This window comes from Anser anser, assembly GCF_964211835.1.
Source record: "Anser anser genome assembly, chromosome: 4".
NCBI lineage: Eukaryota > Metazoa > Chordata > Aves > Anseriformes > Anatidae > Anser > Anser anser.
Window position 1 is genome coordinate 2,399,178 of NC_139724.1, and position 144,179 is coordinate 2,543,356.

The following is a 144,179-nucleotide window of genomic DNA, read 5'->3' on the forward strand; positions in this document are numbered from 1 at the left end:
TGGTAATTTCCTCTTCATGCAACTGAACTGAAATTGTTTCTGAATAGTCTCTATAAACACATCTATCACTGGTTTTGGTTATGCTTTTTAAGAAACAAATATAACATGGACAGAAAAATAACAAACATTCACGAACTAAAACATTTAAACTGACCTAAAAAAGTCTGATTAAGCATTCAGTCTTTCCAGTGATTCAACAATCCTATAGGAAATAGATCTATATTCACAAAATAGTGTTTTGTTTCAAAGACACGTCATGCATCATTGCATATACCGAAAACATTAAATTAGTGCATCTTAATAGCCAGTCACATACACACACAGAGGATACTTCAAAATAAACAACACTCATTTGAATAAAAAATATACTTCCAACAACAGATTTTCTCTATTAAATCCATGTTTATTGCTTAAGTTTTATCACAGTGGAGATTAAATTATGCTTAATCATCCGGTCAGTGCTTTTGTACCTTCTTCAATACCAAAAAAAACATTTAAACCAAGTCATTCATACACTCGAAGTCTTACTACCATCCCACCATTCATCGCCTCTGTGTGCTCCTTTAGTTGCCACAAACTGTGAGATTGTAAAAAGGTATAGCTAATAGACTTATTTGTAACACCATTTTCTTCAAGTATTCAGAAAGCAGTACAAGTAGCCGTACTGCATATTAGAAACATATCCGTACAGTTATTTATTGCTCTGAAATAGAGGCTCCTGATGGAAGGGTAGTGAAATATTGCATCACCGTGTATGAAGATGATCTCAGCACTCTGTTAGCATCGCAACTTTTCCCGTGTTAGTGAACAACACTAAGTAAAATGGGTTTCCTTCCTTCCTCTTCCAGGCATGGGATTTTAAACTACAAATAAATAAAGCATACACTCACAACGTGTGTAGTGCAAGTTCCAAGTAAACAGAATGACATGGAAATAAACGCATAGTTGCCAACTCTGGTTCGGCAGGGCCGTGATAATAACGTTATTTATCTTTTTTAACGCCCAGCCTCCCCGCCCTCGGTTCGCACCGCACCGCTGCAGGAGTCCTGTGTCAGCTAGAATGATTGAAAGAGATTGTTGCAGAGAGGGGCCGGCCGGAGCAGGGGATGGGAGAGACGGCCACCACAGACCCGGTGCTCGCTGGGCTGGGCTTGGCCTCACGCCTCCTGCCTGGCCTCGAGCCAGAGGCCGGTGGGCAGCCTCCCGCCCCGCGGTCGCAGAAGTGACATTGGCAACTACGGGAAACATGGATTGCGCGGCCCAGACTAAGAGAAGGTAATAGTTTTCCAGATACAACCATTCAAAGAGAACATCTACAACATTGTGATTTAGAAAAAAAAAGTAATAGTAATGAGAATTAATAGGAAAGACATTCAACTTGTAGTGTTTTCCTGTTTGCTCGTTTGCTTCCCAAACCTCACACAGTGGTTTGATTCTGCACTGCTCTGGGCCATTACGAAACATTCTGCGTTAAGCACAGGGTGGATTTTTTTTTTTTGGTTTCATTTTTTTTCTTAATTATGCATATCTACTTCCCACACAGCCAGATTTTAAACTGAAATAAAACTCCCTAATATTTTCATGGCATAAATTACATATGCAGAGAAAGGCAACAAATACAATTTTGTATAAATTAAGAATTAAGACTTATTGTAGGCTTGCTCAGTACCCTTCTCTCTGAAGTACTGGTAGTGAGCAGAAGAGTCATGCAGCTTATCAGAAAAGATAGTACACATCTTTACCATTTTTCTTCAGTGCTCATTTTAAGATTTATTTTTTTTTTTTAATATCTGTGTTCTCATTCTGCAACTTACTATTTCTTGCAAAAGCATCGGGAATTTTTTTTTTTAAAAAAACAGCAGTCTTATACATGTTGAGCCTTCAACAAATGAAACACAGCTAGCACTAAGTTCTCTCTGCTAAAAGATGGATATATTAAAATAATAAAAAAATAAAAGGAAAAAGCTCTGCAAATAAAAAGAAACCTTTCCTCATTTGGGACACACATTTAGCTTTTAAAAACTGAAAATTCATAAATACGATCATCATATAACTTCAGAGAATTAAGGCTTCTAAAAACTTCAGTGCCAAAATAACCTCTCTGCATCAGTATTAAGAATAAAGTATCTTCTATTTTAGGTCGTGCTTGCTTTTCTTTCTTTTTTTAAAAAAGACTTTCCTTAGTTCCATAGAATTTTGTCACGTAATATTACATACTGTAGGGGAGTGTTAGAACTGCTTATTGACGTTTTAAGTAGTTAGACTAAGTTACAGCGATAAAATTTGATTACTGATCTGATTCATTACTACTTTACATGGGGTGGTTGGCTCATTTCACCTTTTTTTCATGCTTCATGTGGCCATTTCTTCTATACTTGCCATTTGGTATCCCATTCTGGTAATGTCCATTAACAGTGCTATGTTCATCATCTGACCAAAGATGTTTGCTTTTTTTGCGGATAAATTTTGTTAGCCTGGCCAAAACATAATAAAATAAGGCAGCACCCACTAGTACAACAAAGGCAATATCCAGTAAGAAATACTGATAGAAAGAGATGCTGTAAACAGCGGCACGTAGATGTTGCGCTCCGTTGTGACGGAGGATATAGTTAATCCAGTACACAGTCCGGTTAACAGGATGACCGGGTTGGTCTTTGTGAATTTCAGACAGCCTCTGGGCCCGTTGCCTGTAGCTGTGTGAAAGAAACAAAGAAAATGGAACAAGGTAAAAAGCACAGCCAGCGCTCTGAGCAATGCAAGCCTGTAAACACAAATATAGTCTAGAGGCCAAAGCATGTCATTTACTGCGGGACTCTCACAACAACCCACATTCAGAGGAATATACACAAGGGATGACCTCTCTGCATCAGTCTTTACAGCTCATAGACGAAGAATTACTAAAAATACAGACCTATGGATGAGCCAGGTTGAAATCCACCCTTCTGCAACAGGCCTGTAGAAGTGATGAAGAACCAAACTGACCTGCTGACAGACGGGAATCCTATCTAATCTCAGATGGACGTATTTGCCCTTCCCACTTGAAGTGGCAACATACCCTAACACACCACTTCCTCATGCTATTGTGCAACTGTATTAATAGGGAAACAGAACAAAGTGAGAATCTTGGTTTGGGTCTAGAATTCCTCTTAGGTCTTGAGTTCAGCCTAAAACTGATTTTTCATAATGGGCTGCCCCCAGAAGCTGATCACATCAAATTCCTTCCCTTCCCACTGCTGCAGGGTCGACGAGTTATTTGTGCAGGACTTGCCTTTATACTAGGGATAATTATACAAGAAAAAGCCAAGGCAACTGATGCTACCAAGATGACTTCAGCAACACTCCCCTTCACTGAGATTCTACTGCTAATAAGCTCATTTCATACAGATTTCTCCTTTTCCAAGTCAAGTGCTACTTAAAAACTTTGCTCCCATGAGAGCAAGAAACATTGTCTTCACTATACTCTAAAAATGTCTAGTAATTTAATAAAAGACGCGAACAGCTAAAACATCACTTTTTTTAATCCAGAGATAGTCTGTATTTAAAAGATTGTAAATTGACTGTCCTCGTACTTTAATATTACTGAGCAAATTGATTTGATGGGATTAGAAGTAGTTACAAAACCCAGTTCATGAGCTTGTATTTATTCCACCTGAATGACAAAGAAAAGTTACAGAAAGGCTGGAGCCCTTATTCATAATAATTTGTTGCAATGATAGTGTTCTAACAAATGGCCCCCATGACCCCAACACATATATTACTGGCCAGAAGACAAAGAGTTTGGGGTTTTGGTTTTGTCTTTTTTTTTTTTTTTTTTTTTAAGTCATGGGACTTTAGAATAGTCACTTCTTTGAGTACCTCTACATTTTCAGCTACAAACCAAACACATGACCTGACAATCATATAGGTATATTTTCCCACAAGCCTCCCTAGGGAGCATAACAGACTTAAATACACTATTGTGGCGTAAATCAAGACACAAAAAGAGGTGTTGGTCTACAACAAGAAGCTAGTCAGGCCAGGTGTGTTTGTATAACCTTGCTGTCCTTCCCATGGCATCTGTCACAACGACAGAAAAGCAAGACAACTTGAGTTTTGGTATGCTGATCAGTGACCTTGGCATCTACACAGGAACACGTTCAGTTGAGTAATCTTGTGAAATGGGGACAACTATCCAAAGACTCGCCCCAGCTGTACACACTATTAAGTCCCAGCACAAACTTTTCCCCTTGCGTGAAGGCTCTGCATATACATATCTAACCCATAACAGTAACTTACAACAAAAGCAAGAAACAATCACTCATTCCATACCTGGGATCATTAATAACTTTCACTAGTGCTTCATACAATTCACTCTCAGTGACAGTCTTCCAGTTCAACAATATTCCCATGCCTTTGGCCTGCACTCGGGTCATAGTATCGTAATGGTCTCCAAAAAGGGGAATTCCCACCACCGGGACCCCATGGTACATGGTTTCAAAAATGCTGTTCAAACCGCCATGACTAAGAAAAGCTTTAATGTTAGGGTGACCTGGAAATAGAAGAGGCATGAAGACAAAAAGAAACTTTTACATCTCCTTAAGGTAAAGTTATTGAAGCAAATGGTACAATACATTTATCACTGGGTTCCTATGACTCCAATTCAGGAACGTAGAATGAATCCTATTTGTTCTGAAGTTCCCCTCCACTTAAACTCACTCAGCAGAAATTTTGCATGCATTAGATTATTTCCTTATATACAAATCGAGAGGAAATGGCCAAGAAAAAAAATTCTCATGTATACAAGTTGTGTAGAATTACTAATGGATTAATTAATACACTGTCTACTCCTGAGTAACTGCAGGCGGTGACTACAACTGTTATTTACCTATTTAGCATTACAAATGAACCAGGGAGAGAGCATTTTTCCTCATTGTTCATATGAAATACAAGCTATTTAATGACAGGACAACTCATGTTGCATTCTCTCTACAGCTTCACATGCTTTACTTGAGGCTAGCAAGATACAACAATAATGACAGCAAAACACTACTACTACGCAATGGAAAAATGAGACTGCTTCAGAGCAATTTAGTAACCAAAACAAATCTACCTGGTTTAGAAGTCATTTGCCTAATCATTACATTATGATAAATACTCTGGTTGACATGCACGTACGTTGACGCGCACACATTCTTAATGCATTCATCAGCACTCATCGTAGTACAGGAGTTAATTTGCAAACACAAATAGGGATCCCAGAGACAACACCAAGCATTCTGCAGTCCCTAGGATCCAAAATATTCAGCTACATTTCAACACAGGAAGAAGGGAAAGAAAAAGTAAATACATACACTCTAACAAACTTTACCAAAAGATGAAAGAATATCAAGCTTTAGCTCTCCATCTGAGAACTCAGTATCTCAGGATAGTTAAACAGAAAGGTTGTTATCAGCTTGCAACACATTCCAAGTTTCTCTTACAGATTTCATTGGAGAAATATATATATTTTTTTCTAATTAATATCAATAATAAACGTGTATCAGTATGTTCTGAGTCTGAAGACTTGTTTTGGTGTGATGTGAACAAATTTTCAATGTCTGGTTTGATGATTCTTTCACGAAGAGACCAGTGAAGACCATACCACACTTCTTCATGACCGAGAAATTAGTAGTTACAGTCATCAGTTACCTAAAACAGCAGATTCTAGAGAACTCCTACTTATCCTTTATGATTATTTTTTATTTTGAACTGCATACATTGCATACAAGATTATGCATAGCAAATGCTCCTATTATTAAGCTAAATAGGCTTTGGAATAACTATGCTTTTGCTACTCAATTGACCAAAGAAAAAAATGAAGTTGATACCAGGTAAAGAGAAGTAACATCTGAAAGGTGTTTCATTTCATCATCTTGTGTGAATTCTATATTCTTGCTCTGTGACTTGTATTACAATGACTGCTATTTCAGTAGAATGTTGTTGGTTGTTGGAAGAGCAAACTGAACTTGAGTGAGAATAATCAAAGTATCATCGTTACAGATACTCACCAAGAAGGTCGTTTTGTGGTAACCATTCTATAAGCTTTGTATTGTTGCCTAGATTCCTTGGTTTGTTTCCTGAAAACCTAAAACAATAAAATCAAATTGAAGCTAAGTTATCAAAACCTCAAAAATTGATAAACTCTAAGCAGAGAATCAAACCAAATGATCCATAAGAGCTGAGCACATTTCTAGTTACACAGAGATACCATTTACTTACCATTAAAACAGCCTCAACCAAAATACTATATAATTAATAACTAATAACTTGAAAATGTTTTTTTCATCATTCCATTTCCTTACAGCCTGGTTCAAAATTCAATGTTTTCTATTTACATAATGGCAATGCAGTTATTTCTAAAAATGTATACAACTTACCATGGTGACTGACAGAAGGTTTTATAACCTCTGTGGCTCCAAGTTCGTTACTTTACTAAAAACGCTGATTAGTACTACATAACTCCACTGAGAACATCCCATCAGCACAAAAATAATAAGCCCTATTATCATTAACACAAGGCACTCCTTTTCAGTTAGCCTGTTTCTTAGAGCTTTTAAGAACCGACACCATCTCATTTTAAGAGAAATTAATACTACATGGAAAGGAAAGGGTGACAGCTCAGTTTATGAGGCGAGAAGCTACTGGTAAAAAAAAAAAGTTGAGATTAGACTGTAAGGTGCATTTCTGTTACATGCTCACCTGCCTGAAATCTAATGGAAATGTCTTGGTCACCTAAGGTTGTTGGAAAAGTTTTATGAACAGAATACATCCTCAAACTGATTTACACATCATATACAGTTTATATGTAAATTAAATATATTCTAAACAAAATAAAGAGGGGGAAATAAATTAACAGTGACTAGAGAATTTCTTAGTTTGACAGCTCCATCAGAAGACTTAAAAATTCTCCTGGTTATTAGACAGCATTAGAACTGTAACTTCATAGAGAATCACCTACAAATTCCCAATTACTTGAACCATATAAAATATATAAGCTATTTAGAAAGACATGTTAAAAAAAGGCAAATTCCTGACCTTATGTAAAAGCAGATAAACCACATTACTGGTTTTGGCTCTAACTAGTATCACATAAGCAGAAGAATATAAAGAACTGCAAAGATTTCCTTGATTTGGCATCCTGATTTAAGAGTTACAAACAGTACTACCTTTCCTATTCTCAGGAACGCCTAGTACAAAAACTACCTGCTTCCAACACAGATCCTAGATGAACAATCTGAAGAGCAGAAGAAACACTGAGTAAAACTGGACTAAATTTCATATTTAGGTGTCTAATTATGGATCTCAAATTCCCACAGATCTGACAGAAAGCCACTTGCTCAGCTCTCCCAAAGGCCATTGTCTTGCACCTAGTCCCAGAGACATCTTCCCATCGCATGAATCATGCTGGAAAGAAACAGCGTTAGGTTTCTTTATCCAAAAAGCCCCTCAACAGATAATAGATGATAAAAACAGAAGAGATGGGAGAAGTGGGGGAAAATTGTTGCACAGACTGCTAATACAACTCTGAAAGTTCAGCAAGGACAGCAGTCAAACCATTGACCTGATGAAGTGTTACTTGAAAGCCAATGGCTCACATGTATTCCTCCGAATTACACTCCAGAGTGATGCTACACGTGAAACAGAGCTGGCTAAGGACAGTTGATCCTGCATTTCTACATTAAGTTTAAGCAGCTGCTCAAGATGTTTTTACAGCCAACAAATCTTACTGATTCTTACTTCTGCAGATTTTTCTTCCTCTGATTTCTCACAGAGAAAGACAAATAAAAGGAGCAATTTCGAAAGTCCCTGGTTTCAGAGGATGGGGGGAGGAAAAAGAAAGTAGGAAGGTTGGCAGGGGGAGCAAGCCTTGAATCCTTCCTTCCTAAGATTGTATCAGCAGAATGTCATTCTCACTCCCCACAGGGATTTCTTTATCAGAAGTGATGAGAGCATGTCACAAATGTTATAACCTCAGAAACTCTTTTTGCTGTCCCCAGTCCTTCTAGGACATGAACTCAGCACAGGCGTATATAACCTATGCCTTATCCTGCCACAAAATCGTTGCTCTTGCTTGTTACCAGGGGAATACAGCATTTCTATATCGACCATCTTTCAAAAGAGTCAGGTCCTCTGTGCCACCCAGACTGCCTGAATTTCAGATTCTGCCTCAAATACAACTCTAAAGATGGCACAATAGGAAGTGACTGTTCTTCAAATTACCCCAAGTACATCTGCCATCACACTTACCTCCAAATAACTCTCTGAGGCAGTCTTCCCAGCGCATCTGCTAACTTATTTGCTATGTCTTCTGACAGATATTTCACTCCAGCTCCAAATGAGACAAGGACAAAGCCATTTTCATTAGCACCATTCACCCATGTCTGGAGATCCTGTTAAAGCAAGATTTGTATTGAGCACTGTAGAAGCACAGGTGTTTACCAACTAAATAAACAGAAACAGATGAAATAAGCATTGCTTAGCACAATCATTTGTTGGTCCCTGGTTACTTCATAAGGCAAGTTTCAAAAGTCAAACATTTTGGAAATTACAAAGTACAATGACTCAGAATACAAGGTATAGGCTATGAACATCAAAATTCTGCCAGGTTTGTTTTAGCTTCCATATTAACAACTAACTAACTTCGGAGACAATTTCTTATCAGTTGACATACAAGTAAAAAAAGAAAAAAACTCTACATTTTAACACAGCAAAATATAAATAGATCTTGTAGGATCAGCCTGGTTGCAAAACACAGTAAAAACATGAAGTCAGGGACTCAATTGTTTGACCTCTGTCCTTAAAGACAGCGAGAGTTTATTTTTTATATAATTTATAGAAAAATAATAGAACACAACTTGACAGAACCCAGAGCCTTCAAAAGGCACCTGCAGGCATCACAGTGATCCAGCCCCTGGCCCAAAGAGAGGAAAAACAAGCAAGAGAGGACTGCAGCAGCGTTGGTGCCAGCCTTCTGGGTGATGAATGGATCCCATGGAGCACTGTCACCTCCACCCACACATCAGCTCAGAAGCGAGTTACAATGCCCATCTGGCACGAGGGCAGAGGTTTGAAGTGGTGAGGAGCACCCATGGCCTGGCACCTCCAAGTGACCACGGTCTACGCAGAAGTTACAGGAGAAATTTCCCCTGGGCTTGAAGCAACCAACAAGCCATAAAGGTAGCCTGAACCTAACTGGCACAAGACACTTCAGGGCTGGTACGCTTACCCACAATCCAGCCCAAATCCTGCTGGGCACCTGAAGGGCCCGGGGTTTTGCTGCACTAAAACCACGCTGCGCTGGTCCAGGCGCAGGTAATTCACCCGCAGCTACTGCTTCAGGCAAACACAGTTAAGTTACACAGGAGACGACAAAATCTGAACCCCGGGGCTGACTTTGTGGAAGCAGGGTTTATGTAACTGATGAAAATGCAAGCCAGCAGATGCGACTACCTAACACCACCGGGACGGCAGAGCTCTGCAGAGTCAGAGGAAAAACCATCTTAGTGTAGTAGATGGAGCAGAGCTGCAAGCTAAACAAGTCTCCAACACAAGAACAATGTCATTGGGCTTCCGGGAAAAAAGGGGGGAAGGGGGGGGCAAAAAAAGGTCCAGTGTACCCTTTGCTTGTCAAAACCAATTCAATTTCTATTTCTAAATCAACTGTTCACAGTGGAAACTAAGAAAATTATACCACTGACCTACAGATATGTCAGTCTGACAAAGAATATCTTATTTTTCCCAGGATACGGTTTAATCCTAGTCTCATCCAAACTAAACATAAGCCTGTTCAGCACCAGTAGAGCAATAGGAAATGAGTAAAAGGAAAATTAAGCACTTGGTTCACAATGTGCCTCTTGTCCCGGTAATAAATAGCGGGCCAGACAGTAATAGGGCAATGCTGCACTGTCGTATCTGGGTGCGAAACCACAAAAACTAGCAGGCGCAACAAAGAACCGCACATCGGACTGGGATTGTACACTAGCCCAGTTATGCAGTGAAAAAATGGATTTCCATTTTCTCTAGAATCCATGCTTCTTCATTTTTCTTCATCCTCTTCCAGTGACCTTTCTTTTCTATTTTTTTCCTTTGTCTGCAGAGGGAGGGGGAAGAAGGGAAAGGAGAGGGAGGAAAGTGTCTGTGACCTGCCTCAAAGCTGAATCATTTATTATTGGCTACGCTTCTGGCACAGAAGTTTCCAACTGGTTTTGTGATTTAAAGTTTGTCCTTGAATTTTACTTAAGGACCTAAGGCATGCTCCAAATGTAATTATATTATAGTCGCGTAGCGGTTCAACTACTTACATCTTGAGCTATTTCCTATCTGTTCTTTAAAGCTAAAAAAAAAATCCACTTTTGCAGGCTCCAAGATAAACTTTTCTGAAAAGCAATTGCCTACTATGCTCTAAAAGACATATCTGTGCCCGTTTGTAATATTTCATCAAGTTATATTCCAGGAGCTGAAGTCACCTATTATGAGGTGGACTTTTTTAGGCTCGCTTGTCTCCCAGCCCCTGCGTACCCTGCATTCCCTTTGGTAGGCAGGTTGCAATTTATTTCCTAGGATGTGCTTTTAGTATGACTAATCTTTTGAGCTGGAGTTCCTTGTGGCATTGAAAATATAAGACAAAATACAAATTAGATCTGCTGATAAGCTCCCCAGCTACTATCAGCTTAAATTTAAACCAGGTCCTTCCTTTGGAAGACAGCAATGCACATACAAAGCCCACATAAATTTGCTGTGATGATGCATTGCAAGCCCCCCGGTCTCGTAAAGCCCTAAAACCTGGTGTCCCCTGGCACCCCAGAAGTGCCCCACAGCATGCCAAAGATAACCTTGGTGTTTCTGAAGGTGTGGAGTTCTGCCTGGGACAGACGATGAGCCCGCAGGGAGCTGGCAGACGAGGGTTAGCAGAGCAGCACGGGCTGCAGGGTCTACGAGGAAGAAGTGTGAGGTTTGCTTCAGACAACTGGAAGGAGTCTCTTGAGGTTCCCTGGTCTTCACAGGGGACTTAACACACACCGATACCTGCTGAAACCTGGAGGTTTCCTGTGCCTTGCTGACAACTTCCTGACGGGCTCAAGAAGCCAGTGAGGGGAGACACTCCATCAGACCTCATCCTTACAGAGGAGGAGGAACTGGACAGGAGCGTGAAGGTCAGGGCAGCCTCAGCTGCAGTGACTGTGAGATGGAGTTAGCTGTTCAGGACACTGAGAGGACAAGGAAGGCAATAACAGGATCTCCTGGACTCCAAGAGAGCCAGCTTCGGCCTCTTCAGGAAGCTGCTTGGAAAAAAAAAAGTGAGATACAGCCCTGGAGAGAAGAGGGGTTCAGAAGACCTGGTTGATAGTCAACCATCACCCCTTCCAAGCTCAAGTCCAGCTGGAAATGTGTTTGCTTTAAAAAGATAAAAACACAGTACCCAGCACTACTGCTCAAGTATTTCTCATTCAGCACCAGAAATTCCTATCATTACTTACGCTTGGTCAGACATGGGGTTTCTACTAGGGATCAGCCCGTTCCAGCTCAGATATGGCTCCCAAGGCCACCGCTCCTGCTCCTTTGTGCCTAATTAGAAATTCCAGGAGACTCCACAACTCTGTGATGCACTCACATAATTAGAATTAAATGTCATTACGCATACAGCGAGGACGTGTGAAGTATTTCCTTGTCATGGCATTTCTAAAACAGCATTTGAAAAGCCCCATGTCTATAACACAGCTAACAGAATTACAATTCTCAGTACTTAATAAGTATTGAATAACGTAGGAAGAAAAAAAGACTTTACGTCGTACCATGGCATTAGAGTCACCCTACAAACAGGCTTTTGCATTTTATTACCGTGCAACAGTAATAAAGCAACCTGCTTTATGTTATTATGACTCACTTCACGGCCAAATTTTTGTAACCCTTCCCTTTGAAACACGTCTCTGGTTCAACAGGACATAGCATGCAATAAATGTATAAACATTACGAAAACAGTCTTTCCACTGAGGAACTTAAAATCGTGTCAGGTGAGACAAGAACCTGCCATCAGGCTCCAACAGAACAAGTGTTTGCTGTCTTAAGTAAGATTATAAAAATTAACAGAATTGGTTCATTTTGTGTGAATTGCAGCGTTTTGAAGGGACAGGTGAAACGGGTTTTGCCATGCTTCGAGCTGAGCAGGTGCGGACCAACTCGGATCCTACAGGGGTGTAACTGATAAATGCAAGCACAACTGGCAGGGGACTCAGCTCAGAGGAACAGCCTACATGGCTACAGCGGGCTTCCAGACCAGAGGAGCATGATGCCTGCTCGACCCAAATCAAAAGCACAGGAATTTGAATTCGTCCTCAGGTTTTCTTCTACAACACAAAATTTTACAGTGGCAAAACTGCTCTGCGGCATCGTACAACGGATCCAAAGACTTTCAACTCAGTTTGTCGCACTTTGACATCAACTGAAAGGTTCTTCTTTCACTCAGATTTATTCGAGTTTTCCTTAAGCTTTAATTCATGCTGCTAGCAAGAGGAATTGCTTGTCTGCCTTCTGATATGCAGCCCCTTTCCAAGCTGCTTCCCCAGAGGGGTGCTGGAAATCAGCACAGTGCAGGAGCTGCAGAAAATGAACTGCAGACTTGTCAGAACAAGGGTCCTCCTTGCATATATTTGTATAATTTCTGGCAGAACACAGCATTAATTAAATAGGATCACTAAGCATTGCTAAAACTGCAAGAGTCAGGTAAAAAGGAGGAAATGAAGGATGAGGGAACTGATATCACCTCCTGGTAAAGCCACCAGAGTTAGTGACCTGAAGGATTCTCTTCCTCGCAGGTTCCTTTAACTCTCTGTAACTATTTCTCAAGACAGTTTTCACTACAGATTTTCTAAGTTAAAGTTCTAGCAGAACTGAATCCAAGTGAGTGGTGTTTGTAGATCTTCGGTTGCAAAATAAATCTGCATGTCCTGCTACGTTAGCTGGGCAATGGTACAAAGGCTCAGTATTTTCTTCCCCTGTTCTTTGTGTGCCCTACAAGGTATGGAAGCGATACAGTAGATAAAAAGCAGATTCTGATCTTGGCACATGGAAGAGGCCATTCTCATTACTATAGCTACGTACTTAATTTGTGCAGATACATTCTTCATATTTACTTTATGAAGCATGCAGCAGGAACTATGATGAAGGATTAGCAGCCCAAACTTTTGTTTTTCTCTAATCTTGCAAAACCTGAGTCACAGAAGAGAACACACTGATGCAACAGGACTTCTTTTTTGCCTAAAATTTCAACATATCTAGCCACTCTAGTCTGTAGTCACCTTCCTACCTGTTACTTAGACCACATTAGCCCTAGCTCTCCAACTACGTGTCAAGAAATTTCCCACATCAGAACAGAAACCAGAGAAACCAGCTTGGTGCTCAGCTGGAGAGAAAAAGGCACACATTGAGTTAGGTTCCAGTTATTGAGCTCGGGAGACAGGTAACCTCAAAAAAAAAAAAAAGCACTGACTTTCACTAGAAAACAACTGAAATCACCACTCCAGTTGGCACTGTATGAACTCCTAAAACTGTCTATGAAACTAAAAACTTGCATAGAGATCAAGGCTTACCCAGTACGAACTTAGCTATTTCTTCTTCTAAATCCGCTTAGATTTTTGTCCTCCAGCACACACTGTCTTCCTGATTCAATTACACACCATATGAAAATTGAGCCAGAATGAGTCATTAGACCCACCTTTGTTTAAGAAAAATAAAGCGTTCCTTGTTTGGGCAGCATTTTACACTTCTCATTTGCAGCATGAAAGCTACTTCAATTTGCCCAGTTTAAATAACGTTCAGATTTGCTGTAAATTCAGCGTGATTTTTTTTTCAATGCAAGGGAAAGATGATTAATAACTGAAATTACAACTTCTGAAGTCTAAACCTACAGTAAAGGTCTGGGGCAGGGTGCTATTACATAAAGAGCTGTATTATTGAGCCTTCTTCAACCTTCCAACTTCAGCTGAACACAGATGCACCTTTGGCTTTTACAGTTAATTCAAGCTTTACATAGATGTGGTAAAGACAAACTAACTTTTCCAGTGACTGTTGTAGGGTCCTTGCCCATTTTTTTCTTCAGATAGAAGCATTTTCCGGTTTTGTTGCATAGAAGGAAAACCTCTTGCCTCAGTTACTTTACATCCTAGCACAGCCAGCAATTGCAGACATTTCCTTCACTGAGGCTACCCTGCACACTTGAAAAACCAGACACTAAAAAGCACAGACTTTGTTTCCCCCCTCCCAAAATAGGGATCAAAACCTAAACAGCTGAAACCCCCAAACCGTGAAGTACCTGACAGCAAGGTTCTCAGAAAAAGGTAGTCAATTCTGAATTGAGCTTCCAAAAACTTAAATCAGGCACTTACGCAACTTCCAGCTGAAGAAAGATTTTTTTTTTAGTAAAGTTACACAGAAGAGAAGCTGATGTTAATGTAGTATTAACTTCGACACACAGGTGCATTCTGGGATCCCCCTGAAATTTTATGAAAAGCACAGCTGGAAAGCCTAAAACTGGGGAGAGATTCACAAAACCCCCTTGAGTGAGGGAGGTTGTTCCCCCAGGCTTTCTCAGCAGAGGCTGGCCCAAAGAGAACTGGGGGTACCTGCCTCGGCACCTCTCCTCTCCTCGTCCGTCCCCACCTCTTTGCTAGAGGCAGCATGAGCAAGCGAGAGGTCAGCCCCCATGAAGAACCAAAAACCTGTTAAATCATCTATTGTAGCAGCTGCCCAGTTTCTGGGGAGACTTTTGAACTAAATTTTCTAACTGAATTTTGGTTTCCATCCAATTATAGCTTTATATATTATAACCCCAACAAAACATCATCATCTAGTAAACACATTCATTACTTACTATTTTAACTGAAGTGATTAAAATCCATGCATGCTAAGGTATGAAACATTTAACGGTGTCCCACTTACAATGCTGGGGCAAACCCTGTCAGGCCCTTGTCTACTTTCATGTTAATGTCCATGCACATGCATACTCTTTGGGTAAACTAATACAAAAGTAAAGGACTGAAATAATAAACTTTCTCTTGAAACTACCTGCCAGTTGAGCCATATCCCTCGTTTCACATACACTGACTGCCTGATCGTGGCAGGCCGAGCCCCAAGGAGATACCACCTCATGTTCAACACCACCCCACACCAGGTGGGCTTTCTGATCCCTTTTAAGGTGGCAGCTAAACACACTCATGGGTTTCACAGGGGGAAGGGCACTTACACAGCCCAGGCAAAAGCAGCCTGTCGCAGTGCCTTCCTGCTCCTTCCTTCTCCAGGAAGGGAGCCGACAGGGACCGGCTGGCCTCGTGCCCGATTCGTCCCTTCAGAAGTCCCACGTTTACCTTCAGAGCACTCCTCGAGCTCGTCACATGCACTGCGCACAGGCTGCTTCTTTTTCAGTGTTGGCAATATTTATTGCAGTCAGAGCTTAGCACAGGCACGGGTACTACGACCTTGCCATGTTCTCTTTTCTGAGTTCAGCTGCCTGTGTGCAACCATCCCTGTACGACACGACGTTATGAAGAGTGAAGGGTTTTGCACGTACATTGCTCTTTTCCTTAAAGCCTCCCGGTGCTTGTATAGGGAGAATAAGCGCTTATTGATCTATGCTGTTCTATAGGCAGGACAGGGGATGGGGGAAGAAATAAAATAAAAATCTTTTTACCATTCTCAGACAGGAATGTTATTGTGCCGAGCCCACTATGCGAGCTTTGTTCTGTTTGGTTTTCTGATTAGCTATTCTTAGCAGGCTTAGCTGCTAAATGCACAGCTGTGACTATAGAGTGAGGACCCAGCTGGCAGTAACCAGCGGTGCCTAATACTGAGCCTTGCTTCAGATAAACAAAGTATACAAATACAAACATAACCGGGTTTAATATCCGAAGCTTCCCCTGTTCAGCTGCTCGATTCAAATGTGTGATAGCACAAGTGTCTGTTCTTTGAATATGGTTGCGAACCACCACTCTCCAGCGGGGAGCACAGGCATGCTATGCAGCTCCTGCTGCAAAACGCTGCTCAGGGTAGACAAAACCAGATCTATTTGAAAATAAATAAATAAAATAGCCGCATGAAGTGATCTTTAGAAGCAAGATACTGAGAAATGAACAGAAAGGTACACAGAATTTTTTTTAGTGGCCTAACTTTTTTAGCATCTTCTAAATAGCACTTCTCTCATGTGAGGTATTTAAATATTGTACTAATACATTTTAACTTCATTTCAAATTTTATTTTAAAACATTGCTTCAGCACAGGCAGTTAAAGGCCATATATATGCAACTGTATGACCTCTAATATCACTGAGCAAACAAGGGTCCTATCATATTACCTGAAAGCTGTAGAAATAACACATCTGCCCACAGCAAAGCCAGAGCAACACCATCACTTTGGGCAAAGTTTGACATTTGTATTGACTTGCCATGAGCTTGCAAGTCAGCTTATACCTGATGGCAGTATCTGCTGTGACAAGCAAAGGACACGAGACACACCCATGAGCTTCTGCCTGCAGTGAGCAGAGGACAGCCCGCACCTCCCTGACTCAACACCGCCAGCTGCCTGCTGGCTCAGCCAAACCCTCTGCGTCGGCTCACCCGCACGACACGATGAAGGTTATTTTTTGGCCAACAGCTTTCCTGCGTTTTAAAAGCAATGACCGCACAGCAAGCGTGCTGGCTCCACTGTATCAGGACAGCGTTTGTATTATCAGGCACCAGTTAGTGAACACCAGCCTTGCTGCTCCCAACCAGGACATGATCCTTCCCACCCCACCACTTGCCTCTCAATTAATTGCATCTCAATTCACTGCAGATTACTTGTTCTCCTTCCCCAGGTACAAGCTGCTGTCAATCACCCACTTCTCTATGGGGATCTTGCAACTAAACTTCCTGTTTCTGGTCTGTCCCCTCCCTTCTCTCCCTTGATTCTTCATGCTGTATGAATTCAAACTGAAATTTTAAAAATGAAACAGAAAAGGTCACATTTTTAAAACAAGCTATGTATCCCCTCTTCCCCAGATACACTGACACTGGCTGACCTGCACCACATACCATTAAGCAGCTGATCAACTTCCATCTATTAATGAGACCCGCTGTAAGCAAAAGTCCCTCCAGTTGATTTTAACATTATTTGTTCATATCAGCAATGAATAAGGCAATCCCCAAACCAATAATTTAGGCATAAAAAAATGCATATCCAGATTATACCAGACTAAATTCCTCTATTTTCTTGCTGGTTAAAGCCATCTGTAAGCCACACTAACGCACTCAGCCACAAAGCAAAATGTAACATTCGAGCTGTTTTCTACCAGGTCTCCAAGCAGCGGTGAGTGTGCTGTTGGCACAAATCACCCAAGAATGCTGTTGATAACAAAGTGCTTCTTTAATAATATTAGGCACAGATTCAGCCTTGCTGAAAAACATATTCAGTGTTTTCTACCGTTTCTCACTGATTATTTGGTATACACCGTATGTTTGCCTCATCAAAAATGCATTGAAAAAAATGTTTTTAAAACCTCGTGAAACTTTTCAGTGTCTGGAGGGTTGCATTTTATTGTCCCTGACCTTTGCCCATTTACAGTCCAATACCAGAAGAACGTTTAAGTCCTTTTAACTTTGAAAAAGAATGAGTTTCAGACTCCAAACACGGGTACAAAACACAGCACCACAAGCCTTTGTCTTTTGTCCTGCACCTCAGCCCCCTCTAGAGTTACAGGTGTATCCAGTGAAGCCTCCAAGAACACAGTCTACCCAAAACTAGAGGTCAACCAGAAAACTGCTGCGCAAGTACTTCCCTGATGCAACACTCTTCAAAAATCCATTACTCACCGGACCTTTGGCAAACACCCTGGGAAAGCAACCTTGCTTTGCAAAGGAATGGAAGGCAATTGAAAACAAGAAGCTTACCCTTCAAGAGAGGTTATTAAGACGGTTGCATATTGGTAAAGGGTACAATAAAGGTATCCTCACCTTCAGCATTCAGATCAAAAATACTGTTGGCACTATCACAGAAGCACTAATCTCTTCAAAAATAAAATCTGCACATTCCTTAGCACGCAGCCCCCTCATATAACTTGTAAGCATGCACAGACAGACTTGGGTTTATTAAACGCAAACCAACACTTTGTCAATCCTACCATTTCAGTAGTTGCATATATAGCAGAAAGAACAAGTTAAACTCCGTGGGGATTATTTTGTTGGTTGTTTTTAGAAAGACAGCTTTAAGTACAGAGAAATGCTTCTACTTACACCACCTTTACACTTTCCACCTCCAGAACACTCGGTCAAATTGAACTTCCAGAACTACAGCAACAAGAAAATTGAAGAGAAGATGAATTTTAAACCTGGACCTCTGTGTTACAGCTACTGTCCTACAACCTCTTCCATAAATCCATATTATAAAGTCATTTAGGCAGGTAATTTTGTCCTTCACTGCTCCAGTACAACACCTGTACTCTGTGGATGGCTGGAGATCTAACCAACCAGCAGCTTTGATTTGGATAATGACAAGTTGTTACGCATTTCTTGTTCAGGTTGGAAAGCTTTTCTCTCTCCTCCCTTCTCCGTATATTAAAATACATATGTGTATATACACACACACACACAATGTATTATATAAAACATACACATTTTTAACAGGACAGTCACGACCTCTTCTTTAAGAGGCATAAAAACAGCCGGCTTCTGAGTCCATGCTGAAGCCATCATCTCTAGCCTTTCATAAACCCTCGCCAAGTCTCTCCATGCACATGGACACCCCAGCGGGTACAACCATGGGGCCATAAACTGGGGCAAGCTCCTGGGTCCCCCCCCACGTCCACCTCCCAAGCCCAGGATTGTTTGTGGCAGGCACAGAGCGCAGCCTGAGGAAACCCGGTCAGGCACAACCGAGCTGCAGGAACTGGCGAGCAAAGCAGCAGGGGCAGTTAATGTTTGATTGCAGAGGTTAGCAATGGCAAAACTTCATTTTGACATGTTTTTGTGACCCAAAACGATTCTGATTTGGGTGAGGTACAAATCAATTCTTTGTTGTCTTTAGTCAGGGACTGCTTATCCTGCCCCTGGCTAAGCAAGGTCATTTGGACAGTCTTCCCCAAAAGTGGGGGGGTTGTCCAAGGAGAATTATTCGCAGCTTTGGTTCATCTCCCTGGAGAAAGGAGAAAGAGAGTTCACTGACAGGATTACTCAGCCAGGTAATGAAAGCCTTAATTATTTCAGGACATTTGTATAGTAAATTCACTGAACAATGGACAATGAAAAAGGTTACTGTACACCAAGTTTCAGTCGAACATTTATCGGTTCCCCTAAGCTACGACTCCCTCGAAGGCAAGTTTGTAATGAGAATAGCATTATTTGGCAGATGGATGCTTTGTTAGAAGCTTAAGAGGTGTTACCAATTTTCCTAGCGCTCTTCAAAAGGTCAGAGAAAAGGCACTTGAAACCACATTGCTGTAGAGGTTGTGTGCTACCTACTCTCAGCTGCTAAAAACGTTGGGGCAATGAAACCATGGGTGACAGTGGCGGGGACTTCTCCCTCACCCGTCCCATCCTGATCCAGCAACAGGATCAATAAACACCCAAGCAGAGTATCAGCCAAACACAAGATATCCACTCTACCTAAATAACCTTTAAGCAACTAGGACATCTGACAAGAAAAGTTGGCTTGATTACAATTTATTTTGTTTTAAATCAATAACATTATTAATTAGGCTTGCTGCTCTTGAATGTCAGCCCTGAATACATCCCTAACTATTCAAACACTGTTCAAGCTGATACATGTACCAAATACAAGAGAAAAAAACATGCATTTGGAAATAAGATCTTACCTTTTGTTTCTCCACGATATTAGAAATTACAGTATGCCGGAGAATACAATCATGGAAATAAAACTAGCTCATTATTTGTCCTACATACAGCTTAGCCTTAAAAACTTGCAACTGACACTCACCATTAAAGCACTGAAGATTACCAAAGTGAATTAATTTTGTTGATTTGTGCACTTCAACATGAAAATGAGTAAGACCATTCTAAAATCAGAAAACCTGTTTACAGTAATAGCTTATATTAACTTTTTTTAAAAATGAGGGAAATAGTAAAATACCTTCTGCTGCTTTTAATTTTCATCATTTGACCTATACAACACCCACACCAAACCTTGAATTCTCCATTCCCAGTACATGCAATGATTTAGCTAAAAAAAAAAAAACCCAACACATTATACGACTATCCACAAACCAAGACAACTTGCTTTTTGATGCAAGCACAGGACTGCTGAAGGCCAGGAATGAGGAATTCCATTCCCAACCTCTTGCAGAGGTTCGGTGTTTGCCCCTCAGAGTGCGGGACGCCAGCTTATGTACTCAGAGGACCTCCTTCCAAAGTTTTACTGGAGATACCGACCTGACTTCTGAAGTCATCATGGCACCCTCTTCCCGCTCTCTTACTGTCTAGGTACACGCTGAGTCACATTTCTTCCCAAATCTGAAATGCAACACTACAGCTGGAATAGATGTGGTTCATCAACCCAGCAATACTGCAGCATTTAAGACTGGAGATTGACAGTGAAAAAAGGCAATTTTTATTTCTGAGGACTGGACCTAAGGAGCTCAGATTATGTACTTCCTTGTGTAGCAAAAGATCAATAGTCAGTGGTGATGAAGCTGTATGTGGAAATATATTTAAGGGACAGAATACACGATTATATGGTACAGTACAGAATTCACACAGTGGCCCACAATCTTAATCATCCTCATAAGATTTTTGCCTCCCCAGCTGATACATCACGTGCATTTTAAGAGAGCTCTAGAATTGCTTCACATTGTCAGATATTTATTGTCAAAAGTAGCTCCATAAGAACTATTTTCCCAGTCCTTTAAACAAAAAATAATGGTACTAGCAATGTGCTAAAATCTAATGCTACAGTTTGCAAGAGCAAGCTGTAAAGAAATTGTCCTTAGTATGAATGAAATAAAAATCTGATCTAAGAAATGTCTCCTTATTCTTCCACCAAACTGCAGAGACAAGTCAACTAACACCAGTCTAAACAGACAACTGTCTGCAAGACTGAAAAAAACTTTTTAATAAAGATATTTCAAAGCCACCAATTTGTTACCTATATCTAGATGAATACAGTAGCAAGATTAGATAAGAGATCTACAGGGAGGAGCAAATAAATCACTCTAATTACTATCTGATGACAACTGTGGCTGAAAGGATAGCTTTTACTTCTGAAATGTGAGCATCCTCCTTTGCAGCGTAAATTTACTCAGGTAGAAGAGAATTAAAAAACAAACTGACGTTTGTTTCTCTTTTCACAGCAATAATAAGTGGCATTCAGTCCAAAAGAAGTGCCTCAAGATCAGCACTGAAGGAAAGCAGGATATTACAAAAGTGGTTAAGAGGCTTTAAAAGCTGTGCAGGTATGAAGAAAGAAAAGCCCAATTTGCATGTCAGACAGCATGCATGATTTTACTTTCGGTGATGTGTTTGACAAATGCTAATACAGATGATCTCACATACAAACTGTGGGATCCAATCTATGTCCCAACACACCCATATAGACAACTGGTTGATCTAAACAAGTCTTTCAAAATAATGTTTACCTTCTTTTCCTGCAGCACAGTTCCCTCCTCATTTTCAGTGCCCTTTGCCCCTCCCTGACTACGCAGTTGGTATTTCCTGACGCTGCTGCTCAGAAGAGCCATCGGGTTTCTACCCTTATTCAAGGACGTATCTTATCAGGCTGATTAATGCCTAACTACCTAACAACCTACTCACAAGACATCAATGCCACAGTAGAGGTTTCCCCATTGTTTCTTAAAACGTGCGTTACTTCAAAACTCCAGTTTCACCCAGCTTAACAGGAGCCCTCTGGAGAAGTGTTACAAGGTGGTGGCGGAGGAGCCTTTTTCTTTCTAGCTGCCATTGCCAGCTAACCAGAAAATACAGGTAACACCATACACATAGTATTTTAAGTCAGCGATGACCTTAGAGATTGATATTTAGAGTCTGTCTCCAGCTTTTGGCCTTTTACGGCAAGCCTACCCCTCTAAACAATTCAAAATGCAATATTTTTGCAGTTATCTGTACAAACCCTGGACTCTTTGCCATACATATTTAAGTTTCTATTCATTTATGGGTAACAAGAGCAGCCACGTGAACCGTCTTCTCATCTTCCGCAGAGCACAGCACTCATGCAAGAAGCACTGCTGAAATCCATGCACTTTTACCAGTGAGAACAGCTCTGCAGCCACCACAGAAGACGACCTCTAACTATAGGGAGCATTGTGCCTACCCCGAGCTTTATCTACCTGCAGCAAAGACCAGAAGAACAGAGGAGGAAATGTGTCACTGTTGTAAATTTCAGTCACCTCCTGCCAGAGCACCTCTCTGCTGAGGGCCAGCCTAACCCGCTATACAGGTTAAGCTTCCAGTCTAGCATCCTCTAAAATACATCTAGCTTATGTACACCGAGAGTACTCCACAAACAGAGCCAGCATGCAGTACACAGGAGCAGCTGGGGGATTTACAAAACCCTTCCACAGCCTTGAGTCAAAAATATTAGCATAGATTAAACAGAGCAAAGCAAGAGGCAGGTCTCCCCCTCTCTGTTACACAAACAGCGGGCTGCCACCACAGCCAGCAGCTGCCCCCGTGCCTCCTCCAGCAGGCCAGGCCTGCGCCAAGCAGCCACCTCCAGCCATGCTGAGGCAGGGCCCGGCCTCTGGGCAGCCCCCAGTCCTCCTGAGGCCAGCAGCCACGGGCTCTGGGCAGGGGCAGCCCTGTCACCCAGTGCTCCTTCCAGCCCAGCCACCACTGCTGAGGTAGCTCCGTGGCCGCCTCGCCCTCAGGCACGAGGCCGAAAGCTGCAGAAGCCATTTCGGTGAGGGCTCCAGCCCCAGGACAGGGCAGCAGCTGAAAGCAGTCATGGCACCAGCCATCCACTTTTAATCTGCCAGAGTACAGTGACAGATCTGAATTTTTATCTAGAAAATGAATCCGATTGCCCGATTTACCTACAATATGTGCCACAGGAAGTGGAATTATGCATAGCAGCATAGACGTGGAGAAGCGGTAAGAGAAGTGCTCTCACTTCCATATTTAATCAAAGCCCACACTTAATATAAGAATGAATTGCCCAGTAGAACTGAAAAGAAGGCAAAAAATGTCTCAGTTCACAAATAATCACAGTTCGCTTTTGTGTTTGTTCTTCTTTCTTTAACCCCACTGCAATAAATATTTGCCAATACATACGCTACCTATAGGTCTACCTCAAGGTCACTGGCAGCCTGATTACACTGAAGACTATACTTACGGTTCCATCTTCTCCCATCACAACATTTCACAGCAACATTCATGGTTCCAGAGCAAATTTAGGAAGTATACGGAAGCAATTTAAGAAGGTTTAAAAACATACATACATGTATATGTTTGTATGTGTGTATAGACATGTGTATAAACATGCGTTTTTATACAAACATAGGTATAACCCTATAGTAAAACAGCAAAGTAAAACTGTTCTTTTCATATTCTTCCATCTCATTTTATAGAAGAGAAAGTTTCTGCTTGCTTTGGGGACAGTTAATTTTTTTACCCTGAAGACCAATCCAAAGAGACCATAAAAGACAATGATGACATAGCACCCAAATTTATCATGCAACAAAACAGATATATGCCTTCTTACAGAAAAAGAAAATACCAGTTTGGAAAATGAACAGCTGAAATTCAACCCAGTCAGAAAGGCCGTCCTGGAGAGAGCATGGTTGAACTTTGTTTAGACAGCACAAGACCACCTTTAGTCTGCTATCTCAGGATGTCTGTGTGCTGACTAGTTAGATACCTTCTAAACACATATCTATACATTAAGGAAGAGCTTGTTAAAGAAGCACTGTTTTGTTCACTAATACAAGTAACAGGCTACCTGTTATGGGGACCCATCAAATGAAAACCACGCAAAATATGTTCCCTAACCTGAATTTGTTCTCCAAAAAACAACAATAGAAGACAATTGTATCCTCCTCCTGTTGCAATACAAAGAGATATGGGTAGAGACAGTGCCCTAAATGGAGGCCTAGAATTATCCTAAAGCAGCAGGCCTTGCAAAAATGGCTCCAAGTAGGAATCTGCAGCAGCCGTCTTACTCCCAAATCCCCATTTGAGAGTTCACCTTTTTTATCACCTTCAAAAAAAATTTATATATATATATATATATATAAAAATCACGCCTATCACCATATTGATAAACACTCTTTGGAACCACTCTGATAGCTTGGGTAAGAACAGGAGTACAGTGCTGTTAGTACCTCCGCACTTCTGTTTCCAGCAAATTAGAAAAAAAAAGCCAGAAGACTTAGCTCACCTGCAAGTTAGGCTACCTACAGGAATGCCCTACTCTGTGCCAAAACTACACAAAGTATGCCCACTTCTGAATTTCTGGGAAGATGCATTGGATCGTAGCATACTATCAGACAAGCTCCTGCATGTTCAGAAAGCTCAGCAAGTGCTCAAACACAATGGAAGCTGAGCAGGGAAAAAAAAAAGATAAGGGAATTGGTACAGTGTTCCAAATCCTGCAGCCTGAAGCAGAACTATCTAATGTTTTCCTAAGCTGGTGAAAAAAGGTACTGCTAAGTCAGAACAGGAAGTGTAAAGAAGAGAAAACAAGCCCTCCAAGACCAATTGTCAGGGGAAAAACAGATGAAAAGTGGGTCTGGAAGTTCTCATACAAAAAGCAAAAGCCGAATTAGTCATTTTCAGAAGCAGATCAGTGAGTGGTGCAGATCTACCTACCTGTTGCCCAGCCAGAAGTGTCTATTATTAATCAACTCCAAATCAAGATCTATTTGTTTATGTACAGATAAATAGTAAGTGCAAGTGACATGATCTTCTGTGAAATTTTGTTCTGCCTGTCACACTCACTATTGTGTCGCTGAACAAAGGCATTCTCAGCTATCAGGTATCAAGACCACATGGTACACTGTATTAATCAAGCTTAATTATTAATCTGTGCAGTCAGGATTTCTGGAATCTATCCATCCACTATTACTATTTCAGTCTGAAGTTCATTACCTGATGGCAAATAAGAGTACTGTAAGATATTTTTTTTTTATGTGAACATAGCCCTGGTGCCTCCTAAGTCAACTCACATCATCTCCATTTGTTCAACTTTACAGTTTCTTCATGCATCTATACAGCTAGTTTTAAAGACATTTTTAGCTATCAAACCAAAGGAAGCAAACTTTCCATAAAAACACTAATACCGTGAAATTAAAGATGGTATAACTTATTAATGGGCTTCTTTAAGCATAAGTTTCTTCACCTGTTCATTCTATTTTAACCCACACTTGGTTAGAATTTAGAAGTAATTTTTCAAGTTAGTGTGTACTGCCTTTTCCTCTCCTCTATTATTAAGCACTTAACTCCAAAGAAAAATACCTCCTGCAATCACAAAAGACTAATTTTGATAGCTTGCATCTCAGTTTCTCCCCCCGCCCCAAGCCACTTCCAACTACTTCAGGGGTATATTCCCTCTGAGAAACAACAAAATGAGCTTTAAAACATCAAGATACTGATCCCTTTTAAAATTCATTGCTTAGAACCGCCACTCATCATATGAGGTAAACCAGATACCACAGGAATTACTGTAAAGCTCAGCAAACCTTACTTCTGGCAGCGGGCTGGCCGGTTTGGTTAGAATTCCTCCCACATAAACAACATTTGGTAGCGTGGGTCTTGGAAACTCCAGTGCTACATCAGTACAAAGCATCCACAGGCTGGATCCATGAACCAAGTCATACATGGACCTTTCTGGCATAACCTTGTATTTCTGCATTATCCTTTCATATTTTGGCAAAACCAAAAAGCTGACTCCGAATCTTGAAATAAGATACACAACAGTATTTTTAATCCTCTCGAATAGGTTCATGTGATCTGTGAGTAGCGAGTTAAACTCTGGAACGTAAGAGAGGGGAGCTGGAGCACCCACTTCTGCTGGATACCACAGGCCAGTGGAAAAGACGGCGTACTTAACCCCTAAAAGGTGAGCTATAACAAATCCACACATCTCATTGGGATCTACCAGGAGCAGGTCAAATTTTTCCTGTTTCAGGGTACGCATGAGGTTTTGGTTGCCAACAATCATGTCACAGTTCTTGGAATAGTGGTCCAGGATATCGAACAGTTCCAGGGCCGTCAGTCTCCCAGAGAAGATACTCCTCATCTTGGACTGGAGAAAGTCATCCGAGGTGCTGCTGTTAAAGATCCCTGGGTAGCGCTGAAGTCTATAGTGATTAGATGGAGGAATCTCTCTGCCCTCAGAGAGGAGAAACACTGTCTGGTGACCTTGGTCATGCAAGGCTGAGGCCAGAGTCTTAAAAATATAAAGATGGCTTTCAAACATAATTGGCGGCACAACAACGATTTTGGCAGCCCTTGCTATCCCAACAGTGCTCCACAGGAGGATGAAAGCTGGAGTGTACGGCTTCATAGCTGAAACAAAAAATAGAAGCATTATATCAACAGAAAACAGGTTGGTACATTACCTGGGAATTAGGGGAAAAAAAAGTTATGTAATATAACTCAGTAGATCCATGAAAGCTAATCACATCTCCCTATCTCAAAAATATCTTTGCAACAGTCAAGGGAGAAGAACAGAGCTACTAGGCTTCAGAATACATTTGGTAGTGCTCTTTTTCCAGCAAGGTCTGCTTTTTTCCCCCCTTCCTCCCTTTCCATCTTGAACAGAGAGTAGATGAGACTTCTTCCAGCACAGACATCTATAGGGCACCTGCACTACATGGCAGGAGAATCGACACAGACAGTGAGGTTGGTACCCTCCACAGAGATACTGCGCACATTGCTTCTGAATTATATATGCAATCCAACAGCTACAAGATCCTGTAGTCAGCTCAGAAAGCCAGATCCTGCTACGTTTGGGATTGTATTTAAAATCACAACTGCATTACTGTCATCATAATATACTGAGCAAATTCAGTATTCCTGAAAGACACCACACGCAAAGACCCAAAGGCTAGAATTCCTCATTTATTCACACATCAGATCCAAAGGATTTGTCATTTATTATTCCTTTCAGCACAGGATATAACACTTTTACAGATACATTTCAGTCTCACACCCTCAACTGGAACTTCTAATATGACAATTCTTACTTTTCAGTTTGTGTTCACTGTACTGAGACCCACACCCCCCTACCGTTGACATGGTTATGAGCACTTCTGCTGCAAGTGCTTCTGATGGGCGCCCACAGCCTTCAGGCTTCCATTCTGATTTAAGGATGGCATTTTCTGCTGTTTTATTTTCATATAAGCTAATAAGAATTAAGAAGATAGGTTTTTCCTCTAAAAGGCAATGTTTTTCTTGGTTAGTATAACACTGATCAGCCACATCCAGAGGGAAAATCGAAATCTGGCAGGGAAATGTTACCAATAAGAACCAACATGACTGCTTTAATCTCTCAAAAATTGCACTCTGTGTATGAGAACAAATGAAATAAAGGGAATTATACCACATACACGAACATCCACATCAGGCTCCACTGAAGCACAAGTGCTGGACTCTCCAGCTGCTATAATTGGCACTTGCACAGATACTCAGGCATGAACTCCAGTCTACACCAAAAACAACAACTTCACTTTAAAGGCAGTTCTTGACAGTAGCAGGCTTCAAGGGAATGGGAAAAAAATTTTCCTTGTGTTTTGGTGAATAAAGCCAGATGAAAACAAAGCGTATGAAAAGCATGGAGAGGGCATGCCAGAATGCCCCTCAGTCACATTAACCCTCTTAGTACAGGGAATCGAGGACAAGCCAACAATCTGCTCTTTTCTCGTGCCAAACCAAATCTATGTGGAAACAGGAGTCTGTTACGGTGTCCTTTAGAAATAAGCAGTACAGAAGCTGATAATGCTACTACTCAGGCCTTGTTATCTCCTTACAGTGTTCTCCTGTAAACCTCCTACAGATTGCTTAGGGTTTTTTTGTTTCATTTTTGTAATGTTAGGTGGGTTACCAGCTCACCAAAAGAGCACCTGAACTGTATTGCTACAATCTAACATGGGTCTTTCTGAATTATGTCCCATTTTTTTCCTACTTCAGATTCTGCAGCTTGCTTGACTTTGGAGCTTTTGTAAGCATGCAGAGTCTAACTTAAAGCTGCAGAATTACAACAAGGTACACAGATTATTTAAATCACATTTCTCGTGTAAGAAGTCTTCTTACCGCACTTGAAATCTGTTCCACGCTTGTCTTCAGAGAGCATTAGCCACCACCTAGGAGATTACTGACCTGCGCTTATGAAAATCCTACCAACTTATTACCACCAGCAGCCGTGTGCCTGTGCACACAGGTACACACAAAAAAAGTTCACACAGGCAAAGAGACTTTTTTTCCTCCTTTTGCTGTGAAAAAGCCCACACCAGGAAGAGCCACAGTAAAATCTTATGGTACCCACGAGCAGGTAGTAAAGAACTGAAGCACGGAAAATTCACTGAGATCCCCCCAACACAACACATCCACGGGCTGAAGTACCGCTCTGGGAAGAACTTGGAGAAGCTTCGCTGTTTCTAGGCACAAAGCTCAATTTTACCAAGGTAACGCTTCAGGGGAAGAGAGAGGAAATTACTTGCTGCAAATATTACCAGTGGCTTTTAAAATCTTTACTACACTGCATTCTTGTCTGACAGTGGATGAGATCGAGTTGTTTGCTAAGCTGCCTCGATTAGGGTGTCAGAGGTGACCCAAAAACACCTCCTCCCCTGCAAACAGCAGTAATTAAATCAAATGTAACAATAGCCCTATTCATTCTCCAACAAAGTTCAAAAAAGCATTCTTTCTACATGAGAAACAGCTTGCCTCTCCATTTTTTTCTTAAGAACTATTAAAGCTTTGACAAAAAATGAACGATGACACCAACGCTGAGAAAAAACAGAGTCTAGTACTGCATGGCTTCATTACTTCTCGTTGGTTACACTTCCAGCACAAATGCCGGACCTCACAGACCGCTTAAAGCATTAAATTGCCGTTTGGGTCCAGGCCTTGGCTTTCACTGGAGGCTTTCTAAAAAAACACAGCACCCCACAAGGCTCAGCTGCCCCCATGGGAGCTCCCGATTGAAGGATGTGACTACCCAGGCCCCCACTAATTACCTCACTAATCACCTTGTTTCATTCCCACCTGTGGGGCTGACAGATTTTACACAGCAGCAGGGGGCTGCGTAGGGGAAGGATGAGCCCATCCCGGTGCACAGCTCACTGTGAGCACAGACACACCACGCTCAGCTATCGCCATCAATGCTGCTGGAGGAGAGCATGCACTACATAAGCTTGGTTTTAAATAAAAATGGTTTATCAATGAAATACGAAAGAAAGTGATTAGTCGAACTTGGAAAAAAACACTACTGATCACATCTCCTCATGCTATAAGCATTCCCGTGGTATAAGTTACTGCTTCTGTCAACAACGGGGATGTTACAAAACCATAAATGGATTGGGAAACACACAAACAGTTAATGTTTCCGAGATCACTGTAAATCAGAGGTATCAGAAGCCTACGGGCACGCCGTGATCCAACCGGCTGCCAGATGCAAGAGCCCCATGCTGTACTTTGATCTCCTGACCTGACGCGGGTTCCAAGCACAGCACGTCTTCGTGAGCATGCAGGTACAATCCTTAGCCCTAAGGCGTATTTTCCACTGCTTCATCTCTGCACATGCCACCAAAAGCCACCCAGAATTACCTCTGCACTTCCTTAGGATGCTTACGGTATCACACCACCTCTTCCGATCCCCGCTCTCACTGCGCAGCACTGCTTTAAATGAGAACACATCGAATAACTTAATCTTTATGAGCCTCCCATAAAGCACGAGCTAGCTAACATGGAAATCTGTCAATATAATTACAAGCAGTTATGAAACAGTTTTTCCTCTCCTGCTGTGTATCGATGATAACAGATGACACTCCTCTCTAGAAGCCTCACAGCACCTTCACTACTCAGCACTGATACAAAATGCTGCTATGGAGTTCCCCTTTTCAACACAATTATCTTCCACAGGGACAGGAACATATATGTACAGGGCCTGCCAAACCACAGAGGTAATAAACACGTGACAGATTAGAGAGATGCCCACTAAGGGACATTTTTTTACTGGAAGCAATGGCACTGACCTTATATTGCACTCAACCAGAGTCTCCACCTGTGGCGGGAGCCCCCACGATAAGGCCTCGTAACTTCATCCCTTGGCCAGCCCCAGGCTGGGAGCTTGCAAGGTCTGCATCGAGCACAAGCAAGGCCAATATGCAACAGCACTCAGTTCACCAACTAACCATGCTCCCAATTCCCATTTTGCAGACACTGAGTGAGGTATCACTGGCAACAACACACAACTCTGTGCATTCAGCTCCCTGCCATCAGCCAGGAGTTCTCTGGAGACCTGAGGTACTTCCAGTATGACACAGAGAGCTGCTGATGCCCATCTCGATGGGAATTTCCAACCCAGCTCACCTCTGAGAGCCACAAGGCTCATTTCGATGCCAGCCCATCGAAACTGGAGCATGGGGACTCCCCCTGCAACCCATCATCCACAAACTCCCAGAATAAGACATCGGCAAAATATCTAAAAGGGATCAGCATCCAGCACCACTGTGTCCTGCTGCTGGATCCTAAGGATCCTATGAAAAGGAAACGTCAAGTGTCTGTATAGTAGGAAGGAAAAAAAAGCCAAAGCCAGAGGATGACATTTCTGCATCATACTTAATAATATATAAAACATTTTCTACCTCTGTCCTAAATCTTTCTGCCTAGAATTTGCCTGCATAGAGTAAGATTTCCTTCTAGTGGCATATAATAGCCTTTTATAGCAGAAGGCATAAAAATAAGAAGGAACAAAAGCCATTTTTAATTTCTTTTTTTAAATACTTAAGACAATTACCACTGAATTGAAACCATTTACTCCTCTAAGCCAAAAAGCAAGAACAGGTATGGAGAAAAAGGAGATGTAAGGAGCAGCTTTATACAAGTAAATGCAACTGCTGTCTGTAAAGAGTTCAGCTCTTGGAAGAAGTTAAAGAAACACCAAGAAGTTAAACATTAAACCTATCCCAATGGCTTCTCAAAGTTAATGGCTTGCATGTCGTTTTTCAAATGAAAGAGAAAGTGTAAGTTTTAATGTGGGCTGCAGAAAACCAAGCACCTACACAGAAGACTGTTGAAAGGATGCTTCCAGCTGATTAAGAGTTCTAATTCCTGGTTTATTTTTACTTTAACAGAACATGTTACTATTCACCCAGAAAGACAAAGCGGGACTGAGAACAGGAAATGTGACTGTGCAGATAAGGAGTCCGCGTTTTATTCGTGAAGGCCCTATACAGGAAAATTTGGAAACACAGAAAGAAATGGAGTGATGTTTAAAGTTTATATGAATTATACAAAAAAGTCTTAATGCTTAAATTAGTATTTTAAAACTGAACTAATACTGCATTTGTATTTCAATCCTAAAAAATATTTTTAAATCATCCATATTCATAATTTATGCAACAGTCAGTTATAGCACTGAAATACATACCGAAGATAAGATTTACTGCCAACCCTTAACCAATATGCTAACCACCCTGTAATTAAAACCCGGACTTTCTTCCTCTGGTTTCTTCGGCTGGCTGCCTACCTGCCTATTTCTGAATCTCCCAATACCCATTTTCAAGCCAGCAATACTGTTTTCAGTGTGTTTTTGTCTCTCTCTCTCCCCTAGAGCAGTCAGTTCTAGAAGCCAAAGCAGCTCTCAAGTACCATGGCACTCAGCACAGCTGGAACTCAAACTGTGAGAATAGTTACCACTGCTCAAAAAAGCAAGCAGTACTTACACACAGTAGTAAAGCAGTCATTTTTAGTCACTAATAACATAACTCTCCTCACTTCCAAAGAAGCAAATGAAGTTTACAGACATGGAGTTGCATGACAGGAGTGACTTTTTCGAGTCCTTTCCTTCCTTTCAGCCTTTCTTTAGATTTGCTGCGGTTGGCTGAGTTTACCTGGGCAGTTTGGTCAGAAGATTGGGACCTAGAAAGGTGCCCTTCATACCAAACAACAGCACTGCACTGACCGCAAAGGAGTAATCTTTCCAGCCACTGATCACTCTCATCTTACCCGAAGGCTTCCAATTTCTCATTACAATTTAACAGATACCAGTATGCATTAAAAAAAGCAGGCTTACCAACTAGATTTTCACCTCTGCAAGCCCAAGTGCAAATGCTGATTAGCACTGAAATGACTAGCTGCAAGTGGGAAGCTAATGAGGTGTGTCACAGAAGTATAATTACCAAAAAGGGGGAAATTTGAGATTTACGTGCATTTCAGCAAACAGCACTCACTGCAAACTGCTAACAGAGTCCTGGTAACATACAGATTCATCACCTGAGCCTTGCTCACAGTATTGTCCTCTCTCTCTACTATCAATTAGTTATATCAAACTCAGTATTTCAGAAAGGAGAATAAAAACCTTACTTTTAGAGCTGTCAACTCATGAATGACCTGATCTGACTCAAATAAAAGGCAGGAAAACAGAAAGCTTTTCTGGACAAAGAAATGAGGTGTATTTATCAGTGAATAAACTGAAATAGAAGTTGCAAATCTGATGCAGTTTCCACATCAGGATACACCAGGGCACTGCAGAGCAGGGTGCTTTCCGTCACCGAGTCAGATTTGACACCAGCTAACCCACCGGCTCACATCTCCACCTGGGGGCAAGAAACCAGAACCATAAGCAGGACAGCGTCACCTCAGCAGTCGGTCCCACCTTACAGTGCCCATCACAGGTATCAACACACACAACGTGGTTTTTAGATAGTGTGCCTCCTAGCTGTAGAAAAAACGCGTTGTGGAAAGCACGGTGCGTTAAAGGCTGCCCCAGGCTGTGGCTGAAAGCCCACACGTTACTCAGAGCACCAGAAGCTCCCCGTAAAGCACTAGCAGCTACTGACTGTTGGTTACTACTGCTCTTCATAAAACTGAAGCATTAAAGAGGAGAAAGAAAGAAAGCACAGGTTATTTTGGGCAGTGGAGCGTAAGCCAGGCCAAAAAGCAAGTTGTTACCTGAAGCGTTACCCACGTTACCCAATTTATTGGAGCGCCGGTGCTGTGCTGCCTGTTCAAAATCCCATCAACATCCACCTATTTTATGTGCAAATCTGTTTGCTTTCACTGTTATTAAACACAGTTTCCCAGATAAAACATGGTATCCAGCCTTCATAGGCTTGTAAACATTTCAGTTAAACAAATAGAGAGCCAAGCCCTACAGAGCTAGTTGCATGACCAAAGGCCCTGTAAGCAAAGCATTTTATCAAGCCCAAGATAGCAAGGAATGACTAACAAAAACCATTTACACTTAAGTGTAAAGCTGAAAGAGGAAGAAGATATTCCAAAACAAATAAATGGTTCTCTAACACTACTTATAGGACGATTCAGTAATAAAATATATGCAACCAAAGCAAGCCTCAGCTCCATCAACCACAAGCAAATAGTTGGTATTAACAACAAAAATACAAAACATACATACACACACAAGCATGAATGCAGTGCATTACTTATACCGGGGAACAAATAAAATAAATGAACAAATTAAAAGTGAACAAATAAAAGAACAGGTCTTCCTTTCTATTTGTGATGTCCTCCAATACATTGCTTAAAAAAAAAAAAAAATCAAATTTCTAGTTTCCCTCAAAACATTATCTTTAACGCTTAATACCAGCCCACTTCAGTATTTCTTGTCAAACACTGGTATACAGAAATGCCACAGTTTGAAGAAATTCACTGACCAAATCACGTGTAATAGCTTATTCAGAAGAGGATCAAATCATCACAGACACACAAAGTTTTTAATTAAAGTGACATAGCAGATAAGGGTAAGACAAGACCCTGTTCTTCCATCTGAAAGTCCAGGTTGACTCCTAAACCTTTAAAGCTGGCAATTGCAAAACACACTCAACCTATAATCCCACTTACTGTACTGTACGTATTCTGTAGGTAATAGGAAGTATTATGCCATAATCCTTTAGGAGCATTAAAGGAAATCAGGCCCTTAAACTGACTTCAGGCAGCACACTGTAGTTTAAGATTAGGAAGTAACTGCTATTAAACACCCCATGTGCTCTCAGAGATGAAAGCATCAGAAACTTGTGTACGTACAGAGCCTTGGAACAGCAAAATACATTGTCTAGGAAGAGATTCTGATAACAAGGATTGCAGAACCTTCGGATTTATATTCTTCAGTTTTTCCTATCATAGATCTTGCAACAAATTACTGAGGTAGTGCACGCTCTGATTGTTATTTTGTGTTGTGATGTTTTAGAGAAGTACTGAGCTTTGGCTTGTAACTACAGGCTCCTGTTTCAACCAAACGAATAAATTAAGATGTTACTGGAAATTATTAGAAAGAAATGGTGTGCACCCAAACAGGGACAGGCCTTTGCATTTACTTTGTGCAGTTTATTCAACTACTGCATTCTTTTACCCAGTGACTGAAGCATTTCCATGGCTACAAGAGTGCCACATCTACAGCTGAGAGGAAGATTTACAGACATGATGACATTGCTGTAAGCATCCATCACAGACCCACTGTGTCACTTATGCAAACAGCAAAGCAGTTATGAAGGAGTCCACAAGCTATGCAATTTATGAAGCCCTTTTCAGTAAGGGTTCGTTATTTGTGTAACAGGTTTTATTAAACGCAGGATTTTACCTAAGCTTTTTGAGAGTTGTGCAAAAAAAAAAGATTTAAATAAAAATGTCACTCAAAAGGTGACATTCAAAAATACAGGTTTTAGAGTTAACAGGCAAAACACTGAACAGACATGCTAGACAAAACAAGGTAGATTTTATTAAAAAGACTACATGGGAATAGAACTCGTACCTAAGACAATGCCTTATTAAGATGAACACAGAGCAACAGTGACTGAGGTCTAACGTTCCTGCTAGCACCTCACCACTGGCTTTCTGAAATAACTGCTGTAATTAGAAACTTCGTGGCCATGAAAAGTAATCCTAAACATCTGAAAAGACTGATTATCTCTAAAAAGATAATCTTTATTACTCTATGAATATATTAGAAATTCCTACAAGACTGGTAAATTATTAACAGTAATATATTCCACCTTTTAAACAAAGTCACTTATAAACCACAGCAAGACCCACACACCTCAGCGTGATAATGCTGCAATATTGACAGCATTGGTCACGATGAGATTTACCTCAGGATAAATGATTCACAGAACAGTTGTGGTTGGAAGGGCCAGAGGCACCCTCCCAAATAACTGCATGAAAACAAGCTCCATAAAGATTTTGCACCCTCTGAAATACTCACGTTCCTAGAGCTAGCCGACAAGCTAGTTAAAAACAATTCACAACAACTGAAAAATAGATTTTAATAACTCCAATGAGAGCAAAGAGGGCAAGAGCAGCAAGTGGCCTTTTGTTCTGCTGTGTGCCGAGCCATTTACACAGGGGACCTGAAGCCCACCGAGGGGCCGTGGCTGAAAGGGGACATGCAGAGACATCAGTAGGGCAGCTCGTTGTTTTGAGCCCGGACCGGAGGAAAGCCCAGCACGTGTGGCGTGGCAGCAGAGCTGACGTGCTGCCCCGGGCCTCAGGACAAGAAGGAAGCACAGCACAGAAACCTGAGGAAGCAGCAGGCTGCTCCGACACCCCTGCGCCTTCATCCGCAGACAGCTCGGGTTCCGCTGCAGTAACGCCCCGTATTATGCAGGTCTTTCCTGTGCTGTCTGGGGTTACTTCACCCCCAGCTCCTGTGCTGCCTACACACAGCACGAGTCACCTACTTTAAAGTGCAACACCTATATTCCTTGTGAATGAATCTGTCCCTAAAAAGTGAGTGCACCCCCAATGGCACGTTCCCGGTGTAGCTTATCGCAACACACGCAGCACTGTGCCACCAGGAACTGCAGCTGTAAGTCAGGGAGGAAAACAAAGAAATCCTTTTACCTGCGGAGAGAGAAGAGAAAAGGATGCCTCCACCAATGGGCCAAGCATTTCACTAGGAGGGAGGAAAAGTCACCCAAAAATCCTTCCCTTTCTCACTGGCACAAGCTGAAATACTGGTTTCACTAAGCATCAAAAAAGAAAGAGGAGGGTGAATAAAACCTACCTAATTTTAAACACTTATCAGTGCTAAGATTCTTCTTTGGTAAAATGACTCTTTAAAGAATAGGGTGGAAGAAACCGCAGTGCACAGCACTGTTGCAAACTTTATGTGACAAAGCCTCTGTAGGCTATCACAGGATTATCTAGGTTGGAAGAGACCACAGGCAAGCATGAAGTCTGCCTCAAACAAACCTGACGATCTGAATCAATATATTCCTTCTAAACAAACGTTTTATGGGGATTTTATTCCAACCTTGATAATCCTTTGGAGGAGCAGGGGGATGCTTCATCTTTCACTACAGCTAGCTTCAGCTTGGTACAAGCTCTCCCTCTCCCTGGTCACGCCATCACATGACACCTAGAAGCACTGAGTAATTCTTTGTTCTGTTTGTGACTTCATCCTATAGCAAATAATTACATTTTAATAAGCCACACAAACAGAATCACAAGGGAAACCATGGCGCATTTGTTACTGCAGTGGGAAATAAAACTTTATTCAAAGTTAAAATACTTTATTAAAAATGTTTTCCTCTTATTCAGCTCAATTAACTGCATTGCTCGAGATCATATGCAGCAACAACTTGTACTCCAACGAGATCCAGCTTGGACAGTCTGTTTAGCACTAGGTTGCTCTGAAACGTTTGCATCGACAGGCAGGTTTTTGTTACTACTTTATTTTCTGCTTTCAGATATGTGCATGTTTTGTGGTGTCTGCTTTGAACCAACTCCTAGTTGGAGTTGGTAGTTAAAATAAAGAGAAAAGTTATGCACACAACTGCTTTTCTCCTACTGAATACAATGCTCACAGCCCCTGATCTTAAAAGCCTATCAGAATGACAGAAGACAAAAATCATCTTGGGAACCTTCTTAAGAGGTACAGACTGCACTCCAGCAAGAGTTAAGAAAAGACTCAAGCTTATGCAGCTACTGCATAAGCAATTTTAAATACACAGAAGCTTCCTGCCAGTTTCTAGTATCAGTAGTGGACTAAAATTGTATTATAACTTCAGAAAGGAAACGGTCTGAAGATAAGGTTTGGGTTTTTTTTCCCCTCTTAAAAAATAAGATTGAGACGATCTAAGAATTAATTTGTTAATTTACAAATATTAAAGAAAAGCGGAACTTGGATCCAACTCAGAGTCAAGATAAAGATGACTTGCAGCTCTAAGAACGAGATTCACAGAGGTCAATCTGGGTGTAAAACCAAAACAAATCAAGAAACCATCCAGATGCACACCAAGTGCTGTACAAGTGCTCGTGCACCTACCCTTACCCAGTAAAATTCCACCTTCAGGAAGATGTGATCATCTTAACCCACTTCTGGAAAGCAACTAGGACTTTTTGAACGCTACCACTGTGTAATAAGGAATAGTTGATGGTGGTTTATAACAAATATGCTCTGTTAACTACAGCCCTACTGTTGAAGTAACTTGATAGTCTACAAGAAGTTAAAAATTATGGTAACAATGCAAGATTGACCATTCCATAAAAAAGTGAGATTACAATAATTTGGAGTCTTCTAATCTTCTTGAGTGCTTTCATGAAAATAAAGCAAACTAAGAAGCTAAGCAATTACCAAAGTATCACAAGGGAGAGTAATTAATGATATATCACTACAATGGTTAAAGATTGTAACTTAAAGCTGCCATATTTCTAAGGTAGACATAGCATACAGGAGAGTAGGATCCCTTTTACAAGATCCTCAAGCTTCAAATGAAAATTCTCACAGTCAAATGTGGGTGAGTTTCCATGCAAGCCCTCAAGATTTATACTAATAGCTCATTTACAGACTTCTAGACCCCACAAGCAATGGATGCCCCAAACACTAGGCTGGCCTATCCAGTCATGTTACTAAAATCACCTCAAATTTTCCATCCCCAGCTCTCTAAAATGAAGAATTTCTGTAAACAAAACTTCCCACGAGTATTATATGCTCAATTTCATGCGAGAGACTTCTGTGCCCAAGTAACACCATATATAAAGGCGCAGCTCTGAAGGTTCAGTTTCTTTGACCTCGCTGAAATATTCCAGGGACAGGCAATAACAATCTTTCAATGACCAGCAAGGTTTAATCAAGGGTCTAATTCTCAAACAAAACTTTCTTTGTATTTATATGGTGTACACATTTTATTTGGACCGCTGTGACCTCCAATTTCCCTCAGCTGTAACAGGCTTAGTGGAAGGGAGCCCTAGAAGGAAACAGAAGAGATTCATATCTCATTTTACAGCAAGGTACAGAATAGCAGCAAGATTTGTGTGGCCTGTAGCTCACTTCAGAGTATCAGTGCAGCACACTCAGTGCATGAAGAACTGATGCACCTCTTATACCACATCAGTATTTGCAGCCAGCGCTACCCGTGGCCCACAAGCAATAAACAGAATTTCAGCTGATGCCCTAAGACCACCAGGAATACACACAGATGTGACTTGGCAACCATGCAGCAACCTGAGAGGTACAATGGTTTAAAAAAAAATAAATAATGCTGTGATCAGAGCACGCACTTGTTTCTATCTTACCAATCCACTTTGTCAGATGTTCCCATTTAGCTTCCTAGCCAAACTCCTTAGCTTTCTGTTTGCTCTTACTGGGGGGAACAGCAGCCACAAACTGCAGCTTAACAAGTCCCAGTATGACACTGGAAAAGGTTACCAGAGAGCATGTGGGATTTCCATCCTTGGATCTGTTCAGGACTTGGATAAAAAACAGCCACAGCTGACCCAATCTTATGCTGCCAACAATCCTGCATTGAGTGGAAATTTGTCTAAGAGCCTCCAGAGATGCTTCTAGCCAACAGTTCTGCAATTCTGTGCACCTGCTGACTCGGCAGGCACCACAGTTGGTCGAGCCTTTCCTTCCCCCAAGGGAAATTCCTGCAAGTGCATCCCAATCTGCAGCGCATGCTCTATCCTGAGTACTGCCGATGCCAAACTTCACCCGCGAGATCTTCACCAGCAGCAACCAAGAATGCACTTCAAGGTACTGCCGCTAAGGTCCAAGTTTAAGTCTCAGCACACCCATGCTATACAAAAGTCGTTTTCAGCACTTGCTTACATTATGATAAGTTGGCAAACTGGCTTCCCAAGCAAATGTACAGAATAAACATTCACTACTTGCATATGGCATCTACATTCTCTAACGACTATCCCATAAAAAAGTTCTGAATCTTGTTAGTCTGAAACAGAACAAACTACTTCTGCAGTGCAGTAACAGCGAGTAAGATGGGAAAACAGAGTTAAGTACTCATTTGAAGGAATATTTCACTATATAGTTTCCAATCATATGAAACATTAATGCATTTGGCACATCTCCTATGTTTGCCTTGTTTTTCCTTGCATCTTTTTCCCGTGTTTCATCTTAGACAACAGTATTTAATTAACTGTGATGGGGGTAGGAGGTAATTTTTTTTTTTCCCATGAAACAAAAGATTCAAATGAATATATCTGCAGTCTCAGCAAGTTCAAAGAAAGGTGTGCGTTTCTCCTATCAGCTACAAGTGCGTTCAGAAGAGTCCATTCCCTCTCCAGGTGCTGCAAGTTGCAGACAGCACATCCAGCCACACTGCTGAGTTGTCAGGTGCTGTGGGCTTTGCAGCTCCACTGCCCATTCCTCCTCAAAAGTAAGCTGTCCACCTCCTCGCTGCTAAATTCTTGTAATGTTCAGAGCACGACTCCGGCCAAAATCCCTGTTCCTAATCCACATTTCATTCAGACAAATATGCTTCTTTCACAGCATTAGCTAGGAAGTATCTGACTTTCCTCTGAACTTGAAATCTCTCATTTTAAACATTAAATCGGGAGGTAACACAGAAGTACTGAAAACAAAGTTAAGTACAAGGAAGTAGTAACGCAACTCCTGGCCATGCTTTTGTTGAAAATCATTACAACCCTTTTTCAAACACCCAGACTTTATGAATCAGTGTACTTGGCATTAAATTACAAAACCTTATTCATGTGACTTAATGTGAAAGTCAAATGACTTCCAGGTTGGGGGAAAAAACACCAAATTCAGCAGATGTGAAGGCACTGATTAAAATGCAGCTACAACCTAGTCCTTGAACCAGGGATTTAACGTTTGAAGGTCGCTACAGCTATGCAGTCAATTCCCATGTGTAACAGAAGTATGAAATGTCAACTTCCAAAAGACTGCTCTCAATGTATAGGTGAAAACAATTTTTCTAATTGTTTTAAATTGTCTTAAATTAAGGAACTCTACCTTTTACATCCACATTGCTACCTCCCCTTAAAGAGAGGGCTTTACCCCACCAAGAAAATTTCATCAGTTTTTATTCCTTTACAAAGCACATTGTTTCAACAGGGCTCATTTCCAACTCAGCTGAGAACCTGAAGCTGGCTATTAAATTCCTGACTTCCCAGTAAATTCTCCCTTCAGTTGTTGAGCAGGAGGGAAAACACTCTAAAATCACTCACTTCTCATGAAGCTGAACCATCCATTCACAGAAGGAAAGCACAGCACAGAGGAAAGCTGTACTTGTTTCACTATAGGAATAAAGTTACATGCATGACAACTGTGCTACTTACGAGAAATTGTAGTAAGGAGTCAGGTTATGCAAATCTGACCCACAATATCTAGAAAACAAGTATCTACACTGTCTTTCAACTCCTCTTTAACCCCTAAATCATAACTGTTACATTTACAGTTTGTTTGTTTGTTTTTTAACGTAAGTTTTGGGGTATTTTTTCCCCATTTAGGATTACTTCCCATAGAGAGAACTTTTTTGAACTGAGCTAGTAGCTATGCCTGTTGTAAAAAGTCTTAAATACTATTTCCAAGAGCCCAATATTCAAGCAAGGATGTTGCGTGTGTCCTTTAACCCCAGACACAGTCAATTATGTGCATTCCAACAGCTAAACAAGTATATTATTTCATAAAAACATAGGTAAGAATGCCAACATATTCAGGGGTTGAGAACACATAGCATCGTATGTTAAAACATATAAAAATTTTAAAAGCTTCCAAAGGGACTCACTACTTCTCCACTACGCTGGATCCAAGTAAAGAACTGCAATAACAACCTTCCATGTAATTAGAAAAAAGAAAGTACATGATTTAGGAGCGAGAATTCTATTAAATGATGCTACTGTATTTTACTTCCTGGAAAACTGGCAGAAGAGCCTTCTAAAATGCCTATTCATAAACAACACTGTGATCTGTATCAGAATGTCAGTTTTAAGCCCAAGATACTTTCCAAAAAAAAAACCACCTATGCTAAAAATTCTTAAAAGAATAAAACTCCAAGCAAGAGAGAGTGAATGATTTCAAATGCTTATGTATCAGCATTTGTCAGCCATTTCTAGTCTCTTCTTAAATATCACTAATACTGAAACTGCAATAAAAGCATTTCTGTTAAGTTAGGAGCTGCAGAGAACAGATATTTACTTTAGTAACCATCTCTTCAATATGACCTTACAACAAATGTCTCAATAGCTTTTAAAGCTGTACTGTGATTTTTCTAGTAAATAAGTGATAAAGGACTCGTTCGAGATAAAAATAAACTGATGCGAGTTCTTGGTACTAGTCTAAAGCAAGACGCCTGACAAAAACAGTGATGTGGAAAGATGCGCCTCAAGGAGCCCAAAGTGGAAAACACGAAGGAAGTTAGATGTGGGCAATAAAATACTCAGCCGTTCAAGTCAGAAGTAACTCAGTTCATGCTCAGGAAGGTCAATTAGAAAATAATAAAGTCAGAAAATGATTTTATTACAGTTATTAGTATAATTGCAGAAGGCACTTGAAGTGGTAGGAGCGTTCCAGCAGAGCACGTCCTCTGCACAAGCCCCAACAGGCCTGTGCCATAAAAGGCCATACACAAACTGATGCACAGTGGCATCGTTTTGGGGATATAAGGCTTGCCACAGTGCCTTCTTACTCAATGTCTGCATGTGTGGTAACGCACCACAGGGAGAAGACACAAATTTGATTATTTGTTTTTCTAGTCCTGGGAATAAAATATATTTCTAGAAATCCATCAAGTCAATCTGCATCAAAGGACATTTGGCAGAAAATTCTCTTAATTTTTCTTTACAAACTAATTTATGTGGTTACAATTCCATAGCACCGCCAGCATTCATTTACTAGCTCAAACACAACTCATCCAGGTGAATCCATTAAGACACCATTCCAAATGGTCGACCAGGCTTAGAGCATCACCTCTCAAGTCTTTTAGATACGATAAATATGGCACCAAAGTCTCACAGACTACGTTCCAATTTCTCTAAACAGGAACTAATTTACTTAAGTGCATTACAGGGGACCAACCCGGAGTTACAGCAGCATCCTTCCTGACCTTAGACCAAGCCCAAATCCAGTGGCGACTCCACTGAACTGCAACAGCAGCGCGCGGCCACACTGCAGGCCGAGCTGCCGCCAGCACGCAGAGCTGACCCACTGCCCTGTGTGGCACAGGTGAGCTCAGCCCCCACACACAACCAGGAGGCCAGGACGTCTCCGAGGCTCTCTTCCACCTGCAGGTCTCTCGGCCCACATCGTATTTCAGAACAACCCAACTGAGCTCAGTGTGCTTTAAGAATATAAAAACTAAGGGGTATTAATGGAGTACCATAATGTGATTAGACATGTTACAGTGGACTCAGACTCACCTTAGAGTCCCTATACTTAACAGACATATGACACAGTGAAATGGATTTCTTGTTTCAAGCATATGACTTCTCTTGCACGAAGGTCAAGAAAAAATGCAAGCAATGCATGCTCATTCCCCAGTATTTCACAGATAACTCTTTCAACAAAGACAGCTCACAATGGCATGAAAGCTATTTGGAAGAATTTAGGACCCTAGCACAAACTTGTTAGGAGTTCTGGAAAAAAAAACACATCACTGCAGTACCCAGTCTGGATCAATGACTGGAGCAAGGGAACAACAACAAGGAAATGTGAAGTAAAGGTTAATTGCATACAGTGTTGTGTCAGTGCTATAAAACTAGCTCAGCTAAAATATGTTAAGTGACCTTGGGTGATAATTGCTTGGAAAACCAGGCAGGCAGTTTCCAATAGGAAGCATAACTCAGGCCATTTTTAGAATAAACATATAGAAACAACCGATATTATGTGAATTACTTTGAAAACTGAGTGTCCTAGTCACGACATGAAGAGCAAAAATACTACTTCCAAGGTGTTTGCTTTGGGGGAAAGACCTTTAAGATTATCTTCTACTAAACTTAGCCACTGCTGCTCTTCCTAGGCAATCCCAAAGAGCACACAAAACGGGTTTGCTTCATGATTTCCTATTGTTCGACAGCCGTACTACAATGAATGCGTAAACAAGCCATAAAAGATACCATTTAATACCTGTCCAAACACCGTGACTTTTATTGATGTACTCCCTTCACCGCTTAACTCCTTTCCTCGTAAGCCCCACAGAGGTGACAGGGCAGGACATCACCCGGCACCCACCGGGAGCAGGGCAGCCCAGGCCCCTCGTGGTGAGGTCTCCCGACCCCAAACACTTGCGGTGCCCCCCCCTTTAGCCCCCAAAACTTCTCCCGGGCGTCTCCCTGGGCTGAGGAAGCCGGCGACCCCTCCTCGCCGCCTTTGGGGCGCTCGCCAGGCGCCTCCGGGTTGCTGGGGCTGCCCCCTCCTCTCCTCACAGCGCCAGCTCGGGCTCACCTCAGGGACGAGGGGGAGCACGAGCCCCTCCTCACCCCAAAACGACGCCCCTCGGCACCCCACCAAGGGCATGGCGCTCCCCCTCCCCGGGGGCCGCCGTATGGCCGCTGCTCCCTGCCCCTGCGGCTCCTCTCCATCCCACTCCCTGCCCACCCGGCACCCCAGGGTGCTGCCCGGCTCCCTCACCGCTCTCTCCTCGGGGCCGTTTCTCCTCGTCGCTGCCTCCGTTAACGCCGCTGCCCCCCGCTCGGGGCTCCGCTCGCCGCCCTTCAGCCCAGGCCCTGCTCCCTGCGGAGCCCCTCCGCTGCGGCTCCGCTGCACCTGCGGCGGGGCCGGGAGGAGGAGAGGGCACCCCCGCTCCGTCCTCCCTCAACTTCTCATCCCTTCCCTCCGCCTCGCCGCCCCGGCTCTGCCCTCGACCCTCCCGGAGCCAGCAGCGGCCCCTGGGCCAGACGAGCGGAGGCTCCCCCCTGGCCGGCACCGGCGAGCCGCTGTCCGGGTCCCCGGGCGCCCTGCCGCCCCATGCACTGCCCCAGCGCCCCGGACGGTGGGCAGGGGCTCCCGGCGGGGCAGGTGCCCTGGGCACGCCTCTGGCGGGTGGGACCGGGGCTGAGCTCCACCAATCGGCCCCGCTGCGGCGGGAGGAGGAGGAGGAGGAGGAAGGAGCGGCCCAGGTAACTCCCCACAGCCTTTGGGGGCCCCTCGCCGCCTCACGGGGCCACCCGGTCCTGCCGCAACGCCTGGCTCCCTGCGTGGTGGTAGTGTGAAAACAAGAGGCACAAGCGCTTACGAGCTCTTAATTTTTGTCTTCCCGGTTCGTTAGAGCTAATTACGGTTGCTTAATCGACTCTAGCTGCCTTGAGTGATGCACGGTCCCTTGTCCTGCCGAAAATGTCGTGAGGTTCCTACTGCTTGTGACCCCTGCTTGCAGAAAGTTGACTAAAAGGGCATAGAGCACTTCCAGTTCCTCTCCTCTGTCACCCTCAAAGAGACCTTACAGCAGATTGCCAGCTACCACCTGGCAAAACTTAAATACTATTGGTAATTCTCCAATAATTATTTTTGTATGTGTCTGTGGCTTTATTTTAACTCACATGCCTAAAAAAACGGTAATTACCACAGCTGACAGAACAAAATTCTGTGAGAGAACAGGACACACACCCCCACCCACCACACACCTTTTAAAAACAAATTTTTCCTCATGATCGAGTTGTAAGTTCAGAAGTGTTTTTTGGGGGGCCTGCTGAGGTAAATGCTTCTTTCTCTTTAAGTTCTTATAATGACCTTCAAGGGAAAAGAAGTTTCAGGTAGCCTTTCTGATGTGACTGAAGATTAAGTTTCTCCTTTAATAAAAGTGGAGATTTAAGTCCTCTCAAAGCAAGAAAGTTAATGAAATTTATAATCCATCTTTAGGTAAGGTGAAAGAATGCCACAATAAGAAAACTCAAGCTTTAAATTGATCTCCATTCTAGTAAAGACGGCTTGCAAAAGGAAATGAAAGGTTAGTTTATTTAAATTAATCCCATGTATTTGGGACATAGAGCTTCCTACGATATTCATCATGGCACATCTTAAGAGCTCTTGCATTTCCCACATATAAAACCAATCATTAAAGTTACTCAAATCTCATGCCCCATATGACATCTAGTCAAGATTAAATCAGGTGTTAGGCTTTAGTGGGCAATACCCAGATCCTACAAGCTAATAGTGGCATTTAGCTTTGAGGTAGGTGTTGAGGAGCACCTACAAATCAGGTTCTGAAGTTAAATGCTCCAGAATCAAGCATACAGAGCCATTATTGTATTGAAAGTTTTCTTCACTTCCAGGCAAAATAAAACTCAAACTGTAATGCTAGTTGAAGGCAGAAGGTAATAGTTGAATAAGTTCAGCTTCTCTGAATGTCTGAACAACTGTCTTATTTTAGTGAAAATTGACTTAGTAAAATCCAAATTAAACAAATCCACTTTTAGATTAACAGTGGGCTTAAGACTAGATTTGTAAATTTTGTTCAGGCTTCCCTGAAATGTATTCATATTTCCTGCATGTTTCTGAGTGTCCTTCTCATTTCTTCGTTAGCAACTTTAATAAAGCTGTTCTGGCTGTGGAAATAGAAATGCCCAAAAGTAGCTATTGGTGAAGTTATCTGGAGAATTTTAATAAAGTTACTTATCCGACCTTGGTAAAAAATCATTTAAGAGACTTTTCATGGAATTTCTTACTGAAAATGTCTCACAGTGACGGTAACGTTTTGAATTTAATTACTACATACTACATACTATTTAATACTAACTAAAGAGAGAATGTTGCTTCTAGAGTTCAGATCTTGGAGAGTGCTGTTTTCTGTTTGCAGAACTATGTTGTCTTTCTGCTAGAGTTTATGTCATACTCATAAAAATATAGAAATACTGCATTAATTCCAGATTTGTTTTTCTTCAAATCTGGTTGATTAGACTGGACAATGCATGTACATTAAATAGAAAATTCTCTCATGATTTTCTCCTGATTTGCACTGCTCTCTTGGTAAAAGAGAGAGTAATTTCCTAGATTCCTGGATTGTGATGATTAACATACAATTCTTTAGCTATTTTTTCCTAGTGTCTCGATTGTTTTGACTATAAATGCATACTTTAAGGATTTCTACAGGACAAAATAGAAGTATAACCTTTCTTGTAACTTATGTAAGATAGCATTAGCTAATTTTGGTTGTTAATTGGTATGAGATCATAAGTAGCCAAACTAATTTATTTAAATAAGGTTTTTAGTTCTATTGCCTTACCAATTTGCCAGATGGATCTAATTATCTAAAATGTATATTATCTAATTTAATTGCAGTGTTGCCAGACAACCACCTCTTCCAGATCTAGTTGCTACATCTTGTGACGTTGTTCATAGATACACATAAACCCAATAAAGGTGTACAGAAGGTCTGCCTTTACTGTAGGCAACTCTTGGCCTTATTATCTCACATAATTGGCACTACCACAAAAGTGGTGTTTATTCTACTGGTATAGGTCACTACCATAACCATATGTTATAGCTCTGAATGGTGGTTTCTAACGGACAATAACTATTGTTTTATCATGCTGCATTTTGTGGATTTTGTAAGTATGAAATGGTAATTTCTAGTTGACTAATGGATATCTGGGTAGCAGCAGAACATGGGGCTTCTCTGTCATTTTTTCACTTAGAGGAGAAACCTGTGGTGCAGTTGCAGTTGTCTCTGTGCAGCCTGTACGTTTACAAAACATAAGTTCTGTTTCCTTGAACAGTAATTTCAATAAAGGAAGAAGGAATCATTTATAAACAAAGTTAGGTAAGATCTCGTCTTTGACTACCGCTTGGCTAGCAGTACTGTAACTTTCTGAGGAGTCTTTTCTCCTGAGTGTTTATTTGTTAACCATAAGGTCAGAACGCTTTCATGTAGGAAAGTGTTAAAATTATTAATGCTTCTTCGCTGTTGTTATAAAGTACATACTATGGTTAGAGAAGGTACAGGGTAGAGTGCTTAAAGTGTGTAAGGGGATAGAGCAGCTGCCTTATGAGTAGGGACTAAAGAAGCTGGCACTCCTCTGTGTAGAAAGGAAAAAGCTGAGAGGTAGGATATGGTCGATTTATCAAACGGTGAAAGAAGTAGAGAAGATAGATACGCAGCTCTTATTCACTAGATCCTGTAATCCAAGAACCGGGTGATGCTCACTGCAGCAATTATCGAAACAGACCAAAGAGATGAAAGGAGCAGTTGAACTTGGTTATTTATTAACAACGGAAATTGTGGAGGCACACTTTTTCAGTATGTTTGGAAAGGGGGTAAGCATCTTTATGGCTACAAGTCCATAAATGACTATTACAGGGTAGGGTTGCACCTGTAACTGTGGCAGTACACAGTACAATCAGTGTTTGACCTAGGGAAGAGAGAAGAATTGATTACAGGAAGTGGCTGAGCTCTCAAGTTCTCTCTAAAGGTTTTTTTTTTTTTTCATCACTGGCAGAAACTGAGTGGTGGCCTAGAGGTGCTTGGTTCACCCATAGTGTATTTCTTCTGTTGAGAACTCAGCTCAAAGGCATGTGAACTCATGAGTCGAGTTTTTTATTTGCCCTTTTTTTTTCCACTAGCTTTGTATCAACTTCAACAGAGATTAAAAAAATTGAAAAATGAGATTTGAAAAATCTAAGGACTCATTTGTTTTTCTTGTTCGTAGTAAATGGAAGTGAGTGTGTTTCTACAAGGTTTAAGCTCTAGAAAATTAAATTGTGTACTTATTTTTGAGCACTTCAAGTTATTAAGTTAGTATAGATGTTACCCTGAAATGTAATATTCAGGTAGGAAGGCTAGATGTGTAGGTATTTCTTGGTTGCTTTTTTTTTTTGTTAACTATTGTGATATTTTGTTCATTTGTTTTACATTTAGCCACAATTCACTGAAATCAGTTCAAAGCCTGTGTAACTCTGTATATTGTTCTCATGTTGTAATGCTATTTTGACATCGCACGCTTGAGTCCTTCTTTAATAGTGCAATAACCACTTATGCTTTTTTTTAAAAGGTAGAAATACCAAGATTTGGTGTTTGTGTTTGTATTTTGACTAAGTTGTCTTCTTTCAATGACGCTTCTTCTGAAATTGAATTTAAGTATATAAAAAAATCTGCACTTGAAAAGTCAGGCCCAAAGTTTTATTTATTATTATTGTTTCTGTCCATAAACTTCTATGTTGAGTTATGATGCCTTCTTTAACTCTTTGGGAAGTGAAATGGGAGCCAAAAATTGAAAAGTTATTGGTATCATTCAAATGAAGTTTCAAATGACAATTTGTTACATCTTTTACCAAGCTAATTCATATAAACTCACAAACCATCTGTATGGCTTTAAATATTGTATTTTTAGCTGTAGTTAGAAATGCTTTATTATTTACAAATGTAACTCTATTTTTCAGGTTTCCAAACTGTGTGTGCAAGTAACACCATTTACAGCCATTGTTACCCTGTTTAAAGAAGGTAAGAACTATAATTTTACTTCGTTAAGCTTGAGGAAGAGAACAACTAACAGACACTAGTGATAGCCTTTTGTCATGTTAAAATATCAAAAGGTATTACAAAATCAAACATTCAAAGTCTATTGTTACCCTGTGAGGCTTACTTAGTCTACTTAATTTGTTAAAGATGAAGAAGAGGTTACAAAATGCTGCGACTACTACAATTAAAAAAAAATCTTCTAAATACTTAGGAAAGCATGGAGGTGGTACTAATTTTTAATCCTAACAGATGCAGGCTGCTTTTTCAGAACCAAATAAGATTGTTATGGTTTGTTAGCTACATATTGTAATAAGTACTGAGTTAAAAATCTGACTGCAAACAAGGTGAATCAATCCAAAAAAATGCCTGAATGTGCTTTGGTTTTATACTACTTTGATACGCAATTTTAGGAAGTACTGGCTAGGCTTGCAGATAGAGTTATAACTTAAAATCTCACATGACGATAAGCTGTGGTGCTGCGGTTGATGTTATCTTTATTTTATAAGCAGAAAAGGCTGGTAGCGTATGACCAAAAATAAATAAGGTACCTAATAGTGCCCAGAGGTTCTACTAGAACGTCTTGCTGTTTGAGAAGAAAAAAAGGCAACAAACAAATGTATTACTCCAACAGTATTTTATTTGATTCTTGTAGTATTTCCCACTAATAAGAGCATTGTCTTACTACACCTACTAAAAAAACACCAGACCCAAAAACCTTTGTGAATCTCATTTGTTCTCTACCTCACCTGAAAGGCAGGAGTAAGGAAGAGACTTAGCATGTCCCTCAGTAAGGACTCAAGGAAATAGTTAACTGAACTGAGACCCAGCTGGTCATTCGATACTGGGGTAATTGACAGGGGCGTGGTATGGTGTGTTTGTGTGTTCAGTTTTCTGTTTTATAAATGGGTGTTCATAGTCTTAATTGTAGAGTGGCAAAAGCCTGACAAAACAAATACTTACTCATATGGGGTTCTACAATTCCTCTTAGTCTCATGAAGGTGAGTAGATTTTTTTTTTTTGGTTCAGTTTTGAGAGGGTAAGATAAGATAAATAAACCACATTGGTCTCAGTGTTATGTCTTTGTTGTCAAAGGTCACACCTGGCAGTAGTCTAAAAAATATGCTAAACAGTGTTTCAGCCTCCAGAGAAGAGTTCAGGTCCTTCCTTACAAGAACACACCTTCTATCACCTAGGACAGTGCTCTAGCTGCACTCATTCTCCTTGGTTAACTAATAATGACTGTAATTTTTTGCACCTTTTCCATTTGTCATAACAATACTGTTTTTATGATGAGCTTGATAAGTCTATGAAAGACATTGTAGGACAGAGTTCCTGCAATAGTAGGGTAAGAATCTCAACCCAGGACGTCACTTTCAGTCCCAAATTGTTGACTAGAGACTTATAAAACGTGGGAGACGAAAAAAAAAAAGGACTCTTCACCCTTCTTGTTAGGTAGGACATTTGTATGGGGTACGTGGCAAAGATTCTGAGTTCAAGCTTCCAATGCCAGGTGACTGTTTAATATAAATACTCTGTCTTGTTTACACAGAAAGCTAGGAGAGGTAGGGAGAACAGTGATTCAGCAACTGATATAAAATAAAACAACAATGCGATGAATCAAAAGGGCTAGGGTAATAAAATATGGCCACTGATTCAAGTCCACAAAGCATGAAGAATATGAAGTTTTAAGAGCCATAGGTATATCTCAGCCACTCTGCAGTGCTTTAGTAAGTCAGCAACTTCTAGTATTAAATTCCTTGTGACGTCTGTATACCTTCACTAGCAATGCCTGTTAATCTTGTTACAAGCCTTGCATTGGGTGTGATGGGAAACATACCAAAATCACTCTGTGTACCAGCAACGCACCAAAGAGAAGTTTACCAATGTCTGAGTAGCCACCACCAACTCCCAATGTCACGTCTTCTAAACAAATTCTTCCCCTTGTATACCTGTGTTTCAGCCTGCAAACACCAGTATACTCTCACAGAATGCTGTACTGAAGTTATCACCATCCATTTTAAAACTCAGCAGAGGAAATTTTTGTATTTCATCTAGAGAACTAGAAAGGCATTCCTTTTTGTTCTTCAGTTTCTAAAGTATCTTCACTGAATTTTCTTGTCCCTATTTCATTTTTGCATGTTCCAGTACGTGCTTTGAACTACTTGCCATCTTCCTCTCTTTTAAGCAGCCCTGGTAACAAAAGCATTGTCAGGTTCTCTTCTGAGTGCTGCAGAAGCCTTTTTCCATCTTACACCTATTTTCAATCTCCCTTTTTTCAACACATCTACGTGCTACAAGCATCATAGTGTGTTTCCTTTCTTCCATTCACATCTAAGAAATATATCCATACAATTCCACAATCAAAATCTATTTGAGGTGCCAGCCATTTGCAACTAAGTTTCTCTCTTGTTTTTATTAACTAGCCATTCTGGAATACAGGCTGTGCAATTTTATACTGCCTCTTCTGTTATAAGTGGCTTTACAATTTCTTATAAAAACACCATGTAATTATTCCAATATTAATTCTGTTTCTTTATCAGTTTTTAAAAGTATATCTGCTGACACTTCCTAAAGTATTTTTTTCCTGTTCTTCCGCCTATTCTATGTTATCACTGGGCTGAAAACAAGCAGAAAGCTTGTAGACCTGAATGTGTGGAATGATTCACTTAGGGCAGGGGATGTGCTTTGGAACAAGTTGAAATTCATTTTCTCCCCAAACTACTCTTATTAGTTAAGTTTGTAGTGTGGCCTTCTCTCATTTTTAGGAGGGATGCTAAATACCTGAAGAAGGATGGGAAATAAACTTCCAAGAAGATCAATTCTTGATTTCCCTTTCTCCCAAAATCAGAGAAAAGAACAGTCTTAGTAGAGTAGACTTCCAACAACCCATGAAAAAAATTGAAAATTTTTATTACATATTTAACGTATCTATAGATACTGGAAATCTGTTTCCAGTGCTAGCATACTTACTGTTTTTCTTTTAGACTAGTGGTATGAAATGAGTAATCATTGATATGTGTATTTGACTATGTTTTTCAGATGAATAACCCATGCACTAACTTTTGAACTTACTTCATGTATTTAATAATATAGATTAAATTCTCAACAGCGTAATGGCAAAAGGCTGTGTAAAATAAGAATGTCAATCAGAACAAGGAATTTATTTTTAGATAGGATTTATGTGTCACCAATGCTGATATTCTATAGAAACAAATTCTAGAAAATCTACTGTAAACAATTGCAGGAATTAACTAATATTTTACATCATTGAAATACACATCATCCCTCCTTTTTGAATAAGCATTTTGTTTGCTTTTGTTTTCTAGGTATCTTTCCTCCCTTTCTCCTTCTGGAGGGGGAAGTTTGTTTTGTATTAATCATCACAGTTATTTTCTTTGTCTTTCTACAAATATATTGTAAAACATAGTTCTCTGAATATGGAGCTATTTAGCTTGTATCTTGTTTGCATCTATGAACAACGGAGAATGTTGTTAATCACTTTTAACAAGCATAACTGTAAATCTACGCTGATTACTACTAAAGATTTTCTTGAAACTACAGCTTTTCCTAAAACTTTATAGTTGAACGTTGCTGTAATAATGTTGTCAAGAATCTTAGGTGCTGTTTGTTACCTCAATTTCCCTTTTGATAAACTTTCTTGACTAATGCAATTTGCTTTTGTTTGTTTTTCCCCTAAAAAAAGTCACAAGCTTACATTTTCTGTTCCTTACTTAGGGAATAAGATGAACTGTATTCATTGATTTGAATGCAGCAAATACTTAGATTTTACATCTGAAGTACTTAATATCTAGAACAAGGAAATCTGAGCTCTATTTCCTTTTGCTTGAAATCAGATGAGGAAGGAGAGTAATTTTCTACCCAACACTGTCATCTCTGCTTAGAAACAGTTAATAATCATGTAACCCCGTTACTGCTTATGAGCTACCAAGGAACTATTAGTAGAACGAATAGATAACTGCTGACAGAGGCTTATTGGCCCAAATTTGTGATGGAGGGAGAGCAAATGAAGCACTTCTCTGTACAGAAATCTTCTAGCTCCTTTGCAGTCATGCGTTGATGCTGTCTTACAATGATACATTCCATGTGTTGTCCTGCTCATATGAATGATCTTCTGCATGACCCTGGATGAACCTTTGGTGATTTAGTTGAAGCTATTATCTGTGACTGTGTACATTTATATTAAAGTTTTCTTGGGAGCTTTGAATAATATATTGAACATTTTGCTAAGGGAAATTGATTCTGCTTAGTTTTGTTCCAAGGCTGTGTAAATTACATGCAAGTGGATCAAGATATTTGGAGTAGTGATCTGTTACACTGCGACTTTTCCCATTATCCTATTAATCTATTAGGACAGAGAGAAACTTGGATGATTATCTTCTGCGATTTTTGGATCCATGTGCTTTATTTTTCTATGAATGGGGAAGCGTACCAAAATCCACTATAGAAATGTTCTACATCTTGGTTTGATTATTTGGAAGCCATGATGAATCTTCCTTCTGCACAAGAGAAGTCTGGTGCTTAATGTTGACCCAGTAGGAGTTTTAGAATGAAGTCTGGAGATTCTGTGTATCCGAAGTAGCTATGACCAGTAACAGAGTGATCCTTGGTCATGAGAATCAGAATAAATTAAGTTGAAAGGAATGTCAGGATGTCATCTAGTCCAGCCCACACTGAAAGCAGATCATACTAGTTTTGGGTGCTCAGGGCTTGTCCACATGAATTTTGAGCACTTCCAAGGATGGAGGTTTCACAACCCATCTGTGAAACTTTTTCCAGCGTTCAACCACCCTCATGGCAGCAATTTTTTTCCAGATAACTAACCAGAATTTTCCTGTGGTGATGATCTTCATGTCCATTGTCTCTCATGCTGTCATTTCATCTCCAAAAAGAATCTGACTCAGTCTTCTTTATACCATCCCATTAGGTAGACATCAGCCTTTTCTCATCAAGGCTGAACAAGCCCAGTTCTCACATGTCATGTGAACACAGACTATAAACTGAATTCTGCCTCTAGGAAGATGAACCAAAGAGTCAATCATTTATAACCATCTGTAGATATGTTGCTTGTTGCTGTGTTTTGTACCAGTAGAAGGAAAACTTTTAAGGTTTGTTTTCATTCATATGTTCAAGATACAAGACGTTAGACTAGCTATCCATCCGTATTCTTTCCATCATTGTTGAAGTGTGGATTTTGGGTCATAGCACACAAATCTCTCTCTCCATCTACCCAAATCTTGGGCCTCCTTTACAAATTTGGGTTTATGTTGAACTGAAACAGTTACCATAAGGATAGTATCTTGAGAACAAATTTAATTCACATGCTCACGGCTCAGATCAGTTCTTGAAATCTGCAAAGGCTGGAGTGAAGACAGAAGTGGTTCCTCTCTCTGATTTATTTCATCTCTGTGAAACAGCTGAGAAGGCACTCTTAAAGGAACTCATTCCAATACAGGCAATTTGAGAGGTGGAATAAAAAAAAAAGATGGGATTGGTGGAAATAAAGGCATTGGTAACAGTAGGGCATGACTGGAAGTTAAGGATAGATCATGAAAATAAAAGAGCAAACTGTAATTACTGTGTGACAGGCAAATGGTCACAGAAATCACTGTGTACATCTTAACAAGCTCAGGGTTTTGTGGATCTAAGTCATTGAGGAACAGAAAATTACTTCTTTTTCTTTTAACTCCACAGTAATTTATTTGTGGGCAAGATAAGAGGAAAAAATAATACAAATATTGCAAGAGAGGAGTCATGGAAACCATTGAGTTGCATTTCTGTGGAGTAGCGGGGGGAAATCATTGGTAGAAAGGGGAGGAGAAATTTGCATTTCAGCCACTGTTTTGAATAATGAAATATTTATTCCCTAGGAGAAGAAAAATGGAAACAATAGAGCTGTGTTTATAGTAAAATGGTCATTTGTCCAGACTCTGATTTGTGGTTCATCAATACCTCTTTGTGAGAGGTACTTCCCTGAAATATGCCTTTGTTTCAAATGGAATGCATCCAGGGGCGTATAGTGCAAGGAGTCTCAGTTGGACAGGCTTAAACAAACAATAAGACAGTGCAAGGACTGAAATTAAAATGTGTATATACTTTTTTCTGTGCCATGTTCTATTCATTACCTGATTAAAGCACAAACCAAAACAGTATGTCCTGAAGCTTCCAACCAGATGAGTTACAGCTACGTTAATTTTTTTTTTTAAAGGGAAATGCAACATCTCTCAAAAGGCAATTACCACGCTTTTCATTCTGATTGTTTGACTAGGTTCTAAATGATGAAAATAAACTGCAAAGCTCTTTCTATTTTTGTTTGTTCACAAGGACAAACACCAGCTTTTTTGTCTTTTCCCAGACCACTGAGCCCAGCAATCCAGGGTTATACTTAGAGGTGGTAACAGAGATGACTTCAGGGCACTTTCAGTGCAATACATCTATGTTCTCAACAGGCCATCTGCTTGCCCGGAGGCTGCAATAGTTTTTCTTCTCTCCATGCCCCAGTATTATTTGTTGGGAGCAATTAAGAACTAGGAATCTTGTATTAATACATTTTTGTTGGTCGTTTCCCTGTTGTGATGGCAGCGTGTTTTAAGGCTTCCTTTCTCTGTCACAGAACCACAGCATGGCCTAGTCATAGCAGAAGATTTTGATCACAAGGAGACCTAGGAATAGGGATCTGTTTCTGCTTCAGTGCTTTTTTTCTGCAGTAAATCTTTTCTCTTCCATTTGCTAAACATAAGTGTCAAGAACATTTCCCCAGATTCCTTGTCAGCCTAGTGTACATTTGGAAACCAATTGGCTGCATCCTACCTCTCTGTTTCTTACTTTTGCCAAATGCTTGAGTCAAAAGGAGCGGTCACCAAGAAGTATAAAAGATGACTGCTGTATTATAGTCAGATAGAGATGGTACTCTACCAGTGGAATCGCATAGTGCTGCTCTAGAGGCAGATTAGTCTGCAGCGAGGCTAGATGAGGCAGAGCTCTGCCACCTGTTTGGTGGTGCTGCAGGTGGTGTTTTTTTTCTTTTTTTTGTTTTTCCCATCAGTAAAGTGATTTACATATATTTTTGATACAACAGAGTTCTACCAAAGCAGTAAACAGCATGCAAGGATACTGTGATCTCCACAGCAAAATGACGTACCAGAAGGCTGGCTTCCAAGGAGCAAGGTGAACACAGTTGAGAAGCAGGGTGCAAAGTAAGGACAAGGATAGTAGGCAGGGGAGAGACAGTTTCTGCCACCTGTTGTAAGAACAGCAATTGCCATAGTATCAAGGGATAGATATGACTAAGAACCAGAAAGTGAGGAACTACAGGAATAATAAATCATAGAGAACATAAGTGAAGGCAGAGAATTAGGAGCATCTGAATATCACGGTGCATGGAGAGTTGACAGAAGTCAGAACAAGTCAAAGAATTTTTGAGGTGACTTGTTCATGGCAAGGTTGGCAATAGTTTCTTTGTTGTATCCATATGATAGCTTGGTTTCAATAGCATGAGCATCTTTATGTCTGCACAAATAATTGCCTTGTTCTGGTCACAGAACAAAACATAAATTCAGCCCAATGAAATGAACAATGTTTTGGCTACTGAAATAGTACTAGTGAAAAACATTGCAGTTACTTTCAACAAAATGAAAGAAATTATAATAAAATTTAGCTGTTCATAAACATTCACAACCACAGGGATAAGCAGATGGTGTCACACCTTGCTCTCTGGCATGGATCAAATCCTTCCTCTCACCAATGGGTCTTTAAAAATCTCTCTCACTCCCAGGGTAATGCTACCTGTCCTTCGCATCATCACAGTATTAAAGAATACTAGTGTTGTCTTTCAATATCATTCGAAATATCAAGGAAAAGCAATGTTTTCTGATCATCAGCAAGTATGGACATACATAAGTGCAACATCTTAGCAGATAAATCATGAAAGACTTGTCCTGCCATATGGTGGTTTCTGCTTGTTGGAACATTTAGAGAGGAAGATATAAGCTTGAGCCTCTTTAAATAGAAAGAGGTTTGAAATCCAGTATTATTTTTTTTTAACCAAGGAAAATGGCATATAATTAAAAAGATTATGAATAAAATAAGAGCTTTAAAATAGTTGATTCTAGAAGTATTTTCAGCCTAATTCACATTCAGTTTTGAACTAATAGATACGTTTTGGGGTGAATAAATTCACAATGAAACAAAAAAGTTGCAGTGTTCTAATTGTTGTGCTGCATGCAATACATCTAAAACATTGGGAGTCAAAACATTCCTCAGTTTTATGCTTACATATTACAGCTATTTGTTACAACAAAGGCGTAATGTTAAGATGGTAATTTAGACATAGGATTCATTGTTAGCATTAAAAGCCTCACTGAGGTCTGCAAAAATGCTGTAAAATTATATTGCTGTATAAGCTTCCAAGCACAGATGTGGGGAAAAAAAGGATGAAAGACAGCTGTAGGTATCTCATTCTGTTTGAGTGAGGTGCAGTACTGGTGAAGTTACTTGTCTTTAAAGCATACAGCAAGAGAAACATTACTAACAGGCCACTTTATATCTGCTGTGGGATAAAGATCCCGTAAATGTTTTTCTTAAGTTATAAAAGAGGGTGTATCCTCACAGCATGAAACCTTGAGCTATCACAAGATCTTAATTCTTGTCTTACCCGTCAGAAAGGATCTGCTGGAGTTCATTTGCTTCTTTTCTGCCAGAACAGATGGCACAGAGGCAAAAGGTGCCGGAATAAGTGAGGTCAAGTCAGCAGAGCAGTCAGGTAATTGTAAAGACACTGTTTCATTATGTGACAAGTAAGGACATGATACTGATAGTGACTCAGAAATTGTTTTGTAATCCTTGCTGTACTGCAAGTGTTGATTAGAAATAACCCTCAAAAACTTGACTCCAAATTGTAATTAGGTGTGAAATATCATACAAACCTTAAGGTATCTGTGAAACGGTATGCAAGTGGTATTAGTGTGGCTATTGTGTAGAGAATAGCAACCGAATTTTAGACAGGAGTTGCTGAAATGCTTTTAAGTCGCATAGTAAACATGAAATCAAACACACCTGACCCTGTGACTTCTGATGTATAATGTGTGGTTATAGCTTATGTTGATCAAACCATGCATTTAAGGAGTTATACAATTAGTGTAATCAGTAAGAAAGCATTGTCATCTGTTTCTTAAGCATCGTTGATGAGCTTCTCACAAAGTGAGTGTCCCACATCTACGTAGCTGGAAACATTTACGTAGATACCTTCCATACGTTGTATGCCAAATGAGTGAGTATGGTGCCTAGCACAAGTAGAGGCCGCCATTTGGGGTGCTCTGCATGGTAATAATTGACTCTACTTTTAAATGATATTGCGAGTTTTGCTGGGTCACTAAACTCTCTAAGTGTAGGAAATTGAATCTTAAATTACTCTAGCGTTCTTGATCATTAACGTTGCTTGCCTTATGGGGAGTCTAAAAAAGGAGTGTTCGTATGAGAACAGACCACTTTTGGACTAGGGTCTCTAAGACTCCTTATCCCAGAGGCAAGAACCTGGAAAACTTCTGGTCCCAGGCTTTGAGGAGAGGTATGAATGAAAATCTTTGTTCAGTTTGTCGTTGAGAAGTCAGTCACATCTCCATTCACTGTAGGTTTCAAAATAAATTTTAAATTATTTATACACTATCACAAAATACTTTGTTTAAAGGGAATTAATATTTTTCCAGTGCTAAAACTTCTGAACATCCCCAGCAAGTCTTCTCATGTATAGGCCTTAATGTTGCAGTCTCATACTGGCTCATACAAATTCCTATTCCAAAATAGCAACATCTAGTAGATGAAACATTTAGTAAAACAGTTAAACAACTAGAAAAATGTCTGCGTAAGGTTGGAAGTTATACTATTTTTTTTAACAGCTGCATCTAAAGGCCAGAGTTATGTCCTGCTGCAATATCAAAATAATGTTAGGAAATAATTATACGCCAGCTATATGAAACAAGAAACTACAGTTAAGGCTCTGACTTTTCTGTTGTAGACTAATCCCTTGGAGTTTAGTGGTTGTGTTTACCTCTCAAATTTTGACTAATTTGGGGTCTGCAACAATACCAATTAGCACTGAAAATCAAGGAACTGTACTGCTATCCTGCTCTTCATGCGCTGCTGTTGTGAAAAAAGCTAAAACTTAAAAAAGCCTTACTCTGTAAAGTACTACTATTATTTGTACTATCTAACATTTCATACAGTTGCAGATTCTAATAAGGTTAAAGACCAAATAAAAAGCAAATCAATCATTTAAGGTTTAAGAGACTTGTGATTTATGATCCTCTATTAGGGCATTGCATTAAGAAGTTAGTTAATTCTTCTGTGCCATCAAGGCAGAGGTGGAGGAATGAGTGTTGATGTCTTATTTGTGTTTGCAAGTCAGTCCTTTCATTTTGTGCAATTTCTTATTTTGGCTGGGTTGACTTTCATCGCTGAGGTAGAGTTTGAAATACCTGACTGATGCTTGTGCCACAGGTGTGGTGGTTGGTGAATAACCTAATTTCCCAATCATAGTTGTAGTGATGCTTTCTTTTTTAAAAAAAAACATTTTGGTGAAATTAGGATGAGAATTTAACCATGGAATGAAGAAACTGGCAGTGACTTGTTCTTTGTGAGATGCTGGGAGGACTTCAGTGAGGCTTAAATAGAGGCTTAACTCTGTCTCTCTCCACAGGGATAAACTTCCTGTTTGTCGTGCTTAGTTTTAAACATCTTCTAAGAGAGAAGGAAAGGGTTGTAAATATGTGACCCTGCGTAATGAATCCTGCAGTAACAAGCTCATGTGGAGGGACCCATGCTGAGTGTTTAGATTTCCTGTGTGATGTTCAAAGGGCATCAGGAGCTGGGTACCGCACAACTCTCTCTTGCTTTCAAATGACCCTCCAGCCCATCTAGTCTACCAACCATCCGTATAGAGAAACTGCCTTTGAAGCCCACTAAAGATCCGAATAAATATTTCAATTCTTCTTATCACTGGTATAAGAACAGATGCTTGGTGAAGACAATTCCCTTCTTAATCTTCATGCTTGACTCACTCGTAGGCAAAAATCACTGGATCGTGTCATAGGCTGAAGTTTGCCTCGGCAATCCATGCAGTTTTAATCTATTTACAGTGGCAGGACTGGATTCTCCCCCAACCATGCCTGTAAATGTCAGTGCACTGATATTTAGGTGTATATCTACCTAAAGCATCATCAATTGAAGAGGCATTAGCTTTAGGCTATATGTGGACCACTGGATTCATGAGTACAATTTGGAAATCATTTGTACGTGTGACTAGGAATGGTGAGGGCTTGGAGAGCTGAAGAAAACAAAAATTGACCACTTCTACTGTGCATGACTACTTAGGAAAAAGGTTTCTTAATAGCATATACATCATTTCTTTCCAGCAATAGTTTCCTGGAGGATGGGAGGTGAGGTATAGATTATGTGTCGAAGTCATTATACAAATGTCACAAATTACTGTGATGCAGCCATGATTGTCTAAGTATCCTATAAGGAGATAACAATTTTTTTCTCCAAAAAATATTACTGCTTTGTATAGTTTCCCTGGAAAGATTAGGAACTTCATGGACACAGAACGTTGGCTGCTCTCTGCCTTTTGAGATACACCTCGAAAAGATGGTATAAGTGAATTGTGGGCCACAGATGAAGCAGTGTGTTCCAAAAGGGATATATTAGAAAAAAGCAAAAGAGGGGAATTTCAGTTCAGAACAAGAATGCACTGCCCTCTTATTGTATAACTTTACATAGTGTGGGTCAGGTAATATTACTATTGGACTTTATTTCATTGCATGCACGAAGTCAAACTCTTTTCTCTGTCAAATCTGTGCTATTCCATTAATAGATGAGCAGGAAGATCTGTAGCAAAGTGAATGTTTGTAAGTGCTAAACCCAGCTCAGATGCGTGGTAAGGCTCATCATGGGATGAGTGTGAATCCTCATTAAGGTACAACTCGCCTGTTAATAACAATGCATCTCAAAGAATGCTGTGTGTTGAACATACGTGCATAATAAAACGTTACAGAACAAAATATTGGGGGGCATTTAAATCATACTGGAAAATGTGGTATCTTTAACAGCATTTTATATCAAATGAAGCATCAGAGGTATAACTGACGACAAAATGTGGTAAGATCAGGGCAAATCAACTCTGTCTCTCTGCCTATCTACTTTCACTCTCATAAACCAAAGTTTTTACAGACCCACCTTAGCCAGGTAGAGAAGTCAGGTTAAAAAACTGCTTTGTCTCACCACAAGTGTATAAAACAGCTGGATGAAAGTGGTTCTGTAAATAGAAGTAAAACAACAGATGAGCACAGCCTTCAGATTACTGGGCTACAAAGGAGTAAATGAACAAAGATTTTATTACTGAGATTATTGTTGAATTCAGTCTATAATTTTTTTTTACTCTTGCTGACTTAAGAGAAATATGAAAATACATGGCAATTTGCAAGAAATCTATATAACTTCTGTAAGCTGCGATTCATAATAAATTAATATGGGTATAATGTGAATGAGAATCCCTAGCATTACATATTCCTAGTGTATATCCATTGATATTGTGCTTTGCTATAAATGTTTTTAAAAAGCATTGGACTTGGAAGCTTAATTATGTATTGAGTTAGGATGTACTTACTAAAGTCTGTCGAGCTTGAGGCTGCCTGAAGTTTCCACAACAGAAAAGTGATCCTAACAATGAGTAAGTCAAGGTAATTAGAGTAACATGATAAATCTGGCTAGTTACAGCAGTGACTGTCTTCCCAGCATGCTGCTGTTTGCTTAGTCATTGCAATCTCTTCTAAGAGAAGTCCATGATCCGTATCAGGATTTTCCAGCTGAAATCCTGTATCATAAGTACATTGTTCATGACACTGGATTAACAGCACTGGCTTTATACTGGCTTTTTGGTTCACCTCCCTACAAAAATGTAGTCTGTGAAATAATTTTAGAAACTTCTCTGCAATATGTATTTGAAAGGATTTCACATTAGAATTGTAGTTAACCGTTTTTTAAAAGTTTTACTGCAATGCAATCATAGCATGAGGAAGTCTTAATGAATTTGATAGAAGTCATGTAATTTGTGTTGCTTACGCCATGTACTTTTGCATATATTGTCTTTTGTGTATTTAAGTGGTCAATAAAATCAACACATTTATAATTTAAGTTCAGAGGGCTCCCGTGAGTCATAACTCAGGAGATCTAGTTCCAGTTGCTTCATTTGTCAGATTTTTGTGACCTCATTCACATTACTCGATCTTTTGTTGCCTCAACAGAATGGCTTTGAAATTAACATCAAACCAGTTACTTCTTCCCCAAGCTTTTTCCAGCCATCTTTGATGCCTAAAGGGTAACTAATTCTAAATGTTCCTTGTAGCGGGGTTGGGAAGGAATAGCATAGATTTTGCAGCATCATTCAGAAAAGCTACTGGGGAGAAAAATGCAAAGGTTTCACATTGAAAATAAAGGTTGTCTTGTCACCTTGATGTTGAATAGCGATTCTTCTCAGTGTGTGACAGCAATATCCCCAGACAATCAAATCTACGTAACCTTTGTTGAATGGACTCTTTCAACATTGGAAGATAGTTCTAGCTATGCAACCACTTCATATGCTGTTTATTTATGTTGAATGGCATTTGTTTGTGCAAACCATAAGGCGACCAAAGCTAAAAATCCAGAGTTCTGGGTTTCTTATTTTTAATGGGAAGAAACTTCATGTTATAATATCTTTGACGTAGTTGAACTATGTAGTTAAGGAGTAATTAGTTTTTATTGTAGCATAAAATCTCGGTCAGCAATGTAGTAAAAGATCTTTTAAGCCAAATCAGAGAATGGTTATATGCTGTGGTATTAAAAAACCTTCTTGGTGCTAGAATGCTTTAAGGAAAATTGGCACTGTTCTTTTGCACAGTTCCTCTGCATGGACAAGCCTCTCTGACCTTGTAGCTTTCCCCAGTGCGTTAATGATTCAAGAATTGTAACATTGCAGGATCAAATTAGTTATGCTTTAATGCCTTTGGAGGGTAGTTTGGTTCTGTACCAGGCTCTCCCAGACCTGCCGCTCTGACATAGCTATGCTAAATCGATGCATTAGCGTAAGGAGGTGTGACTTAGAAATGTGTTATGCGTAGTTAAAATTGTACTAGGACTAGGGACTTCCAGTTAAATTACCCAAACTTCTCATTAAATTATCTATCTTTTCGGAATCCCTGTGTAAATCAGTAGTTTGTCCAGCTGCATAGTTTGACCTCTTAATCTCTAAAGGGCAGAATCCCAAATTCCTCAGCAGATGCTATGCAGCAGGAAACCTGGGACTGTATTCCGACTCTGGCTGCAGGGACATGCTCTGGCCACATCCCTGTGAGCATCAGGGCAGGCCTGGGGGGGCACACTAGCCCTCTGCATTATCCTGCTCCCTGTTGGATGAAGTTTGAGGAAGGGGAACAGGGAGGCAGTTCTAGAGGACACTGATGGGGAGAGCAGCACTATAAGGTTTTTTGAGAGCAGTGATCAACCTGCTCCACAGCTTAGATGTATTCAAAGACAGGTAGTATGTGTGGAAAACCTGGCTCTTCACATTCTCTACGTGAAATCTTTGAAGTGCTGCTGGGTCCCTTCCAATATCTAGTTCAAAATCTAGATACAGGTTTGACCTTTTCTTAATATGTTTTGTATTTTAATCATAGCACAGTCTTTTCTGATCGGATCTTTGTATATTTACAAAGAGAGATACTTTTTTTTTTTTAATGCTTATTGCATGAGCAAATTAAATTGCTCTTTTGATGAAGAAGGCTGATGTGAGGGCAATGCCACTAACAACTTTGTTGCTGTTTTCTGCGGAGCTCTGGATGCTTTCCCTTTCACAAACTTAGTGTGAACTCTAACACTTTTTCTTCCTGTTAACGTAAACTGCACACGTTGTCTAGGCCTCTTTAAAGAATAACCAGAAGAACCTAATGATCCTGCTTGCTCCCTGTGGAATTCAGAACAGAATTCTAAAAAACGGCCCATTATATATATATAGTTTTTATTTTGATGTGTTGCTGTTTTGATTCATTCTTAGATTAGATTAAAAGCCCTTTATTGTACCTGTCCCTTGTTTCTGACTGCACTATGTCATTGAACATGGTGAGCTCCATGTTAGATACCAGGAAGTTACACTTTTCAAGGTTTTACAAACAGCAGACTCACTGTAACGTCATTCATTAACCAGTCATACGAGCTGTTTTATGGGAAAGCCCACTTTCCACTGCTGTACTGCTTCTCCCAAGCAGGACTTTGAGAACCCTTGACTTCACCCTAGCTATGGCTGAATAGAATAAGTATGTGTTGTTTATGCCTGTTAAATAAAAGGCTATTAAGTAAAGAACACAACTATAAGTACATTTAGAATCAGACAATCATGTTTATGAACATAACCCAAATATTGACATATCATTGAGACCTTAAAGATGTAGCTTTAAGGTTGGTGAGTAATAATACAACGAAATAACAAAAATGTGTTATATAAGTCTTTAATCCCTTGGCAATGTATTTTTATATAACTTGCATACTTGCTGCTGTGATCTATGACAGCATCCAAATAGCACCCCTAACAGCATTATAGGTAACATGCTGTTTTTTAATGCAAGTCACAGGTATGTGCTCTAAGGATTCACTCAACATTTCCTTTCAAGTCAGAATCTATGCAGATTTCTTACCTTTGAAGAGGATGCTCTCAACCTTTCCTCTAAAGTTAGTTCAAATTTCTTACTTCTCAAATGCATCGTTTGCAGCTTTGACAGTATAGTTACTATTTCACTAAAAGGATAATACAGAGAGTTGCGGTGTTCTTCTGTTGTTTCTGCCAATTTCCTTTTATATATATATATATATATAAAATCTTGTACTTGGTTATTCTAAATCTATTTTATAGTGACTGCAGTAGTAATAAATATGGATAAAAACATTCTGTTAAATGTATTAATCGGTAAAGGAAAGCTGAAATTTCATTCATATCCACAGGAAATAATGGGTATTGTTATGATTAGAAACTCCCCCAAAAGCCCTATTTAGCCAGGCAGTTTGTAGATAATGAAGACTATTGTTTAGTTTTCATTAGTGCAATTGTTTGTATAAAGACTATTGTGGTACTGCTGCCACGGGTGCCTGGTTTTGTGCTCACATTGCTGCTTATGTAGTACATTTATCTGTTACATGCTACAAATTTGGGAAGTTCCTAGAACTAATTTTGCACTTTCGTTAAGTAAAGTACCCACATTCCCACAGATCCAAAGCTGCAAGGGCTCCTGTCTCTTCTCAGAAAGAAAAGCTTATAGCAATGTCTGCAATATTGTGGCAGTAAAGGCATTTTCTTTTTTCCTTAAAGGAGTGGTAATGAGATATCATTCAGCTGATCTAATAAACTTGTTCTTTGGAACAGCTGCCAACCAGCAGCCCTGTAGAAGACTTTCAAATGAATGTGAATACAGACAAGATGTTTAAAAGTTTTAGAGGTACCCTTAGAAAGTGAGAGGATCAGCAATCAGAATAATGAGATTAAATACTCTAAAGTATTGCAAATTCTTTTTGTTCCTCGGAGCTCCCAAAGGAGTCACTGGTGTAAACAAAAGTAAATGATTATTGGTTGGGGGAAGCAATTTAAACCACCAGCTGCTTTCTTTGTGATGGCTTGTTAGCTACACTATATTTTTTTTTTATGAAGAGCCTTTATGACAGGAAAAATTATGTCCTGATGCTATGATTCGTTATTTTATTAAATTGCCTCTCTTGCAGAATATTTAGTATCTGTCTCCTTGGTTTTACTCTAGTGAGTAAACCCACAGAAGAACATTTGCTCCTAGACAGAAATGAAGAGTCAGTTTTAGTAGCAGAGGATCAAAGAGCGAGCTGTTAAATCCTCCTCCAAATTTCCACTTCTGTAGTCATACCGAATCATAAAACAGCCCAGGTTGAAAGAGACCTCCAAAACATTGTCCGGCCTGGCCTTTTCATGGAGCATGGAGCTTAGACAAGATTATCTTAGCACCCTGTCCAGTTGCATCTTAAAGCCTCCACTAATGGGAACTCCACAGCGTCCCTGGGGAGGCTGTTCCAGTGATAGCTCTCACTGTTAAAAAAAAAAAAAAAAAGTTTTTTATATCAAGATGAAACCTCGCCCAGCCCAACTAGTTCCCGTTGCCCCTTTTCCTGTCAATGCCTCTCGTGAAGAGAGCGACTCAGCCCACTTTGCAGCTGCCCTTTAAAGACTGGAAAGCTGTGGTGAGGTTCTCCCTGAGCCTTCTCTTCTCCAGAGTGATCCCTGTGTCATTTTACAGCTCTGTCTCTGGTCTTGCAAAGTGTTTTTGAGTTAACTCTATAGCAGGGAAAAGCAGCTAGGAATGTTTTAATATTATATCTTACATATCTGTGCATATAGAGACAAACAAAAGTCTGTTTCTTGCAATATTTGGAGTCAGAGATTCATGGCTAAATCCAAATGCTGCTTTGTGCTCCAATGTCACAAGATGAACTCGAGGGGGCTACCACTGCCCCCTGTGCTTACCCTTCTCAAAGGCACCGAGGGAGTGTAGTTCCTCATACTCTGCTGTGAGAAACTCTCTGAAAGTCCATGGCAATGAAGCAGCAGGGAACAACGTATTCCAGCTGTAGCCACCTACAGAGCCTGGAACTGCACGCTTCAACAGCGCTGTTATGGCTGTCACAAAGGTTTTGAAAACCCAATTCCAGTATTGTCAGTCCAAATACTCTAGATGCAACAAAGGAAGATATGCACAATAAAGATTATTTGCAAAACAGGTTGACTACATGCTGTCAAAATCATAAAAATATTTGTCAGACGAGTATAGAACAGGGAAAAGAAACATTCTCTCCTATTTCTCCCCAATAAATTAAATTCTCATGAGGTATTAATGACCAGACCCCTTTGTAATTAATGTTCTGTGTACATTTAGGACAAAGTTTGATAACTTGCCTGTATACTTCTTAAAAGAAGAACGGGCTTGAGATAGAAATTTGGAAGAAAAGTAGTGATTGGGGAATAGGTCTAGATTTTGCAAGGAATCCTCCAAACCGTAAAGAAATCTTATTTAAAATGACTAAGTTGTGGTTTAGGATAACAAGAGAGATTATCACCTTCCTAACCAGCTCAGAAAATTCATTTAAGGGTACTTAGTTTTCTATTTTCCTCTGAAGTCTGATAGTGACCTTGAATTCTGGTAAAGCTCCTTCTTTTTAGAAAAAATAGCTTTGCTACTGCTGTGAAATAGCCAATGTGTTGGACCTTGCCTTTGAAAAGCCGATCACATTCTCCGCACACTTAGATTTGCCACTGAATTAATCTTACCTACTTCTAAACCCTCAGCATAACCAGTTTCAGAGCCCTTCATTGCTGCTGCTGCCGCCGTGCTGGTGAGTGGACCAAGCAGAGAGAGGGCACCAGTGTCTTCTGGCTGTTGTGTTCCTCAGAGCCTGCTGCTGAGAGGCCACAAGCAGAGTTTCTGTCCATGGTTTAAGCTATAACTAAGATGAATCCTTGACTCTAAAGTTAGGTAGGTAAAAGGAGGAGGAAAGATGTTGTAAGGAAAAGTGATCTCTGTTTAACTCAGCAAGGCTTTTAATAATCTTTCAGCACTTTCAGAGCACTTTCAGAGACGACTGCTTTATTCAGACACGGTTTTTACCTTTTGAAGTAAGCAAAATAGAACTGTAGTTTCAAAGGTGTAGGCTGTATTTGACTATTCATACTCTCTACTTCCATGGATGTTGCCACCGTACAGGTGAGTGAGCCCCTAGGGGATGTTCTCTTATCTTTTATGTTTTTTTCTTAGCAAATTATTGCAGCTCTAGCATGTGGCTCTTCAACTTTTCAGGTCTAGTTTGGGGAGTTTGGGGATATCACAGTTTGGAAATCAGCTGTAAAGATTAACAAGTAGATATCGATAATGAGACATTTGTTACTTCCACTCACGTTGTTAAGAACTTTGGCATTCCTCTGACGTTAGCAGCCCAGAGCTTTGCCGTGCTTTTGCTGCTTTTTCGTTCCTCCCTGCAAAGTAATCAATAGCCTGACCTGGTTACCTTGCAAATCCTGTCGTGTCACATTAGCCTCCTCGGATCCATATGTATGCATGTGGACTTGCTCACAGGATTAAGGATTCTGGGTTTGGCCAGAAGTTTTCTCACTAATCCGTGCTCCTTTGTCTAACACCTAGCAACCAGATAAGCTGTAGCAGAAACGCCCCAAAGAGCTGTGAGGTTGTGCAGTCACAAAGGTTTTGCAGAAACTGAGAACCCAGGCTGATAGACTTAGATCGATATAAGCAAAGCCAAAGGTTTGCGTTAGTGGGATTATTCCTGTGGAAAGCGTTTCTTGGTGGAGCTCAGCCTTATGTAGCGGGGGTGTGCTAAAGCGTGGCTGATCAGAACTGAGATGATGTGCTGTATGGCCTAAATTGTGACCAATATTAGTAAGATGTTGTATGCAGGTGGTGGAATTGGGCACTTTAATTTACTTCTTAGCAAGTCAGAGGGGATTAGTGAAATACTGAATGCCTTTCATTTCAGTGCAGTTTGGCTGAGAAGTTGAATGTGCTTTCGGCTTGCACTGTTTTGCTCTTACACCTGTAATTGCCAAGGATTTTTTTTTTTGTGGCCCTAAAAAATCAAAACAAATCGTTGTATTGATCTGATGAGCAGGACAGTCACGTCTAGGAGAACAAGCTGTACTCAAATGTTTGATGCCTGAATAATGTTCAGGGGTGGAGGGGGCAAATTAAAAAGGAAGAGGCAGACTTCCGTATGAAATGAAGCTTCCAGTACTGACAGGGCATGCTGCCAACCCGAGGCAAGCTGTGTATGTAGGGTCTGCCTATGTGTCTGTCCTTCTGTATTTCCAGATCGTTCACATTGTAGATCTGCTGGAGCAACAGTGGTAAGACTGCAGAGGTGGTTTGAAGTGAAGAAGAAATGAAGAGAATTCTGAAGATTATTAATCCTAGAAAAACTAGAAGTGTTTCAACTTACCTAGTTTTCTGTTGGAAGCTTTTTGCTTTTACTGGTTGTTAAGTTTGGGTTATTTATATTTCCACTTGTGTCAGTGCATGGAAATTCATGAGTAGAGACATATTCAAAGTGAGATATAAGATCACACTTTAAAATGAGTAACTTACTGTACACTTGATGATCATCATCAGCAACTAATCTATCAGTCAAAATTCAAAGTAGAATTCATGATTTTGTATAGGACAGCCATGTGTCTCTGATCTTATAATAGACTTGTAAACCTTTATTGATTAGCACAGAAGTTTCCCTGTATTTATCCAAAATATGAGTGTTTATCATGAAAAATGATATACTAAAGTGTAATTTTCTCTATTTCTACAGTCATATCTGTGTAGCACATCCAGTTTCAATGAACCTGACAGTCTGCAACCACCATTCAGTTCATGCTGAGTTGACTCAGTTTCAATTACAAATGTTGCTGGTGCAGTAAAAAGGGCAGGCAGCTGTTAGCTGCCTTTTAGAACAAGGAGACTGGTGAAAATAACAGATCTAGTTGATTGTATCAACAGGAGCGTTGCTGTTAGGACAACTGCAACTCTTCTGGCTGTGTTTACTCTAAGGACTTCAGCACCAGGCTAACTCATGTTACACTGAAATAGGCATTGAATTCTCATGCCAAGTCAAACAGCAGATTTCAGGTTTGAATGCAAAAACTTTTGCTTCAGGAGGACAGTTTATTGTGTATTTTTTTCTAAAAAGTTTTAGATTATGTTTTTGTTATGTCATGTTTGTTTAGTAGGTCTGGGGTGGTTAAGGGATGCCCTTTGGAATTTTGACTGTTCCAAAAAAGAACCAGCAGTTGAATGAGGGGGGAAGGCAAACAATAAGACAGGTTCACAAAGAAACTGAGACTACAGAGAGAATTCAACACTGACTGAGTGCTTAGGAACAGGTATCTATTACAATTTGAGATTGCCGAGGATATTAAAATCATTCATGTAGAGCTGGCAGATGGCACAAGACCTAGAAGAGGTCTCTGCTTTCCTACAGTGCAATCTGGAAGCTGGGCAGGAGTTCCTAAAATAGCTTTAGGTTGTCTAATTGAATTATAGCAATAATATCCATTGGTTTCAATGAGAGATGGATATCCAAATGTTTAGGGGCACTGGGCTTCAATTCTGGCTGTGTCCTGTTATGCACACAATTCCAGAGTTTTGTTCCAGCTCTGGAATGCTCTTATAGTATGTTACATTATGGTCCTACAAAACAAACCTGTATAAATGATCACAATTTCCGTTTGCATCCATGGGAATAAGCTTGGGCCCTATCTGAGGTATTTATTATTAATTAGCTAGGGGAAATAAAGAGAAAATGGGCTTAGGTGGAATATGTTGAACATCGCTTGCAAGATTGCTGTTTGATCCCAGATGGGACTATTAGAATACGCTTTATTTTCCTCCAGTGTGAGGAGCTATTCACCTTAATTTAAGATCCAGAAAGCTTCCTTAATATTGAATAGTTACTGTAAAAACAGCATTAGCCAAGTTAATAGAAAACTATAGATGTAGCTGCACTTTTGTTCCAAGCACAACTGATCAGTGTAGGATAGTAAAAAATACTATGCATACAGAATTCTTAAGTCAAGTCCTACTTGTTTCCAAATGGTCCACGTTTTACAGAAAAAAAATCATTCTGAAAGTTTAGTCATGCATGCACCGTGGAAGTGCTGTCACAGCAGGAAGAGCCTAATTTAAACAGCTCGAGTAGCATGATTGCTCACAGCATTGCAGCAGACTGTAGGTCAGTCCTCTCAAGGTCTCACAAAAGCATTTTGTTTGTTTATTTTCTTCCAGGGAATTATGAAGTGTAAGCTAGTTTTTCTATATTGTCTAAGCCAATAGTATCCAGAAAGCTTAGAAAACTGATTTTAAAATGCCTGTTGTCTTAAAGTCCTTTAAAAAGTACAAAAATTGTGAACCAGAGCCTTCCAAAGCTCACTAATGGGAACATGGGGATACTCTGAAAATAATGAAAGAATACAAAAATTTATTATAAGTACTCACCCTTCTTTCAGCTAAATCACTTCTGACTAGCAGTTTTATCCAGCAATTTTATTTCTGCCTAGACCAAGACTCCAGTCTGCTTTCTTTACTAGCCAGCGTAACATGTAATATCTGTACATCAGAAATGCTGAAAATAGTGCCACTAGGCTCAAAATAGACAGCAACTGATGAATGAGAGAGGAAAAAAAAGTTTGCATTAGTTTCTGACAGCTGTAGTTACGCTTGTTAATTTCCAGTCAAGTTTTACAATGCATAAAGTCATGTTTGCGTGCAGATGAGATGCTTCCTTCATCCCCCATTGCTGAGGAGTGTACACCAGCACTTCCAGTGCTTATAGAGGCTGGCTGTGGGACTGGGGGAGGAAGTCAGTGTAAGAAGCACCATGAGTAATAAAAGATTACTCTTCTTATCTGTTCTACAACAGATATCAGTGTTAAGTGTCTCTTCAGATCCTACCTTCCAGCCATTGGGCTGCCTTCCTGAAATAGGATTTTTTCTGTTTTAAATTATAGTTTTTTGTCTTAGTCCAACATCAGGTACATGATAGGTGAAAATTGCAGAAATAATGCAACTGTCAGTGATTAATGCATAAATTACTGTATCGTCAATGATCACAATTATGTAGTATTAAGCATGTGTGAAGTCACAAGGTTGATAATTAAATGGAAATTGTTTTCTGTGTAATTAAATGGGCAACATTAATTTTAATAAGTAAAATTTGAACCCTAAAATAGTCAGAAACATTTTTTCCACCACTTTGATTATACAATTTAACAAAGCATTATTATTTTGCTTCTGGAAGATGTCTGAATATGTAAATGACAGCAAATTACACCTTAATTATTTAACATTAGAAAAGCAATGGTCTGATTTAGGTCGTCCATTTACTTTGGCTTTAAATACAAATATGTTATTTGAATAATAACAAGATGATCTAGGCTATGTTTACAAGATATAAGGAATTGTAGTACAATCAAGATGCAAGTGTACAAAATACAGAAGCAATGTAAACTTTTCCTCTAGAACTTAATCTATTTTTTTTTGTTGTTGGTGGTGATTTTGTTTCTTTTTGTTTTTAAATACCTTCTTGATATTAATTTTCTTCCGTAGCATGTCTCACAGGCGTGCATGTTATTAGTACGCTCATTTCAGTAATGGCAGATGCAGCTCTTTCTGTCTCTTAAAAACTTGCTTTCGTTGCAGTGCCATCACTGCTCTACCATCCTATATATATTCCTGCTGTATTTCCATGCCTCTCAGTCCTTACAGAGAGTGTCCTGCAGAAATCTGAATAGCACGTGAGGGTGGAAACAGTGGGCATCCTCTCACGTTTTTCTTTCTGTTAAACATATGATGTAGATAACCTGTTCTGTCCTTGTATTATGCATGCATTATCTTTGCAGGCAACAGAAGAAGCAAATAGCAACAAAGACCCAAACACTGTGCTGTCAGCACTCCACAGAAAATATGAATTAGAGCTATTACGCAGTGATATATTTCTAAATTACCATTCTGAAGTCTACATTTCTAAGTCCAGTCTGTTCCATTTAGCCCACCTGGAACTGAGGTTGCTGGGAATAGGAGTTAGCTCTGTAGTTAAAATTAACACCCTGGCATTTTAACTTTTTCTGCTCCTCAGATAGGAAAGGAAATCTATCATTCAAAACAGGCTGTATAAATAATATTCTATATACAAGTACTTATCTATTTTATACATATAATATTACAGATAACAATAGATAACAGAAAATATCGTAGAATGCAGGTTTAAAAAAAAAGCTCTGAAGGAAATTAAGATGGATATTTTACAATTCTGAAAGGAAAAGGGTAATCCTCCTGGCATCACACACTTAACCAGCCATAGACATAAGCACAGATTTTTTTTGTAAGTCATAGTTTAGTAAACAAAAATATTTTGTATTCTCTTTTTGATGAAGAATCAGCCTCACGGTATTTCATCTGCCACCTTAAATAGGTGTTTAGCTTTTTATTTTTTTGTTAGTTGGGACTTTTTCCTTGCTATAGTATTTGATCAGAGACTGGGGAATGGATGGGAGTTAGTAATATCGGTTTTCACGTAAGCCTCAGTTAGGTCTAGGTTTGTGTTGAATCTTTTTGTTGCACCAGCTTAAGACAGGATTGGCTCCTGTTATCTTCAATTCTTAAATTATTAGAACTTCAGGCTTGTTTGTATTGTTCTGCCTTGTATTCAATCCAAGCTAATTCATATTCTTTATTGATCAGATAGAGGCCATAACTATAATTAAAAATATGGAGCTCTGTTTTCTAGCAACAGTGCTTTTAGAGCATAAGTGTTAATTAAATCCAGTTCAGGTGTGCTCAGCATCACAGCAGCAACAAATTCCTGGCCGCAATCTCTACTCAGCCTGTTGCTAGTGTAGCCACAGCTACGTTAATAGGGAGTTGAATAGTTCTGAGCTGTATTCGTAGTTAACGATGGCTTGCAAATACTGTTTTTAATTGTTACCTCAGTAAAACGAGCCAGCAGTAAAAACCCAAGATTTGCTTTTCAAGGACTATGGTAAGTAGAACCAGCAGTGAAGCTTCTGTAACTCAGAATTGCTTTGAGGAATACAAAAGCTTGCCAGGGAAACCAACGCACAGAAAGGAGTAGTAATCAGCTCACTCTGCCTGTAGTTGGTGGTTGTGTCCTTTCATTAAAAGTGAGCAGCTTGAACATTTACTGTGTCTGAAAGGCATGTTTGCTGAAGATGTTTGATTATACCATTACACCTTAAAGAAATGCATTTGGAGATGATTTCTGGCATTGACATAGGTGATCTGAAAAGCTTTAATAACTTTCTTCTAAGCAGCTTTAAAGCCATGACAATCAATCAACAGGAAGACCACATTCATCTTTAACATAGGTCTGTATGTAGTACTTAGGAAAGGAGACTGGTTTTTTTTTGTTGTTGTTGTTTTTTAAAAGCAGGTAACTGCTTGCCTTCATTATGGTTATATACCAAGTAACACAAGCAACTGACCTGAAAGGAGGCAATATTGACAAATTTCAGACACTTGCTTAAAGGCAAAATGAGGATCCAGGAAAAGCCATAGATTCTGACCAGGACTGGATGGACCTGGAAAAGAGGAAGCCTAAAAGCAGTGAAGGATAGCTATGTGCTTTTCCTCAGAAGTTGGTATTAGGAGTAACAGAGAAAGGCAGGTTTTCTGATATGTGGCTGTTCTGGTAGAATGTGTGCTATGTGCAGTTCTAATCCGATTTGATTGATTTCTAATCAATCTCATTTCAGTCCTCCTTCATTCACACACAACTTTGACCTGCATAGCTCCAGAATAGTTCATTAACTGAGGAACCATTACATATGTGCCTTGTCCCTGTGATCTGGAGAATCTCTTATTGCACTGTTGGTTATAAATATACTGCAAATGATTTACTGATACTAAATCTGTTAGTTTCTTTTTCCCCCATTGTGTTTGTCACCACCATACGATTATGAAAAAGAAGAGTTTTATGAAGCGTGGCAAGTCAGCAATACTCATTTATCTGTAGTATAAACATGTCAAGCACTGAATAGTGTGTGTGAAAAATGAGAAAATCTGAGAGGCTGGTCCATCCTGATACCGATGCTGTTGGATTACTGTCTAATCAAACACTTGGACGTAGACTAGGATTGTGGTTTCTGCTCCTCATATGTTGTAGGGTGGAAAAACAGCAACATGGGGTTTTGGTAGAACTCGGTGGTTATATTTCTTCATTCCTTCCTCCTGCCAACTTCCTGCCACCCCTAACTCCTCCCAGAACAGTAAGGGGAAGACATATCACTCTCTTAAAAATAAATATGCCGAGCATGGAGGCAAAGGGTGAGGCAATGGAAATCGGCACTGGTAGGGGGCTGCCTGGGAAGACGTTCTAATATCTCCTGTTGGCTGTCAGGAGAGTGGTCCTTGTTGCTTCCTTGATAAATAGTTGCTTACTGAAAATATGTATTTCTCCATGAATAACAGCTGGCTTATTACCAGGTAACCTAATATATTAAGAGCAGAGTACTCCTTTCTTTTTCTCTAGTTTGTGAAAAGCACCTCCTCCTCCTAAGTTACTTGTTATTTTAGAGAAGCTGATATGTCTCGCTCTGCTATGGTTCTACTCTGAAACTGAAGCCATTTCCAGCATTTTTTTTGCTTGCAACAGTATATAAAGTTTTAAAAGAAATATTTGTTTTTGAAGACTCAGGGGAAAAAAAGGGAGAATTTAATGATCAACTTCGCTCTCGTTAGGAAATACCATAAAACTCATTAATGACACAAGCCGCACCATCTCTATTTGTCTTTCTACTCTATTTTGCTTTATTTCCCTGCAGTATCCTAAAACCATAAATAAAGTTTTTTTCCTGAAGAGTTTTTGGAAATGGCATGCATGATGAGATTTTTGTTGTATTAGATTTGACAGTTCCATAGACAGTCAAAGAGACAGTCAAGTGGAAATCTATTATGGCCTAAAAAATATTTTGAAGGCAGAAAAGGAACAATTTATTGACAGATATTAACATCTAGAAAAAATGTGAGTTCTTGTTTTTAAAGCATTTGACTGACTGGAAGTACTGACGTGTTAATGCCTCGCCACTTTTATTCAACCAGAAAAAGGTCATGAAGGAAGGATTTGAGTAGTTTTATTTTAAAGAGCCAAAGTTAAAAGAGGAACAACAAATGAGTGTATTCCCATTTTGATTAAATCTACCCCAGTGCCAAGAGCTTCACCAAGGCAAGTGTGCTACACGTAATCTATTGCCGTGTAATTTTTGAGACGTGTATGTGATGAGAGTTTGGAGTCATTTGCTGGGGGGGGGGGGGGGTAATTTCTTCCTCCAGAAGTTCAAGATTTAGAAAGTACACTAAGTGAAAGCAGCATAGAACAAAGTGCTTTGATACTGCACTGTTTCGTTTTTTTTTTTTTTGTGTCTAACAACAAAGCAACACATTCATTGTGTATAATGAATTTCACAGTTCTGGAAAAGCTCATTGTTTATTCATGAAGGAAGGGCAGTAAGGCCTGGCTAATCCAAGTATTTTTTTTTTTTTATTATTTCTTTTCTAAAAGGGATGATTCTTGCCTCATGAAACAGAAAGATTCATAGGAAAATCTGAGTGGCTTGCAGAAGGGAAAATGAATGGGAGATGCTAAGTGGGTTATGTGTTTAGAGGAATTTTAAATCAGACCAGGTTGTATTTTTTCAATTGCATTTTTTGTTCTTCATGACCACTGACACTGATATCACTTGCATTTTAATTCTCTTATCTGCTTTTTAACTAGCCTCTGATTCTACCAAATCGTTTAGATACAGGCCTTTTGTTTTGCAGCTGACAGGGATGTGTCCAGTAACAAAAACCTGTAATTTGAATCTTCCAGGCAAGGATTCTGGTATAGAAACTGGCAAAGCCCCAGCAGGATGTGAAAACCAGAAAGACTGGAAAAGTGTGTTAACAAATGTTCAAAATATTGTTGGGTGAAGAGGGAAAAAATTACACAGCAGGGGGTGGTTCATGTGTTTTACCATTTCAAATTGGGAGAGCTGGTTCTTGAAGCTTTTCTCTGAAAGCGTGACCTTGAGGCTACACAGATGTTATCTGCATTGTTTTAATGAGCGAGGAGCACTGATTCCATCAAGTAGGAAGAAGAAAGATGTGTATGCAGGAGATGCCATGGCCTCCCAGCCACTTTGCACACTGTTTCCTGGGCTGTGACTCTTGTGACAGGTGCACATACATCAAGTGCGAATTAAAGGGCAATAATTTCTCTAGCAGCCTGCCTTGGACTGCCTGTGAGTTGTCTTTTTTTAACCAAGTTGTTTCTTACATTGTATTCTGCCCTTGAAAAAATTAAAGAGCCTAATAGATAGCTGAAATAATTTAATTAGAAGCAAAAAAGGGTCAGAATTCTCTCTAATCCTACTGAAATGAGAATAAAATGCCAAAATAAAGGAAATTTCAGCTCCCCAGCATTTCATCGTATCCTGACAAGGTTCCACTGCACAAAGACAAAATTTTCCCTCCTCAATTATTAAAATCCACTTAAGCAGCAATTCACAAGCAATATGGTACGTTATCTGCTTTTAATAACCTGGTTCTAAGAACATGCTGCAAGGCTTCAATGTTAAAGGAAGACTCGCCAATAAATGCTGATTTATTTTTTAAGGCAGCACTGAAGCCTTTTTCTTATTGACGTTGTTAGTGCAGCTGCCTCTGTTTTGATTTAGAGTTATTGTTCAGTGTAGCTGAGAGAGTGAACTGAGACACTGACAGTGCAGGAGTATGCCTCAGCAGCGGAGATATCAAGTGAGCTATTTGAGCTGGTTATCAATTGTTAATTGTCTACTGATCCTTAAACTAGATACCTAAACTGAAAAGACCACTATCAGCGACAGATGCAAATTATATGGATCCTGTAGGTGTGCCGGCCCTACAACATAAGTGGGATACTAAATTTTTTATTGCCTAATTGAGCTTTCATATCTAGGCAGTTCTAGCGTGGGCCTCTGAACCCAACGTTGTTCTAATTTCACCTGTAACTAGGAGATATCACTTGACTTTGAAGGCGCGTTGACGGCTGCGTATTGGCCAGTTGTCCAGAGACATATTTATCTCTGGATTTTGTATGTCAAATGCACGCTCTCGAGGATAGCCCAATCCAAAAATTGATTTATTTGGTGAATACCGTGAGAGCAGTCTGTGCTGCTGTGGCTTGTCAGTGTTTCTCTTGAACAGCCTGCCCATCCTTCTGCACGATTCTCAGTTTTGCATGTGGTGGTGGGTTTAGAACTTGCTGCTGGTACATCTCCAACCAGGTACTGCCTACCATTTTTCTGATGTAGTATTTTATTTTCCAGGAGAAGGCTTAACATCTTCAATCTGCAGAAGGAAACGAAAGAAATAGATCCCATCTGAATATCGCCCTTTGCAAGCAGTAGTCATTACAACCCCAAAAGCTGAAAAGATTTTTGTCTCTTTGTAGGCTCTGTGACCGTAGTTTAATGTCAAGTCTGAGACTTCCTCAGGCTTCTTGGGCATTTCTTTCCTGGGTGTTCCTTGAGCCCTAAAATCAGCCCTGCTTGCCTTCTAGTTACAGAGTTAGTTATAGAAGTTTTCTTCAGTCCCTGTGGAGCGTAATAACTGAAAATCTTCAAGGATCTTCAGAAAACATGGCAAGTCAGCCATATAACTATCTTTCAGTTTCTGTAGCTTGTAAACGATTTGGATGGGGTAGAGAAGCAGAGCAGACACCTGCAGACTTGAGTCAAGTTTGTTCTTTAAGGTAGAGTGAAGCAGGTCTGGGCAGGGCTTCTCTACAGTAATTCTGTGGCTGTCTGTGTGGAGCAGGAGAAAACATTTACTTTGTGTCCCCTTCTATAACAGCCAAAATTATTCATCTCCTTACAAGGGTCTGTAGCCCAAGTGCCCAAGTAATGGTGATACTAATTGGGAAACACACTTTGCTGAAGAGATGGAGAGCTGGTAGATCTTTCCCTAAACGGGAAATTCTAGGTGCGATTTCAGGTATATTATTATTAATACTCATGACAAAACAGTGCCTCTTGCTCACAGAGGTTGCCAGTACTGTTGTGGTTGAGGTGGTGGTTGTTTGGTGAAGGAGTTATCCGTATTCAATACAATATGGATACTGTCATTAATGTTCAAACTCTTCAGAATGTCACCTGCATCAAGGGCAGTCCTTGACTTGTGTCTGTGTAAACTTTCCTTGGTTATTGAGTATGCCAGAGAGGAGACGTAATGCTGGAAACACATAATGTGACCTTATGTCATGAAGAGAGGTAATGTTCCCCTGAAGTGAAGCTGGTTTTTTTTTTGTTGTTGTTGTTTGTTTGTTTTTAATAAAATCTGGGCATTTATCTACCTGTATGCCAGATTTTCTGGGACATTGGCATGCCAAAGTAGGAACTGTGACAGCTTAGAAGAAGAATGGGAGTGAAGAGAACACCCACTGCAAGGGATGGATCAGGAGATGATCTGTGCTAGGGTGGAGTAAATTTGGGGAGTCTGAGTCAGTCTCAGGCATCAATGGGTGGGCCACTTTCCACCCTTGGACATAATTCTTCTGCTACAAAGGGTGGTGGCTCTTCAGCAGTTCCTGAGGCGAAGACATCAAATTACGTCTTTTTGTTCCACCCCCCCCCCCCCATTCATTCTCTCAAACGATCTCTGAATTGTTGCCCAAACATTTGGTGCTGTCACCTCACCTGTCCCACAGTAGTCCGTCAAACATGAGCCCAAATGGTTTATTAGTGACACTGTTGTGTTTGAGTTGCACAGATAGCTGAGGACAGAACAATAAATCTGTAAATCCTTCTGGGCGCAGCAGTGCTTTTCCTCAAGTCACAGCACACGCAGCTGTTTCCTGCAACACGGTGTCCTGACTGAGAAGCATACTTTCCTCATGGCGTGTTAGAAGTGTGTAGAAATACATAAGCACCATGGCCTGAATACAATAGCAATCTGACATAAGCTGTGGGATGTTTTTTGTTTTTGTTTTATTTTAATTAGTTGATTAGAGAAATCCTGGATGAAACACGGTGTATCTCACACGTGTTGGGCCAGAGGTAGTACGTTTTTTTTGGTCTGCTCTTCTGCAGCTGAGGTATAGATGTGTTCAGTGCTCTGGATGTTACCAGCTGCTAGCAATTTGTTACAGCTTCATGCTGATAACATTTTTGGTGCCATCTCCCACTAAGTTAATGCTGTTTCTCTATTCAGTTATACCTAGTATCATAAACTGTATTACCTGTGAGGGGTTCGGTTTGGTCATTTTTCATTTCAAATTGTGATGCTGTGTTTAACTTGTATATTACAGAAGACTGTTCTGGCTTTGGCACAAGAATGTTTTGCAGTGCCTGAGGTTCCAAGTGCCAACCTCATCTGTCTGCTGCATTGCCTTTACCAGTCTTGCATAATGGCACTGCAGCAGTTTCAGCCGTTCCCTTGTTGTTCTTTGATCCAGTGTATCCACGAGTCGCCTTTTGGAGACAAACCTTGGTTAGATAATTAGGCGCTTAATCTTCATGCTTATGTTTTGAGATAAGGTATTTAGCTAGTGAAGGGAAGTTGCATTTTTGCTTGTTTGCATGTTCTGTATTAACTGGCTTGGCCAAAGACATCCTTGAATCCCTGGAGGATAAACCAAAACTCAACAAAGACCTTCTGGCTGTGGTAGCTTCATTCAGCAGGGACACAAGCAGTGATTCTAATGTCTTGTTTCTTATGCATCTGTTACTGCTTTCTCCCTCTGTAATGCCCATGTTTAGTCAACGCATGGCTTTACATCCTCTTGTCTGTTTAGGGAATTACTAGAGAGCTTTTACTGCTTTAAAGAATTCATAAAATCTGGTAAGCTCTTCTTCTCTGACCCATAGCCATTTGTATCTTCGGTCAGAAGTGGGACCTTCAGTATGAAGCTTATTTCTTAGGCCCACCCTGTAATACGCTTTCAAGGGGGATTCTATCAGGTGTAGTGTTCATTGTTTCCTTGGACTTCCTTTGTAACTGCTACAGTTAATATCTGTGGTGTCCTTTATTATTTTTTCTTTCAGTGTTCCAAACTCTGTACAGTCTGCACTGTCCTTTTATGTTTGTTTTTTTTAATCTTTGTTAATTAGATTATTGAGGCTCTTCCCTCATCAGAATGGGGAGATATTTCTCACCAATTAGGATTTTAAAATGAGCAGACATCTTTCACAAGCCTTACACAGATGCCCCTGTGGTTTAAGATAGTTTGCTAAGAGCCCTTTAAAATATAGTAGTAGTTTTTTCTTATTAACAAAAGCTGCAAACTGTTTCTTTTGAGGACGGATAAGTGCCAATCTGCTAATTGCCTTCCCTGCTCCTTTGATCTTCCCGTCCAGTTTTGTTAGAACATTGCAGGACTTCTCTGAATTCAGAAATAAAAGGAGGCGTCTTCTAATCGGCCTTAATACTCTGCGTAATTCTTTTTCCCTGAAGAAGCCAGTTCATAGCTCAGCTGAACAAATGTGTTTAAAAACACAATCTGGGTCATCTAAACAATAAAGCAGCTGGATGTCAGGCAGTAAGTTCCCTTCCAGTTTTCTTTCAAAGACACAATTTAAGAAAACAGACTTCAGCATGTATATTTAGGGTATGGGGGGGAGATTTTGTTACTCACTGAATAGTATATCCTGTTCTGATTATACCCTTGGTGATGAGGATACAGGCCATCAATAGGTTCCACTAAGACATTGTTGACCTGCTTCCATCGGCATGGGAGTATATATAAAGATGAAGTTGCAAGGTTGCTGACAGATGCACCTCCTACCATTCACCTGATCTGAAGAGACACTGAATCAACAGAATAAAGATCTCAGGGCTGCCTCACTGCAAACAGCTACGCCCTTCAGAATGATACCTTTGTCCCTCAGTGATCATTCAAGTGCTTTAGGAAAATGATAGCCTGAGCATTAAAATAGCACAAAGCATCCAAGCCCTCGAGGAGGTGGAAAAAAAAAAAAAAAAAACAGGTTACCATAAAATGATACAAAATTGGTTTCTTCTTTTGTCTTTGATTTCAGTGTTTTCATTTATTTACTTATTTATTTTTAATTGAGAAGGCTGTTTGTTCTCTGGCTGCACCATTTTAACTGCTTATGGTTCATTTTGTATATAAAATCTAAATCCATGCAAATGCAAATCCTTTCTCTTCTGCAACTGCAGAAACACAGTCCAATTCAGATTTCATCAGTAATTATAAATGAAAACATGAGAGCTTATATCTCATAAGTTGGTCCTCTTAAATCCCTGTTTGGTCCAAGTGCCCAAGAATTTAAATAGTGAAATAAGTGCACAGATAGGAATCTATTTTTATTATGTTTAGTGTCTTTGAGCCTGTTATTCATGTAAATGATGCATAAGTTTAAAAAAAAAAATCTAGTTCTGCAAATCAAATAATTGTAATGATTATAGTCCAATAATAGTTTTGTTAGCAAATTTTTATTCAAACCCATTCACTAAATTTTCATGCACAATTGTTTTCCAGATGAGTTTGGATGTTTGTTTTATTTACAATATGCTGTAAATACCAAATTATAAATGTGAACTTAAATTTTCTTAGGTTCTGCCTCTTTCTTTCTATTTTTTCATGAATGAACCTTCTTACAGGTGAAAGGCAATTCTAGGATTAACGTTTTGCAATCTAATGAGAGGCACCACTGCTATGTGGTGTCTTCTCTAGAAACAGGGAACGCAAGTTTGACAGGTAATCAGTTGTTTTGCAAAATTCCTAAGTGACCGGCAATGAATGTTCCAAATGCAGCTGAGAAAAACTGGGTGCAACTTCCTTTGAAAATAATTATCATCTGCTTTTTAATAGGCTATAGTTATCCAGTGCTGTAACAGTTGCCCCATAATAGGTATTGCTGAGTGATAAGTTACAATGGCATTCTTATATGATTATGTAATCTATGTGTATTATATATATCATATCAATATTCCACGTCCTAAGGAATGCTTCAGCAGTGGCATTTAATATAGTTTTAAATGGGATTTACCAGTTTGACATTTCTTGTATTTTATAAAAGGGAGCGCTACTGAGATTGGAAGCGTGGAGTGGTTAATTCCCCCTCCAGTACGAGTACTGGGGCATGGTTTTAAAGAGTGGTGTGGCACTTAAGTAAATCTTTTTGAAGACAAGCATTTCTACTTGCTACTCTTTCTGCAGGATTCAGTCTATAAATCAGACTTCAACAGAAAAATTGATGCAAGAATAAGAGTAGTGTTCCTTGCTGTAGGCATCAGTCTGATGAGTTGTGAGTTATTTAGGCACGTAGTGTTTACGTGTATACTGTATGATGTTGGTAATGGGTTTGAAGTTGGAAATGCAGTTTGTATGGTTGCCTTGACTGAAGTCCTGTTTCTATCATTAAATTATCCGGTGGAACAAATGAAATGCTGGGATCTATTGTTGCTGTTCTGCTTTCTCTTATGATAACACATCTTTGAGATTTTTCTAGCTGATAACTAGATTTTGCCTTTGTAAAAAATGGGCAGTGGTTCATCTTAGACTGTACCTCAGACAGAATACTAGGTAATTTGTGGTGGTGTTTTTTCTGTCTTGCAGTATTTTGAGATTAATTTAAAGTTTATCCCTGCTATTTTGTTACGCTACCTTGAGATTTCATTTGTTAAGTGTCCACACATTTCTGTGCATTCCCTCAATAACTTTTCAGGCTTCTAAGCCATAGTCACAGGGAGCAGTGTTTTTCTGCACGGCTCAGTGTCTGAAGTGAGGCACCATAAGAATATGGCTTTGGTAATTAAATCACCAGACTCCCATGATTCCTCATCTTGCTTTTTGTCTAGGTTACTTTCAAACAGTTATGTGGCACAGGGAAGATGCATGGCTGGTGCCCGTGTGCAGTTGTGAATGCAGATGAAACTCTGGTGCATTTGAAGCAGCAACAAGCAGGCGTGGTGCTGCCATTTCGTAGAGCTTTTGGTACCTAATAATACGAAAAAGGAGAAACAAGATGATGGTAACTTTCTACTTCTGTGTGTGGAGTAATTTTCAGGAAGGGCTGTGGTTTTTGTGACTTGTAAAGTTCAGGCATGTGCTGATGTAAGTTAGCAGCGTAGAAATGGAGTAATACAGACTGATGTAACTTTTTGGTGTTCAACTCTCCTGGCTTGTTCTTTTGCCTTTATTGGGTTAATTTTTCATTACTGTTGACGAAAGTTGGACATGAAACTGTAAGCCAGAGCAGGTTACCTAGGACCTTCTGTACTGGACAGTGCAATAGACCTGTGCGTCATGCAACATATTTGTGTTTTTGCCATCTTTGCAATGCCAATGTTGAGAAAGGGCTCGAAGACGCAGACTGCAGGAGAATGACTGGAATTCGGCTGGATGAATGAAAGTGGCCAGAGACGTTTGGGGTCAGTGATGGCTGTCAACTTGATAGAGCAGGAAAAGAAGTTGTACGCTGTGAGTCTCTAGAACCTGTTTTGAGCATAGTGATGAGAAGGAGGGGGTTAAATGGTAAGGGGAAAGAGGCTTTTGGATCCATACAGTCTGGTAGCAGGCAGGAGCGGGGGCTAGTGGTGTAAAAATACTTTTAACTTTCTCCTTATAAATGTGAATACAACACATAACACTAGCTGGCAGGCCTCTCTGCAGGGGCATTTCCGAGTTGGCTGCTGACCTTCCTTCACAGCAGCTTTTGCAACTATCGAAACGTAGTGATTGAAGCCCTTTTGAAATCTCCTGTTTAGAAGCAATGTCACTAAAGGGTTTCTTAATAGATGTGAGTTTTTGCTGTGACCTTCACAGCTGTGTGAGTAAACAACACTTGCAACTTTCTTATGTTGCAGGATGGCACCACAAACCGAGGGAGCCTGTTCGATGTCTTGACCTCCCGTACTACAGGTAGAGCTCCTATCATTGGCTTGTCATTAGAAGCAGCTTAGGATACGTCAGGTGTTGTTAAAATGCACGAGCAGGAAGAATACAAGAAATTATCCTATGAAACAGCATCAGGCAAAACAGAATATCCAGGTGGTGATCTTCCAAAAGCTGAGAAGTGTGCATTTTTTGTATGAAAAAGAAAAAGTGGGATCTAGGCTATTTGGGAAATCTTCATTAATTTTGTTAATTTGATCTGACATCAAACATCAATGGCATTGCTTTGACTAAGGCACAACCATCACAGCACCCACTGCAAACTTGTTACAAATACTGGATAGACTATGCCATTCTGTATTGCCAGCGTGAAGCGCCCTCGGGGAGTGCTTACTGTTTCATTTTCCAAAAACTTTTGCAACTTGCATTTCTGCCATACTTTTTCGATGCATCTACTAGCTTTATGTTTTTAGGTTTATTCACCAAAGCATTGCCAACTTCTATCTGTAGCTTCAGCACAGAGGAATGTACTTCTGGATGCTGCTTTCAGTAGAGCAGGAAATGTGAGTCTTGAATGAGTAGTCACAACTTTCCAACTTCATGTCTGGTTTTTCTTCCTTCGTTTCATTATTTTTGTGCCAAAAAGGTTGCTTAATCACCTTAGGTGAATGCTGTAATTTAAGGCAAGCTTCTCCTCAATTTAATGTTAGTCAAATGTTAAATGTTTTCACAATCTCTTTGGCTTCTGTGTGCTTTGCTGGAGAAAAAGATCTTTTGTGTTTTCTGTCCACATGTGCTTTGTACTGTTCAGTACTGATTTAGTTTCCAAGAAATGACTTCAGTGAAATTGGTTTTCCGTTCTTTTCTTCATCTAAGCTACATTTAAATAAACTCTGTGCAGTCATTTATTGAAGATGGTGCTATTCTTCCATGTAGCAAGAGAGAAATGCTTATCATGCAAAAAATCTATATCTGTGTCCTGCCTAGTGTCCAATAAATATACATAGATCATAAGTATCAATTTCAGAAAAACAAGATAGTGCCATCTATTGTTAAAAGTGCATGGTGCTTTGCATCCTAAAGTGCTTTGTAGCACGTTATGGCATTTCTTCTCCCTACCAGTTTGCTCTGAAATTTTCCATCCATCCTTCCCTGCCTGTGGCTAATGACATTATAATTTTGGCCATGGTATCAAGGGCATATGAAAAGGAAGATGAAGAAAGAGGAAGAATACACTGTTTTCCTAGTGTTAAATAAACCTTAAAGATCAGTTGAGCTTTACTGTCTCTATTCTGAGAAGCAGGAGTTTGGTGTTTGATAGAGGAATAGTTTACTGAAGGAGCAAATCTCAGAAGCATCAGAGATCTGTACGTGCTTAGTAGAGACTTGTTAGAGTTTGGAAGTTAAATTCTGCTAAAATTGTGTGTGTGCTGTGTATACCATAGCACAGTATTGCAATATTTAAGAAACTCTCCTGCAGTTTAATCTCCTAATAGGTGGAAGAGATTGTGGCGCTGATTGTTCCTGGAGCTGAGAACCCCAGGAATCAGTTTCTGCCTGTAGATGTAGACTGTACTGTAGTGTATGCATACAAGGGAGCAAAATTTAAGTTTAGTGCTCTGTAATTCATCTTTGACTTTGCAAATTTAACATTCTTTTACCTACTTTCTGGTAGTAATTCATGTCTATTCTCAGGAATGTACCACTTCTACTCTATCATTAGTATACTGGAGAAAGTGATTGAGAGAAAATGACAGCTCATGAAAACCAGCACGTACTCAAAAGAGGAAAAAGGTTAAAAAAAAAAAATGATTAAAAAAAGTCTGAGATCTTTCACTGTTATTATCAGTATCAGTCACTTTCTTGCTGGCACTTTGTAGCACAATTAATATCAGGACATTAGTGCCAGAAGCTCTCTTTTCCAAATGGAGAAATGAAAGGAAATCGAGTGGGCATGTCACAGAATTTGTTGTCATTTTTGAGGTAAGGTTTACCTCTCATGAGGTGTTGCTAAGGAAAATTTTCTTTACGGGGTGTGTCCCAGCATAATGGGTGACAGTGACTGTTCTATTGTTCTTCTCCCTGTCCTGCCCAGAGCTTTCAGTACTGTTACCTGCAGGCTTGTGTACAGTGTGACATTCCAAATCCCAACTAATCCAACTACAAGTAAAAATATAAAAAGTTAAATATATATGTCTAAGGGTGATTAACTATACTTGCTTTTATGGGTGGGGATTTGAATTGGGCCTTTCTGTTCCTCAGTTGATATACAGAACAGAACAGGTTCATCTGTTTTGAAGTTAGGAGCATCTTCCAAACATTTACAGTGAAAGTACACAAAAGAGATAGCAACATGGTTTCTACAGGCAGAACAAAAGATAAGCCAGTAGGAATAATCCATTCATAATGTTAGTTTCCTAGTATAAATGAAATGCTGTATTAACTGCACATGAGTTTTAGCACAAAATCACATGGATAGATTTTCTGCTATATCTTCAGAATTTGCGGGTGATGTCAGTCTGTAAGCTATTTTTGCACTACAAGCATAGTTTGGTGTCACCCTACGAGCTTCTGTAGCCTGTGCTACATAGGAGGTCATACTGTACTTTTTTCTCCTCCAAACCCATGAGTAAGGAAGGGAATACTAATTAAGGTAGAGAGGAATACTAATTAAGGTAAGAATTTTATGTACCAGAAACTCTGAGATGCTAAGAGTTAGTAAGGAACATTGGGAAGTCAGCCAAATTCACAACTTAGGTGGTTACTTTGAGGGGAAATATGGGATTTGCAGGTATCTGATTCCATTTATCTAGTAAGTTATCACAGTATATAAGAACTGCATCATTTATCTGTTTGCTTTATTTTTTGTTGAATTAAATAGAATTTTATTTTAAAACAACAACAACAAAACCCTGGTTCAATAACTTATGCAAATATAAGTGATGCTGCAAGCCAAGAGGAAAAAGGAAATGAAATGTGGAGATCTAAATAGTGTAACAGTGGCTGAAAGTAACTCGGGTCATGTCTGTACCAGCTGCAGAGGAGCGGACGCTGGTCTTGCATACTAGCCAGATGCAAACAGGCTGCAGCCTGGAAGCTGGCTCTGTTGCATCAGGAAGCTCATCCTGCCGTCATGGCAGTGTGAAGCTGGGCTCCACAAACTGCATCCTGCGCTGCTTTAACTGGGTGACTGCACAGGGAAAAGTGTCTGCTAGCTCATGCTGATTCCTTGCTGTGTCACAAGAGCGGATGCTGAAACCCCTGGGTTCCTCAGTCAGCCACACAGCTAGGTAGGACCCGTGTTAGGGTAGGACTTTATCACATAGCCAAAATGAGCTTTATTTTGTGCCTGTTAAAGATTGGAAATCTTTCTACTTCCTTCCTCCCCTATTTAAGTATCTAATATACTTACAGTGCTGAAAGATTGCACTCATCCTTAAACATGTCCGGTTCTGTAATTCTGAGGAAAAAACAAATACCATTTGCATTGACCTGACCTTCAAAAGCATTTGCGAGCCACAGGTTTTATTCAGACTCTACATGCTTATTTGCTGTTTATTACATAATTGTGACTCATATGCTTAGCTTTATACAATCATCACCTGAAAACATACATGCATAATTATTTTCTTTTTATTATTTTCTCTTTTAGCTAACGAAATAATTGGAATTGTTCCTCTGAGTGGTGTGTGGCCCTCTTTTGTATCCCCCTATTACTACCGTACATTGTATTCCGTTACACTATTGTATCCAGTTGAACTTGATGGAATACATTATGCAAATCTGTGCCTGCTTCTTGTGTATCAGCAAGAGAGATCTCTGAAACGTAAGCGCTACTGCAGAGTTACTGATTAAAGTCAGATGCAGTCGAACGCTAGCATGGCCCATCCTTTGTGAGGGGAAAGGGTGATGTGGATAATACGGAGCCTTAATGGCTAACTTATCCTTAACAATGCAGAACGATTAAAATTTGCTGATTCTAAAGAGCTATCAGCAGTTTTCAGTGACCAACATAGGTAACGCTCTCTGAGAGTAGGTAATAAATACATAGCGATGCTGAAGGGGGAGGAGAAAAACAACTAACAGTGTCAGAGGGACAGACAGACTGTGGGGAAAGCAGTATGATAGAGAAGTAGAGAAAACCGTACCATACTACCTTGGTCTTGTGTTAAGTTTCCTATCAGTGGACAAGGACAAAATGTAAGGATGGGTGTCATTAGGCAGAGAATAATACAACTGCAAGGTCAGAGAATGAGACTCAGAGAAGAGGTGTCAGGCCTCCCTGGGAGTGCGGTAAAGGAAAGAGTTGTCTTAGGAAAGGGGAAAGGCAAAGCCAGGGTTGTGCAATGCACTAGAGCTGAAATAATTGTTGGGTAGGATAGGCCTGCTTGATTTCAGCTGAGCTGTGTCTCAGCGAAGACGACAGGACTCAGACTACATGCACAGCTGTGCTTGCCTGAACTCTGTTAGAGCTGCCTGTAACGGCTGTTATCTGGGAGAGGGGGCTGCGGGAAGGGGGATGATGATGATGAAAACTAATCCATGCTTTCCATTGACAGACAGGTAAATCACAATTCTTCTGCTTTAGAATTCTTTGCCCAAGCTTGATGTTGCAGGTTTGAGGACCTTGCAGTAAGAGATGTTATAACTGGATGCTGTTACAAGCCACAGCTTCACTTGATTTTAGGAGAACATGGCTCCCAGGTCAGCCATGAGCATGTTGAGCTGTGGTATATCACTTCTCGTGTAGTATCATAAATATATCAGGTGCTGTTGTCTTTGCAGATATTCAAGTAATGTATGCAGTCTAAAATCTGGCCAGGCAAAGTAAAACACTTTGGTTGCTGTAGCACATCATAGTGTTTGTGCTTGATTGTAATCAAACACTTTGTTCCAGTCTTGTAGTTCCGACCCTCCTTGAGGTCACGGTAAGATAATCTGCAAAGGAGCTAGATTGTTCTTCATCATGCACCTCCATACAGACTACACCTAGTAGTCTAAAAAGAAGAAAATAAGAGATTTCATAGAATGGTTTGGGTTGGAAGACACCTTAAACGTCACCCAGTTCCAACCCTCTTGCCATAGGCAGGGACACCTCCCACCAGACCAGGTTGCTCTCAGCCCCATCCAACCTGGCCTTGAACACCTCCAGGGATGGGGCATCCACAGCTTCTCTGGGCAACCTGTGCCAGTGCCTCACCACCCCTGAGTGAAGAATTTCTTCCTGATGTCTAATCTAAATCTACCTTTTTTTCGTTTAAAGCCATTCCCCCTTGCCCTATCACTCCACTCCCTGACAAAGAGTCCCTCCCCAGCTTTCTTGTAGGCCTGCCTTTTGGTACTGGAAGGCTGCTGTAAGGTCTCCGTGGAGCCTTCTCTTCTCCAGCCTGAATTTGTGACTTCTGGGGTCTAGCTACCTTCCTTGTCCCAGACTGAGCAGTGAGTCTGAGTCAAACCTGCATTCTGAAGGCCAGTGAGAGTACATTCTATGGGGGCTTGGTAAAGTTCAAGGATCCAAATATGAAGGTTATGTCTCTCTCAGGTGGTGATAAATTTTGAGATGACTTTCAAAATGAATTCAGGATTCTGAAAAAAAATAAATAAAATGACAGTTTGAGATTCTTACTAATGTTTTGGGGTGATTTCTTAACTACTACACAAATTAAAAAGATGTCAAAAGGCCCTAAATGTATCATAGTGAAAATGATCTGGAGATACGCTCTGTAAGCCTTGCATGTTTTGTTTGCGTATTCATTTTTTTATGTATTGTGAGATACTAGCGAAGTCTTAACCAGCACTGATTAAAAAAAGAATAATTTTTGGTTTATTAACTTCTTGAACTCTTTAACAGAAATAAAATCCAGTGTTTGCATGGCTAGAGTAGAGCGTATTCTTAAGAAATGTACTGGGAGTGTGTACTTCATGATAAACTTGCTCATCATTCAACTTGAAGTCTTTTTCCGGGACAGCATGCCGTGTTTTCTGAGGTTTTACAAAATAGAAAGTACAATGCCAGAGTTCATGATTATGAAAATCTAAATTGCATGTCAAAGTAGACATGGAGGTGACAGTGTTGAAAAGGGACAAACACAAATCAGTAGGCAAAGCTGTGGGTAGGTCATATTCGTAAACAATTGAATCACATTCACACACCAAACAAAATGTAGGACAATTCTTAATGTTGTATAATTGTGTTCTCAGTTTGAACCCTTCTGAGTTGTCTTGGGCCACAAACAAATGTTGTGTTCAGGCAAACAAATTCATTGGAAATTCTTTTCCTCCCTATCTCATTAACTACTGTCAACAATTGCGACAAGTTGGTTGATTCACACCTACCTAAGTGGTTAGCCAAAAATAGTGGGAGCGGGGAGCTGTACAAAAAAGGTATGATAAACTTGATGCCCTGTGTGGGCCAGATATTGTCATTCACAGCAATCATCATCTGCTGTGCCAAAAGGTTTCCTTGGCTTTTGACCAAAAGCTGCTGAAATCAGTCTCCTGTGCTTTTTCTTTAGTGGGGTTCATCCGCTTGCTTTGCTGAGCAGCTGTAGAACCAAGGAGACCCTTAATGCTTCGAATGTGGATAGTGCTTTCATTTTTATTTTATGTTTGATTCTAGTGTTTATCCGTAAGGTAGCCAATGTGTAAGCACAAACTTCTCAAGAATATGCAGATCTTATCAGGATGTAAATTAAGTGCTTGTGAGGAAGAATTGATTTTCTTTCTGCTTGTCTTATCTGTTTCCTTGTGTATTAGGGAAGGTTTATTACGGCTTCAGAATCTCATTTCACAAGGAGGTAACGTGCCTGAGAAAGGACAGAACTCTTTGGCATTCACATTGCAGCGCTGTCCTCATTCTGCAGAATCTGTTTCCTTGAGCACAAACCAGTGCTGTCACTTAATGCAAAATGACATGGAGTGTCCGTGCCGGGTATGTGTTGCAAACAACCCCAAGGTCCCGGGGCGCATTCTGTTCTGCAGAGCCTGCCGGGTTGCCACAGAATCAGAACAACAGAGCATGGTTCTGACGTTAAAAATTGACCAGTGGTCTCAATAACACCATTGTCAAACCAAATATGTTTGGGGAAAGCTGGCAACGTCATTTTTGCCCTAAGGAGTGGATTTTATATCCCCTCAAAAAGCAAGTTTTAGATGTAAGCCCCCGCACTGAGGCCATAACCACCATGCTGTGGATGTAAGGGTGCCATCCCCATTGCTATTCTGATTCCACACAGATCCTATCCCTAGGAAAAAGAAATCAGTCCTGAATGTGTGGGGAACTCGGGCCAAGATCTCAAATAGTTTCAGACTGATTGCATTTGCATTTCTACACGCATGCGTGTGCGTGCGCGCGCGCACAGGCTTTTGCCTGGATGCCTGTCATTCTTCTGCAGTTCATTGCAGTAGGCTGTAGGTGATGCTGACTCTCGGAGGCCTGAAGAATGTCTTAGCAGCGAGCATTCCCTCCGAGCCAGTCGGAGTGGGCATTTACAGGAATGCGTGCAGACCTCCTCCTCCACTTCGTCTTCCAGAGAATACACAATGTCTGTACTGGGGATAACTTGCATACTTAGGCACAGCTTGCCTTTTTGTAAAGGGACTGATTATATTTCCAAAATTTGTCATTCTTTTAAGAACACGAGCATATATGTTGTTTGATGTTTTGACAGGCTTTGAATATCGAGTCTTCACAACTGTTGGTGACAGTATTTTTTTTTAAGCATTTTAAAATGCCTTTCAGTAGTGTTAGTTGCCAGAAATGGCTGCCCACTGCAGCACGTAGGCTGCATTTTTGTAACTCAAAAAAAAAGAGAAAGGGAAAGTATTGACCATAGCTGTAGGAGTAAAGCTCTAAGCTATTCAGGAATAACTGTTCATGAAAGATTTCTTTTGTTTACTAAAACAAATGTTATGTATCGTGGAGTTAGAGCTAACTGTGTTTAGGTCTACCGTACGAAAAACGAGTAGGTGTCCTGGCAAAGAGCTCTGTGTCAGTGTCCAGATTGGAGCAAATGAACTCCAAAAAATGTGAGTAGGCCACATGGTTATCTGAGGATTTTTTTTTCATTCTTCTTAGTCCTTATATGTTGCTCTGTTGGCACTATCATGTGATAAGTCGTTCTGTCAGCAGGATGAAATTTTCTGAACAGCTGACTTAATCACGCATTTATTAGTTTGTTTGCTTCTTGAAGATGAGAGGATTAAGAAATTGTGGTGATAAGCACAGCAAGAGAGCCTGAATGGATAAAATGGTGGGGGAAAGTGAGGCAAAGGGTAAAGATAGATATTCCTGCCTGTTCCCCTGGAAAAACCTTACCTCAGCAGTCTGTACGCATACAATTCTATAGCAAATTTGAAGTTTCCTTTAGGACGTGTGCCAATCTGCATATTTTACTGTGGTTTCTGCAGCTGCATGGTTAATGTATTGCTGGATATAACCTTTGCTGTCACCCTAGCTGTCATTGTCTCATGGGGCTGGGGGGTATCTGTCGTCTTCTTTCTTTTACTAACCCACTTACCCAATTTATTGCTAATGTCCCTTGACTGAAACCACCTGTCTTAACAATACCTGAAGGAGGGATAGAAAGAAATAAAGGGATGCTCAGTGATGTTCCTCAGCATGCTGTGTAGGGACCTCTAAATGGTGACACAGGGACCAAGCCGTGTCACGTACTGAATTGTGGTTTCTGTTGAACTGCTCATATTCTGGTACTCCACTGCATTTCCAGACAAGGGCCAGGGCTTACCTAGCTGTGACTCGTTCTGAGTTCAAACAGCTCCGTTGTTAAGGTAGTTTTGATGGGAGCAAATACAAGATTTAGATCAGGTATTTTTTCTGATCTTTGGTGTTTTGACGACCTTGCTTAACAGTCTGGTAAGGTCATCTGCTGCTTCTGCTGCATTGTGACGAACAGTACAACTTCCAATAACAAATCCCTTATTAAAGCAGGTGTTAAGGAAATAAATGCAGTTGTGCTAACACCAGAGCAAACAATGGTTTGAAGTAAAATGCCAGTTATGTTAAATAGTTCGTAATTCAGAATGCTATCACCCCTAGTTGGGAAGTCAATTTTACTGCAGATATTTTTTTGAAGAAGCCAGATCATAACTTCAGATATAAGTAGAGAGTGACTGAATAACAACCTATCACCCAGGATGGATGCCCAAGTAAGAATTAAAAAGATCACGGGACAGTGTTGGTGCTCTCAATCTTCTTATTTTTTCCCTGGCTGTAACTTGTAATGGTACTAGCAGCTTGAGGAGGAGACGAGGCCATTCCCTAGTGGCACTGTGCGGCACCCGCTGCGCTCAGGTACCCAACTCAGACACCTGCCTGTTCCTTCTGGCACGACCTGGCCGAAGAGCTGTTGGTGTGTTTGTTTGCGTGGAGGTCACAGCGCAGAGTACGTAAGGAGGTCAGATTACAACACACCGGGGATGCAGGCAGGGTGTGCATCCAGTATCTGGAATCTGCGAGCCCTACCAAATTCCCTAATCCGGGTGATGTCATAGGAAAGGAATGACACCCCTCAAATACGTCACAGCTTAAGAAAACAAATTACCGTACATTTAATGCGGCATATGTTACTGACTAAGATCTTCCGATGAAGATTTAACCTGCATGTTTTTTCCTCTGGAAAAAGCTGCTGGAAGCGCCAGAAATTTGCACGTGTCCTGTGGGTGTGCTTGTGTGTACCACGGACGGGGATGCAGACCAACAAGTACTGGGTGAGGTGTTAGAAAGGTTGGTGACACTCGCAGATGTCAGAAGGCAACGTGTCACAGACCAGCCTGAGAATGGGGACAAATCATGCCCACCCAAGAAAAAAAAGAAGACTGATTTATGAATGCATTTTAGAGCAGTAAAAGGAACTAATACAGCGACATGATTCTCTGGTAGTGTTACAAAATGTGTAATGAGCTATCCCAAGACTTGAGAAGCACTGTTATGTAGGAGGGAAAAATTTGACCTGCAGTTATACCCCAGAAAATCATCATTCACTATTCCTGAAACAACACTGTTGAAGGAAGATTAGATCCTAAACTGCTTGGGGGGGGGGAAGAAAAAAACAACTTGATTGTGTACTATTTTCCTTTTTGTCTGCTTATTCTCTTATTTTAGGTCTGTTTTTTTTTTTTTGTATTTCCAGAAGGAAGAAGAATGTGTGAATATCGTATTAATCTCTAGTAACATTGTTGAATATATGCCAGTTTATACAGTATTTAAGAACAGGTTTGAACAGGAACCCTGAACGTTTGAGTTAGCTTTTTAAAATATAGTCTGCCACTCTAGATATAAAAGAGCATGTTTGTGTTGTCTCAAATACACACATATTCTTCAGAAATCGCATTGAGATATCTAGATATTCTTGCAAATCCTAGGATTTCCTTTACTCTATTTTTGTACACATTTCTAAATCATATCAAGTGTAGTTCCATCAGCTTATCAGAACTGCTGACAAGCTTCCCTTTGTTAGGAAAGGGCACGCAAAATGCAAACTAATTAAATATTGTGCTAATTATGTCTGACTGCTGGAAAATGAGAGTGTATTTGTGCCATATGTGTGTTATGTATTTTTTAGTCATCAGCACTTTTGTAGTCCTGTAGCTGGGATGTCAATTTAGGGTGTAAAGGAACAAATCACACTGCTTCTGTCATTTTGTTTTATGAGGGGGGCTGTTCATGTAAAAAGGTAGATTTGAGAAGTTTCAAACCAGTAGTTCTGAAAGGGTTCAGTTCGCACAAAGGTTTTAACAATTTGAAAAACGATTTCCTCGTTTTTGAGAACTGTTGTGTGTCGTACATTGTTTCACAAAGAGGAGCAGACTCAGCATCATCCAAGATGAGGTCTGCTATCATTACAGTAGATAACAGCCTTGAACTTGCTGAGCTTCTGTTAACCAAGCAGCTCTCTATCTAAAAAGCAGTGTCCAATTGTTTATCTGCTTCCTGCTCCTATTCAGCCTGAATCTTGGAAAATGTTCCGCACGTGGGTAATCTGTAATCCTTACCCAGGAGTTCTCATGTCAGTGCAGACTGGGAGCTATTCTTGCATTGTTCTGAATTAATGTTTTGTGAAGCAAAACTTAGGTGTTGTGGAGTGTAATGGTCAAAACTAGCCATTCTTTTCTCTTCCATTCCTGGAGAAAACGATGTAACCGTTTGTATTAGAAAAACTGGATAAACTCCCTGCTGTACATTTCAGTGCTATATATACTTGTCTTGGTGAATACTAGGTATGATATTTGTTTTGTAGTAAAGTGAATGTGATATCAGCAACCATATCCTTCATTGTGTTAAACATTTACACAGGAGGTGCTCCTGCTGAGGAGCTGTTTAACCACTTGAAGCTTCAGTGATCAAAGTTAGGTTTGGTGTGCAGTGCTATAGCTCCCAGCGCTCTTTTCCTCGTCTCCTTCCATTTCATCCTGCCTTAGTGATATGTAACTCATTGTTTAAACAAAACAAAAATGATGACAAAGAACAAACCACGCACATAAAAAAAATCCCCAAACTTAAAATGATCATATCACTTTTGTTTTAGTAGCAGAAGTAGGAAATTGGTGTACAAAGAAATTTTTAAAGTTTCCTTCATTTGGCACATTCTTTACACGGACAAATTATTGATTTACTATTATTAAGGGTAAACTCAGATGTATTCCTTGCATGGTCTCAACTCACATAAGTGCCCTGGGGTAAGGATGGTTGATTATAGGAAAATGTTGAAAGAAATGTCAAATGCTATGAAAAGTATCTCAGACTGATACAGAGTTATTGGAAGTGCTTCTGGTACCTATAGGAAAGCCCTAGACTCCACTTTCAGACATAATCAGACAATGTTCATTCCAAGATTACTTTAGAATAAAATAATTTTTTGATCCTGCTTCCAAAGAAGAGGGTAGACTTGGTTTATTTGGACTTACTTGCATTATTCTTTTGAATCTATAAAATACAACAGCTGTTTAATAAAGCTGAACCTTAAAGGAAGGGCTGGTTCAACTCTTTGTCTTGATTTCCAGAGTGAATTTGCTTGCAGACGGTTTACATCCTCTCACAATTGCTTTAATAGGGCTCTGATGTTTAAACAGTGTTTCTTTGGTGTTCACTGTAATGTATGTCAGCAGAAATGCATTGTGTTTTCAATAACGAACAAGAAAAAATAGAATTGTACTGATAAAGCAAATCAGCAATATGAAAATACAAAGTGAGACAATTCATAGAGAAGACTATTGACGGTGACTCCATTGCAGTTTCTACTTCCAACACCTCTCCTTTAGCCAGTTACTGATCACCCGATATTTCTTCTAATCCTTTTCTAAAATAATTATTTGTAATAGAGTATAACATCAAAGTCTGAGTTAAGCTAAATTAGGCTTACTGCATGTGCTTGATTTCCTTTGATATTATCAACGAACAATTCTGCTTTATATATGCTACATTTACCAGGTTCTAGCTGTATCATGCTCCCACTGCATTGAGAGTGTTAAAAGGATTTACCAGAGTTTTATGGCAATTTGATGATTAATTTCTTTCAAATGGTTAATAACAAAATACTGGAGTCAATCAAGAAAAATGATTTTCTTTTTTTTCCAACTTTCTGTTGATTTTGTTTGCTTTGTTAGTTCCTAGAAAATTTCTCCCATATTTACATCTGTCCTTCGTACCCAGAATTAGTATGGTAACGTCTCAAAGACTAAAAATATTTACAAGTAGTAATGAATCCGTGCTCACTGCACTTCTGAGAGGCCACAAATAGTGTTTCATTCTTTATGGATCGCTGTCACCAGCACATACAGGAAGTGCTGAAGTGACAGCTTCAATCCCAGTATTTACTTTGCTTCACACTGCTGTCTTTATGGCAGCTGACAGGTTCACAACAAGAAATAGGGTCCATTTTCATCTGAAAATAAACAGTAAGCAGACTTTAATTTAATGTGCAGTTATCCTGAGGATACAATCTTCAATGGCTGTGTCTGCATATAAGAGAAACATCTGAATCTATAACGTTGGTATAAAGGGACACTGCCATACATTACAATAGTCCCCAAATTTGACTTACTGTGGAGTATTTAAATATTTTCTCTCTCCTTTGATTATCTATTTGGGCAGTTAATTAAGCAATTTAGAAATGAGAAGTGTAAGAAAAATGTAAATTGGTTTTGCAACAATCTGACAAAACTATGTGTTATGTGTGGTTATACAGTTAGCCAGATTTCATTTTAAAAGGTCAGGAATGACCCGAGTTTCACAATGACTCAGAAAGAAGAAAGAAAATTAAGTTACTTTAAAAAAAAATTTGTGACAGTGTGCATTAGAGACAGGGATGGGCTATATGTTGTCCAGTTGTAGAAGATAACGCAGAAAATAGTTGACAAACTTGCCTGTGTTTTTTAGAGTATAAGAGGAGGGGGAAGAAATTAACGCATACATAGTTATATAATTTTTAATCATAATGTATACTTGTTATAAAATATGCATCCACTTGTCTGTTTTCTTCTATAATGGCTGTGATGTGGATTTCTAAGGGGTTTGGCGTTTTTAATTGCCTATTTTACATTACTTGTTGATTTCAACTGATCCATAAAACTAGATTCAAAATGACACTTGTCTGAGATACTTTTTGCATAGTATTTTCCCATTAATCAAAATATTAATTTGTAAATGGGGATGACGGAAAGAGGTGCAGTGCATCCTAAGTTGTGCAAGTATGAGAAAATACATTTAGGACTCAAAGTCTGGGCTTATGCATTTACCTCAAAATAGCATGATGGAGTAAGTGTGTTTATGGATGTTTCTGTGTTTCTGTTCTATCTTTCCATTTTATGCAAGAGAAGATAGCATTTAAGAAAAATAAATAAAAAGCAGTATCTTTAATAAATTTTAAAGTTCAAAGAAATGACGGGACAGATCCTGGCATCCAAACTTAATTGAATTTTCTTCCTTTTAACTCATCAAATGGAGAGCACAAAAATAAAATAAAAAAAGCTTTTCACTCTAATATATAGGCTTCCTTTGATTGCACTGGGAGCAAAGTCGTCTCCCTCACTCTACCCTCATGTTAGGCAGGGTTGAGGGGTGTGCAGAAATATGAAGCCAAAAGGCTGGACTTCTGTCCCCAGCGTGCCAGAGTGATGTAAGCCAGCATTTCATAGCACTCCGTTTTTGAACTGTGGTGGGACTCTTAATTGTTTCATCAGGTCCTCGTCCTGCTTTTTGACCAGATTATAAAATTAAGTCTTACAAAAACGTGTAATAAAATTTAATCTAGGCTTCATATGTAATTAGTTGAAAGCCACTTCAAATTTTCCTGCGTGAGCTATTATTTCTACAGCACTCTTGTACCGTCACATTATGCAGGCTACTCATGTAGAAGATATGGATTTAGCAGCCCTACCCTGCTTTAGATTTTCAGCTCTGATAAGTGATTGCTCCTTTTGTATTTTCTTGTAAATAACCAAGCACACACAGAGAATTCTCGCTGAGTAGGCTAGCGTGGTACAAAGTATACTTTTGGGATTTCACCAAGTTACAAATGTCAACATCACAAATATTCCACACCCCCAGACCACATAAAAGAAAGCTTGTTTGTGAGCATAAGTGGATCTATTTTACAATCTGTTTCTTGGAATATTTTAGATATTCTGTGTTTTAGAAATAATGAGCAAGTTAAAATACTTGAGGGTACTAAGTCTTCCAGTAAACTTCTGCTCTGTTAGTAATGAGGATAATTAGGTTCAAAGGAACAGAGAATGAGGTTCTGGCTCCTTTGTTCGCTGATTATCTAAGATAGGTGTGTCCTTCAAATTAATTTTGAGTGACATTGAAGCTCTGTTTCCCTCGAGAGTGCATGAGAAAAAATGCTTAGAATTTGTTATCATAGTTGCTTTTAGGTAGCTTTCTGCATATGTCGGATAGGTGTTACAACAGGTTTGACAGTACTTAAATTGAGCCATATATATTTCAATGCACAAGGGTATTTATTACCCTAACTGTCAGTGACCTCTTGTTACAGAGCACTGCAACATCCAGCAGTATGGGCCACCTTTGAAAAGAGGGATCAGAATCCTCTGCATTTCAAAAAGAACTTTAATGTAGCACCAGTCATGTGAGGTAGTAAGTGATGAAAAAGGGTTTTGTTTGTTTGGTTGGTTTTTTTGGCTATCAAATTAGCTTTAGAGATCTGTCAGTGCACTATTTTTATTTTTTGTTTGTTTGTTTTTTTGTGTGTGTGTGTGTTTTTGTGTTTGTTTTTGATTTGAAGAACAGGGGAGGAAAAATAAGCTGAGAATCATTACTGATATGATTAGAAATTTGCATGTCCTAGCAGCTTGCTTTTGAGGCTGTCTTTTAAAATTTGTAGTATTTGGGGGGATAGTCCGACAAGCATACATGAATTCATTAACAATTAAGATGTTCTTTCAGCGTTGATATATTTCTAGAAGACAGAGGGAGCCCAGCACTCTAGGTATATTTTCACACGGTGTTTTCTCCACTTCCTCAACTTTTACACCTTCCCTCATGTGATAGCCACGCCGTTAAGTGATGACTTTGAGCAGTTTGAACCTTTCTGAAGGCTGAACACAGCCTTCACAGTCTGTAATGTTTGCAGGGGCTAATGTTTCCATCTAATAAAGCTGTCATTAACACTGAATGGTCAGAACTAGTTTCCACAGGTCTTAGTCAATACTTGAATCTTGTATGAATAAACATTGGTGCTCTTGTCAATGCCATGGGTACAGCTGCAGGAAGAGCCAGGTCAGGTAATTCTTCTTATCCTGAAAGTTAACCAGATATGGGAAAAAAAAAGTGTTCATTATTCAGCTGGGGGCCATGGTGTGATGAAGATCACCAGGAGAAGATGAATGTCTCCACAGGTGAGGAGAAGGTGAGCAGCAGAGTGGAATTAAATCACACTGAATTGCTCATAAAATTGCATGGAGGAAAAACAAAGAAATGAATAAAAGGTAAAAACAGTTCTAAATTTTTCTGCATCATTTTGTTAAATGGCTTCTTTACCCCCTGCTCATCGTCCCCCAAATGAAACATTTTGAGCTGGAATGAATTGGGTTATTCTTAACTAAGAAATCCTGATATGAAAATAATCTTGACCTTTATTTGTAGAATTGCTTTGATGTTTTTTTTTTTCTTTAGGTGGTACATGTAAATAGGGAGTGTAGAACAGTCAACAAAGCTAAACCATACTAATACTCCTTAAGAAGGATTACAGTAAAGATGTAATGAAGAATTAAGTCCTTACATTGAATTTTTTGTTAAGACATTTGGTACAAAATCTGTGATTTATACTACTATACTACACTTTCTTGTAGTAGTCATTTTCATGACCAGAGTCTGCCACTGTAACAGTTGAGGTTAGTTTAGTAATTAAATAGAAAAAGAAACAAGGTTTGGATATAGTTTGCATTATTTGAGTGATCTTTTTATTAGCCCTACCTTAAATATTTTATGTATCCCTTGAAAATAAAGTCATGAGAATCAGTTATCTGCTTAAAAAATAAAGCTGTATATGCTAATGTAGTGTGACATCCACTAAATCATTTTATTAACGTCTCTGTTAGAAGGAGGTTACATTTTATAAGTTCTTTAGGAGCACAGGTTGTCATTTGTATTGCAGTGACACCCAAAAATCAGAACTGGGATCCTAGCATGCAAGTTCTTGTACATGGCGAGACATTGCCCCGCCACACGGTACCTCCCATCTAATTAAACATGATTTATGATTATGACACATTATAGATTGATTTGATGAGATTGAGGATAAGAGTAATTGACAGTGAAATCAAGTTAGGTTACCCCTGTGCACAGAGCAAAAGGCTATAATTATCATAACTCCTAGCAAACACGGGCCAGAGGAATATCCACCCCACCACCCAAGAAGCAGGGAACCTGCCTGTATGCTGAAAGTCTGCCAGCTGACCAGGGCAGAATTTATTGCTCTTCCAAGCTTCTTGTTTCTCAGGTTGAGATTCCATACTATTACGCCGGGGAGAAATGTCATAGTGCAGAACAGTACATCCAGTGGCTTGCCACAACTGGCACTAGAAGATCTCAAGTGGGGCTCTTGCTGTGAAGCTATGAATGAAGCAAGTCTATCAATGGGGAAGGAGGAGGAGTTAAGAGATTGAGATTAAGGCTTCAAATTCCAGACTGGCAAAAATGTTATTAAAATTATTATTGCACTTTCAGAGTTCAAAACATCTACGTGAATTAAGCCTTATTTTCGCACGCTTATTTTTTTTTCTCGCAATGTTTTTGTATATATGAACTTCAAAAGAGCAGATGTAAGTTAATGGTGCTGTGCATCTCATTTAAAATGACTGTTGAATTCCACTTATTTCTACTCAATTAGTGATGGTGAAGAACAGAGTGTTTCCAACAAGTCTGAGAAAGTGGAGCCACCTGCTTGACAGGAAGGGTGCTACAGTGCCTCTGATATTTTTGTACATCCTTGTGCTTTAGTGGAAAATGTCCTACAGAAACAGCTGGTTTCCTATCAATTCCTGTAGTGTTGGAATTGGTGATTACAGAGGCAGTGTAGGCAGTACCCTTAAGATGAGTTTTGGCTACTACATCCCAAACGTGTGCCAGAAGAAAAAGTGACTGATATCTGAAACTTAGAAAGGAAATGAAATCTTAAGTAACCTTAAAGATAGCAATTAGTTTCCGTATAGATAACACTGCAATGCATGTGAAAGGAGGACATTCTCTAAAAATACAAAAGGCAAAAAAGGGATTCATTAATGTTCATCAGCTCTTGATGGCCAAATAGCTGTAGACATCAGATAATAACCCATGGAGATTGTTAGCTTTGTGCCATTTCCCATATCTGGCTTTACAGTCTTTAATGGCAGAACAAATTTCTGTACTGCACTCCCTCCTTCTGTCTCTTCTAAATCTACCCTTGAGTACTCCTGTTGAAATTCATTCAGAACAATTTCCTTTTTTATATCTTAAGTGATTTTTTTTTCCTAAGCAGCTGCAGCATGGGATTTTTATTCTGTGGTATCCACAGACACCTTTGCTTGTCAGGTAGAGCCATACTTTCAGGCTGATTTCAGCAGGGGCTGTTTTGAGCTGCAAGCAGTAAGGCAGGGCCAGAAATCACCAGTGTTGAAAGGGAGTTGAAACTGTCTTCTGTATTAGTGATAACTGCTAGTTGGGGATATACTTGTGATGACCCATGATAGTCATTCTTACAACCGGTCACTTATTATGCAAGCGTGATGAGCAATTGTTCACGTAAGTGCAGAAAGAGAGATGGTATCTCATGTTATGGACGAGATAGGCACAAAGTTGCAGGTCTCCCGATGCCACGCATCAGTCCTTACAAGTCCTTACAAGACCTTGAAGTTAAGGCAATTGCAACTCGTGGAGGACCTCTGGAGAGCAAAAGTAGTATGTTGTCCGTTCTCTGGAGAGAGGAAGTGAGTCATGTCTCCTTGTTCTGCGTTTGTACAATACATGGAACAGTAAGTCAGGATGCACAGTACTACTGTGATAAGAAATTCATGGCATTGAAGGGCTTTTTTGTATTTACGTGGCAGTTGAGCCTCTTTGTCTAAACCTGATTTTTATAGTTCATGCATTCATGCACATTTTAAAATTGTTTTCAGTTGTGTCTGAGCTTGTAAGCAGCCTTTTCCTTTACTTTATATTGTGACTGTCCAAGATTTTGGATGCTACCCTTCTTCCATTGGTACTTGAAACGCATCCTTCATGTATTGCTAAAATGTACAATATCTTAAGATAAATGCCTGAGACTTTCAGTGAAATCACAACTTACATTAACCATTATCATCTAACTGTAGTTAGCATTTAATCATCGACCCTTGGGGGTTAGGAAGGATACATCTCTGTAGAATGCCATGGAATACTATCTTCTGCATTGCGTATACAATCAAGACTGTTTATATTTGTTTTGCAAACAGTCACAGTTTACCCTTGACTTTCTTTGTCTGACCTTCCTCAAAGCCCTAAGTAACACTAGTAGTCTTGCAACAAGTTGCCAGAACAAATAACTACCTAATGGCACAGCCCAGCTCTGAAAGGTTTGGCTGAGTACAGCTGCCAGATGTGAAAGCTTTTTTTGCTCTCTCTTCCCTCTGGCACATTTAAAAGTAGGAATAAAACATTCAGGGAAGGATGAATGAGCACAAATGTAGGGGCATTGGTTTTATGTGGTGAGTGGTTATTATGTAGTTTTCTCCTTGAAAAATAAGCAGATTAATCTTCACGTGCCGTCTTAATCTTCACGTGCAGTCTTCATGGTCGTGCATTTTTTAAGTGTAAATTTAGAACCTTCCAAAACATCTAAGCTTGTAGATTGTGTCATTGGAAATAGTGTTTTGTTCTGTTGTCAGCTATAAATTGAAGCCAGAGGTCAGCGATGACCTACCACGCGTGGTTGGACTGGTTACTCCTTAGGGGATGGTCTGAGTCTACGGGTCACCAACCTCATTAAGCATTAAGAGGAATCACATCATCTAAACAAGAAAGTCAACGGATCACTCGATTCCTCAGCAAGGAGAAAACCACTGTTAGAAGTTTAAAGAGGTTTATTCATTTAAGCATTGTGTGTTCCAGCAAGCCCCCCCATGTCTTTTTAGCTGCCGTGGCACAGAAATGGTGCTCCTTTCCAGGTGTGCTCCTCTCCCAGGTATTCCTCTACGGACTGCCCTGTGCTGCTGACACCCTCTGGTGGCTTCAGGGCTCTCCGATGGGAACAGTCTGCAATGTGCATTGTCTTGCTTTTTGATAGCTTTTTTGATTTTGATATTATAAAACAAAATTATTTGTAAAAAATAAGAGGAAAATCTCGAGTTTTTTCATTTTGTAAAAATTAAAAATAAATAGAAGTACTTAAAAATAAGTAGAAGTATCAGAACTTGTTTAGCCTATTGGGCCATAATGGTCAGATGAGATAAGGTATCTTTTCTTATATTTCTTGAAGAGGTTGACTTCTCTTGAATCACCTATTACTAAGATCAGAGCCATCTCTTATGTGCTTTCTTACAAAATTAAAGCCTTCAAATACAAAATATAATTCACCCAAAGTCCTTATTATGAAAACTCTATTTTTTTCCATCAACATCTGCCCACAGTGTCATCTGTGTACTGTCAGTGTCAAAGTCTGTATCAAGTTCTTTGGATATACTGAAGTTTGTGCTGCTGGACAGACACCAATTTGGGGATGAAATGGAATTTTTTACCAAGTAGGCCCAGATTTCAGAGATTGTTCATGTTCTGCCCTAGCATTAAACTAGCCCGTATGGACTTTTTGCTACAAGAGCTAGATATCTTTCAGAATTTGCTCCAGATGATGCGGAGCCAGTCTGGGTATCTCAGTACGTGACTGCAGTCAGTCAGAATTGTGGAAAGTGGACACTAGTTTCAATGGTATGTAAATAAAGGGTAATGATCCCTTCTGGTATTGAAATCTACCGAACGCTGTGAAACAGAAGACAACAGCAGGACCTCAAGGTCAGATTTTAGTTTACCTATCACCAATGTATATCCAGCATTAGTCTACCCACTTGACTTTAATTTCATCCAAATGTAGAGCACATGATTTAAAAAGTTTCGTAGAAACAGGTTAAGTAATTAAAGGAAAACTGTTTTGCCTGCTTATACCAATATCATAAGTTGATTTAAAAAGAAAAAAAGAAAAAAAAGTTGGCTTTCCCATAAGAAGTAACTCCTTTGAAATGTTTTCATAAATAACTCTTGATTTTATTGACATTTTCTAGGATATTTTGTTACGAGCTTTCATGTGCACCTGATTACATTACTCAAACCACATATTGAGAAGGCTGCAGGCATTTTGTAACTATTTTAACATTTTGAAAATGTATATCTAGATAGATATATTTCATTCAAAATAGAGAAGAGACAAAAATAAATATAAGAAAGTATCCTGCTTAAAGAATTATTTCTAATTTCAATGTTTTATATTCAGCCCATTCTATTATTTACGTACTTCAATAGCTATTCCACCTGAAGATGTCAGTATTTTACAATTGTTGAATTAGTGAATTGTTAGCCCAGTGAAATAGGTTAATTTTCAGGCTTTATTCTTTTACGTATATTCTTGTCAAATAAAGGCCTATTGCTTTTTAAATTTTAATATGTTATTGAGAGAAATTAGTACTGTTTAAATGATTTCTTTGATTGCACTTCCTATATTTATTCCAGTTTTGTTAATTATTTATTTTGCTGTAGAATAATACTTTTGATATCTAAGATACTTTAATATAAACTTCAGCTTTAAAAAGCAGAACTGAGGATTATTTAGCACCTGCTAAATGCCTTTGATGATCTACAAAATGCATAAAACCTGAAGAAGCTGGAAAAGGAGAAGCAAATCTAGAAGGCTGTTATCAAGTATGTTATGACAGCTGTCAGGTTCCAGAAGATTGTCAGCTACCAAATAACTTGTTCCTTTGCTGAAACATCTGATGGTAAAGGTGACCATGATATATTGGTGGGGAAACTGGAGAGCAAAGACAATCTTGTTTTCTTCTATTTAGGCCTTATTTCAGAAGAAGCTTATTTTTATCTAGTGGTTGGTGGTTTTTTTTGTTGTTGTTTTTTCCTGCATGTGGTTCAGGGTACAAATAACGTAATTGCCATTCCTGGATAGCCTAGCTTTTAAAACAGAGAGAGAAATCATTATAACCTGACATTGTACATAGACATTGTGGCTACTCAAATTCACAGCAGTGGGAAAGGTGGCATAATCATGGTGAAGTCCTAAGTCAGGTCTGCTAAACTAAAGGAGAATTTTTTAATTATTTGATTCAGTGTCCAGGTGCTCTGTTTTACAAACAGTGCTGGTTTTAAGGGTATTATATCAATAGTTTAAGGGTATTGTATCAATATGTGGAGCACCTAGTTGTTACCAGGTATGTCATCTATTTTTTATATCCATTTAGCTGATAACTGCAACGTTCTTATAAGGATATCAAATAATGAAGTGAGCAAATAATGAAGTGAGCATTATCATCCCCATCTTATGAGTGAGAAAACTGAAAATCAAAATAACAGATTTAGCTGTTAGTATGAGGGCTTCAATTTATTTTCCTCCAGAACTCAACAGTGCTCTTTTTCTATAGTGTCACGCTGTTTATTAGCTGAAGATTGCACATGGAACAGCCAGATGAAGAAAAAATCAGATGTCACAAGTAAATCCTTTTTTTATCAAGCATATAGTTTGACCAAAGACATGCTGAAAGGTCTAAAAACAAAATCAAATATCTGGGACAAGTTTGCTGAATTTTTATTACTTACGAGATGACTTTTTTGATGCCATATATATACTGAAGTTATTTAAGGTATTAGCAGAGACTTTTTCCTTACTGACCCTTCCTTTTCAGTTAGGTGAATATCCAGTAATACTCTTGCTGATCCAAGTGTACTAACAATGTCCAGTAGATGACACTCCAGCAACACAGATAACGTCAAATCATAATTAATTTAGATACTGTTTTATAGAATTACAGGAAATAGTAGAATAGTGGTGTTAAATCAAAAATGAATATTTTAATTGATAAAATAGATTTTATGTATTTTTCACTGAACTATAGTTGCTCATGCACAACTAATGCATCACTACCTGTTACAGTAAAGATTATGAAAATATTCTTTCCACTACTCACTTTAGTAGTTGAGAATTTAAAGAAAATGCTAAATTTTGTGAGAGGCCTTCAAAGAAGAGGATTGTATTTGTTTACCATAATAAACTTTTATAGCAATTTCTAAGAGAGAGGTTCATCAAATGGATGAATCACTCATGGAGAAAATCCCAAATGAGAAATGTAGGATAGAGAACCAACAGGGATCTTCTGAATTGCACGGTTGACTTCTTTGTCCCCCAAGCTCCTATGAATTACTGTAAAAGCTTAATTCAGTTTCACATATTGAATAACTTAAACTTTTTTCATTTCCAGCCTCAATGTAATATTACCATTAAAAAACTATTTTTCCTTGTGTGTGCTTGGTTTTACACAGTCTCCGTGCTGCTTCCTGTTGTTTACGTAGTGAGTTATTCCCTTAAAGTGGTTGTGTTTCTTCTCAGCTTTGTTTGGGAAATCAAAACCAACTGCAACCCATACAGAGTCCCCTTCCTTTTAGTTTCCCTTTACAGTATAAAAAGAGTGGCTTTTTCATGGTTCGCTATTGGAAGCGTGTGCAGAACCAGAGTTAATACATCATTGACCCCAGAATGCTGTATCAGGTGCAAGAAATAAATTAAGGGTTGCAGCTGTGTAACAGGAACATAAATGCAGGATTGAATGTAAGAGAAAATAAGACATCTGCTATTCAAATACAAGCTGATTCCAAAATGTATCTGCGATAGAAGAGGATAGCATCCCATTCCTCAAGTACCATACGTATGCTGAAGTTTTGATCCCTGTGATTTAACTGGAATTTTCCAAGAAAATTCCAGATACGCTGTGCTTACTCCCAAAGACATAATTGCTTTAAATCTTGCATATACCGGAGCTAAAAGATTTCCATGTCAGCACTAAAGCCCATTTGTTTTTTCTACTTGATGCTTTACTACCAGATTTTGTAAACGTATGCGGTGGGACTATGAGAGTAAGGAGACCTAGCTGCTGTTTCAATAGAAAAAGCAGGAAAAAAATGCACTTCCTAAATGTTCACAGTTCTGGTCTCAGAGACCAGACTTTACTAGTACTTGAACATTTTTGAAATTACTCTAGATTTACACTAATAAAATAGTGAAAGAAGTTGTCCAGATTATTTATCTACTGTTGTTGGAGTGTAAAGGAGTAAAAACAATATGCACATTTACTAATGTATATGTGCCTTGATGTAAACTCTGATTCAAGCACGTTGAAGCAAACATGATTCTTCCCATTTAGTTCCAAGGGTATCGGAATGAGCTTTTTATTCTATGTCTTTTGTTTTTCTTCCGTATACGTTAAGAAATTGTAATGAGATACAGTGAAGAAGATTCATCCTTTGTGAGGAAAAACTCTGGACAAGTGCCAATGAAGTTGAGTCATGTAAGACTCATGAGTTGGCTAAGTGTTTTATGACATTGTTCACTTTTCTTTGGTCAGTGTTCATAGCCCTTGTTACCCTTTTTTGAGTGCTTCATGTAGGTTATTTTTCCAGACAGTGGTCTGGGAGGAGAAAACGTGTTTAGGAAAGGAAAAAGGACCTGGGTGGCAATTAAAATATACGGCAGCTGCTTCCTGGGTTTAGATAGTGGTTTTGATTACTTTACCTGTTTGTGACGATTAGGTCCACATGAGCTTCTGCTTACAGAGTTGACTGAAGAACCCGAATGCCTGTTGTACAGAACTGCTACAGTTTGAAAGAGAAGAAAATCCCAATTCAAGATGAAAAGCCAGAAAGTATAATATTCTTGTAGTACCAAACATCCCTCACAGGATTTTGTTTCACTTCATGAAATCCTTGGAATCTCAGCAGTTCCTCAAGCTGTTCAGATTCAGCTTTGCAGGGCTAGGTAGTGTGGAATAAAATGTTTCCTAAAATAAGGTTTCCTAAAATAAGATTGCAAAATACCAAGTCAGAGGTTAATGTCCTTTTGTAGAAGATAGGAGCAGCTTTAGTGAAGATCATTTGGGGTTGGTGGTATTTTGGATTGTTTTTTATTTTAAGCTTTATCATACAGGCAGAAAAGCTTGGCTTTTATGTGCCAAATGGTATATTAAAAATAAAAACATAACGATCCTTACTATACACTTAGTGAGAGTAGAGGTTTACCTCATTGTAGTTCCCTAAACTTCCCTTTCTTAGTATGGCCAAACCCACTTTGCACAAGCTACTTGGTAGCTTTCACCTCAGGTATCCATCCTTAATCAACAGCCAAAATGCATTCAATGCAAACCTTTGAGCTTTCGAAATGTTTCCCTATGCTGTAGTTGCAGTGTTTTAGAAAAAAAATATTCTGGCGTATTAATTGTCTAGACTGTAGTTTCACCCCCTTACTTTGTTAGATTACTTTGATATTGAAGTGACAGCCAAAATAACAGTGGGAAGCAGGGGATTTGGAAAGATAGCTCACTTCTGAATTCACATCAGAGAGGAATGTTCCATCTATTCCTAAAAGAGAGAGAGCCTTTATAGGCTAGTTATGGTTTCTCAGCCCCTGAAACTGTGACAGCTTTAAAGTCTAGGCAAATATCAGCAGGGCTCACCAAACAAGTACAAGTGCCTTTATCTTTATCTCAGGTGTGGAAAGCTCAAAATTTTTATCAGAGAAGCCTGTGGATGTTGTTTGAGGCTACTGCAAACTGTGAGGTAATATAGTGAGGAAATTTATAATTTATCTAGCGCACAAGATCATGTCAGGTACATTTCAGGGTAAATAAGAGGTCCATGGCCATGTAGATTAAATAAAATTATTCGTGTATGTGTGACAGAATCTTGCTTATGCATAGCAGTATCTCTGAAGAAACATTATAAATATTAAAGTCCTGTTGTTTTTTTTGGTTGGTTGGTTGTTGTTTTTTTTTGTATCAGGATTCAGTGTTTGGGGTATAGAGAGATCTGCTGGCACAGTGAGAACTCACAATTGCATTATATGACACTACTAATAGATTTTACTGCTATGGAATGGCCTTAGTTTACTAGCCCCTTTGATTCTTACACACAGGACTGCTTCTGAAAATTATTATTTCTCAATTAATTTGTTCTCTCTCTGCTCCCCAGCTGGCCTGGATGCAGCTCCATCCCTTTTGTTCATCTGGTTTCGGAGTTCCTTTTGAAATGCTAATGGTACATACTCCATGTCTCTGCTCTTCCCCTGTCTCCCTTCCCTTGGTACCTCAGTGCCTACCAAAGAAACAGTAAGTGTGCAGGTAGCATCACTTGTACAGTCGAACGTGTCTGTCGAAAGTCACTGTGACCAGGAAAGCTCGTCAAGAATTCCTGTCATGTCAAAGCCCTGAGGGATGAGGTTCATGTCAGTTACTGAGCAGAGATTACGTGAAAATGTACCTTCCCAGAACATCCCCAAGCCTTAATGAGAGGAAGGACTCATTCTCAAACAAGTCAAGATGCTGCCAAGTTCAAGGAAAGTCAAATTCAGCTCTTTATTTGAGCTTCTCGGCTCCTATTTCAGACTTTGCTTTGCTGCTGGTCATGATCTCTATAACACCTCACAGGATGTATACGTTCTTACCTAAAATCTGCACGTGATGATTTTGCATAAGGATCAAACTTCTGTAAAACAGGTTCTACTCAATCATAGGCTGAGGTGGAGAAGTCAAATAGCAAATCTTGGAAGCTTTCTTTGCCCCAAGTCCTGAGGCAGGACAGGAAACAGAATTAGCCAAACTTCTCAGTGGAGGAAAAAAAAGATGATGATTTGCTAGAGTAAAAGCATGATCAATTGGCAGTGTGCTGTCTTGAGAGCCTGGTTATGTTGCTTTCTCAGTACTCAGCATATGTTAAAAAAAAAAAAAAAAAAAGAGTTTTTATGGAAGAAAACATTCAAAATTGGCCTGAATTATGGATTTTGAATTTTTGATGTTCTGAGTAACCCTCTTGGCAAAGCATTCTTCACGCAATGCAAATCTGTGTGGAGTAGGTCATATGTGAAAGTATATTCAAGGATGTACGAGTCATCCCCAACCCACATTTGGTTTCCGAACAGAAGAAAATTGGAAACACTGATTGGAACATCTGGACAGACTGCTTTTAAATGCTTGTTTGCAGGAAGGCAGAAGCAAGAATTTTGTGTATTATGGTTTTAGGCCTGTTTGCAGACAGGAATAAGGTTGGCAAGAGTTTAAGACTCATGAACATTGTTGTCATTACTTCCAGTTTTAAGGTAAAACAGCAGCTAGCAGAACAGACCACCTTATTGTCAAAGCTAAGTTGGTCTCTTAGGCAGTCTACTGTATTTTTTTTTCTTCACAGTGTGCCGGTAATTTTTATTTTTATTTTTTTAATAGAAGTATTCTTTCTACATAGAAAAACCATTCAGAACTCTCTTTCAGATGGTATGTGTTATTTCTTCCTTGTAATGTGTGAAATTGAGGAGCTCTTTTGAAATCATCAGTATGAAGAGAAGTAACACAATAGCTAGAGTCTTAAACATGGGAAGATCTGTTTATTGGACAAAGGATGTGTGCAGTCAGGTTTCCAACATGAGGACTCTCCCCTTCTGTCATTAAAACTTACCTGACTTCTGTAGAAGTAAGCCTGTTGAATTCAAATGCTGTTGTTTGCCCAGTGATTCTGGCTGAGGCGAACAAAGATCTTCACAGTCGTAACAGAATAATTTCTTTCTCTTTAATTAGAGAGGAAGCTTAACAATAGCAGAAAATGTGTGCAGTATGAAATAGCAGCTAGGATAAATCTGATAGTTTAAATACCATTTTTGAAAGTATTAGAGTTTAAAGAATGTGTACAGGAATGGTTTTGGATTGATTTTACTTTCTGCAACCACTTCACACTCAATACAAACGAATTTTTCTGATGACCATGTTCTGCTCACTAATGAGATGTAAACAAGATCCACAACAGTTCATGTACACAAAAACCATGAAGAAATGCTGTCTTATCGGGTTGTTTAGTCTGGAGAAGAGGAGGCTTAGGGGAGACCTTATTGCTCTTCACAACTACCTGAGAGGAAGCTGTGGGGAGATGGGGGTCGGCCTCTTTTCACAGATAACTAGTGATAGGGCTAGAGGGAATGGCCTCAAGTTGCGCTAAGGGAGGTTCAGGCTGGAAATTAGGAGACGTTTCTTCTCAGAAAGAGTGGTTAGGTATAGGGATGGGTTGCCCAGGGAGGTGATGGCATCACTGTCCCTGGGGGTGTTCAAGGAAAGGTTGGACATAGTGCTTAGGAACAGGGTTTAGTGGGTGACATTGGTGGTAGGGGGATGGTTGGACCAGATGATCTTGGAGGTCTTTTCCAACCCGTATGATTCTATACATAGATACGATATAAATATAATAAATGTAATATATTGAATTTATAAAGTCGTGTGTTGCTCGCTAGTGACCACTGACACATGAGATAGTGGAGGCTGTGAAGGTGAGGTGAATTTTCTTTACTGCCATTGGCATAACGGTTTGTGTGCTCGCATGAAATGTGAAAGAATCATGTTTAAAAATCTGCTATGCCCAATTTGCAACAGAGTTTTGGATTCAAATATGCTTGAAGTATTTTAAGGAAGCTTCCTATTAAACAGTAACATTTTGTACAAGTAATCAGTTATGGATAGAAAAGGAACGGAAAACAGAACTGAATATTTTAATGCTGCAGTCATGTATGAACAGCTTGACTTATGTCGTTGATCTGGTTTATATTCTATTTTTTGTAACATTCTCTAGCTTCACGAGCTTTTTCCAGTACGGTCTGTTTGCCTGAGGTATGTATACATCACCTCACCTTCCAGTCAAGCAGATCCTCCTGTGAATATTCAAAGCGATTTGAGACAGGAGGGAGAGGTTTGCAGACTGCTGAAAAAGCACTGACACTAAAGAAGTGCCTAATTCCATGAAAGGCTCAGAGATAAAATGCCTGCGTGAAGGCAGGCATTACTTGCTATCGCTGAATTAACTGCTTACTTGACTTTGAAGGGTAGGACCTAACTCCACCTCTTCTCCTTGGCATTTCTTTTCCACTCCATTCTCAGCTGATGGATTTTCCTTAGGCGTGACCAGAGAGTCTGGAAGTTCAACGTGGGTGGCGTTAGGGCTGGGAATGACACACAAGCAGCCAGATAACCAAATCCCACTGCCCCTGGTGTCTTCTCTGTAGTCTTACTCTCAATTCCTACACATCAGACAGCTGTAAAAGAATTCAGATTATAACATTGGGTTTGTTGGTTGTTAGGATTTTTTTATTTTTTTTTTACACCTTTGTATTTCTGTTTCACTGGAACAGGCTGCCCAGGGAGGTTGTGGAGTCTCCTTCTCTGGAGATATTCAAGGCCCGTCTGGACACCTACCTGGGCAGCCTGCTCTAAGGAACCTGCTTTGGCAGGGGGGATTGGACCCGATGATCTCTCGAGGTCCCTTCCAACCCCTACAATTCTGTGATTCTGTATTGTGTAGAAGAGCTTTCCTTCGACAAGCTTTTTTTCTAGTTCCTGAGTAACATTCAACCCAGTCTTCTAAAATCATGTCAGATTGTTGAAACTGTGATTGAAAAATAACCTTTCTGCCTAATAGTTTCCACAGCTCTGCTTTGTTTGTTTGTTCGTTTTCCAGTGTCTATATAAAGAAGGTTATATTTATGAGTGACTGGGGGAAAATTGTTTGCCTATTAAAACTATATGCATGACTGAAAATGTAGTAATTTTCAGTCTGGGAAAGAGGTCCTTCTGCATTTGTGCTTTCTCTCATCATCCAAGGTCATCTGTGTATTCTACCAGTGGTAAAAGTGTTTGTGTCCTGACTGCTTAACATGGGTGCATTTGGTCCTCGTGGGTGTCTTAAGCTTGAAGGCAATCTAATGAAGCCAGTTAATTATTTTCTGAACAAAAAAATAATAATTAAAAAAAAAAAAAGAGAATGCTGGAATTCCAAATTGCACAGTTAATTGAAGTCACCTAAAACATTAGGGTTTTGCAAGCGTCGCTAGGACTGCAGACCTTGCCTGTTTTAGATGTTTTCTTTCCTCAGAGACTCTTTACTGGTCCTCTTTTCCACAGCATAACATTCAAGGTAATTCTGTTCACCCTATCAAAACTCCATCCTTGACTTAACTATAAAATATAAAAAAATCCTTTCTATACCAGTTCCAATGAATGGGATGAAGTTCCTCATGTTCTTTGTGTCACTGCCCCTAAGATCTTTACTTTGTCCTTTGATGTTAGTTGAAGACAGGCAGTTAGTTTTTTGTAGATCATCAGGAGAGATGGCTTATTTTGATTCAGTTCAAAAAGTTTAAACCCTTCTGTTTAAATAATTGCAGAAACCCTACAAATGACTCAGAATAATGACTTATATATGGCAAATTAATATAGAAACATCTGGTTATAGGGAGAAATTAACTTCCATTTTTCCTTTCTATTCAGTTACATTATTATAATATCTTGAGCTGTCAGCACTTACTCTCATCTGCTGATGCCAAGGGCTTTAGATTCTAAATGGACCTCTGTAGAAAGAAGGGTGTGGAAAATAGCAAGTATTGAATTTAGTGAGGGGTCATTTGCCAAGTATGTGGGTTTCCACTTTTTAGTTCTTCAGTGTAGACATACCACTTCTAACTGTATTGCTTCTCATTCACTTTCAGAAATAAATCTACTCAGAATCCTCCAGTAAACAGAACCATTGGGGATGCTTGATCTGACAAGAAATAGCATGAAACTGTTGTGAGAAAATGTACTGCATGTTTAATGTTGACACAGATGCCTGTATTACACCTTTCAAGAACACTTATGTCTGCTTGAACATCTCAACCTTAGCGAGTTTATTCGCTCTAGTGTTAATAAGGAGAAGATATACCACAAACCTTTTTTCTTAGGGATGGAGGAAAAGAAGTGAGAAACCATACGAAAAATTATTTAAGGATGAAGTATTCTGGCAGATAATTCTAAGTGGGTGCATACTAGCTACTGTTTTTCTTCTCCTTGCTGTCAGAGAAACAGTTCTCATTTTGAACCTTCTACCTGGCAGCTACAATAAAGCATATGATCATCATTTAAGTGATCATTTCCTCACTCTTGCAGATAGAATTAAGCTTCTATGCCCAGTTCAAGGTATTTTAGTCCTGTCAGTCAAACACACGTGGAGTACTATTCAACAGAATGTACACAGAATATTTAATTTGATATGGTTTTGAAAGAATTTGTTAAACCTTTCACTTTCTCTTATATGAAGGGTAATTAATTTCAAATTAGCAGTACAGAAAACTGAAATGTAAAAGAGAGTTGGGTGTTTTGTTTTGATTTATCCCAAACTCCATGCATATATGGCAATATTACTGTTTTACCATATATAGAGAGAGTGGATAAAAATTGGCAAATCTTTTATTTCAAGTTGAATTTCTACCTACAACAGCAGTGAATCAGGTCTGCTTTCAATTGTAATGGCTTCTGAGGTTTAGAGCAAAACAAACTTGAAAAGCACCAGAATTTGAGATTGTTAGGTAAAGCTTACAGATAGTATTTCTATGTGATCCACAAGGGCCAATTCTGTCAGCATACCTTGACCAAGAGTGCATCTTCTGTACATTGCAGAACAGATCTATCATATATATTTGAAAATTATTTTCAGAGTTCCTGTTTATGTCTTTTGAAATATTTGTTCGCTCCTGTATTCTTCAGCTGTTTCCCTGTGCCTCATTGTGGTAGTACTGTAAGCCTTCATTTTGCATTTGATCACTGCAGAGAATGGAGGGCATCTGGTACATCCGACTGGAGGGAAAACAACAAACAACACATGAAAGGCAAGCATGCTAGCTGGCTTTTGAACCTTTTACATATTAGGAGGCTGTTTGTAAAAATCCACTGATGCTAATAGGACTGACTCTACTAATCTTACTGGGTTTTGAACTAGACTTCAGTATCTTTTCTTATATTAGCCAGTAGAAAAAAAGAAAGCTGTATTTTTTAATGTGCTGCCAGCAGATGTCTCACACATTTTCTTACAAAGAAGGATTAATGATTTAACTCACTTTGATCATGCAGTTCCAAGAAAGTGAAAGTAGATGAAATGTTTTTCATTATGTTTTGGACGTATCTTCAGTAGCTTCAGCACCAACTATTTTGAGTCCTTGTGTAAGAAACAATTTTACATATTTCAGGGGTTCTTTCAGTGTTTTCATGCTCAACATGAAACTTAGTGTGCCTGAGAAAGTATTTATCCTTTTTTATTCTGAGAGTCTAACTCTTCACGTTGATTTCAGTTTGTATTTCAGGCTGTGAGAAGTGTCCTAAATCTCATTTATTTATTTATTTTTATGCCCTTCACACTGGTCATGCAAAGGGACTCCAAAATGGCCTGGAAATTACCATTTATAACAAATGTAAAGAGTTTGGCAGTGTGCTGTTGATGCAAATGAGGTTGGCTGCACTCCTCCATAATAACCGCTGGCATTAATTACTCCTCCTGCTATCAGAGGAACACTCAGAATCACATTGTATTTTACGCTGTTTGGCATTATACAGAAATCGCTACTAAAAGCCTCAGAGATCCTGTTCTGCTGTGCCACATCAGCCATTTTCCCAGGCTTAGCATTTATGCTGTACGAGTGAAGTCTGTGCAGACTGCAATCTATTTAGTTCGCTTAGCCATGAAGCCAGGGAACGATTCATAAAAATATCCCTGCAAAATCCTTATTAGCCTGATTAGTCTGATTTCAGAGACGTAATGCAGCAGTAGCAGTAGATCAGTAGACCAAATAAGCAGTAGACCAAATAAGAGAAAGGGCTATATCTGTTCATTTGAGGTACAAGAGTGATTATACAAAATTGTGAGGTATTTTCATTTTCTATAGAAATGAGAGATCTCCCTCCAGAGAAAGAAAAGCCGTTAAGGTGCTTTTGTGCTGTAGTAGTTGCAGGAGGGAGGCAGAGTTGTTCTTCTGCATTCAGATGCAGTAAGCCTCCTGTATACCTGCAAAAACCAAGCTGTGTAACATAACCCAGCTGTCTTTATTCACGTGAATGCAGGTGCCACAATAATAATGATTACTCAGAATATATTACATTCGCTTGTTATTCCACATAAAGAGGGAAGGTAAATGGGAGCGTGCAATGAAAATGGCATCCCCATCAGTCTGAGAGTTGCATGTAGATAGGCAGACAGATAATACCTTTCAAGGCATTTCACAACTGACTAATCACTTTAGTCTTATTTCATACATCCCAAATTGAGTCCAATGTTTGTAATAACGGAAAAAGAAAAGCCTGGGTCAGGGGAAAAAAAAAAAAAAGAAGAAGAAAATGAGAGGGAGGAGGGAAATAAAACCATGTGCAGAAAAAAAAAAGTGAGAATGGTGAGAATGTAGCTCTGTTGGTTTGCTTGTATATTAGTGTCCTTCTGTCTGTCCTCTTGCGTCTCTATTTACACAGTAAATTCTGTATTGTGAGCTTGATAAGTAATAACAATTTGACCTGAAGCAAACAGAAGGCAAATAGACTATAGGCTGTCACTCTTTGCTAAGCATGCTTGCCTTCTACAACAAGAACAATTTAAAGGCAGCACAAAAGCTTACAGGAGCAGGAAAGAAAATGGTAAAAATGCAGACAATAGGTCTTATATATTCCTCAGGGGCAGCAGGGAGCAGTATAAATTCAATATATAGTTCAACCATCACCTCTCAAAGACCACAAGAGAAATCCTAGGTGTTTGTCTCATTCTTGTCTCATAATGCTACTTTTTACATGTGCTACCAATATAATAAATCAGTTGGGGATTAAGTTTTTAGGACCTAAGACTTCAACACTGAGCTTTAAAATCTTAGCTATTGTAAATATCTGCTTCTGGATGGAAGCATGCTGAGCTGCCTTAAAATGCAAACATTTGGGAATGTAGCAACATCAACAGTTTGGAGAATAATTGTCCTTGCAATATTCTGGCCGGTTTTATAGGGAGCTGGATTGAAAGATTATATGAAGACAGGGGAATAATGTGCAACTTAAACCCTTTCCTTCATTCTGCAGCAAATTCGTAGATATTTTATTCAAATGGAAGTAATAGCTTCAAAACTCATTCAAGTCTGTATCTGACAAATCCTACAGAGGTCTCTCTCACCCCTGTTGTAATTTTCCATCATTGTTTAATGTGTAGGTTATAAATAATTGTTACATGCTTTGTGCTTCCCATTTTAATTTGGCATTCTTATCTACAATACAGCAGCGCTGATGAATTCCTATTAATCGAATAAATCCCTTAAAAATCTAAATATTTTCAGTTGAAAGATTAAAAAATCAAAAATAAAACTGTAAGTTTGTGTGTCTCCAGTTAAAATACTTCTGTAGTCACCTCTCCTATATGGGATGTGAGCAGTGCAAGAATGTAGTTGTTTTTGCCAGTGGCAGGTGCTGTCACAAGCTAGGGTACTGGCTCACCGGTGCCAATTAAACTAAAGAAAAGGAAACATACGGTGTATAACGGCCTAATACAGCCCTTTGAATTTTATTCTGCTTTAATATGGGTTATGCACTTAGCTTGCATTTTGTGGTTTGGCATCTAAGCCTCTCGCACCACGTTAGAAGAGCTGCCCTGCCCTCGGTGGTATGAGAGCTATGCTTGTGGAGCAGACACACCACATTTTCTGCCCAGCACGTTTTCGAATAAATTTACTTCGGGAGAAGTAATTCATCATAAATACAGCCTCAGGTTTGTATGCATAAAGTCAAATATTTTTATCTTATTCTAGCATTTCTTTACTGCTCTAACCGCCCTCCTTTCATGGGTGCAGCATACCTGAAAGCAGAACCTGACCTACAGACGTCTCTGTTGCTCACGTCTCTGCTTGCAGCCAGGTTCCATTTGGGCTTTAGTGAGACCTGGACGTTAGGTCTCAAGTGATGAATCAGTGACAAAAGCAATAAGTTTGAACCATTGAAATTTATTGGAATGATTGCTAGCTTTCGAAAAATATGCTGAAATCTCTGGATTTGGAACGGGGTAGGGATTATGGCAACAAGCAGGGTATAGTGGCAGAACAATCCACAAACAGATTTTTTTTTTTAAGCTATATATCCAGGATCTCCATGCCTGAGGCAGTGGTAGATGCTTGGCTGACCAGAATGACTGAGCAGTGATCAGGAAGCCAGACCTACGGGCCGTACGTGCTAAGGTTCATAGCAATGCAGTCGGTGTGGCTCTGCGCACTGCCTTTTTTTCCTTTTTTCCTCTGGCATATGGGTGCAGCGCTCAGAGCCCTGCCAGTCTTAAAAAAATAAATAAATAAAACAAACAAAAAAAAAACAGGCTCCTGTGTGAAGGGCCGGCACCCTGGGAAGGGAATGTGGCACGAGCACACCTCTCTCTGTGCAGATTCAGCATCAAGGGGACTGCAGCTACTTGATCTGATTTAAGCCTTTGTTTGGCTCAGCCATTTTGCAAATGCACTGAAAAAAAAACCCACAGGTATTTGTAATCCAATGGTAAAAAACTAAATGAAACAAGCTAAGAATGGATTGCATGCTGTCTTCCACCTCTTCCCCAAGTAACCGTGCACCAGTACTGATGTAAGCTGATGCTGCCTGCGCTCAGAGCATGGTACAGTCACGTTTGGCATGCATTACACCTGGAAGTGCCATCCCAGCTATCGCGGCCCCCTGCCCACACAGCTCAGCCTGGGTCAGCTCCGTGCCTCCTCAGTGCAGCTACAGAGCTCCTGGCGGGGGCTGGAGCCAGGGAAAACAACACCAGACAGGCTTACGACAGACCTAGCATGCGGTTTGCTTTGTAAATCAAAAGAAATTAAACAGTTCTGTCAAACAGAATTGCACTTCTGCTAATGATACTTTATTATGTTCTGCAAAAGAGATGAGACTCTGATAGGCTCTAATTAGGGGAGAAGGAAATATAATTTCTGCATGCCTTCTTCATTGTACTTCTGCACAGATGTTTTCTAGGGTGGTTTCTAGGTAACTGCTGAAATCATAATATAACTGTTGGATACTGATTACCTATATTGTTTAATTATCCTTTGTTTATATATCACCGAGGGCATATGCTATACTATGAAAATATGATTATAAAATATATGATGAGAAGAGGTGATGTCATATCCCTCACAGAAGACAAACAAGCTTAACATTTGTCTTTCGAATGAGTATGGATACTGCCTTTACCTTTCACATACTTCCAGAGGCAGAATTTTGTTGTTGAAATGCAGTTGTTATCGAAGTACTGTGTATAAGGCCAATAATGTAGATTTCCTCAATATTACAAATCCTTGCACTTTCGGCTCTAATTCAATATCCCCTGCCTCCCTTTATTTGAAAATCCGTCGTGGAAATTATTTTACTGAGGGAAATGGAAGGGAAAGAATCTGAGCAAAGTAACATTTTTGCAGAACGTTCATAACAAAAATGCACTCAAGTTTTATGACAAGATTTTTAAAGGCACAAATACTGTTATGTTGATAACACCATTAATTTAGCAAGGAATCCTAAGGATCTGTTAGGCTTCTGGTTTCTCCTATAGGCTTTCCATTATATGAGGACAAATTACAATTTATCATTTAAAAAGAAATACTTTTCAACTGTGGTATTTAAAAACACTTTCCCTTCTCAGTCTTCCCAAACTCTTTGGTTACCTTGATGACGATCTCTATGGTATTTCTTGCTTTAAAAATCCCATCAAAATATATCAATTCAAAAAAAAGATTTTTAATAGACTTCCTCCAGGGGATTTCCTCAAAGCTAAAAGTAGAAAATGATATCTTTGTTCTATTCAGGAACAATAGTTTGAAATAAAACTTTTAATAATAAATAAAAATCAAATTTGATATATTAATGACTTGTGCGACTTATAAAATCATGTATTTTTCTTAAAAGCAGACTAGAGAATCTATTTGCTACTCAAAAGAAGAAGGTGAGAAATAAGATAATTGTTGAAACACTCATAATTCTTACTGATTCAAGTATTGCATAAATATTTAAACATTGAATGTAATAGATATTTAAGCTGACAAAAACTTAAAAAACTGATGAAGTGGGGGACTGTTTTGAAGACAAGCTTTTTAGCCAGCTTTGCTCTGCAGTGGCAGAGCAAATATCTGTATGTAGCAGTCATCGCATCCAGAAGTCCCTGAACATGTAGCGTCAGAGCTCTCTTCAGCTACTACAGTAGCTGGTGGTATGTACCTTCAGAAACACCCTTGAGATAAATTCATGCCAAACCTCAGCTGGTCCCATAACAACATGACTTTACCATTTGCCTAAAAAATTGAGCAAACACCAGGGGTGGTCAGGTCTACAAAATCCTGCATTTATGACAATGTTCCTCTCCGAGGGGACCGAGGACCTTTATTTTCTTCCTGTCCTAGAGCCTCTTTGAGCCCAGAAGTTTAATTCTGGGAAGAATGACAGAATCCTATCTTAGCCCCACTGAAATCCAGGGGAATTTTGTCATTGGTTTCAGTATAGGCGGTAACTGTTCAGGAATGTTTTGGATTCGTGTTGACCACACAGACTAGGCATACCCGGCATTTCAAAGGGTCAAATTGCTTGATGGGTACGTAATACTCTGCTTTATCATCCAGCATATACTAAACATTTCATATCTGAAAAAAATTACTGTCCCAGAGACCTTACAGTTTACTGGGCATATAATTTGACAGTTGAAGGATTACATGATTGTTCAGCCAAGGCTTTTTGGAATTTAGTGTCTTTTCCAGCCATTGTTTGACAAACAATTTTGTATTGTTGGTTTTCTGGTAGATCAAAGGTAGGAATCCACCCTTCGGTCCTCGAAATGGGAGCGTTACTATAGTTTGAATGACTACAATATCGCTTCATGTTTCTTTGAAGTCATGGCAGCATTTTATTTAAAAACTTAATAAATTACTTTAAGTGTTGAAATGAAGCTGTTCTGGAACTTTGTCTTTTCAGAAATGCAGAATGATATTACAAGCTTTCTCTCACGTTACTATTATAGGAGAGAGTATGAAACAGATTTTTTTTAAAGTAGTCCTGAATCTAGGCAATTCACATTCAGCAGTTTTGAAGCAGTTGGCTGCAGATCCGTCCATGCTGTTAACATTTATGTGAATAGGTATTGCAACACTTAGAATGTTTCAGAGGAATCTTTAGGTAAGGAAAAAGAACTGACAGATAAATCTAAAGCTGTCAGCCCTATATAGATTATAGAATTATTGATATGGAATTGCATAAAAAAGAGAAAAAATAATACAAGGACTTGGGGAAGTAGTTCTGACCAAACTAACTTGGTATCTTTATGTGTAGGAAGAATTTTGTTGACAAAACATAACAGTGGTAGAGTAATATGCTGAGAAACCACATGTAATTTTTATGTTTAAGAAAGTGCGATATAGAATTAATATGAATTTTATTAAAATGATTTTATATTATCACAAATAACTGCCAGGTTTGAAATTTGAATGAGGAACAATCACCAAGTATACGGTGCTAGTTTCTCTGGGTTCAACGATTGTCCCTGCAATTGTGTTGGGGGTACTTACATGCTTATAGAACACCAGAACAGAAAATATATTTTATCTGAACAGTGATAGAAATACTGTAATTTGGGGTTGTTGTTTTGTTTGTTTGTTGTTTGCTTTGTTTTTGTTGTTGTTTGAAAAATCTGAGCCAAAATAGTTATTTCACGGAGGAAGAATAATTTTAAAACAAAACAAAAACAAATTTTTTAAATGAAACACATTTGGGGAAAAATCAAGATAATATACCTAGAGATACTGCATAAAGAGGGAGGGAAGAGCTGATTTTTACCATTTTTATCTATTTATAGAACTTCTCTTTCAACTCTAGATACAGTAAGTCTGTACATAGGAGGTGGGGAGCAGGGAAGCGGGAGGTATGGTTGACTTGTTCAGTTGCCTTTAGTGAATAATTCTTCTGATTAAATCCTGCACTTTGAGTCCTTCATTTCAGCCTGTGTAGGAGATGTAACTACTAAAATATTCTCTATTTCAAATTTTTCTGGGCTTGCCTTGTGTGTCATAATTAAAACTAACATTATTTTTGGATGCATTAACGTGTCTGTAGGCCATTTTACAAGACCCTATTTGTTTTAAAATGCTTATATTGCTATGAAAATTAACATTACAAGCTTCTGCTTTATTTTTGTTATTAGGCAAACTCCAGATACCAGCTAACATTTATTGACAAAATCTGAATGTATCTCTAGTAACTGTATTTTCATCAGGTCTGAAAGAGCAGTCTTCAAGTCTGTGCTGAATATTAAGCAAAGAAAGTACTTTTTGTTTGTTTTGGTATAACAGCTCCACTGAAACAGCAGGTCTTTTCTGTGTAACTATTAGCAATCTTTTCTTATATTTGAAATGGTGGTAAATATCAGGATTAATAAATCTGAGATACTAGAAATTTTTGTCCACTTTAAATTGTTCCGGGCAACAAAATACGAGTATGTTTTTAAAAGCATTTGTAAAAATTAAAGGCAACTTAGTTATCCTAATTGCAAAGACCCAGTTATTTTGCCCCAAAGTAGGTAGGATTATGAGATGGTTATAATTTGACATGGTAGAAATTAAATCTCGTTTATGGATGATTTTTTTTTTAAGTCATTTTATAAGCGTTAGGGGAAAAATGCTTTTGTTGGAGGATCAGCAAATTGTGATGAGAAAGTTTTATCGCCAGGGCTGGTAATGGTAAATTTATGGGGGCTTTGGGAGAACCAGAGAGTGGGCAGTTCTCTCCTGGTGACCACAAGTTGGACTGACTGAATCACTCCTTGTTTTATTCTAATAGCATTCTGGAGGCTTGACATGTCTGGCAATTGCCTTAGCTGCTTTCTCTCTAAAGTAATACATTTATTTTTATATCTTCAGTGTCTCCTCAGATATAAGGACCAGTGTTTTCAAAGTGATTTTTGAGTTTTAGTTTCTCCACACCAACGGTGTGCAGGACCACCTCTGTCTTAACCAGAAGCTCTGGTTGCCTGAGATTTCTGAAAATTGTCTTGTCTCCTGGCCAAGGCTTATGGTGCTGGAGAATAAAGGTCTAGAACTTCTTCCTATACTCTGCATTGAAACCTGTTTTGGATGTCTTCTTGGTAACTACTAGTAAGTTATAATATTAATTTAGAGGGTGTTAAAAGATTTCAAAATTTAATATCCAGACTAACAAAGATGAGAAACATTTCTGCTACACATGATCATAATTAGCTTTTCAAAGTATAACATAGATCAATGGCAGATTCTTACCAATAATTGAAGAATTAGTTGAAGCCTGAAAAACAAGAACAAAAATGGACGTTTCAGAATGAAAACAAAGCTCAGGCTTCAGAAACATCCTTGTTCAGGTATGGACAGTGTGTGATTAGAGGTAGTCCCATTAGGTGTGGTCTTGCTAATAAATAAAATTAGCAATTAGGAGGTATCTGCCAAGCAGTTCATACATTAGGCAGTAGACAATGCTGTCATTTATCTCACCCTTAAAGCCCAGTCATCTTTTTATATTTTTTATTAGTCTCACATTTCAAACTATGACAAGTTTAAAAACTGAAACAAATACATTCAAAGCTTTTTGTGTAACAACTTAGACCCAGTAAATGGAATTAGCATGGAGAACGTTAGCACTTAAGCAAAATAAAACAATTTGATCTATGTTGATTTATGAGCTTGTCATCAACTAATATAAAAAACTGCAGTGATTGTAAATCATAGGGTGCTATGTATAAATTGAATTTCACAACTAATTTTTGAATTGTCCCCCTATCAAAAAAAGAGAGTGAAAAGAAAGGGAAATGCAAAAGGTAATAATAATATATTTTTGGATATGGTAGTGCTAACATAAAATACTGCTGCTTTTCAGATGTCGTTAACAAAAATGAAGACATTTTAGATAGTGCCCACATCACTGGTGCATCCATTTTAGTTAACATGGATTAACATTTCTACACGCTCATATAGACAGCTAAGGAAAGAGTCCACTCGATTCTTGAGCAAACTGCAGGTTTCCAAAATCATGGTGCCAGCAATGTTTGTGGTCCTGCCATGCATAGGGAAAGGTTGTTGAGACCGTTTGAAGCTTCTTGCGAACTCTTCATGACCATCTACATTCCTAGCAATCTTTACCGTAGGTAATCTTGAAACACAACCTTTTCTGTCTATCATCCTTTTAATTATAGCCACAAAGGTATAAAAGCTGTTGTTGAGGTGTGAAGCCATAAAAGGGACTTTAATGGCCATTTCCTGATGTCCTGTTTTCAGTTTCTTTACACCAGGTTTGCCAACAACTTTCTCAAAAAGCCTTCATTGTAAAATGCACAGACTTTGTTTCAGCCCCAAAATTCCGGTTATTTTTCCCTGAAATTGGATACAATGCAAAAAAAAAAAAAGAAAAAAAAAGGGGGGGGGGGAGACGGGGGAGCAGAAGAAAGTTAGGAAGAAAAATGCCTTCCAATCCACCCCGAACAGATGGCATTCTCAGATGAATACATTATTTGTAGAGTTTTGTAGACTCTTTCAGAAGACTAAATTCCTATACAGTATTCATGTTTCTTTAAAAACTAATTTAAAAGCAAAATTTTAATGCTTGACAACTTCTTTCTTTTTGTGAGAGTGCTGCCAGCATGCTTTGTTTCTTTTTTCCAGTGGTTGCTTTTGCCAGTCTATGACTTCTTATACCATTGTTCTGCAAGTGAAATATGTTTCAGCATTGCCTCTTAAACTCATCAGGTTGTTATGTTAGCCATAAGATAAAGTGGAATAAATTCAACCTGTGTTGGACTTACAAGCAAATAGATGGCATTCAATTAATTGTTGGATCTTTGTGTCAGCTCTTTTGCCTAATCTCTTTTTGAAGCTTTTAGTGCTGCCATTCACTGGAGAATGACAGGAATTCCTGTGGGATTTATTGGCAGCAGCCAGCTGCTGTTGTCTGGTGGTAACGCTGTGATCTGTCACAGGTAAAGTGATTTAACAAATTGTGTCACGCAGTGGATGTGTTATTTAGGGGCTGTCCATAAATGCAAAAATCAAATCTTATGATTTCTTTATTGTTTGATTATTGGACCTTTTATAAAATGTGTGATGCCTTCTTGAGACAAGGCATGCTTCTCTAAGCAGTTTGTATTTTCTTTGGCTAATAAAGTATTAGGTTACACTACTTATAGGCAGATGTACTGATTACTATCAATCACTGCTGACATTATATTCAGGAGTTTTCACAAATATCTTACTAAAACATAGGCTGTAATCCTGGATGTATTTTTCCATATCAAACAACACAATACCTCTGTGTGCAATAAATTCTGTGCTGTTACCGACAGAGCTAAATTCATGTTTCATGAACTGAATATTCGTGCTTTAATGTGGTTTCTGATAACTTGTGAGGTGCTGCAGAACTTTTCATGCTTAAAATGTAATATTCCACATTAAAATGTAGGGTGTGCTTCAGCTAAGCAGTCAAAAGCAGTCACAAGAACCATATATATACGTATCTATGCACACAGAGACAGTGCCTTTTTTTTTTATTATTATTATTAATGAGGTGGTAAACCACTAAATTTGATGTTAGAAGGTAACCATTCTGAGCACCAGGGTCTTCTCACAAATTAGTTTTATAATGTTTCAACTTTTCAAAGCCTCACTGGGAATAATACTGATCAATATTTAGAATCATGTCCCCATGTTGAATTTATGTTGTTGAACGTGGTTTTCATTTTGAATGATGTGCGTGCTTAATAGGAAACTCATGGAAACTCTATAGAAAGATCTGACTGACTCAGCTTGGGGTCAGTTGTTCTGAAGGAAAAAAAATGAGTATTTCTTGGAGTGTTCAGTCAGTCCTGCACTGGCTGTATAATCATGTCTACACAAAAACATCACAGAATCAGTACATTCTAATACAGGCAAATAAGTTTTTACTGAAAAAAAAAAGTTTTCTCAAGGCAAAAAAATGGAAGTCAACCATTTATTGAATCATAGAAAATGATTCTAAATTGATTGTTGTTGCCAAGTTGACAATAAAGAGGAAGCTGGACAAAGTCATGATATGGAAAGTTTCCTATTAAATTCTCACTCCAGATCCACTCAGAATAAGTAATATTTCAATTCATGTCTGAAGCTCACATTCTAATCTTACCACTGGAAATTTTGCCTTGTCTGCCTTTTTTAGGGTAGATACAGAGCTGCACAAAGAATAGTTTAGAACTCCCTGGGCATGTCTAGCTCCCAAAAGAAATCCTCTCTACTTGAACCTAATTACTGATTTCTGTTATAAAATGAAGTTTAGAATTATTTGAATGTCAATTCAGTTTCTTTTTGCTGTTTTTAAAAGTATAAAAAAGTGTGCTACGTGTGGAGTCTTATTCTATCAGGAGAAAAATCTCTCTCCGAAAATGCACATGCACAGAGAGTTTCAATTTTTAAATTCCATTTCTACCGGGCAAAATATGCACATTGTGTCTTTTCTTCATGGAGTGCAGACATTTACTTTATAAAATCAAAATGTTGAGGACTAAGTCAAAGTTCTGGCTGAAATGGTTGCATGTCCTGCTGCTTTCAGCTGATTGACTTCTCTGCCGCAGATGAAAAAAGCAGCATACGCACATATCTCCCAACTTTAGACAAAATCGAAGGAACACTTTATGTTAGGTAAATTATGTCATTGCCGCCCTACAGTATGGAGATTGCTGAAATGGTTTTGGAAGACTTTACTTAGGAGGAAGCACAGTTACTTTAAAGGCTGGAATGTGAAAACAGTTTGTGATCAGGGGAGAATTCCCATTCATCTACAGGGAAATACCAGGCATTTCTGGCCTATAACACTGTAAACATGCCTTACAATAGCTTATCTTTGAAAATGCTTGTCCTGCTACATCCTATTACTAGTAAATGATATACAGATAATTTTGCTGTGGTAACTCCCCTGTGCTGTTCTTTTGGCATTGGGGAATGCCTGGATACTGGTAGAGGACTGCCCTTTCGTTTAATTTTTTTTTCCGCTCCTGTGATTTGTCAAAGTTTGACCATTTTCAATTTACTGAATAACATATATCCGCTCAGCTTGTTTTTTTATAGGCAATAGGGGATTTACTGGCAATGAGAAGGACATTCAACTGGTTGGAAATTGCTGACAATTAAGGATGAAAAGTAGGGAAGGATCTATTTTAATAGGTAGATTATTAATACTGTTTATTCTAAGGGATTTATCCCTTTACTTGTGAGCTGCATATGTCTAGAATAAAAAAGAAAGAACTCAAACAAATCTTGCATTACTCAGGTTTTATTAGTATTTATATATTTAAATTTGACATCACAGTTCCTGTACTGAAATCCTTCCTCAGATAACAGGGATTTTCTGCATGTCTAAGCAAGAATGCCAATGCAAGCAGTTAGAACAGCCAGATGGAAGAATTTTAGCTAACCTAGGAATATCATATTTAGCAGCTGTAGAAATCAAGTGATATGATGTTGCCCAGGAGGTATGCAGATAAATGTCTAATGCTAACACATATGTCAACGCGATGCATGCATATCCTAAAAAACACTGATTTTTATTGCCTGAGTTCAAAGATAGGCTTCATTGTCAATATGAGGTTTCTCTTTTCTGTAGAAACGGTTACAGAAGAACTTAGAAAAGGAGGAGAAATATGTGCATCTAATGCAAATCACTACATAAGCGAACCATATAAGATAAAAATTAATGTGGAGATATCTATCACAACTTGTAATTATGCTTTTTCAGAATCTTTTTGGCAACACTGTACAAAAAAATGGATGCTCTCTTTACTTCTTACATGGCACTGCAGTTCTCTTCACTTACGGAATTCATTTGCTACTATGAATTATATGGTGTCAGATACTGTACAGTTTGGGATATAAAAGGTTTTCATTATGCGATAGGGGGAGAGAGTTAGAAAGAGATCAAGAAAAAAATGATGAAAGGGTAAACACTCAAAGCTTGCCAGAGGAAATAGAAAAATAAAATGCTTTTTCCTGTAGTATTAAAAAAAGACCATTTAGTAAAACGGTACACTGGGAGCTCCTCAGCTTATTCCTTAATAAGAGATCTCATTAAGTCAAACAAATTGTTCTTAAGTGCTCTGTGGATGAGATCAGATTTCTCAAGAAATTTTGAGATACGACTGCAATAGTTTATATTTTTATGAAGTATAATAAAATATGAAAAGTATTTTAATGGATTGTTTTAATATTTAAAAGCCATCAATTAAAAATAAGTGAAATTTTAAGGAAAAGATATCAAGATCAAACTGTTCCCTGTTGAAGCATAGTTTTTAATAGCATGCGTGTAACTGTGTAAGTGGCATTCAGCAAAAGTTCCAAGTGCAATTCAGTACCATCCTTATTGACTGAAAATCAAATGAGATGTAAATTTTTAAACTCTCTATGAAATAAATAGGTAAATAATGTTGGTCTAAGAATCCTCTTACACGTTTGGCATCTGGGAGACCCCAATCAGTTATTTGCTCTGACTTGCTGTGAGCCTAGGGTACCTTTTGGTGGTCTTCTGCAGAAACCCAAGCTTACTCACTTTCAGGACTTTTGGCCATGATTACTCTAAGTGATATTATCAACCTAGTATTCTGCTCAATATACATGTGCTCTCCAGTGATGCAGTTCTAGGGGCTATATAGTTTCCAGTTTCAAGTAGTTTATGTCTGGCTGGTTTGTTGCTTAGAAAGTGTGAACTCAGATTCATCTGTAGTAAAGTTTGTAAGCAGACACTTAGCTTCCCTATACATCTCATTTTCTGTATATTACTATTAAGGATAATAACGCTTTCCTTTCCCACTACTGTGTTGTACAGATAAGCACGTTATTTGTGCAGCACCATAAACATTCATTTATCAATTTGCTAAAACACATCCAAGGAGATTATGCAGAATATAGATGCATTTCTAAAAGCCTAGGGCTTTTTAATTAATTCATCTAATCTGTTAACAAAATAGAGCTAATTTATTATTTATTAAATTCTTAGAGCATATGTCAGTTCAGCAATTTTGTAAACATGAAGGGTACAAAATCCTCTTTCCACTCAAGGATACCAATTTGAAGTAAAGCAGAGTTTTTAAAATGACCCTGTGTTCTTTCAAGTGCAGTAATGTTTAACCTAGTTACCACAAGATCCCAGAACCACAGAATATCCTGGAATACATGGGACCCACAAGGACCATCGAGTCCAACTCCTGGCTCCACACAGAACCACTCCGAAACCAAACCCTGTGTCTGAGAGCATTGTCCAAAGGCCTCTTGAACTCCAGCAGGCTTAGTGCCGCGACCACTGCCCTGGGGAGCCTGTCCCAGTGCCCGACCACCTCTGGGTGCAGAACCTTTCCCTAACCCCCAGCCTGACCCTCCCCTGTCCCAGCTCCATGCCGTTCCCTCGGGTCCTGTCGCTGTCCCCAGGGAGCAGAGCTCAGCGCCTGCCCCTCGTGAGGGAGCTGCAGGCCGCCATGAGGCCTCCCCTCGGCCTGCTCTGCTCGGGGCTGAACAAACCAACGGACCTCAGCTGCTCCTCTCACATCTTCCTTTCCAGACCCTTCACCATCTTAGTTGCCATCCTTTGACACTCTCTAAGAGATTGATGTCCTTCTGATACTGTGGCACCCAAAACCGCACACAGTGCCTGAGGTGAGGCCGCACCAGCACAGAGTAGAGTAGAATACAAGATATCAGAAGACAAGCAGGTACATATTTTTCAGTGAAATTTAACATTCTAGACCTAATCTCACTGAATTCAGTGGTAATAGTGATGCTGACTTCAGGGGGAGCAGGTCTTCATTCTAAAAGTATTTATAGTATGCTAGCTTTATGCACGTGAATAGCATACTTAACTCAAAACTAGTTTCGTGTTTAGCCTATATAAAAATACTTGGGTTCTGCTTAAAAGATCTGGCCTTTGAATTACACACTCCTTAGTATCGGAGGCCATGACTTTTGTGTTTTTTTTATCAGCACAAAGCACTCAGCTTGTTGCTAGTTTCCACTAACAAGTGGAAACACTTCAAAATGTATTTGGGGTAGAAATAGCATTTGCATTTCCTGCTGAACTTGAACATCAGTCTTTTCTGTTGATTGATTTGTATTGTTATAGACTACTTACTCTTGTCAATCCTGTTTTTGAAATAAGAATGGTAATACACTAAAAGGATATTTTACAGGGCTATACAGTGTTGTTGTTGTTTTTTTTTCTTTTAAAAATGCTGCTACTTCTCTTCTTACTGTGCTGTCAGTCACCTACAAGTAGCAGATTTAAGTATGAAAACTCCAGAAAAATGTAATTGCTCTTTCGGTTACAACTCTTTCTCCACTCCTATCTCTTCCAGCAGAAACTTTCAACCCCAAATATATAAAGTTAAAGTATTTATTGAAGGCCCTGCTTCTATGAGGTTATAGACAGAACACCATTTTTGTTAGGTTTTGTCTGTCTCTACAGTCTTATTCTGTATTAGTTTCTTAAGTGACATTTTGGTAGCTGATTTGCACAATCTCTTGGTTTTCATGTATCATATGCTTGTTTCATCAGTGATAAAATATTTTAGCCTGTCCATAAATAATTATAACTGTTTAACTACTTTCTGGAAATCGTATTGTGCTTTTCAAAGATGGATGTTTCACCCCAAAAGATTATGTTTTATCCAGAATTCACAGCAGGTCAATAGTAAAGCTAGGATTAGAACAAAATTAAAACAAATATTGAACTGTTTCCTGACACTGATTTTGTTCAAATAAATACCACACTTCAGTCAGTTGCCCTCAGGGTTTTTGTAACTACCTCTCCTTGTCATCACTAAGTTTAATGGTAATTAAACCACTGATATTTGTTCATGTCTCCATAGTGCTTTGTGTAAACTTGACATTTTCTGAAAGTAAAAGTGTGCAAAATACTTCTCCTGACTGATGACATGAAAACCCAAGATTTGTCTTCATGTTGTTGGCTGAATACAACCTCACAGGATCTTCCTTAAAAATTATTGTTAAATTTCAGGAAACAGATAGGGAATTACTTTGAACTGTTTTAAAGCTGAGAAGGACTGGAAAGAGGGAAAAATCCACTGGAGCAATGTCATTAATTATACTCAGAAAAATACAGCTGGTACATAGAAGCAGGGAAAATCAGTAAAAACAGATAATCAGAGTTGTGTTGAACTTCTTTAAGTAAGAATACAGTAAGTACCTTGAAAGCAAAGGTTTTTTTTAAATAAATAGTCAGAAGCGTATAAATTTGTAAGAGGAAAATAGCTAAAATAGTAGAAAACATCCTAAAATGGAATAGATTTTTGTATTTGACCACAATCTGTTCTATAACACACATTTTGGTTCTCTTGTGTAATCCTTAACTTCCCAGTGTTTTGAAACTACTGATTTAATACAGTGAATGTAAATGGAAAGGAAACTTTTGGCTTGAGCAAGTAAGAAAGAGAAGCCTACACAAAACAGACAGCTTATAGCCTGCCAGCCACCAAAACAGGCTGCAAAAATCCATTTCAAAGTAAAGATGCCATTAGATAACAATGTTTGACTAAAGCAAATAAATCAGTCCCTGAAGTTACAATAAGTAAAGAAATGATAAACATTTTGCCCTATAAAAAAAAAAAATCAAAATCCTTTGAGAATATTTTTAGTGTGAGCAAAGTGCCGGCCATTTAAGAAGATTCAGACAACCTCCTCCTCTCCTCTGCTCCTTTGCTGCTTAGCTTCGAACTTGCATGGGCTGCCTATGGGAGAGCCTTGTCACTGACTGTCAGGGGTGCTGCAAATTTATTTATAGCTTTTAGCATTGTGTTTATAGTTAGTTTCTTACCCGTCCTTCTCTTTTGATATGTTTAGTTCACTGCCTTGTGTTTTTAAAGTTGGATATTCAGTAGAGCTGCTTTTATTAAGGAAAGAAAATTTGGTGTCATGCACATACAGACTGGTGCCATATTCATCCAGAGCTCAGTTTCACTATAAAAACGCCTCTGGTAGCTCATGTAAATCTGTAGTTCGAGACAGAGGATAAAGCAGCATGCAAGAAGAAAATACATTTGTCATTGTATGGTTTGCTGATGCATGTTTTGATCTGTTTCTCTTGACTTTCAGCTTTATCTTTGTGCTCACGAACATCAGCTCCATTAATCTCTCCTTAGCACATGAATTAGGAGAAGACGTTTTCAGCCATGGCCTGCGTATTTAAAATGGTGTGATTAGGTCTGTAAGAACTCATCTATAATTTATACAAGGCAGCTGGCCAGACTCAGAGCTGAATGTAGTGTTTGGTGAGGAATACACTCAAAAATATATATAAAGGAACATATATCTTATCTTCTTCTCAAGTGTTGCAAAAAATGCTTGACATGCTCACCAATCAGTTTTAACAAGCCATCCAAATCGGTCTGCAGTAAGCCCTGTGTTCATGCTGTAATTTGTGGCTTATTATATGTAGTGATTCATTCCAAGTTGCTATGTTTTCAAAGGCCTAGTTAAGTACTTGTGTATTTTCTGACTGGTTTTATCTCTCTGCATCAAGAGTTTCACTAGCAAATACTATTCGCAAAGCTAAGATGACAGTAACAGTGACACTATTGGATAAGTAAGGTTTGTTTGCCAATCTATGAAAATATTTTCAAAAGATACCTGTCCAGAATAGCTGAAGGTAGGTCTCCATTTCTTTGTGGACTTCTATATGTTCGGATGGTTTCAAGGTTATTTTTGAACACACCTGTTATGCTTCAGATGATAAAATGTGTAAGATCATCTTGTTTGAAAAGGTAAGACCTGCAGTCCTCCCTCACATAAGCATTTATTTTCACTGTTCCTTCTGCGTAGACATAGTAACTTCAGCAGTTTGGGAGTTACCTCGATGAAATCAGGGTTCAGAATGTTGCTGCCCAGTCTGTTGTGCATGAAAGTAGAAACTTGCCTAAAAATACTTTAATCAAGGTGGATAAAGTCTGCCTTTGAAAACATCACCCTAGGTAAATTTTAGCTGTATGTACAGTAGTTGCCATCTGAAAAATAATTACTTATCAACTGTAGTGCAAAATATTTGGGATTTTCTGGCACATTCCTTGGAAAGAGAAGCACATGTCTCTGAAGCAGTTGCTTCATTTGATCTTGTTACTTTTAACACACTCTTCTAATCTATTTTTCCATTCCTCCCAAACTCCTGTCTTTAGCTTTTGCAGTGTCCTGAATATCCTTTTCTCCCTCATCTGTGTTTAAGTCCAACTGCACTACTTGAAATGTTTATATCTAAATAAAATTCTCACATTAGTGGCATCTTTCTGTAGTAGATCTCTTGGAAAAAATTTAAAAAAATAAATAACTTTGCATGCAAGTGAACTTGCTCTGTATGACACTGAGTTGCTGATGTAATCCAACAGCCATTGCCTGGTAATCTGTGGGTGAAAACCCCAGCAAGCCTCAGCTTTAGCACGAAACGTTATCATGCATTCAGCATGCCTCTTCTTTTTAATTGAAGCCGAATCAGACATAATTAACTGTAGTGTATAGGAAGCGTATTCATGTCTATATATCATTTTAATACTGATTTGAATGTGCATTTTAGTGTTTCTGATTGAATGCTGTCAGTCTAAATGCAGATTTTTTTTCTTCCAGTCCATAAGAGAAGATAAGTGGACAAATTAATCCTTTGATACTGTTACAGACGTGACAACATTTCTGTTCATTGTAGTGTGTTCAAGTTAGGTCTTTGAGAAATACTCATTTTCAGCTGTAATGCAAGATTTTACAGCTATGAAATACGTTTTCAGTAAAGTCCATCTCTAGCCTTGTCCACCTGTCTATGGCCTTGTCTCTTGTTTGAAAGAAATAGCAATTGCACGCAGTTGCTGTCTGTATGGTTTTGTGTCCGAGACACCAAGACACATTGCAAGGTTCCAAGATGGGTGATTATAACCAGCCTAAGTATTCCAACACTTAAATATGAGCAATTTTGAAACCAGTGAGGATCTAACATCAATGGCACGAATCTTTTGTTTTTACACATTGATGAAATTCCATTTAAAATGAATGATTCTTCTTCGCTTATGCCAGAAAATAATTTGATCCAACATAAATTCTACTTGTACTAAAAATCTAGATTTTAACTTCCAAATTATATTGACCTTTGAGACAATTACATCTTTCTTATTCCCAGCTGGAGTTTATTATTTCTGGTAAACGATTTTTCTCAAAGATAAGAGTGTGATGTGGTTTGGTTTTGCTTACACTAATGTTTCTTAAACTGTCAAAGTGACCACAGAGTGCTGGAGGTTATAAGAATCAGTAAGCCAAGCTGTTACTCCTAATATTGCCCCAAATACTAAAGTTTTATGAGGCTTTGTTCCTGAATGCCTGCCGCTGTTTTTCACAGGTAAAACCATGATTTAGTCATTAACCTGCTGTTTGTGTGTGGCAGTTGTTATTAAACGCAAAAAGAGCTGAAATAATGGGAAGCATCTGTTAAATTGGCAGAGCAAGGAGCTCTACAGGAGGACACTGTCCTCATTTCACCCTTCATACCCGTGCATCAAAAAAACAATTGCAAGATGAGAACCAGTGTTACAGAACCTCCATGAAGTGACATAGGGGCACGAGTATTTGATCTGGGGATGGCATTATAATAATTATCTCATAGGTACGTGCTTGATTTAATTGAAACTGTGACACATTTGGCTTCTCAATGTGCACTTTGATCAAAATGGCTGCAGCACTGGGTTCTTCCCAACAGCTTGTAACTAGCAGAGTAAACCGAATTGGCTAACAGAGAGCTACACGTAGTGTACACGAGGCAGCAAGCATAGAGCACGTGAGAAAAGTGGCAGGCAGTAAAAGCCAAGTTACAAAAGGCTTGTGCTAGCTATGAACCACTCATGAAAGGGAAGAGGATGTGTTGCACTAGAGAAGCTGTCTAGAAAGTGCTGCAAAGCAAACCCCATGGATGGATTATGACTGGGAAACGAGCAGGAAGAAACAGGTATGCGTTGCGTGGTACTGGTGGGAAAAGGGCCATAGTCCTGTGAGTCCCCATGTCTCATTCTCCTGCCTTGCCTGCCTAAGAGGCAGAACAAGAAGTCTTCTGTAAGGTATATTTCTAGGTAAGGTTTGGATTTCTCACATCTGACCACTAGTATTTCAGACCATCCAGTAAGCCAAGAAGAGACCAAGCAGCAGGCATGGGAATGATCACAACCTTTCACCTTTTCCTTTACCAGGAAAAATGTTATTAAGCAGAGAGAAGTGGTTTCCTGCTAATCATACACTGCTGTAAAACTTTCCAGCTGTCTTTCTTGTCAAGACAAAATGAAACAGCTGAATGGTAAAAGAAGGCAATTCAGAGTATTAAGTGCTGAGACATAGGACCAAGCCTCCAGATTTCCTCATGCTGAGAGCAGAGGCACCTCAGATATCACCAGCTAAAGCCCAGTCACCAGACGTTGATCTGGTTTCCTGTCCATTCTCATAGAAAGGAGCATTCAAACACAAAAGGGAAAGACCTGTCACCTAGGCTAACCGAGAACCTTCTTCTGGCAGCCTCTCCTTTACGGTCTCCTTTTAAGAAAACCCTGTGAGCGTATTTCTTGTATGAAACAATGAGAGTGTGTGTGTGGGGGGGGAATCAGGAAAAATCTGTTCAGTTTCCACTGTTGTGTACCTATTACTGTGAGCCCTCTAAAGCCAAAGACACTCTGGGTAGCAGTCAGCAGTCCTGTATTTGATGGCCTCCTTTGAAAAAAAACAACACTCAAGCCACAGTTCTGTGCTCCCGAAAGTGCCAATATCTGGCTTGGTCTCAGTTCCCAGTGCTGCTGCAGGCATCGCTGCGTTGTCGCTGGCAAAGGAGTGAGTACACTGCGCGCTTTCACGGGGTCTCGTTCCTTTTCAGTTGATCAAATGGGTGTTTTGACCCTGGTTTGCAAGGGTGTATATTTAAGCTCAGTATATTTGTCTGGATTACTCTTTATTAAGAAACAGGGGACTACTAGGGCCGAATTGTGACAGATTGGATGGCTATTTATTAACATGCCCAGCTCAGTAATTTTTACAATCCTGACCTCAATGTGACTGTTCTTTTTGCTGTCAGCAAGTAAAATTGAAGTAGTATTTAATTCCTAGCAAAGGCCATAAGGTGAAATTAACATCTGTGGGGTTCTCTCCACAGGATGCTGTTGGAACAAACAAATGGCAAAGCCCCAGATTTGCCATGAAAAAAAAATAAATGCCTATTTTATTTTTTAAAAAGCAATGAGCTGTATTAATTTCTCGTGGTCTCCAGACAGGGCTGCAAGCAACTGTGTGGCTAGAATTGTATGCATTTGTTATCACTTGTAGGGTACAGAGTAGGCCAGAGACTTGCAGTTCTGTGAGGATTCTCGGGTACCTTTGTAGCTTCCTTTGGTAGCACTTCAGCATTTGGGATTGGGTTTCTCATTTTTTCAGTGTCGTCTTTTTTTTATGGAAGAGTTGATGGAAAGGGATCATTCTTAACTTCCTCCCTAGCCCTATTTTCTGGCTATCAAAAAGTCTCTAAATCCTAAGGGGAACTAATGGAGGTGTAGTGGGAACTAACAACTTTTATTACAAACCTGCATATCTGTTCTGCAGTAACCCACTGCAGTTCTAGCCCTTCCTCCTTGCTTTCTGCCAGTTTTCAGGGGGACGTATGCGTAACAGCACTGTCCTGTGACTCTCTGAGTGCTGAATAGTTTAGGAAGTTTAATTAATAAGCCATTCACTGGTGAGTGTTATAGATTACAAACTTCACAGATGTGTGGACAACGCTTTTTCCTACCTTAGTCAAAGGAGATTTGCCTGTTGAAGTCTTCATGAGATTTATCAAGTGCTTCAACATCTGTCATCTCTTTCCTACCACACTGTGCCTCTTTCCCTCTTACTCTTGTACCTCTTGTTGCTCTATTCTTTACATTATCCCTTTTTTTCCTAGGTTTACTTAAGTTGTTCTTCATCTGCTCAAGTTTCTTCACTTCTACTTTGCAGTTCCTTGGGGATCGTTGTTACTTCAGTTCCTACACAAGCTTGCCAGCTGAGTTTGGACAAAAAACTCATACTTTGGATAGAAGTAGCCCAGCTTACAGTACCATACAAGCATCACTGTAAATCAGTCATCTGAATATTTCATGACTAATTTGAGTTCCAGCCCAAGCACTTGACTTGCAGTCATGAGAGCCTTTCTCAAGTAACTAGATCTATTCACATACCAAACCAAAGGTCTGCCGCCTTTTTTTTCCCTTAACCATGCTTCTGTTTGATGAACCACTACAAACGTGTGTTGCTTTTACCATATAGGATTTAAGAACGACATAAGTGTGAACATTACCGTGGCTTAGAAGAACACAAGATTTAAGCATAATGTAAGTTGTAAAAACTAATTGAAAAGATAATGTAGAATAATAAGGAAGCATTGGTCTATTCATACATATTGCACACATTAAAATAAATATAGAAACTATTCTTCTGAGAAAGGCACTCTTTTGGACTACTTAAAAGCAAACATTTATTTTCTGCTTCCTGTTTAAAATGTGCAGTATAAGGATGAAATTACATTGGAAACAAAGCTGTTGTTTCATCATTACTGCATGAATAAAACGAAAATCATAGGAGACAAAACTCATACAAGTAAAGGCTTAATTTGACCACACAAAGAACATCTATTTTCAGTTTGGTTTGTATATGCTATATAGTATATTGAATACTTGAGACAAGATGTAGATTACAGATTAGCTAATATGCATGCAGTAGGCTGCACAAGGATATAGCATAGCACAAACATGATGTGGTATTTATTAAATGTATCTACAATGGTATTTTTGCTCCGTATGAATTTGGATAAGCTTCTAAACATTGACATGTTTACATAATATCTGACCAAAAGTGTTGGAAGGAGAGAGCTTTTCATTACGCCGCAGAAAGGGCAGAACAAACAACTATAATTAAGATTTCTGTCTCTCAGGTTTAATTGCTTTCTGAAGTTTCACCTTTGAGTCTCAGATGTTCCATTCTGCCTGCAACTGCTTGCATTTTTATTTTGCCTGGAAAGTCTGAGCAAAGGCAATTCAGCTGTTCCTGAATCTGGTGAAATTGAGTGGTAAAAAAATCTCTATACCAAAGTAAAAAATATATGTATATGATTTATATGCATTTGTATTTATACAGAGAGTGACTTTTTAAACACTTTTACAGCCAAAACTGCTGGGAGCTGAAACTTGAAATATGGCTTGGAAATTGCCCTTACCAAGAAGAAAGGCTTTGGAGTTCTTTAGAGAAAATTGGTTTTCGTCAGACTGAGTTATGGGCATTTCAAATTGAATATTGAGGCTTTGCAGGAGCTTTTCAAATGGGCTCACAAACCGAGCAGATAAGAATAGCTTACACCGACGGTTGGCTCAAAGAGCTCCTTAAAGGAACTCTTTGCTCAGCAAAAGGCTCATTGGTCCACCAGGCTCTGGCACTAAGGTGCATGTAGATGAACGGATAGCATTTAACCTAGTTGTGGTCAAACTTCAAGTTGACAGCAGCCAACTGACTTGTTCATTATAGTTATTTGGAATATATTTAGTGGAAAATGTTAACTAACAGGTGTTTCAGTTCAATTTCCTTTTTTAGTCCAGCTAAATCCTTAAAACAACCATGACATGTTGTAGATATGTGAAAAATTGATCTCTCTGGTTTCCATCTCTGATGGAAGGCTTTAGGTTTTTGGCCTCTGATCTTTTTTGCTGAAGGTTGGAAGTTTGTTATAGGAGCTAAAAGAGAAGTTTTGTCCTGTTCTCTAGGGACAGTTGCCTTTGACTGCAGGAGACCGGAATTTGCTACTCCTGAGAGCGTAGGGGAGAACCAGGACCTTCTCTGCTGGTGCATCCCCCCAGATGAATAGGAATCACAGCCTTTTGTAGGCTGAAATCTTTTCGTGCTTCCCACCACAGAAACTCATCTTCAAGTATTTTATAAATGACAAGGAAAATCCATACTGACAGCTGTCAGTTCTTTCCTGAACAGATATCACAAACTTCTTTTTTCTCTGGTACATCAGCATAGCAGTGTTCATGCTACTTTGTCAATCAGTGCTTCAGCCTTAAATCCAGTATAAACGTGCACCAGGATCCAGTGAATTCACCGTGACTAAAAGCAGTTTTGCTCTGCCCTTTTTTCTTTTCCTTGTTTAGACTTTGATTTAAAGACATTGAGTAAAATCCAGATCCTGATGCAGTCACAGGTAAAATTCCCTCTTTACGTCAAGGGAATCAGAATTATAGCTACTGCATTAGCATTGTAAGACAATATGATTCAGGAGCCAGTAATGAAACAAGATAAATTTTCTCCTTAAATTATCATAAGAGCTTACTATTTGGTATAAATAATTGAGAAATGTTGATTATCACCCACTGTAGTTTCTTTATTTAAAGAGGATAAACAATAATGTTAGAGATATGAAAGGGAACAATTCTGACTGCAAGAGTGATAAATGTTCTGATTTTTTCCCCTCAGTTGGAAGGACCCACGTAGATAGAAAAAGAAGGTACATGTATTTTTGACAACTCGGTATTCTGTTATTCTAGCAGGTTCTCAGGAACAACAAACTTTAACAGGTACCACCTTGAATTTGACAAATCTTTCATGAAAGTCATTATTATCTGCTAATTTTTATAGCAGTCATACACCCACATCCAAGAACCATCTGTTCTGCATAAATGTTTTCTAGCTGTTTGATGAAGGCAGAAGATCTTCAATCAAACTAGATGTTCAGGTAGTTTTCAAAAGCAGAATGCATCTCAAGAAAAACAAAGAGCTAAGATACTCTTATTTTTTAACTCCTAAATAGTTTCCTGCTTAAATAGGTAAATAGACATTAGGATAAATATAAAGCATTCCTTTAAGCTGTGCTCAGAGTAAAAGCATTGGGAGAGCAAAGGAGACAGTAAAGTGCCTGTCAGGAGACAGTAAAGGGGAGCATATAGGGGATGTTTGCTGAATAAAAGTGACTAGAGCTCTGAATTATAAAAAATAAAAAAAAAAATGGAATAGCAAAACTCATGATATATGCGAACCAAAGGTCAATTCCTCTAAAGCGATAAAGTTCCATCAGATAAGAAAGAGGAGGAAATTGTTTAAGTAGGACATTTCAGCTTTGTCAGAGTGTGGTAATACTATAAGGCATGCATAACTCTCTGTTCCACATTTACCGTATTTGTAGGATTTTATATCTTTTTGTATGTTTACAATGTAGGCATCTTTGATCAGCCATTGTGTGTAAACTGTAGGGCAGGAGTTCTCCTGCGTTCTTATCTCTGCTTTTACCTTACACTGGGGTTTGAGCAAAAGCATACCACGGCTCTGCTCAGCCCTGCCGGCTCAGGTTTCCTTCCCATGGGAACTAAATTGTGTGGGGACGGGCAAGAGAAGGAAACGGCGTGTGCTGAGCCTCCAGCAGGACACTGATCTCTGTGCAACTGGAGCTGGGGCTTGGAGGGTAGACCTAATCCCATTTCTTAGACCAAGATGTTTCAGTAAACAATCTTTTTCATTCGTGTGTTTAAAAAGTGGCCTTCAACTTAAATACCAGGAAGCAGAACGTTTTAGGTGACTGTTGGTTAATAAAAAAAAAATAACTTTTCAGTCTTTAGCCGAACTGAAGAGTAAAGCCCTGCATTCACTTCTAGCTTTCCTTCCTGCAGCCAGATACTGACCCTCACTAGACCCACGGGACCTTAATATGAGAGTGCAATGTCTTCAAATCCGTATGTTCAAAACCAGAACTCAGCTCCTTCAAGTAGAAATTTATTCATCTTCTAGTGGGGACTAAAATTTTGAAGCTCAGCTACAGCTTAATGCAATTCTTTGCGTTCCTATTTTATGTTGCGTGATTTGGTCGTTTGGCTGTGTAAATGTAACTGCTCGTGTCACTCCATTCAACGGTAGCAAGGGAATAGCGTGACAATTAATACCAAGTTGTGGTCAGATTTGCTTTTAAAAGTTTAATATCAACTATATCGCTCTCAAGTTGTTTCAAACAGTGAAAAAATAGCCTTTAAAGAATACTGTTCTGAAACATGCAGGTGCTGTGTGCAGGTAGACGAGTCAGACTGATCTCACAGACAAATGTTACTAAGCTCAAGCATTGTACTGCAGTTCCAGCCTGAGCTCCTTCCTGCTTTTCTGAGCAGAAACGAAGCATACTGAGTTGTGCAGGATGTCTGTGCATTGAAAGATCATCCCTAACGAGGCGCTGCCCCTAGGGAATCCCAAATTCATTTCGCCAGCCCCAAGACTCTAAAACTCTCTGTGAATTGTGGTCGGTAGGTGCTTTCCTGGTGTAATTTTATCTGTTTAACAGGTCTCTGCAGTGGTATGGCATAGTCCTATAAATCAGAGGCAGAATCACTCCACCTCCATTAAATAAAGACCAGACATTCAAATGTTAGCCTGCAACAGATAAAAAAACAGACCAAAAAAAAATAAAAAAATGGCAGCGCTCCATCCATTTTCAGGATAAATTTACTGATCAAAATAGATAATCGGAGCAAAACTGAGCAGGCTTTGTGAAGGAGCACCGCTTGGTAGCATGCCAAGAAATCCCTTCACAACAGCAGCAGGAGCTGGCACACCCGGGGCGCTGCGCTTCTGCCATTCTCCAGAGCTCATAAAGTGTGGAATTTGAGGACCTGTCAGACAGACGGCTTCGGAGAGGTCCCGGGGAATTGTGCAGCAGATAAATCACTCCCTGCTAACGTCTGCATGGTGGTTTGCGACTTTGACAGGAAAAGAGAGCGTTCTCTAACAAATGCTACAGGGTTGTAGAGTTTGTCGAAGTTCAGGATAACTTTATTGCTTTCATCTCTGCTACCACTCAGAACAAACAGCTCTGTGCATATTACCATTAAGCACTAGAAATTAGGGAATACTATCCATGCACCAAGTTTCTCTGTAATTACACCCAAAGAGTCTCCCTGATTTGCACCTTCTGGTCCTTATTTCCTCGCGAATAGTTCAGTGTCTGTCTGGTTCACTGTCTGGTATCTGCTGATATCAGAAACATTTGTTGAATCAACTGCAAACAGAAAAAAAAAAATGTACTCTTGACGTCTATTAAGAAATTTTTGCTGACTGATTTGTGTCTGAAAATTACCAGGAGAGCATCATATTTTGACTGCTGGGTTTTATTTGGAGTAAAATAGCAATAAAACCACAGGTCAGAAATCAGAGTTGCATTCTCCCCAGGTGTCAGCTGAACAAAAAGATGATGTTGATGCTATAAGCAAGCAGCCCGGAGTGCTGGGAGAAAACGGGAGGAGTTGCAGTGTCTTCTTTCAATGGATGTGGGTTTCTGGCCAGTCACGGTCCCTGACAGAGCCAACAGTTCCGTGGGTGTCTCTTGCACAAAAATTGGAGAAGTGCAGATCTCTCAGTTTATGTTGTTATCCTGTAGCTACGTTTTTCTGTCAGTCTTCAGCAAATTGCCGCAGTTCCTCATGAAACTGATTCATTTTGCTCAAACAGCTCATAGCTATACGTGCCAGAGGATTTGCAGGTGAACAAACAAGATGTCCAAATAAAGTTGCCTTACAATTAGTTTTCTGGCTTCCCACTTTATCAGAAAAGTCTGCCATTAGAGTATTTCACTTGTTCAGGATCAGTTTATCAGCAAAGTGCTCATAGCAACGATGTTCTTTGTGCTTTCTTTTGCACCAGCATAGCAAAAACCACACTCAGAAAGACATTAAAAAAAAAAAAAGGAAGAGAGGCACAGTTTTGATGGTGCATCAAAACCTACACAAACAGCTTTTGGGTGAGGCAGGTGTTGGGCTCCTTCTGCCCCTCTGTACAGATGTGAGCAGAAGGCTGGTTGTGACTTGTGAAACGTTGTTCCTCTTGCCTATTCCTCAATGTTATGAGAACAAAGATACTGGGACAGAAACTGGCATGCGGAGACTGGAAAGCCGAGAGGAAAATAGTTCAGAACAGACCTGTGCTGCTGGAATCCCAGGTGAGCGTGTGCACTCTGCAGATGTTTGTAAGCACGAGAGCTTCTGCCAAAGGCCTGCATCTAAAGAACGAATTGCAGATCCCTATTGCATAACTTTTGGGAGCAGTGTATTCAGCCACCCAGTTTGTATGAATTAACAAACACTTGCAAATGAGTTTGTGAACTGCGGAGCAAACAAATCAGGTTTGTCCTTCATCTCGTTTCGGTAATCCCCAAACAAATCTGTGGGTAGTTT

The 144,179-nt window shown here is 39.3% G+C and overlaps 1 protein-coding gene and 1 long non-coding RNA gene across 3 annotated transcripts; both read right to left on the bottom strand.

The window, feature by feature from the left end:
- Nucleotides 1-382: 382 nt before the first annotated feature.
- On the bottom strand, nucleotides 383-44,805 carry UGT8 (UDP glycosyltransferase 8). 2 transcript variants are annotated; one of them, XM_083833412.1, is made up of 6 exons: nucleotides 44,618-44,805; nucleotides 25,690-26,513; nucleotides 8,266-8,408; nucleotides 6,027-6,103; nucleotides 4,309-4,528; nucleotides 383-2,693 (listed from the first exon to the last, which is right to left on the bottom strand). In XM_083833412.1, the coding sequence occupies exons 2-6, from the start codon at nucleotides 26,509-26,511 to the stop codon at nucleotides 2,330-2,332; spliced, it is 1,626 nt and encodes a 541-aa protein (XP_083689538.1). In that variant the 5' UTR covers nucleotides 26,512-26,513; nucleotides 44,618-44,805; the 3' UTR covers nucleotides 383-2,329. The 2 variants fall into 2 exon arrangements, with proteins under 2 accessions (XP_083689538.1, XP_083689537.1); XM_083833411.1 differs by lacking the exon at nucleotides 44,618-44,805 and adding an exon at nucleotides 44,014-44,607.
- A 6,795-nt stretch (nucleotides 44,806-51,600) lies between these two features.
- On the bottom strand, nucleotides 51,601-61,561 carry LOC310898401. Its single transcript, XR_014583275.1, has 3 exons — nucleotides 61,512-61,561; nucleotides 61,082-61,160; nucleotides 51,601-56,093 (listed from the first exon to the last, which is right to left on the bottom strand). It is a non-coding gene; the product is annotated as an uncharacterized lncRNA (long non-coding RNA).
- Nucleotides 61,562-144,179: the final 82,618 nt, after the last annotated feature.

What these genes read in the sequence shown, in the direction of transcription:
- UGT8 (XM_083833412.1), bottom strand. Translation starts at nt 26,511, where the DNA reads ATGAAGCCGTACACTCCAGCTTTCATCCTCCTGTGGAGCACTGTTGGG. An exon ending in ACCACAAAACGACCTTCTTG is followed by an intron (nt 4,529 to 6,026) that starts GTGAGTATCTGT and finishes TTCTATTTCCAG; the next exon opens with GTCACCCTAACATTAAAGCT. An exon ending in AAAGTTATTAATGATCCCAG is followed by an intron (nt 2,694 to 4,308) that starts GTATGGAATGAG and finishes TCTTTCACACAG; the next exon opens with CTACAGGCAACGGGCCCAGA.